Here is a 143,846-nt window from a genome sequence, read left to right on the forward strand (position 1 = left end):
TGCCCCTGCCTGGTGTTGTCCTCAACTGAATAAAGCTGAGCTTCTACCTTCTGGCTCTGATGAACTGCTGTTTTTTAAAAAATTGGTGCTTCTGGCCTACTAACGGTGTCTGCCCCTGCCTGGTGTTGTCCTCAACTGAATAAAGCTGAGCTTCTACCTTCTGGCTCTGATTAACTGCTGTTTTTTAAAAAATTGGTGTTTCCGGCCTACTAACGGTGTCTGCCCCTGCCTGGTGTTGTCCTCAACTGAATAAAGCTGAGCTTCTACCTTCTGGCTCTGATTAACTGCTGTTTTTTTAAAAATTGGTGTTTCCGGCCTACTAACGGTGTCTGCCCCTGCCTGGTGTTGTCCTCAACTGAATAAAGCTGAGCTTCTACCTTCTGGCTCTGATTAACTGCTGTTTTTTAAAAAATTGGTGGTTCCGGCCTACTAACGGTGTCTGCCCCTGCCTGGTGTTGTCCTCAACTGAATAAAGCTGAGCTTCTACCTTCTGGCTCTGATTAACTGCTGTTTTTTAAAAGATTGTTGGTTATGGGCCTACTAACGGTGTCTGCCCCTGCCTGGTGTTGTCCTCAACTGAATAAAGCTGAGCATCTACCTTCTGGCTCTGATTAATTTTTTTTTTTTTTTTTTTAATTGCTGGATGGGGACTAATACCTCTGTTTGCTGCTCCCTGGTGTTTGTCCTCAACTGAATAAAGCTGAGCTTCTACCTTCTGGCTCTGATTAACTGCTGTTTTTTAAAAAATTGGTGTTTCCGGCCTACTAACGGTGTCTGCCCCTGCCTGGTGTTGTCCTCAACTGAATAAAGCTGAGCTTCTACCTTCTGGCTCTGATTAACTGCTGTTTTTTAAAAAATTGGTGGTTCCGGCCTACTAACGGTGTCTGCCCCTGCCTGGTGTTGTCCTCAACTGAATAAAGCTGAGCTTCTACCTTCTGGCTCTGATTAACTGCTGTTTTTTAAAAAATTGGTGTTTCCGGCCTACTAACGGTGTCTGCCCCTGCCTGGTGTTGTCCTCAACTGAATAAAGCTGAGCTTCTACCTTCTGGCTCTGATTAACTGCTGTTTTTTAAAAAATTGGTGTTTCCGGCCTACTAACGGTGTCTGCCCCTGCCTGGTGTTGTCCTCAACTGAATAAAGCTGAGCTTCTACCTTCTGGCTCTGATTAACTGCTGTTTTTTAAAAAATTGGTGGTTCCGGCCTACTAACGGTGACTGCCCCTGCCTGGTGTTGTCCTCAACTGAATAAAGCTGAGCTTCTACCTTCTGGCTCTGATTAACTGCTGTTTTTTAAAAAATTGGTGTTTCTGGCCTACTAACGGTGTCTGCCCCTGCCTGGTGTTGTCCTCAACTGAATAAAGCTGAGCTTCCACCTTCTGGCTCTCATTAAGTGCTGTTTTTTAAAAGATTGTTGGTTATGGGCCTACTAACGGTGTCTGCCCCTGCCTGGTGTTGTCCTCAACTGAATAAAGCTGAGCTTCTACCTTCTGGCTCTGATTAACTGCTGTTTTTTAAAAAATTGGTGCTTCTGGCCTACTAACGGTGTCTGCCCCTGCCTGGTGTTGTCCTCAACTGAATAAAGCTGAGCTTCTACCTTCTGGCTCTGATTAACTGCTGTTTTTTAAAAAATTGGTGGTTCCGGCCTACTAACGGTGTCTGCCCCTGCCTGGTGTTGTCCTCAACTGAATAAAGCTGAGCTTCTACCTTCTGGCTCTGATTAACTGCTGTTTTTTAAAAAATTGGTGTTTCCGGCCTACTAACGGTGTCTGCCCCTGCCTGGTGTTGTCTGTTGTGATTTTGCTTTTTGCTCCCTCTAGTGGTCATTAGTGATTTGACTCTGGAGCGTCTGTCTTTTCCTTTATCCTCACCTGGGCCGTTAGTTCAGGGGCGTTGCTATATAAGCTCCCTGGACCTTCAGTTCAATGCCTGGCATCGTTGAAATCAGAGCTAATCTGTTGTGCTTTTGTCCTCTGATCCTGGTTCCTGTTTTTCAAGCTAAGTCTGCTTCTTTGCTTTTTGCTTTTGTTTTGTTTGGTATTTTTGTCCAGCTTGTTCCTATCTGTATCCTGACCTTTGCTGGAAGCTCTAGGGGGCTGGTGTTCTCCCCCTGGACCGTTAGACGGTTCGGGGGTTCTTGAATCTCCAGCGTGGATTTTTATAGGGTTTTTGTTGACCAGATAAGTTATCTTGCTATATTCTGCTATTAGTAAGCTGGCCTCTCTTTGCTGAACCTGGTTCATTTCTGTGTTTGTCATTTCCTCTTACCTCACCGTTATTATTTGTGGGGGGCTTGCATCTTGCTTTGGGGTCCCTTTCTCTGGAGGCAAGAGAGGTCTTTGTTTTCTTCTCCTAGGGGTAGTTAGATTCTCCGGCTGGCGCGAGTCATCTAGCGATCACCATAGGCATGATCCCCGGCTACTTCTAGTGTTGGCGTTAGGAGTAGCTATTTGGTCAACCCAGTTACCACAGCCCTATGAGCTGGATTTTTGTATCTTGCAGACTTACACGTTCCTCTGAGACCCTGTCCACTGGGGTCATAACAGTATGCCAGGCCAGTATTAAATGTTTAATGCATTGCAGAAGTGGGATTATAAGAAAGAAAATTTTGAGTTTTTTTTTTCCCTCTCTCATTTTTTTTTTTCTTTTCCCCTTTACCTCAGAGTGGCTTAAGCTTGCTGCAGACATGAATGTCCAGACCTTGATTACAAGTGTGGACCAGCTTGCCGCTCGTGTGCAGGGTATACAAGATTATGTTACCAGAAATCCTAGGTCTGAACCCAAGATTCCGATTCCTGAACTGTTTTCAGGAGACCGATTTAAGTTTAGGAATTTCAGGAATAATTGTAAATTATTTTTGTCCCTGAAACCTTGTTCGTCTGGAGACTCTGCTCAACAAGTAAAAATTGTTATTTCATTCTTACGGGGTGACCCTCAGGATTGGGCTTTTTCGTTGGCGCCAGGAGATCCGGCATTGGCTGATATTGATGCGTTTTTTCTGGCGCTCGGTTTACTTTATGAGGAACCCAATCTTGAGATTCAGGCAGAGAAAGCCTTGCTGGATATGTCTCAGGGCCAGGACGAGGCTGAGGTGTATTGCCAAAAATTTCGGAAATGGTCCGTGCTGACACATTGGAACGAGTGTGCACTGGCCGCTAATTTTAGAAATGGCCTTTCTGAGGCCATTAAGAATGTTATGGTGGGTTTTCCCATTCCCACAGGTCTGAATGATACCATGTCCCTGGCTATTCAAATTGACCGGCGGTTGCGGGAGCGCAAAACCGCAAATTCCCTCATGGTGTTGTCTGAACGGACACCTGATTTGATGCAATGTGATAGAATCCTGACTAGAAATGAGAGGAAAATTCATAGACGCCGGAATGGCTTGTGCTACTACTGTGGTGATTCTACACATGTTATCTCAGCATGCTCTAAACGTATATCTAAGGTTGTTAGTCCTGTCACCGTTGGTAATTTGCATCCTAAGTTTATTCTGTCTGTAACTTTGATTTGCTCACTGTCATCTTATCCTGTCATGGCGTTTGTAGATTCGGGTGCTGCCCTGAGTCTTATGGATCTCTCATTTGCTAAGCGCTGTGGTTTTATTCTTGAACCATTAGAAAATCCTATCCCTCTTAGGGGTATTGATGCTACGCCATTGGCAGAAAATAAGCCGCAGTATTGGACACAGGTTACCATGTGCATGACTCCTGAACACCGCGAGGTGATACGTTTTCTCGTTCTACATAAAATGCATGATTTGGTTGTTTTGGGGCTGCCATGGTTACAGACCCATAATCCAGTCCTTGACTGGAAGGCTATGTCAGTGTCTAGTTGGGGCTGTCGTGGTATTCATGAGGATTCCCTGCCTGTGTCTATTGCTTCTTCTACGCCTTCGGAAGTTCCGGAGTACTTGTCTGATTATCAGGATGTGTTTAGCGAGTCCAGGTCCAGTGCATTGCCTCCTCATAGGGAATGTGACTGTGCAATAGATTTGATTCCAGGCAGTAAATTTCCTAAGGGAAGACTGTTTAATCTGTCGATACCTGAACATACCGCTATGCGTTCATATATCAAGGAGTCTCTGGAGAAAGGACATATTCGTCCATCCTCTTCCCCTCTTGGTGCGGGATTCTTTTTTGTGGCTAAAAAGGACGGATCTTTGAGGCCTTGTATTGACTATCGGCTTTTAAATAAGATCACTGTCAAATTTCAGTATCCTTTGCCGCTGTTGTCTGACTTGTTTGCCCGGATTAAAGGTGCCAAGTGGTTTACCAAGATAGACCTTCGTGGTGCGTACAACCTTGTGCGCATTAAGCAAGGGGATGAATGGAAAACCGCATTCAATACGCCCGAAGGTCATTTTGAGTACTTGGTGATGCCTTTTGGGCTCTCTAATGCCCCTTCAGTTTTTCAGTCCTTTATGCATGACATTTTCCAGAACTATCTGGATAAATTTCTGATCGTTTATCTGGATGATATTCTGGTTTTTTCTGATAATTGGGACTCGCATGTGGAGCAGGTCAGGATGGTCTTTAAAATTTTGCGTGAAAATTCTTTGTTTGTCAAGGGCTCAAAGTGTCTTTTTGGTGTACAGAAGGTTCCCTTTTTGGGGTTCATTTTTTCCCCTTCTGCTGTGGAGATGGACCCAGTCAAGGTCCGAGCTATTCTTGATTGGACTCAGCCCTCGTCAGTTAAGAGTCTTCAGAAGTTCTTGGGTTTCGCTAACTTCTACCGTCGTTTTATCGCTAACTTTTCTAGCATTGTGAAACCTTTGACGGATATGACCAAGAAGGGCTCCGATGTGGTTAATTGGGCTCATGCTGCCGTGGAGGCTTTCCAGGAGTTGAAACGTCGGTTTACTTCAGCGCCTGTTTTGTGCCAGCCTGATGTCTCGCTTCCCTTTCAAGTTGAGGTGGATGCTTCAGAGATTGGAGCAGGGGCCGTTTTGTCGCAGAGAGGCCCTGGTTGCTCTGTTATGAGACCTTGCGCCTTTTTCTCTAGGAAGTTTTCGCCTGCGGAGCGAAATTATGATGTGGGCAATCGGGAGTTGTTGGCCATGAAATGGGCATTTGAGGAGTGGCGTCATTGGCTCGAGGGTGCTAAGCATCGTGTGGTGGTCTTGACTGATCACAAAAATCTGATGTATCTCGAGTCTGCTAAACGCCTGAATCCTAGACAGGCCCGCTGGTCATTGTTTTTCTCCCGATTTGACTTTGTTGTCTCGTATTTACCAGGTTCAAAGAATGTGAAGGCCGATGCTCTTTCCAGGAGCTTTGTGCCTGATGCTCCTGGAGTCGCTGAACCTGTTGGTATTCTTAAGGATGGTATTATCTTGTCAGCTATTTCTCCTGATCTGCGACGTGTGTTGCAGAGATTTCAGGCTGATAGGCCTGATTCTTGTCCACCTGACAGACTGTTTGTGCCTGATAAGTGGACCAGCAGAGTCATTTCCGAGGTTCATTCCTCGGTGTTGGCAGGTCACCCAGGAATTTTTGGTACCAGAGATCTGGTGGCCAGATCCTTTTGGTGGCCTTCCTTGTCTAGGGATATGCGGTCATTTGTACAGTCCTGTGGGACTTGTGCTCGAGCTAAGCCTTGCTGTTCTCGTGCCAGCGGGTTGCTCTTGCCCTTGCCTGTCCCTAAGAGACCTTGGACACATATCTCCATGGATTTCATTTCTGATCTTCCGGTGTCTCAGGGCATGTCTGTTATCTGGGTGATATGTGATCGCTTCTCCAAGATGGTCCATTTGGTTCCTTTGCCTAAACTGCCTTCCTCTTCCGATCTGGTTCCTGTGTTTTTCCAGAACGTGGTTCGTTTGCACGGCATCCCTGAGAATATTGTGTCAGACAGAGGATCCCAGTTCGTTTCCAGATTCTGGCGATCCTTTTGTAGTAGGATGGGCATTGACTTGTCGTTTTCGTCTGCTTTCCATCCTCAGACTAATGGACAGACGGAGCGAACTAATCAGACTTTGGAGGCTTATTTGAGGTGTTTTGTCTCTGCTGATCAGGACGATTGGGTGACCTTCTTGCCGTTAGCTGAGTTTGCCCTTAATAATCGGGCTAGTTCCGCCACCTTGGTCTCGCCGTTTTTCTGCAACTCTGGTTTCCACCCTCGTTTTTCTTCGGGTCATGTGGAACCTTCTGACTGCCCTGGGGTGGATTCTGTGGTGGATAGGTTGCAGCGGATCTGGAATCTTGTGGTGGATAACTTGAAGTTGTCACAGGAGAGGGCTCAGCGCTTTGCCAACCGCCGCCGCGGTGTGGGTCCCCGACTACGTGTTGGGGATTTGGTGTGGCTTTCTTCCCGCTTTGTTCCTATGAAGGTTTCCTCTCCCAAATTTAAACCTCGTTTTATTGGTCCTTACAAGATATTGGAAATTCTTAATCCTGTATCCTTTCGCCTGGATCTACCTGTGTCGTTTGCTATCCACAACGTGTTTCATAGGTCCTTGTTGCGGCGGTACGTCGTGCCTGTGGTTCCTTCTGCTGAGCCTCCTGCTCCGGTGTTGGTTGAGGGCGAGTTGGAGTACGTGGTGGAGAAGATCTTGGATTCTCGTCTCTCCAGGCGAAGGCTTCAGTACCTGGTCAAGTGGAAGGGCTATGGTCAGGAAGATAATTCCTGGGTGGTCGCCTCTGATGTTCATGCGGCCGATTTAGTTCGTGCCTTTCACGCCGCTCATCCTGATCGCCCTGGTGGTCGTGGTGAGGGTTCGGTGACCCCTCACTAAGGGGGGGTACTGTTGTGATTTTGCTTTTTGCTCCCTCTAGTGGTCATTAGTGATTTGACTCTGGAGCGTCTGTCTTTTCCTTTATCCTCACCTGGGCCGTTAGTTCAGGGGCGTTGCTATATAAGCTCCCTGGACCTTCAGTTCAATGCCTGGCATCGTTGAAATCAGAGCTAATCTGTTGTGCTCTTGTCCTCTGATCCTGGTTCCTGTTTTTCAAGCTAAGTCTGCTTCTTTGCTTTTTGCTTTTGTTTTGTTTGGTATTTTTGTCCAGCTTGTTCCTATCTGTATCCTGACCTTTGCTGGAAGCTCTAGGGGGCTGGTGTTCTCCCCCTGGACCGTTAGACGGTTCGGGGGTTCTTGAATCTCCAGCGTGGATTTTTATAGGGTTTTTGTTGACCAGATAAGTTATCTTGCTATATTCTGCTATTAGTAAGCTGGCCTCTCTTTGCTGAACCTGGTTCATTTCTGTGTTTGTCATTTCCTCTTACCTCACCGTTATTATTTGTGGGGGGCTTGTATCTTGCTTTGGGGTCCCTTTCTCTGGAGGCAAGAGAGGTCTTTGTTTTCTTCTCCTAGGGGTAGTTAGATTCTCCGGCTGGCGCGAGTCATCTAGCGATCACCGTAGGCATGATCCCCGGCTACTTCTAGTGTTGGCGTTAGGAGTAGCTATTTGGTCAACCCAGTTACCACAGCCCTATGAGCTGGATTTTTGTATCTTGCAGACTTACACGTTCCTCTGAGACCCTGTCCACTGGGGTCATAACAGTTGTCCTCAACTGAATAAAGCTGAGCTTCTACCTTCTGGCTCTCATTAAGTGCTGTTTTTTAAAAGATTGTTGGTTATTGGCCTACTAACGGTGTCTGCCCCTGCCTGGTGTTGTCCTCAACTGAATAAAGCTGAGCTTCTACCTTCTGGCTCTGATGAACTGCTGTTTTTTAAAAAAATTGGTGCTTCTGGCCTACTAACGGTGTCTGCCCCTGCCTGGTGTTGTCCTCAACTGAATAAAACTGAGCTTCTACCTTCTGGCTCTGATTAACTGCTGTTTTTTAAAAAATTGGTGTTTCTGGCCTACTAACGGTGTCTGCCCCTGCCTGGTGTTGTCCTCAACTGAATAAAGCTGAGCTTCTACCTTCTGGCTCTCATTAAGTGCTGTTTTTTAAAAGATTGTTGGTTATGGGCCTACTAACGGTGTCTGCCCCTGCCTGGTGTTGTCCTCAACTGAATAAAGCTGAGCTTCTACCTTCTGGCTCTGATTAACTGCTGTTTTTTAAAAAATTGGTGCTTCTGGCCTACTAACGGTGTCTGCCCCTGCCTGGTGTTGTCCTTAACTGAATAAAGCTGAGCTTCTACCTTCTGGCTCTGATTAACTGCTGTTTTTTAAAAAATTGGTGTTTCCGGCCTACTAACGGTGTCTGCCCCTGCCTGGTGTTGTCCTCAACTGAATAAAGCTGAGCTTCTACCTTCTGGCTCTGATTAACTGCTGTTTTTTAAAAGATTGTTGGTTATGGGCCTACTAACGGTGTCTGCCCCTGCCTGGTGTTGTCCTCAACTGAATAAAGCTGAGCTTCTACCTTCTGGCTCTGATTAACTGCTGTTTTATAAAAAATTGGTGTTTCCGGCCTACTAACGGTGTCTGCCCCTGCCTGGTGTTGTCCTCAACTGAATAAAGCTGAGCTTCTACCTTCTGGCTCTGATTAACTGCTGTTTTTTAAAAAATTGGTAGTTCCGGCCTACTAACGGTGTCTGCCCCTGCCTGGTGTTGTCCTCAACTGAATAAAGCTGAGCTTCTACCTTCTGGCTCTGATTAACTGCTGTTTTTTAAAAAATTGGTGGTTCGGCCTACTAACGGTGTCTGCCCCTGCCTGGTGTTGTCCTCAACTGAATAAAGCTGAGCTTCTACCTTCTGGCTCTCATTAAGTGCTGTTTTTTAAAAGATTGTTGGTTATGGGCCTACTAACGGTGTCTGCCCCTGCCTGGTGTTGTCCTCAACTGAATAAAGCTGAGCTTCTACCTTCTGGCTCTGATTAACTGCTGTTTTTTAAAAAATTGGATGTTCCGGCCTACTAACGGTGTCTGCCCCTGCCTGGTGTTGTCCTCAACTGAATAAAGCTGAGCTTCTACCTTCTGGCTTTCGGCCTATACTATCAGATATTAAACTGCATTTGGCCTACTAGTGTGGTTGGGCCCTTGAAACAGTGTCTGCTGCTCTTGGGTTTGCTACTCCACTGAACAAAGCAATGGCGCCTGTTTAGTCCTGTTACCAATTTTGAACTGCATTTAGCCTAGTTTATTCTTTGCCCCTATATCTGTTTCCTCCTCATCCTGCCCATTGCCCAGCCACTGCTAGATGAGTCTGCTGGTACATTGACCTAAACCACTACATTCCCCTTGCACTCTACACAGCCAGAATCTGACCCTGCTGAAAGTAAGGTTCCCCTTCCCGCATGTTATACCACCTTACACAGGGACAAAGAGGAAGGTGCAGATGAAAGTGCAGGTTCCTTCATCAGGTGGGGGGGGGGGGGCATACTCATTGGCGACGTCACTGGCACAGGGCCCCTCAGAGTACGCAAAAGTGTCGCTGCTGGTGGGAGGAGCCCCCACCATGCAAACACACCGCCATACTTTGAGGGGCCCTGTGCCAGTGCCAATGCGAACGAGTGGGCCCCCCCTGCTTGCTCAGGATCACAGCACTTGCAACGTTGAAATACTTACCTCTCCCTGCTCCACCGCCGTGATGTAGTCCACGTTTCCTGGGCCCACTAAAGCCTTGAACCAGCCCTACCCCCCACAACTTTTGCCAAATGACCCCCAATTTCCTATGCCCAACTATTATTATAAAGTTAATTAAGATTGACAAGCTTCAGAAACAAGAATGGATGTTTTTGGCATTAAAATGGGCACTGTAGGTGTTTTCCTGGCCTCCACTCACTGCCGACTATGCTTCCCCATTGACTTGCATTGGGTTTCGTGTTTCGGTCGATCCCCGACTTTTAGCGATAATCGGCCGACTGCACTCGACTCGACTCTGGACAAAGTCGGGTTTCACAAAACCCGACTCGATCTTAAAAAAATGAAAGTCGCTCAACCCTACAGCGGGTGTGTGTTTTGGGGTTCGGCAGCCGCGGAGGTGATTTTCGAGTTTCGGCAGCCGTGGAGGTGATTTTCCAGTTTTGGCAGCTGCGTGGGTGCGTTTCAAGGTTCAGCACAAACAGAGGTGATTTTCTAGGTTCGGCAGCCGCTGGGGTGCTTTTCAATTTTTGGCAGCCGTGGGGGTTATTTTTGAGGTTTGGCAGCTGCGGAGGTGAGTTTCGAGATTCGGCAACCGCAAAGGTGATTTTTGAGGTTCAGCAACCGCGGAGGTGATTTTTGAGGTTTGGCAGCCGCTGTTATGCGTTTTGAGGTTCGGCAGCCGCGGGGGTGATTTTCGAGTTTCGGCAGCGGCGGGGGTGATTTTTGAGTTTCGGCAGCCTCGGGGGTGATTTTCGCGGTTCGGCAGCCATGGGGGGGTGTTTCGAGGTTCGGCATCCTCGGGGGTGATTTTCACGGTTTGGCAGCTGCAAGGGTGATTTTCGAGTTTTGGCAGCGGCCTGGGTGCGTTTCTAGGTTCGGCTGCTGCTTAGGTGATTTTCAAGTTTCGGCGACCGCGGGGGTGCAGTTTTGGCAGCCGCTGGTGTGCGTTTCAAGGTTCCTCAGCCGCGGAAGTGATTTTCGAGTTTCGACAGCCACGGAGGTCATTTTTGAGTTTTGGTAGCCACTGGGGTGCGTTTCGAGGTTCTACAGCCGCGGGGCTGATTTTCGTGTTTCTGCAGCCGCAGAGGTGATTTTCAAGGCTTGGCAGCCGCGGTGGTGATTTTTGAGGTTCGACAGCTGCGGGGGTGCATTTCGAGGCTCGACAGCCGCGCGGGTGATTTTTGAGTTTTGGCAGCTGCGGGGGTGCATTTCAAGGTTCGGCAGCTGCGGTGGTGATTTTCGAAGTTCGACAGCTGCGGGGGTGCATTTCAAGGTTCGGCAGCTGCGGTGGTGATTTTCGAGGTTCGACAGCTGTGGGGGTGCATTTGGAGGCTCGACAGACGCGCGGGTGATTTTCAAGTTTCGGCAGCTGTGGTGGTGATTTTTGAGTTTTGGCAGCTGCGTGGGTGCGCTTTGAGGTTCAGCACCCACGGAGGTGATTTTTGAGTTTCTGCAGCCGTGCAGGTGATTTTCGAGTTTCGGCAGCCGCGGAGGTGTTTTTTGAGCTTTGGCAGCAGCGGGTGTGTGTTTTGGGGTTCGGCAGCCGCGGAGGTGATTTTTGAGTTTCGGCAGCCGTGGAGGTAATTTTCGAGTTTCGGCAGCTGCGTGGGTGCGTTTCAAGGTTCAGCACAAACAGAGGTGATTTTCTAGGTTCGGCAGCCGCTGGGGTGCTTTTCAATTTTTGGCAGCCGTGGGGGTTATTTTTGAGGTTTAGCAGCTGCGGAGGTGAGTTTTGAGGTTCGGCAGCAGCGTGGGTGATTTTCGAGCTTCGGCAGCCGCGGAGGTTATTTTAGAGGTTTGCCAGCCGCGGTGGTGATTTTCGAGGTTCGTCAGCCTTGGGGGTGATTTTCGAGTTTCGGCAGCCGCAGGGGGTCGTTTCTAGGTTCGGCAGCCGTGGAGGTGATTTTCGAGTTTCAGCAGCCGCGGGGGTGATTTTCGAGTTTCAGCAACCGCGGAGGTGATTTTTGAGCTTTGGCAGCAACGGGTGTGCGTTTTGAGGTTCGGCAGCCGCGGAGGTGATTTTTGAGTTTTGGCAGCTGCGTGGGTGCGCTTTGAGGTTCAGCACCCACGGAGGTAATTTTTGAGTTTCTGCAGCCGTGCAGGTGATTTTCGAGTTTCGGCAGCCGCGGAGGTGTTTTTTGAGCTGTGGCAGCAGCGGGTGTGTGTTTTGGGGTTCGGCAGCCGCGGAGGTGATTTTCGAGTTTCGGCAGCCGTGGAGGTGATTTTCGAGTTTCGGCAGCTGCGTGGGTGCGTTTCAAGGTTCAGCACAAGCAGAGGTGATTTTCTAGGTTCGGCAGCTGCTGGGGTGCTTTTCAATTTTTGGCAGCCATGGGGGTTATTTTTGAGGTTTAGCAGCTGCGGAGGTGTGTTTCAAGATTCGGCAACTGCAAAGGTGATTTTTGAGGTTCAGCAACCGCGGAGGTGATTTTTGAGGTTTGGCAGCCGCAGTTATGCGTTTTGAGGTTCGGCAGCCGCGGGGGTGATTTTCGAGTTTCGGCAGTGGCGGGGGTGATTTTCGAGTTTCGGCAGCCTCGGGGGTGATTTTCGCAGTTCGGCAGCCATGGGGGGGTGTTTCGAGGTTCGGCAGCCTCGGGGGTGATTTTCACGGTTTGGCAGCCGCAAGGGTGATTTTCGAGTTTTGGCAGCTGCCTGGGTGCGTTTCGAGGTTCCGCTGCTGCTTAGGTGATTTTCAAGTTTCGGCCACCGCGGGGGTGCAGTTTTGGCAGCCGCTGGTGTGCATTTCGAGGTTCCTCAGCCGCGGAAGTGATTTTCGAGTTTCAACAGCCACGGAGGTCATTTTTGAGTTTTGGTAGCCACTGGGGTGCATTTCGAGGTTCGGCAGCCGCGGGGCTGATTTTCGTGTTTCTGCAGCCGCAGAGGTGATTTTCGAGGTTCGGCAGCCGCAGTGGTGATTTTTGAGGTTCGACAGCTGCGGGGGTGCATTTCAAGGTTCGGCAGCTGCGGTGGTGATTTTCGAGGTTCGACAGCTGCGGGGGTGCATTTCAAGGTTCGGCAGCTGCGGTGGTGATTTTCGAGGTTCGACAGCTGCGGGGGTGCATTTGGAGGCTCAACAGCCGCGCGGGTGATTTTTGAGTTTCGGCAGCTGCGGGGGTGCATTTCAAGGTTTGGCAGCCACAGAGGTGATTTTCGAGTTTCGGCAGCCATGGTGGTGATTTTTGAGTTTTGGCAGCTGCGTGGGTGCGCTTTGAGGTTCAGCACCCACGGAGGTGATTTTTGAGTTTCTGCAGCTGTGCAGGTGATTTTCGAGTTTCGGCAGCCGCGGAGGTGTTTTTTGAGCTTTGGCAGCAGCGGGTGTGTGTTTTGGGATTCGGCAGCCGCGGAGGTGATTTTCCCGTTTCGGCAGCCGTGGAGGTGATTTTTGAGTTTCGGCAGCTGCGTGGGTGCGTTTCAAGGTCCAGCACAACTGAGGTGATTTACTAGGTTCGGAAGCCGCTGGGGCGCTTTTCAATTTTGGGCAGCCGTGGGGGTTATTTTTGAGGTTTGGCAGCTGCGGAGGTGAGTTTCGAGATTCGGCAACCGCAAAGGTGATTTTTGAGGTTCAGCAACCGCGGAGGTGATTTTTGAGGTTTGGCAGCCGCTGTTATGCGTTTTGAGGTTCGGCAGCCGCGGGGGTGATTTTCAAGTTTCGGCAGTGGCGGGGGTGATTTTCGAGTTTCGGCAGCCTCGGGGGTGATTTTCGCGGTTCGGCAGCCATGGGGGGGTGTTTCGAGGTTCGGCAGCCTCGGGGGTGATTTTCACGGTTTGGCAGCCGCAAGGGTGATTTTCGAGTTTTGGCAGCTGCCTGGGTGCGTTTCGAGGTTCGGCTGCTGCTTAGGTGATTTTCAAGTTTCGGCCACCGCGGGGGTGCAGTTTTGGCAGCCGCTGGTGTGCGTTTCGAGGTTCCTCAGCCGCGGAAGTGATTTTCGAGTTTCGACAGCCACGGAGGTCATTTTTGAGTTTTGGTAACCACTGGGGTGCGTTTCGAGGTTCGGCAGCCGCAGGGCTGATTTTCGTGTTTCTGCAGCCGCAGAGGTGATTTTCGAGGTTCGGCAGCCGCGGTGGTGATTTTTGAGGTTCGACAGCTGCGGGGGTGCATTTCGAGGCATGACAGCCGCGCGGGTGATTTTTGTGTTTCGGCAGCTGCGGGGTGCATTTCAAGGTTCTGCAGCCACGGAGGTGATTTTCGAGGTTCGACAGCTGCGGGGGTGCATTTCGAGGCTCGACAGCCGCGCGGGTGATTTTTGAGTTTTGGCAGCTGCGGGGGTGCATTTCAAGGTTCGGCAGCTGCGGTGGTGATTTTCGAGGTTCGACAGCTGCGGGGGTGCATTTCAAGGTTCGGCAGCTGCGGTGGTGATTTTCGAGGTTCGACAGCTGCGGGGGTGCATTTGGAGGCTCAACAGCTGCGCGGGTGATTTTTGAGTTTCGGCACCTGCGGGGGTGCATTTCAAGGTTTGGCAGCCACAGAGGTGATTTTCGAGTTTCGGCAGCCATGGTGGTGATTTTTGAGTTTTGGCAGCTGCGTGGGTGCGCTTTGAGGTTCAGCACCCACGGAGGTGATTTTTGAGTTTCTGCAGCCGTGCAGGTGATTTTCGAGTTTCGGCAGCCGCGGAGGTGTTTTTTGAGCTTTGGCAGCAGCGGGTGTGTGTTTTGGGATTCGGCAGCCGCGGAGGTGATTTTCGAGTTTCGGCAGCCGTGGAGGTGATTTTTGAGTTTCGGCAGCTGCGTGGGTGCGTTTCAAGGTCCAGCACAAACTGAGGTGATTTTCTAGGTTCGGCAGCCGCTGGGGCGCTTTTCAATTTTGGGCAGCCGTGGGGGTTATTTTTGAGGTTTGGCAGCTGCGGAGGTGAGTTTCGAGATTCGGCAACCGCAAAGGTGATTTTTGAGGTTCAGCAACCGCGGAGGTGATTTTTGAGGTTTGGCAGCCGCTGTTATGCGTTTTGAGGTTCGGCAGCCGCGGGGGTGATTTTCAAGTTTCGGCAGTGGCGGGGGTGATTTTCGAGTTTCGGCAGCCTCGGGGGTGATTTTCGCGGTTCGGCAGCCATGGGGGGTATTTCGAGGTTCGGCAGCCTCGGGGGTGATTTTCACGGTTTGGCAGCCGCAAGGGTGATTTTCGAGTTTTGGCAGCTGCCTGGGTGCGTTTCGAGGTTCGGCTGCTGCTTAGGTGATTTTCAAGTTTCGGCCACCGCGGGGGTGCAGTTTTGGCAGCCGCTGGTGTGCGTTTCGAGGTTCCTCAGCCGCGGAAGTGATTTTCGAGTTTCGACAGCCACGGAGGTCATTTTTGAGTTTTGGTAGCCACTGGGGTGCGTTTCGAGGTTCTACAGCCGCGGGGCTGATTTTCGTGTTTCTGCAGCCGCAGAGGTGATTTTTGAGGTTCGGCAGCCGCGGTGGTGATTTTTGAGGTTCGACAGCTGCGGGGGTGCATTTCGAGGCTTGACAGCCGCGCGGGTGATTTTTGTGTTTCGGCAGCTGCGGGGTGCATTTCAAGGTTCTGCAGCCACGGAGGTGATTTTCGAGGTTCGACAGCTGCGGGGGTGCATTTCGAGGCTCGACAGCCGCGCGGGTGATTTTTGAGATTTGGCAGCTGCGGGGGTGCATTTCAAGGTTCGGCAGCTGCGGTGGTGATTTTCGAGGTTCGACAGCTGCGGGGGTGCATTTCAAGGTTCGGCAGCTGTGGTGGTGATTTTCGAGGTTCGACAGCTGCGGGGGTGCATTTGGAGGCTCAACAGCCGCGCGGGTGATTTTTGAGTTTCGGCAGCTGCGGGGGTGCATTTCAAGGTTTGGCAGCCACAGAGGTGATTTTTGAGTTTCGGCAGCCGTGGTGGTGATTTTTTAGTTTTGGCAGCTGCGTGGGTGCGCTTTGAGGTTCAGCACCCACGGAGGTGATTTTTGCGTTTCTGCAGCCGTGCAGGTGATTTTCGAGTTTCAGCAGCCGCGGAGGTGTTTTTTGAGCTTTGGCAGCAGCGGGTGTGTGTTTTGGGATTCGGCAGCCGCGGAGGTGATTTTCGAGTTTCGGCAGCCGTGGAGGTGATTTTCACGGTTTGGCAGCCGCAAGGGTGATTTTCGAGTTTTGGCAGCTGCCTGGGTGCGTTTCGAGGTTCGGCTGCTGCTTAGGTTATTTTCAAGTTTCGGCGACCGCGGGGGTACAGTTTTGGCAGCCGCTGGTGTGCGTTTCGAGGTTCCTCAGCCGCGGAAGTGATTTTCGAGTTTCGACAGCCACGGAGGTCATTTTTGAGTTTTGGTAGCCACTGGGGTGCGTTTCGAGGTTCGGCAGCCGCGGGGCTGATTTTTGTGTTTCTGCAGCCGCAGAGGTGATTTTCGAGGTTCGGCAGCCGCGGTGGTGATTTTCGAGGTTCGACAGCTGCGGGGGTGCATTTCAAGGCTCGCCAGTCGCGCGGGTGATTTTTGCGTTTCGGCAGCTGCGGGGTGCATTTCAAGGTTCTGCAGCCACAGGGGTGATTTTCGAGGTTCGACAGATGTGGGGTGCATTTCGAGGCTCGACAGCCGCGCGGGTGATTTTTGAGTTTCGGCAGCTGCAGGGGTGCATTTCAAGGTTCGGCAGCTGCGGGGGTGCATTTCAAGGTTCGGCAGCTGCGGTGGTGATTTTCGAGGTTCGACAGCCGCGGGGGTGATTTTTGAGTTTCGGCAGCTGCGGGGGTGCATTTCAAGGTTTGGCAGCCACGGAGGTGATTTTCGAGTTTCGGCAGCCGTGGTGGTGATTCTTGAGTTTTGGCAGCTGCCAGTGTGCGTTTTGAGGTTCGGCAGCCGCGGAGGTGATTTTCGAGTTTCGGCAGCCGTGGTGGTGGTTTTCGAGTTTCGGCAGCCACGGTGGTGATTCTTGAGTTTTGGCAGCCGCCGGTGTGCGTTTCGAGGTTCGGCAGCCGCGGAAGTGATTTTCGAGGTTTGGCAACCACGGAGGCGCGTTTTGAGGTCCAGCAACCACGGAGGTGCGATTCGAAGTCCAGCAGTTGCGGCGGTGCATTTTGAGGTGTGGCAGTTGTGGCGGTACATTTTGAGGTCTGTCAGCCGCAACAGTGCATTTCGAGGTCCAGTAGCCGCGGTGGTGCGTTTCGAAGTCCGATAGCCGCGGTGGTGCGTTTCAATGTTCGGCAGCCGCGAGGGTTATTTTTGAGGTTCGGCAGCCACGGAGGTGATTTTCGAGGTTGTTCGGCAGCCACGAAGGTGATTTTCGAGGTTCGGCAGCCACGGAGGTGATTTTCGAGGTTCAGCAGCCGCAGAGGTGATTTGCGAGGTTCATCAGGTGCGGGGGTGCGTTTTGAGGTTCGGCAGCTGCAGAGGTGATTTTAGAGGTTCGGCGGCCGCGGAAGTGATTGTTGAGGTTTGGCAGCCGCGGGGGTGCATTTTGAGGTTCGGCTGCCGCAGAGGTGATTTTTGAGGTTCGACAGCCACGGAGGTGCGTTTTGAGGTCCTTCAACTGCGGAGGTGCGATTCGAGGTTCAGCAATTGCGGCGGTGCATTTTGAGGTCCGACAGTTGCGATGGTGCGTTAGAGGTTCGGCAGTCGCAGAGATGCATTTTGAGGTCTGGCAGCCGTGGCGATGCGTTACGAGGTCCGGCAGCCGTGACGGTGTGTTTCGAGGTCCAGTAGCCGCGGTGGTGTGTTTCGAGGTTTGACAGCCTGGAAGGTGATTTTCGAGGTTCGGCACCCGCGGGGGTGATTTTCGAAGTTTGGCAGCCGCGAGGGTGATTTTCGAGTTTCGGCGGCTGCGGGGGTGCGTTTCGAGGTTCAGCAGCTGCTGAGGTGATTTTCAAGGTTCGGCAACCACGGGGCTTCACTTTGAGGTTCGGCAGCGGCGGAGGTAATTTTCAAGTTTCGGCAGCCATAGGGGTGCATTTCAAAGTTCGGCAGCCGTGGAGGTGATTTTCAAGTTTCGGCACCCGCGGGGGTGCGTTTCGAGGTTCGGCAGCCTCAGAGGTGATTTTTGAGTTTTGGCAGCCGCGGGTGTGCGTTTCGAGGTTCGGCAGCAGTGGAGGTGATTTTCGAGTTTTGGCAGCCTCGGAGGTGATTTTTGAGTTTCGGCAGTCGCTGGGGTGAGTTTTGAGGTTCGACAGCAGCGTGGGTGATTTTTGAGCTTTGGCCGCTGCGGAAGTGATTTTCAAGCTTCGGCAGCCGCGGAGGTTATTTTAGAGGTTTGCCAGCCGCGGTGGTGATTTTTGAGTTTCATCAGCCGTGGGGGTGATTTTCGAGTTTCGGCAGCCGCAGGGGGGCGTTTCTAGGTTCGGCAGCCGTGGAGGTGATTTTCGAGTTTCAGCAGCCGCGGAGGTGATTTTCGAGTTTCGGCAACCGCGGAGGTGATTTTTGAGCTTTGGCAGCAGCGGGTGTGCGTTTTGAGGTTTGGCAGCCGCGGAGGTGATTTTTGAGGTTTGGCAGCTGCGTGGGTGCGCTTTGAGGTTCAGCACGCACAGAGGTGATTTTTGAGTTTCTGCAGCCGTGCAGGTGATTTTCGAGTTTCGGCAGCCGCGGAGGTGTTTTTTGAGCTTTGGCAACAGCGGGTGTGTGTTTTGGGGTTCGGCAGCCGCGGAGGTGATTTTTGAGTTTCGGCAGCCGTGGAGGTGATTTTCGAGTTTCGGCAGCTGCGTGGGTGCGTTTCAAGGTTCAGCACAAACAGAGGTGATTTTCTAGGTTCGGCAGCCGCTGGGGCGCTTTTCAATTTTGGGCAGCCGTGGGGGTTATTTTTGAGGTTTGGCAGCTGCGGAGGTGAGTTTCGAGATTCGGCAACCGCAAAGGTGATTTTTGAGGTTCAGCAACCGCGGAGGTGATTTTTGAGGTTTGGCAGCCGCTGTGATGCGGTTTGAGGTTCGGCAGCCGCGGGGGTGATTTTCGCGTTTCGGCAGCGGCGGGGGTGATTTTTGAGTTTTGGCAGCCTCGGGGGTGATTTTCGCGGTTCGGCAGCCATGCTGGGGTGTTTCGAGGTTCGGCATCCTCGGGGGTGATTTTCACGGTTTGGCAGCCGCAAGGGTGATTTTCGAGTTTTGGCAGCTGCCTGGGTGCGTTTCGAGGTTCGGCTGCTGCTTAGGTGATTTTCAAGTTTTGGCGACCGCGGGGGTGCAGTTTTGGCAGCCGCTGGTGTGCTTTTCGAGGTTCCTCAGCCGCGGAAGTGATTTTCGAGTTTCGACAGCCACGGAGGTCATTTTTGAGTTTTGGTAGCCACTGGGGTGCGTTTCGAGGTTCTACAGCCGCGGGGCTGATTTTCGTGTTTCTGCAGCCGCAGAGGTGATTTTCGAGGTTCGGCAGCCGCGGTGGTGATTTTTGAGGTTCGACAGCTGCGGGGGTGCATTTCGAGGCTTGACAGCCGCGCGGGTGATTTTTGTGTTTCGGCAGCTGCGGGGTGCATTTCAAGGTTCTGCAGCCACGGAGGTGATTTTCGAGGTTCGACAGCTGCGGGGGTGCATTTCGAGGCTCGACAGCCGCGCGGGTGATTTTTGAGTTTTGGCAGCTGCGGGGTGCATTTCAAGGTTCGGCAGCTGCGGTGGTGATTTTCGAGGTTCGACAGCTGCGGGGGTGCATTTCAAGGTTCAGCAGCTGCGGTGGTGATTTTCGAGGTTCGACAGCTGCGGGGGTGCATTTGGAGGCTCGACAGCCGTGCGGGTGATTTTTGAGTTTCGGCAGCTGCGGGGGTGCATTTCAAGGTTCGGCAGCTGCGGTGGTGATTTTCGAGGTTCAACAGCTGCGGGGGTGCATTTGGAGGCTCGACAGCCGTGCGGGTGATTTTCGAGTTTCGGCAGCCGCGGAGGTGATTTTCGAGTTTCGGCAGCCGTGGTGGTGATTTTCAAGTTTCGGCAGCCGCGGTGGTGATTCTTGAGGTTTGGCAGCCGCCGGTGTGCGTTTCGAGGTTCGGCAGCCGCGGAAGTGATTTTCGAGTTTCGGCAGCCGCGGAGGTGATTTTTGAGTTTCGGAAGCTGCGGGAGTGCGTTTCAAGGTGCGGCAGCCGCAGGGATGATTTTCGAGTTTCGGCAGCCGTGGGTTGTGCGTTTCAAGGTTCAGCAGCCGCGTGCATGTTTTTAGACTTTCGGCAGCCGCGGGGTGTCTTTTGCGGTACGACACCCGCAGGGGTGATTTTTGAGTTTCGGCTGCCGCGAGTGTGCGTTTAGAGGTTCGGCAGCCAGCAGGTGACTTTCCAGTTTCAACAGCCACTGGGGTGCATTTTGAGGTTCGGCAGCCGCGGGGGTGATTTTTGAGTTTCGGCAGCGGAGGGGGTGATTTTTGAGGTTCAGCTCTTGTGGTGGTGTCTTTCGAGGATTGGCAGCCCCAGGGGTTATTTTCAAGTTTCAGAAGCCGCGGGCATGCGTTTCGAGGTGCAGCAGCCGCAGGGGTTATTTTTCGAGTTTCGACAGCGGCGGGTTGTGCATTTCAAGGTTCGGCAGCCGCGGGCATGATTTTAGATTTTCGGCAGCCGCGGGGTGTCTTTCGAGGTTCAACACCCGCAGGGGTGATTTTTGAGTTTCCGCAGCCGCAGGGGTGCATTTCGAGGTGCGGCAGCTGCAGGGGTGATTGTGACGTTAATGTATAAAATGGAGTAGGATTTTTCATTTTCTCCCTGTTATCCCACATGCTGTGGGCTCTGACCCCCCTTCTCTCTTCGCTTCTGCTGCTGTGTGTGTGAATCCCAAACCTCTCATTCCCTTCTCCCAAAAGAATGTTTATGGCCCCTGCAGCTGCAGTAGACAATTCTCCCATCTAGTACCAGCTGAAATTGGTATAGTCTCTCTCAAAAGACATGAGGTTCTTTGTTCTATTATAGTGAGATATTGGGCCACCGATTTGGGCTAGGAAAATAAGGAGTACATATTGCGAATTTCCATCGGTAGATCTGTCAATCACTGTAAGCGCTAGCAGCTAAAAGCAACGAGTGCAAAGTGCGGATTTCTCCTGAATCGGGTGGAACAGCTAGTCCGAGTGTGGTATCATTAGAAAGCTAATTTTAATATAAGATGAATGATGGGTGTGCTGTGACTCTGCCATGTTCTCAAGCTAAGATATGAGAATTATAGGTATTGCTGGTAAATCTATAACTCGGAAGAAAAGGGAGAGCGAGGGTAACTCAACCCCCTTTAGTGATGTCACAGCCTACCAGTATAAGTTACGGCCAGTGAGTCCAGCATTCAGTCTTGCCTGGGACTTCACACCAAGAAGACTCTCTGATGAACTGGGACATTTGGCTCCGCCGACCAGCATGGTTAGCTAGGATGATCTGAGCACATGTGAGTGTTAATTTCTGTTTTAATCCCTGTTTATTTTATGATTGCCTTGTATACACTTTGTCTCATATTGTAAAATCTTAATAGACCTTTTGTAAACACTGCCTACCATTTCGGAGTAAAATATAAAATTACTAGTTTCGTCTTCTCCATGCTCTGTGCAAATTTTCACATGCCTGAAGTAAGTGCGCTACTAATTTGGGTTGGCTCTGAAACCCTCTGTGGATAAATCTGAGCGGGTGGCAGCGAAGTGTGTTCTGGGCTAGGCAGGTGAGCTGGCCGCAATGGAACGGGGTTTTATAAGCTATTGTCTGGCTGCGGCCTGAGTATTTATAATTCCCTAGCTGCAGCATGCCAGCGTGCCAGTCCACAATGAAGCGGCACATCTGGCGACCAATTATCCTAGGTGTAGTTCCCTGACTGACCTGAGGGTAAGGGGGCACCGGAGATCTGCAAGTTCTGAGGCGGAACTGGAAAGCGGAATATACATAAATCCCTGCAGTTTGTGATATATTGTAGCAGCAGTGGGATAACTAAAATAAGCCCCTGCGGTAAATTGATAGGTCAATAGCCTTGTTTGTGTTTTCATCATATGTTAGTAGTGGTGGGATAACTAAGATAAGCCCCCTGCACATGTGATAGCCATGTGCTGGCCAAAGGTCATCCCAGAACCGTGACATATTGGTGGCAGTACGGTGGGATTCATGACATTGGTGGCATAGCGGTGGGATCATAGAGCATTAGTGATCTGGTTTGATCAATCATTCCTCTCACTAAAAACTTGCAAAGTTCTTGTGAGGACTCTGCGCAAATAAGTTTGGAGAACTAACTCAGTGTTTATTAGTCCTGAGACAATTGTGTGCACTTGCAATTACCCCCTCCCTTTCTCTCGGTTTTCCTATCCTATCTTTTATTTGGCAACCATGGCTGCAATGAGAGAAGAGTGGTATAAGCAGCTTAAGAAGGACGCTCTTATTGGCCTTTGCAGGGTGTGGCGGATCGACGTCATGAACAAAAACAAAGGCCAACTAGTCGCGGCTCTGGTGCAACAGGAAACTGGCCAGAGCCCAGCCGGCACAGAACAAGGCCCAAACAGAGGTGATGCTGCAGTAGAGGTCCAACCGCTGAATGCCGGCCCTACTAGCAACCAGGGCGAATTGGACCCCCACCTGCTGATGGCTTTGAAAAAGCTCCCCGCTGACGACCATGAGGGACGTCTGCAGCTTATCCAGCAGTACCGGCAGGAGGCCCAAGCCGAGCGAGAGGCCCAGCGAGCCGAGGGGGAGGCTGAGAAAGCCCGGCGGGAGCCCCAAGTCGAGCGAGAGGCCCAGATCCAGCGAGCCGAGCGGGAGGCTGAGAGTCGAGCACCAGGCCCAGCAAGAACATGAACTGGAGATGGTCCGGCAGGGGGATACCCTACACTGCCCGGAAGCGTGAGCCCAACAGCACTCAAATCCCAAAGCCCCGGCCCGAGCACTTTTCTGTGATGGAAAAGGACAGGGACTTGAACACTTTTCTGCGGGCCTTTGAGAAAGTCTTCAGGCAGTACCAACTGCCTATGGAAGAATGGGCCCGATACCTGACCCCAGGGCTAAAAGGCTAAGCTCTGGAGGCGTTTGCCGCTCTCCCTCAAGAAAAAGATGGTGACTATGAGGCCATCAAGCAGGCCCTGATAACAAAGTACCAGCTTGCACCTGAGGTTTACCGTAGAAAGTTCTGAAACCTCCAATGTGGCCCAAACGACAGCTACAGCGATGTGGTGCATGGACTCAGGACCCACTTTATCCAGTGGATCCAAGGACTCAGTGCCCACCTTTGAGCAGCTGGGAGACCTGATGATCAAAGACCAGTTCTTACATCTTTGCCCAGCTGAGGTGTGACAGTTCATGATGGACAGAGAACCCAAAGATGTGACGAAAGCAGCGCAGATTGCCGATGCCTAAGAGGCCAACCGTAAATCGGAAGTGCAGAAGCCAGTCACCGCCAGCTGGAGATGGGGTAAGCCTGCAACCAACGCCAGTGCCCCTGCCAGCCAACAAAACAGAGGCCCTGTCCCTGTTGACAACAGCACCAGACCTGCCACCGACTGCCAGTGTTTTTCCTTCAAACAGACTGGTCATATCAGTGTCTACTGTCCAGCGAAACAGAAGAACCCCCCAGCCAAGGCCCCAGGGCCTAATATAGCAGTTCTTTTGGTGGGTGGGTGGTTGGGAGGGTGTGTGACAACATACATCACGTCACCGTGGGGGGCCATGTCGCTACAGGCCTCAAGAACACCGGAGCTGAACGGACCCTCATTCGACTCGAACTGGCGGCCCATGAAGAGATCATTCCGGGGAAAGCCCTAACTGTCACTGGGAGTGGGGGCATCAGCTGTCCCTTGCAAATGACATGGGTTTATATTGATTGGGGTGCCGGGAGCGGGGTGAAGGAAATGGGGCTGTCTGATAACTTGCCCACTGGTGTTTTATTGGGGACTGATTTGGGGAGGATGGTTGCATACTATGTCCCTGACTCTGCTCCCCGATCGAATGATGATGATGATGATGATAACGGGAAATTGCATGTGATACCTGACCATGCTTTATCTAGTAATGATGCATCTGATAACCATTTTTTTCCCAGGGATGTTGCTGAAAATGATGTAACTGTGCCAACTGAACACGATAACCATTTTTTCACCAAGGTTGATGTGTTTGGATAGCCCCCAGGCGCAGGGCAGTGGGGTACTCGGCACCGGGTCCCTCTGTCTCGATTCTGGGGATGTCACGGTGGCCCGACCCGGTCCGTGGCCCTGCTAAGGGGCGTCCAATTAAAGGGTGTAGAGGAAAGTTTGTCAAGTGTTTGTGACGCCACCAGTGGTATTCGATCAGGATGACCGACGCTGCTTAGGGGTCCGCTGGGGTGATGGAATGGCAGATAGATGGTATACCTTCACACAGGTGAAGTATGTCCCCAGAGCTTCCCAGTAAGGTAGATGATGATGGTGTAAGTCGCAGTGAATAACGAAGACACAAGGGTTGCAGTCTCTTTACCTTTTACTGTAGACTTCAGCATCCACAATCCAGAGCACTGCTAACAGGGCTGGCTGAATCCGGCCGGTCCGAAGGCACATCCAGAGTTCCCTTTGCAGGTGGAAATCAGTAGCCTTCCTACTAGCGCCTGTGTGTTATAGTACCTCCCTGCTAAGCACCACGGGATAGTCCTCACAACTCTTCGGTATGTTTCTGATGTTCTCTCCGTCCCCCAGATGGTATGGATAGGACGCACCCGTATGACGGGGTAGGCCTGGAGTTAATTTATAGGGACCCTAGTGACGCCCCTCTCCCACAATTGCCTCCGTTGTCTTCATTAGGTGTAAAGGTGAGACAGCCAACCTAGAGTTAACTGCCCTGCCGTTGTCTGGAGTAATGCATAGAGTCAGTACTCCCTCGGTGTTCCGGCCACCGGCTACGCACCTCAGAAGGATGTTGCCACGATCTTAAGGCAGGACTCCTCCTGGTATTATCTCCTAGTGCTGTGATCTCGTTTCTCACTTCTCCACAATATACTTTGCTTCTTGTCCTTTCTTAGGATGCTGCCGCAATGAGGTGCAGGCGCAGCTCCGTAATGATCCATCTCTTGCTAGGCCACTGTCAGGATCCCATCCCTGACAGGGACCTCCCTGGGTCTAGCCAGTCAGCTTTCTCCCTCTGACTTGATGTTACCAGGGCAGAGCCCAGTCAGCTTCTCCCTAACTTCCTATCCGACTCCCAGTTTTACCCGAGTGTGAGGAGTGGTCTAATAGATAGAACCTTTTGCTCCCCCTGGTGGCCGGAGTGTGAAGTGTAGTGTGTGACTGTGATACCTGGTCAGGTGAACTCCTTTAGTACAATCAGACGTACCATCACTCCCCCTGGTGGAAGAGTGACAATACTGCACGACCAGGACTCTGGGGCGCTGCATGTTCACAGGTGCAGGAGTGCTCAGCCACGTCACTCCGCAGGGTGGGATGGCTGAGGAACCCCTAACAGGAGCAAGCGTCGGTGCTCAAGGAAATGGGGAGGTGCATGGGGACCGTGAGGAAGGTGATGCCATGAAATTGACCAGTGCCACCAAGGAAGGTAACTGGCCCATAAGTAGCACTGCTCCTGAGGTAATGGGGGTGGATGGGGAGGTAGCACCCATAGCAGCGCCGGCTGATGGGTCTGTGGAAATCCCCGGGGACAGTATAGAAAATTGGTCTGCACACTTTTTAAGGTAGATTGGTGGTGCTGGTATAGTGGACAGATGTCCCAAATACTAATAGCTCAGAAATATACCGCACTCACAAGCGAATATCATGCAAAGTGTAAACAATTTATTGTGTACATAAACAACGTAGCATCACTGTACAATTGAAATTTACAAAGCGTTATGAACAAATGACGTTTCGGACCCTCCGGGTCCTTAATCATATATCGCTGTGAAAAGAAAAAAGAAAACATACCATCTATATACAAATATAAAATATACAAAGAATAACAACATTTTCATGGTATCAAGTACACAACAGGTAAATGAACCCAAAAGCAATAGCCCCGAACTACAAAACCTAAAGTAGGGAAATAACACCAGTTTCAAGCCGTGCCTGCATATATCACCCCAAATCACACACGAGTGAGGAGAGAGCTATATGAAGTTACCTTTGGCAGAGTGATGTGTGGTAAACGAACCCACCCAAAGGGAAGGAATAAATGAACTCAGTCCGTTTGCTGTAAAGAATAGTGTGGGGATTAGAAGGCTATATACTATGGTCAGGAGGAAAAAGACTGTGGAGACCTGGTGTCGTAACCAGTGCCTTCGCCCCCTCCCATCAATCCCGCAATGAAACACACACAGTCCTAGGTGGGTTGAACAGGTCGGTCACAGTTTATTAATTAAATAAGCTGAGAAGGGCAATTACATATCGTAACGGCCGCTCGCGCCGAGCTCCTGTCCGTGATCGACAGGGGAATTGGACCAACGAGCGACTACGACCTTTGCCCTCCTCCGCTTCTTCCGCTGTGACTTAATAAAGGTTACCAGAGTTAGTTATATCACATACCTATATACATTTTTTTTTTTTTTTACGTAAAATATTACAATAGCATTTACAAATTTACATCATCCCGCAGTTTAGTATCATCTTTAGCCTTTAAAAAGGGAGGGAGGGTGGGACAATGCTTCCAGGTGTCCGCCGGGAGGAAAAGAGAAAGTTCCCGGCCGGACACCTGGATTTAACCCCTGTAGGAGTGGCCGTAGGACCCCTCCCCCCCCCAGTGCCCACTGGCCGGCCGGGGGGCTTCCAATTAGTGCATCACTAAAGGGGAGTGATGCTAGGGGGGGAACTGGCACTGACAACCTTTCTGTGTTGCTCAATCTAGGTGCTCCCCAGTCAGAGACGCGCACCTTATACAGTACCGCGTCTGCCAGACTGTGGAGACCTGGTGTCGTAACCAGTGCCTTCCCCCCTCCCATCAATCCCGCAATGAAACACACACAGTCCTAGGTGGGTTGAACAGGTCGGTCACAGTTTATTAATTAAATAAGCTGAGAAGGGCAATTACATATCGTAACGGCCGCTCGCGCCGAGCTCCTGTCCGTGATCGACAGGGGAATTGGACCAACGAGCGACTACGACCTTTGCCCTCCTCCGCTTCTTCCGCCACGGAGGATCCCGTGTATTACCTACGCGGGACTCCGACCCCACCCATCACTTTTAGGGCCTGTTCAACCCCGTCCTGTAAACCAGACAGAAAAATATCGAGGCCAATGTCCGTTAGGTGAACTCCGTCCGGTCTTAATTGTGGCGTGTTTTTCTTTTGTAGGTATTGGTGATGAATCACGATACCGCCTCTTCCTCTCACATATTTTCCGATTCGAGCATTGAATTTCACCCTTGTCCGCTCTATGGCTCTTTTATCTCTTGCACCTCGCCATTCGGCCCGTGGTGTTATCTCCGACCACACCATTATCATGTTCCTGAACAGACTGCTGAACCTTTCCATATCCGTTGTCACCCATTTGTACAACTCGGCCACCTTTTGTTTGCCCAGGTCATTGCCACCTGCGTGTAACACCAATATCACCGGGCGTTCCGCCAACCTTGCTATGCCCACCATCTCCTTGAACACCTTTTTCCACTGGAGGCCTCTGATACCCCTCCAGTTAACTTTTATTCCCGGGATGTAGAGATTTGTTCCTCCTGGCCGCAGTTTGGCCCTCTTTTTGGCCCAGTGTATGTAGGAATCTCCTACCACCCAAACTTCAACCCCTGTAAGAGACAATACATGTTAATTAAGCAAGTCGGGTCTTATGTATCTGGCGAAGCATGCGGACTTCCAACGACCCATTCTCTGAACTTCGGCCTCTGACACTCCTGCCCTAGCTGCCTCTGTGGCCGCCCCTATCCGGAACGAATGTGTTCCGTACTCCTTTGGATTTGCGCCGGTTTTTTTCAAGCATCGCTTGAACATTGCCTGGAATTGGTACTTGGTCAGAGGGGACCCGTCTGTATGGGTGAAGAAAAATCTACCCGCGTGTCTTATTACGGCGTATCTTTTAACCATTTTTAGTGGGCAAGCTGGGCCATCTGTAGAGTTAACCAGGACCCATGTGCCCCTACCGGTGGGATCGCATTTGGATTTTCTAACCCTGATGCGCAGGGCGTCGCTGCATATAACTATGTCCTCGTTAATTAGGCCTCCTTCCGACGTGTTTTTTGACCGCGGTAGCAATTCGCTAATACGCAGTGCTCCGAAAAAGACGGTCGCAAAAGCTGCCGATATGAGGGCCACCTCATATTGCGATGAGCACACTGACGGGGATATCGCAATCAGGTCCTGCAATAGTCTCAGAGAAATGGGGCGGCGACATTCTTGGCTTGGATGAAGCCTCTTCCAACCTTTTATGGCTTGTCTTATGCAGAAGGATTTGGTTACGTCTACCCATCCCAATAATTGAAAGAAAAATGCTAGCCCCGATAATTTCCGTTGTGCCGAGGTGCCCGACGCCCCGCCTTCCCTCATCCGTAGTAGGAAATCAGTTGTCACAGCGCTTCGCGCTCCGTCGCTTTCGTTGACTGGCCTACCCTGAATTAGTGAGCACCATTCCTCCCAAGCCTTACCACACACCTGCCAGGTAGCTGGCGAAACGGAGGCCCGGATTAAGGGCATCAATGATTGGCCACTGTGTCCCACAGGGACAGTGGGCACAGAATACCCCGGGGTTGCGCGTTGGGCTGCTGGATCCTGAAAGCCTGCCAATTGGAAAATAACAGTGGGTTAATGATATTATCATCTTCTTCCGCCACCACGGTGGCTCTACACCAAATATTGTTTTCAAGGCAAATTAGCGCTAGTCGGCGCAAGAGAGCGAGTATGGGCAGGGATGAAGAAGACATGTGATTCAAACTCTTAGCCGTTTTCACATTTTTTGTTTGGAAACGAATGTTCGTGTTCCTCAACTGAACGGCCCATATCTCCAACGCTGCTACTACCGCAAACAGTTCCCATAGGGCCGGGTCTTGACCCCATTTTGTTGCCGTCCATATCTCTGGCCAACCCGATTTGCACCATTGGTTTTTATAAATTGCTGCAAATCCCTCTTTTTTGTTCCACCCTATTGTCAGCCCTAATTCCTTGCTTGCGATCTCTCTCGCCATAACACACGTGTGACCGTTGTACGATTGTAGGAACGTTTGCCATACTAGTAGATCTGCTTTCAGCGATCGAGTGAGCCTGATTCTATGGCCGGGCTGAGAAGCGCCTTTTGTTGCCAAAGATAGTCTGCGTGAGAATGCTCTGCCGACCGGCATTACGCGGCAGGCGAACGTCAGTAGGACCAGTAATGCCTGCATTTGCTGGAGGGTTACCTTGTTCACTTCTCGAAAGCCTTTCAACATTTGCAGAGTTTTTAGTATTTTATCCTCTGGTAATCGGAAAACCATCGAATTGGTATCTATTTCGATGCCCAAGAACGGCAATACATTACATGGTCCCTCCGTTTTTTCCGGTGACAATGGCACGCCGAATTTGAGTGAGATAGATTTGAATTTTTCTAGTAGGTCGGAGCAGAGTTTAGACTTTGCGGGGCCTACGAACAGGAAATCGTCGAGGTAGTGAATTAGGGATTTACTGCCCGTTTCGTACCGAACTACCCAATCTAGGAAGGTGCTGAATAGCTCAAAATAGTGACATGAGATGGAACATCCCATCGGAAGGCACATGTCGAAGTAATAGAGCTGATCCACTTTGCAGCCCAGAAGGTGGAAACATTCGGGGTGCACGGGTAGTAAACGGAATGCCGATTCGATGTCAGATTTGGCTAGCAGGGCGCCGGGTCCGGCAGCCCGGACTAATTCCACCGCCTTATCGAAAGACGCGTATGAGACAGAGGCTTCTTCTGGGGAAATTGCGTCATTAACTGAGTCGCCCTTTGGGTGAGATAAATGATGAATTAAGCGGTATTTACCGGGTTCCTTTTTTGGTATAATGCCTAGCGGTGATATTTTCATGTTTTTGAAGGGGAGCGACTGGAAGGGGCCTGCTATTCTACCCAACTCGACCTCCTTTTCAATTTTTTGTCTAAGTATTTCGGGGAATTCGCGAGCCGATTTTAGGTTATCGGATAGGGTTGGCGTTCTTGTTAGCCTAAAGGGAATAAAAACCCGTCGGAGAATCCTGCTTGCAGCTGCTGAGCCGCTTTCTTATTGGGGTAGAGTTTTAGCCAGGGGGCCATCGCGCTTACGCTCACTGGGGTTCTGCCTTGTAGGTGCTTTGTAAGGCTGACGAGTGCACCTTGACGCTGGGTGTCCCCCCCCGCAAGCGGAGCAATCATGTCTGAATTTGCATAATGCGTGGAAACGGCAGTTTCCCTCATTGAACAACCAGCAGGCCCCGGGTTTTCGCACGACCACTGAGTTTTGACCTGCGACTGCGGAGTAATTAGTGGTCGTGGCCGAAAAGGGGGGCTGCTTTTGGGACAGCATCAACCGCAACCATACGTCTGTTGCTTTAACTCCCCAGCCTAGATCGGGCTGTAGGGCCAGACGCCTGCGGAACTCCTCATCATACCGCCGCCAGGCTGAACCGCCGTGCGACTTGTATGAACTATATATCATGTCCTAATATATAAACAATTCGGAGCAGCGTTCCGGATGTTTCTGGACCATAATACAGCCCATTACTGCGAAGGCCTGGAGCCAATTATTCATGGTTAATGCAATTCTCGATCTCCCCCTATCGAAACCCCTCTCGTTAGGTTTATCCACCGTTTGTTGGTCCGCTGATAACAGCGACCATATGTCAATATAATCGTTGCTCCAGATTTTCTGTCTCGTTTCCTGGTCTATATGGGCGCCTAGCGGGCTGATCCCGCAGAAGAAGGCGTCTTTGTGTAGATTAGCGGATTGTGGTGTTGCATTGTTCACCACCTTTCCGCTCGAGTGTGACAGTTGTAAGATTAACTCCTTTACCGCTGAGGTTAGCTCCATTTCTTTTAAGTTAACACCGTAGCGTAACACTTCCTCGCTACCCTTGTAACACTCACCGCTGTGTGATTCTGGACGAGTGTGCTCCGATCCTGGAGGAACCCCCGCAGGTGTTGACGGGGTGATGTCGCAGGACGGGGAAACTCTGGCTCCCGCTACAGCGTGGGACTGGCCGATGTGCTGGCCGATGCCCTGCGTATCGTGCGTTGGAGCCCGATTACAACCACATAGTGGCGGATTACTGGCTCTGTCTTCGGCGCCTGCACGGTTGTTGTTGTTGTGGCTGGAAGCCGTGGGGGATTGTTCTCCCCGGCTGAAAGCCCTAGAGGGTGCGCGTGATTTTGAAGTCTTGTCCCGTGCCCGATGACTCCTATCCGGGCTCTGCGATACATCGGACCCCTCGGATGTTGCTGATGACAGCCATTCTGAGGCCCGCGATCTGCGGCGGCTCCTATGGGAGCTGCGTCTACGTCGGTAACGGGAGGGGCGTTTAGAGGGGTAGCCCGAATGGCGACGGGAGTTATTGGAGGAAGATTGGGAGGACGTGCGGCGTCTACGCCTTCGTCCGCCCTTATTATGCGGTGCCATGGGAGGGATTCTTTCGGTAGCCCGAAGGGGATCATTGGCCGTAGACGGTCCTGTAGTGCTACTTAGGAGGGGGGGCGTTAGGAGGCCCTCGTATTCGGCCCTATTACTGGGATTTAACAGGGCGGCGGCTATCGGATAATTTTTATTGGGCATGTGGGCGATGTGGGGTGGTATGAGTGTGTCCGTGATTGGTGCAGTTAACAAAACTTCACAGTAATTTTTGTTGTGCAGCTGTTGAGCGCCTTGATCGGTCCTTGCGGACCGAACCTTGCGCTCCTCAGCTGCCCTGTACTCTGTACTGCCCGACCCCTGATACCCCCGTGCAGGCACCAGTGCTGCGTCTGCCGGGGGTATGCTGGAGGTCGGACCTGGTGGGGGATCTGTGCGCTGATCGGTCAGCTTCGACCGATCAGAGCATTCTGGGGGCTGCATGGCATTGATGCCAGCCTCCCGATTACCCCCAGCGGGCGGCGTATGTGTGCCCGCAGGGAAGGTAATGGAGGACCGGCCAGCGCCGCCATTGCTGGTGAATTGCAGTGACCGGAAGTCGGGGGGCGGGGACCGGAAGTGCCCGGCCGGAGCCCTTGCAGAGCTCCTGGCCGACGCCGAGAGAGCAGGAGGCCGCCGGCTGCTGCGAGGACGCCTCCTCCCCTACTTGGAGACGCTCCGGGGCGCGGGGTAAGCGGGAGGATCGCCTTCCCCCCGGCGCCGCCGGCAGCGTCTCCGGAGCGGCCAGGGAAAAGGGGGATGCCGCGCAACGCCCGGCGCTGCCAGGATTAGCCCCACCCACCCGGGACGGAGCTGCTGGCCGCACTCCGCAACCCCCCGCCTCTGCAGGGGCCTGCGCAGACGCCGTCTCGGATGAGATTCCTCCCACCCTCCGACGGGTGCGATGCCCGGCCCGGCCCCGCCCCGCCTACTATGCGCCGAGAGGGGCCTCTGCATACCGATCTGGGCCGCTCCAACCTCTGGTCCCCTGGGTGCTGGCGTTCCGGATGACAGCGAAGGTGAGCTAGACCCGAGGGGACCCGGGGGTGAAGGGGGGATGGAGGCCGGACCTAGTGGACCCAGGGGCGAAGGGGCGCGCGAGGCCGGACCAAGGGGACCCGTGGGCGGGGGGGGTGAGCGCGAACGGATCAGGGGGTGAAGGGGTGAGGAAGGACAGGTCGGGAGAGGGCCCAGGGAGGTGAGCCCTGACGTCGGTAAGAATGGCCTGAAGCCAGTGCTCACCTCTCTGTTCCACCCCTTTCAGCAGGGCCTCGACCAGGGGGTCCGACATAACTCCAGTGATGCAGGGACAAAGACAATGCTTCCAGGTGTCCGCCGGGAGGAAAAGAGAAAGTTCCCGGCCGGACGCCTGGATTTAACCCCTGTAGGAGTGGCCGTAGGACCCCTCCCCTCCAGTGACCACTGGCCGGCTGGGGGTCTTCCAATTAGTGCATCACTAAAGGGGAGTGATGCTAGGGGGGGAACTGGCACTGACATTCTTTCTGTGTTGCTCAATCTAGGTGCTCCCCAGTCAGAGACGCGCACCTTATACAGTACCGCGTCTGCCAGGAGAAATGTTTAGTTACCTAGAGACGTGGTATACAGCGTTCGTATGGGGAATAAGTCACATTAGCTGAACCTGTAATGTTATGGGAAAGAAGTATGTAATGTGACCGGGACCGATAATAATCCCAAAGTTGTGCGCCCATGTAGGTGCATGGCATAGCTATTTACCTTAAGTGACTGCCTGGGAAAGCGGCGCTCCCGCGCCTTGCTGTAGCTGTGTGTGCCAGCACTGGTATCTGAGGTGCTTATAACCCCATGTTCATCTAAAATAATGAGGTAAAAAGGTAAGTCACCTGCGCTTATGGAATAATATTACCGGTAGGTACCCTGCGCAATGACTTCCACTGAGGGAAAGTCAAAGAAAATGACTAGCACAATAAATATATGTTGAGCCAGATACTAGAGAGAATTGTGCGCATAGAGAAACGGACAACCCTTAGGGCTTGTTCACACCATCCTTTTTTTGCTGCGGATTTTTCAGGTCCTGATTTTGCAAAACCGCAGTGCAAAACCTGCGGTGGTTTTCACTGCGGTTTTCTGTCCTTTTTCTACTGCGGATTCCACTGCGGGTTTCCAGCTGCATTTTCCTATTGGTGCAGGTGGAAACCCGCTGCGGAATCCGCAGAAAGAATTGACATGGTACTTCTTTTTTCCGCAGAAAATCAGTGCGGATTTTCCAGCGGAAAAAAGGAACGTGGGAACAGCAGATTTTGTTTTCCATAGGGTAACATTGTACTGTACCCTGCATGGAAAACGTCTGCGGATCCGCAGCTGCAAATCCGCTGCGGATCCGCAGCAAAAACCGCAGCGTGTGAACATAGCCTTATAGGGTAATACACCCTGGTCACTACAGATATTAAAAAAATCAGGGTAAATAATTCCAAATATGCGCCACATAATCTTAGCACAAGTGAAAAGAAGGTAATCATTGACCTCCAAACCGACCACAACATTGTCAACCGCCCTGCAGACAAGGGTGGGGGCATTGTGGTGTTGGATTGTACCTCATACCACGAGTCATTAAGACTTCTTAATGATACCATAACATATAAAAAATTGAAATCTAATCCTACGGTTAATTATACCAAAAAACTAAACAATCTGGCCCTGAAGGGCAAATCACTGGGGATTCTGAATAAAAAAAAAAGAGTTCTATTTCGTCAATAACCAAACCCCAACAGTAGCCATTTTCTACCACATACCAAAAATTCACAAAGATACTATAGACCCACCAGGTCGCCCCATCATATCGGGCATAAATAGTCTGACAGCCAATCTTTCCAAGTACGTGGACCTGCACTTGCAAAAGTGTATGCCTTTGATTCCGGCTTACCTAAAAGACACTACACATACTATACAAATTTTGGAATCTATCACTTGGCAAAGTCACTATATTCTAGGTACACTGGATATTAAATCCTTGTACACTGTAATTAACCATGAGAAAAGTTGTGAGTCAGCACACCTATTCTTACATTCTTTAGGTATATACAAGGAATCACAAATACAATTTCTTCTAGAAAGTATAGAGTTTATACTCAAACACAACTATTTCAAATACGAGGAACAATACTATCTGCAAACGTGGGGCACCGCAATGGGCACACGCTTTGCGCCCAGTTATGCGAATCTGTATGTGGGTAACTGGGAGCAACAATATATCTTTAAAGAAGGACTACTCCAAATAGGTCTGAGACTCTGGCGTCGTTTCATCGACAATATTTTGTTTATTTGGGAGGGCACAATGACCGAACTTAATTTTTTCATTTCCAACCTCAACAATAACCAGTTTGGTCTGGAGTTTACACCTACCAGTAGCACCGCCAGAGTTAATTTTCTAGATTCAACCATCTATGTAGAAAATAATACATTAAAAACCAAATGTTTCCACAAGGAGGTCGATTCTAATAGCTTTATACATATCACAAGCTGTCACCTCCCAGTCTGGCTTACGAACATCCCTAAAGGCCAGTATACCCGTATTAGGAGGAATTGCACAGATTTGAAAGATTATTTTGATGAAACGGCACACATTACCAAACAATTTGAAGCCTAGGGGTATGATCCACGAACCTTGGACCTAGCTAGGCATACAGTAAGCCAAGTATCTAGGGAAAGTTTGGTCCACAAAGTAAACATAAGTAATTCTTCCTCAGACATCCATCAGCAAATTAATAAACTACCTATAGTAACACAATACCACTCAGGATATAAAAAATTTACAAGTATAGTTAGGAAGCACTGGCCGATTTTACAAGGTGATAAGTACATTGGGGACCTTTTACCCAAGAACCCCAGATTTGTTTATACAAAGGTGCAAAATCTGGGTCTTCTCTTGGCGCCAACCACAAAACCGGTTATGTTAAGAAATGAGTCATCTAAAAAAACAGTAGATCCCCGAAATCTGGGGTTCATGCCATGTGGTTGGTGTTCATGCTGTAAGCGGACATCCCGTAAGAGGTATATTCAAACTACGTTTGAGGATTCAAGTGGTACAAAGAGTTTTCCCATTGAGAGTAAGATTTCCTGCAAAACAACAGGGGTCATTTACATACTCACATGTCCGTGTAATAAAATCTATGTGGGCCGCACAAAAAGACCACTAAAGGCGAGGATAAAAGAGCACCTTGACAATATACAAAAAGGTTTCACAGGGCACCCTTTATCCCGCCATTTTGTGGAAAAGCATAACCGATCATGCACTAATATTCTCTTTTGTGGGATTCAAATGGTTCAGCAAAACCCTAGGGGAGGTGATTTTATTAAAACAATGTCCAGGGTTGAATCCAAGTGGATTTTCACACTGGACAGCCTGGCCCCTAAAGGGCTCAATCAAGAAATAGAGCTGTATGCATTTTAATTTTAATATTTAGGGTAATTTTAAGATTGTTTGTTATTCAACCAGCCCAACATGAGTCTTTTACAAACAATTCATGAATTGGTGGTCACAGGCTCATGTGGGGATCACCTTTGGTGACCCCACAGCCTATGACTAATAATGAGACATAGCATTTTATATATATCTAATAATTTATTGTAATTTTATTAACTCATTTATAACGAGTAATTTTAAGAGTACACTAGACATACCCCAATATGTTTTTTAATATGTTTAATTTTTAGTTTAATTATAAATAAACTTTTAGTTTTAATTGCTGTAATCATAGGATTCCTAATTTCCTTTTCATTCACTTCCCCCCCCCCCCTCCTTTTCTTCCTCCAGTTATGTTTTCCACGTGTCTATAGTGATATTGGGTAGACTGTGTACTTTCAAGCAGCAAATTTTGATATAGACCCCCATCGTCCTACTTAAGGTGGAACCAAGTGGTTCTATTCATCACCATCTAAGTTCGATATCTATGCAGAGTACACATGCCATACTATAGCTCAAACTATCACCCAGTGCGGTAAGGACAAACGCCCACAAGTTCCAATATGTGGGTGTATCAATATGCGGGCTATCCAGGCAGGCTATGAGTGAAGGGAGCGTAAACTATATAAGGCCGGGCCAGACAGGGAACTCCATCCCTGACGAAGAAGTGTATCCTTCGGAACGCGTCAGATTGGTTGCCCTGTCAAGCACCCGCCCTCCTACCCTGTGACGTCACATCAGGTACCACGCCCCCAACACAATCCGCCACCGCTCCGGCGTTGCTTCCGGCCGGGGCACGCTAGGAGTTGGCGGTTCTCGCTCACACCGCTCGGTCAGTGAGCAGAGACTCCTCTAGCCAAGCCAGCCAAGACACTACTCCGCAGTTCTACGGCACAGCCCTAACTTACCAACGAGTAAGGACGACTGGCACTCTCCACCTCGTGACCATTCCTGCTCCAACACCCAGTAAGTACCATCACTTACACTAATAAGTACGCCCGCACAATCAATTACTTTCCGGTGTATTACCCTTTAAGGGTTGTCCGTTTCCCGTTTCTCTATGCGCACAATTCTCTCTAGGATCTGGCTCAACATATATTTATTGTGCTAGTCATTTTCTTTGACTTTCCCTCAGTGGAAGTCATTGCGCAGGGTACCTACCGGTAATATTATTCCATAAGCGCAGGTGACTTACCTTTTTACCTCAATATAATATAATTAATGTATATATATACATATATATATATATATATATATACATATATATATATATATATATATATATATATATATATATATATATATATATATATATATATATATATACACACTAGACTGTGGCCCGATTCTAATGCATCGGGTATTCTAGAATATGCATGTCCCCGTAGTATATGGACAATGATGATTCCAGAATTCGCGGCAGACTGTGCCCGTCGCTGATTGGTCGAGGCAACCTTTATGACATCATCGTCACCATGGCAACCATTATGACATCTACGTCGATACTGTGCCCGTCGCTGATTGGTCGAGGCGAATTCGCGGCAGACTGTGCCCGTCGCTGATTGGTCGAGGCATCCTTTATGACATCATCGTCGCCATGCTGTGCCCGTCGCTGATTTAATTGATTGAATCAGAGACGCGGGATTTCCAGGACAGACAGACAGACAGAAAAACCCATAGACAATTATATATATAGATATATATATACATACACACAGAGACAGTACAGACCAAATGTTTAGACACACCTCATTTAAAGATTTTTCTGTATTTTCATGACTATGAAAATTGTACATTCACACTGAAGGCATCAAGACTATGTGGAATTATATACTTAATAAAAGTGTAAGACAACTGAAAATATATCTTATATTCTAGGTTTTTCAAAGTAGCCACCTTTTGCTTTGATGACTGCTTTGCACACTCTTAGCATTCTCTTCATGAGCTTCAAGAAGTAGTCACCGGGAATGGTCTTCCAACAATCTTGAAGGAGTTCCCAGAGATGCTTAGCACTTGTTGGCCCTTTTTGCCTTCACTCTGCGGGTCCAGCTCACCCCAAACCATCTCGATTGGGTTCAGGTCTGGTGACTGTGGAGGCCAGGTCATCTGGCGTAGCACCCCATCACTCTCCTTCTTGGTCAAATAGCCCTTACACAGCCTGGAGGTGTGTTTGGGGTCATTGTCCTGTTGAAAAATAAATGATGGGCCAACTAAACGCAAACCGGATGGTATAGCATGTCGCTGCAAGATGCTGTGGTAGCCATGCTGGTTCAGTATGTCTTCAATTTTGAATGAATCCCCAACAGTGTCACCAGGAAAGCACCCCCACACCATCACACCTCCTCCTCCATGCTTCACGGTGGGAACCAGGCATGTAGAGTCCATCTGTTCACATTTTCTGTGTACAAAGACACGGTGGTTGGAACCAAAGATCTCAAATTTGGACTCATCTGACCAAAGCACAGGTTTCCACTGGTCTAATGTCCATTCCTTGTGTTATTTAGCCCAAACAAGTCTCTTCTGCTTGTTGCCTGTCCTTAGCAGTGGTTTCCTAGCAGCTATTTTACCATGAAGGCCTGCTGCACAAAGTCTCCTCTTAAGGGCTTGTTTCCATTTGCGAGAAACACGTCCGTATCTCGCATGTGGAAACCAAGCTGTGGCGCCGGCACTCCAGAGTGGAGCGTGTGGCCGCATAGGAACACATGGAGCTGCACGCTCCGCTCCAAAGTGCCGGCACCACAGCTTGGTTTCCACATGCGAGATATGGATGTGTTTCTCGCAAATGGAAACAAGCCCTAACAGTTGTTGTAGAGATGCATCTGCTGCTAGAACTCTGTGTGGCATTGATCTGGTCTCTAATCTGAGCTGCTGTTAACCTGCGATTTCTGAGGCTGGTGACTCGGATAAACTTATCCTCAGAAGCAGAGGTGACTCTTGGTATTCCTTTCCTGGGGCGGTCCTCATGTGAGCCAGTTTCTTAGTAGCGCTTGGTGGTTTTTGCCACTGCACTTGGGGACACTTTCAAAGTTTTCCCAATTTTTCAGACCGACCGACCTTCATTTCTTAAAGTAATGATGGCCACTCGTTTTTCTTTACTTAGAATTTGTATTATGGCAAGAAAAAAAAGCAGCTAACAGTCTATTCAGTAGGACTATCAGCTGTGTATCCACCAGACTTCTGCAAAACACAACTGATGGTCCCCAACCCCATTTATAAGGCAAGAAATCCCACTTATTAAACCTGACAGGGCACACCTGTGAAGTGAAAACCTTTTCCGGTGACTACCTCTTGCAGCTCATCAAGAGAATGCCAAGAGTGTCGAAAGCAAATCAAAGCAAAAGGTGGCTACTTTGAAGAACCTAGAATATAAGACATAACAAAAAAGTGTGAAACAAATGAAATTAAGTATATAATTCCACATGTGGTAATTCTTAGTTTTGATTCCTTCAGTGTGAATGTACAATTTTCATAGTCATTAAAATACAGAAAAATCTTTAAATGAGAAGGTGTGTCCAAACTTTTGGTCTGTAGTGTATCTCTTTAGATTTTATATACACCTATACTGTGTGTATATGTCTATTCTATTGTAACCTGTCAGTGTGATTTTACTGTACACTGCACCTGAATTGTCGGCCTTTCTAAGGACACCGTTGCGTATTTCTCACAAGTCACACTGATGGCCCGTGTGGTGCGAGTTTTTCTTGCACAAATAGACTTTCATTGGCGAGTCTCGGCTGATATACGGTGCAAATCACAGCATACTGCAATTTCACTCGCACATAATACGGCCGTGAAAAAAAAAAAGTGATGGGAGATTAACATTGGTCTGAGTGCTATGCGATTTTTTTCTCGTATAGCACTCGTCCGTTTTCCTCTCTAGTGTGACTCCGGCCTTAAAGGGAAAATCATTCAAAATGTATATTTTTTTTAAATTTGTAAAATTTCTGATTTTTTACAAAATAAAGCAAAACATATCAACTCAAGTTTACCATTATCATAAAGTCTAATGTCACGAAAAAAAAATAATAATCTCAAAATCAATGGGATGTTGAAGCATTCCAGAGTTATTACTATATAAAGTGACACTGGTCAGATTTTAAAAAATTGGCCCCGCCACAAAGGGGCTAAGAGCTTGTACATGTGAACATTGTTTCAAAGGTGGCTGACCTGTCTCAGGCAGGTTTCACACCAGCATTCGGCAGCCTTCTTCCTCCATTAAGCCCCGCCCACTGCTGCGCCTCTTCCTTCAGCTCCGCCTAAGTCTGCATGCGTCCCCTATCTAACATTGGGTACGCAGGCATGCCTCATTTTGAAGATGCGCTGAACTGCGTCGAACGCAACATGTTGCATTTTATTGCGGTCGGCGCAGCGTTAAAACAATGCATGCGGAGGCATCCGCTTGGCCTGCGTACCCAATATTAAAGATAGGATATGCAGGACGCATGCAGACGTAGGCGGAACTGAAGGCAGAGTTGTGGCAGTGAGCAGGGCTTAGGCTACTTTCACACTAGTCCGTCGGTACGGGCCGTCGCAAACCGTCGGCCCGACGGACAGTGTGTTTTATGTAGAATGTGGGCAGCGGAGGCAGTTGTACAACGCATCCGTGGCCCATTGTGAGTTCCAGGGAGGAGGGGGCGGAGCTTCGGCCACGCATGCGCGGTCAAAAATGGCAGACTCGACGCACGAAAAAACGTTTTTTTTGGTGCCGACGGTCCGTCAAAACACGACGCATCCGTCGCACGATGCGACGTGTGGCAATCCGTCCCAATGCATCGCTAATGAGTCTATGGAGAAAAAACGCATGCAGGCAACTTTGCAAGATGCGTTTTTTCTCCAAAACGACGCATTGAGACGTGCGTCACACGACGCTAATGTGAAAGTAGCCTTAACGGAGGAGGAAGGCTGCCATCCGCAGCCCTGCCGAACGCTGGTGTGAAACCAGCCTAAGGCTGTTATTATAGCACCTTACATGTCTTAGGGTACCGTCACACAGTGGCACTTTGATCGCTACGACGGTACGATCCGTGACGTTGCAGCGATATCCATACGATATCGCTGTGTCTGACACGCTACTGCGATCAGACATCACGCTGAGAATCGTACGTCGTAGCAGATTGTTTGGAACTTTCTTTCGTCGCTTGATCACCCGCTGACATCGCTGGATCGTTGTGTGTGACACCGATCCAGCGATGTGTTCGCTTGTAACCAGGGTAAACATCTGGTAACTAAGCGCAGGGCCGCGCTTAGTAACCCGATGTTTACCCTGGTTACCAGCGTAAACGTAAAAAAAACAAACACTACATACTTACATTCCGGTGTCTGTCCCCCGGCGCTGTGCTTCTCTGCACTGTGAGCGCCGGCCAGCCGGAAAGCGAGCACAGCGGTGACGTCACCGCTCTGCTTTCCGGCTCTGGTGCTTACACAGTGGAGAGAAGCAGAACGCCGGGGACAGACACCGGAATGTAAGTATGTAGTGTTTGTTTTTTTTACGTTTACGCTGGTAACCAGGGTAAACATCGGGTTACTAAGCGCGGCCCTGCGCTTAGTAACCCGATGTTTACCCTGGTTACCCGGGGACTTCGGCATCGCTCCAGCGCCGTGATTGCAAAGTGTGACCGCAGTCTACGACACTGGAGCGATAATCATACGACGCTGCGACGTCACGGATCGTGCCGTCGTAGCGATGAAAATGGCACTGTGTGACGGTACCCTTAGGGCTGTTTTCCACTTGCGAGATACACGTCCGTGTCTCGCATGTGGAAACGAAGCTCTGGCACTCCAGAGCGGAGCGTGCAGCTCCATGTGTTCCTATGCGTGTATCTCGCAAGTGGAAAACAGCCCTTACACAGATACATCATGGGCTTGTCCTGACCTGCGCACGAAATGAAAGGCTAAAATACAATGTGGAGACTTAATAATGTTTTATTTACATTCAGAACTGGTTTAAGAGGAACAAATTACCATTTCCCACAGAAATCTCAGACTTTTACTTATAGAGATACTGGATAAATATCATTTTAACATTAGATATAGAAACATTTCTAATTTTATAAAACTGCATTTTTTTGCATTGAATAACTGTATGCCTTTGCTTGTTTCATTTTATGCATTTCTAAAGTATTGTAAAACTGTAATATGCTGTTGGTGCATGCGGGCTGGACTGTCGGTTTGGTATGTGGCTCTGTTCCCCCCAGGCCTGCCTCCGATGTCTGAGGTTTCGGTGTCCCAGACCAGAGATCATAATACCGGCCTTGAATTGTGAAGGACACGGCAGCCGACCCTGAGAAACATCCAAGGTGGGAAAGCCCCATCATGTCGAAGAGAGTCTGCTAGATCCAGGCCTAGCAGACCAGTGCTGGTGGGTTCATGGATGCCAGGAGGGGGCTGGCCTAAAGGAAGGTCTCGCCTTTTCCTGGCGGGTCGGAGAGTTGTCCCGTCGTTTTTTTGGACAGAACAATTCCAAAACAACCAAAATTGAACAGCAGATCTCTTGGGAGGCAGACTTTATTCCTCTGTTGCAGAAGCGAAGTACTCTTACACTGATAGGCGCAGAGTAGGACGCACTAGAAAGTTGGCGTGCATGATTGTTCAGGGCACTGGCGGTGTGGACCGGCCACCAGAGAAGGCCTAGACCGAAGCCTGGATATTTTAAGAGCAGGGTCACAGGAGCCTCTGGAAAACATGGAGGCTCCATGAATAGGAAGGTTTCCCCAGGAGATGCTCATATTGCTCAGGGGCAAACTAAAACATATTTGTCCTGTACTTTCCATTTTTTTTTTTTTTTTTTTTTTTTATTTTTTTTTTTTAAAGTAGCCCCCTCACTGCCTGGTAGGATATACCTGTCCTGAAGATCACACATCATTCTTCGCAGACCGATGATGAAGATGGGCATGGAATAACCTGGATGCAGACCTTTCGGCGGCTGGCACATAACGGATTCGTCTTCCCTCCCTACTCTATCTGGCTCTGGGGGGGCGAGAGGATAGGGGGATTCATGGCATGATCCGTCCTCTGGGGAACCACAAACACTCTTGATGTGTTAGGGCCTTGCCTCGTAGACCACAGATGATACGGTAGTGACAATTCTAGGTGGGAGATTAGAGTGACAATTCCACTGTCGCCCTCAAAAGCCGTATCTGAAAAAAAAAAAGAAAAAGAAAAAGGAAAATCGTTAATAAAAAAAAAAAACCAAAACCTAAGTCAGAAACTGGGCTGGGTGGTCCAGACCCATGTCTGCCTCCTACTGACATTAAGCTAAAAAGGATTAGCTTCGTGCCAGTTGGTGGTGTAGCCTCCTCTACAGGGAAATACCTAAAATTTTATTTTTGCATAGCATAAGCAGCATACACTCGTATTTTTTTTTGTGTACCCCATTGAAGCATTAGCCCCCCCCACATCAACCAGATGGCCACACAGCATAACCTCGCTCCCCCAGTCAGAAACCTCCACCTCACATTAACCAGCGGACCCCACAGGATAAATCCAAAGCCCACCAGACATTCCCTCCCCTCAAGCGTAAATCCAAATAGGACGCCCCCTGCCCCAACCATAAATCCCATCAGACACCCCCCCCCAATCGAACGCCACCCCAGCTTAAACTCTCATCGGACGTCCAACCCCCACAAACCCCCATCGGACGTCCAACCCCCACAAACCCCCATCGGACGTCCAACCCCCACAAACCCCCATCGGACGTCCAACCCCCACAAACCCCCATCGGACGTCCAACCCCCACAAACACCCATCGGACGTCCAACCCCCACAAACACCCATCGGACGTCCAACCCCCACAAACACCCATCGGACGTCCAACCCCCACAAACACCCATCGGACGTCCAACCCCCACAAACACCCATCGGACGTCCAACCCCCACAAACACCCATCGGACGTCCAACCCCCACAAACACCCATCGGACGTCCAACCCCCACAAACACCCATCGGACGTCCAACCCCCACAAACACCCATCGGACGTCCAACCCCCACAAACCCCCATCGGACGTCCAACCCCCACAAACCTCCATCGGACGTCCAACCCCCACCGGAAATGGAACCCCAGATGCAGACCCCCCACCCAGCACAAACCCCCATCGGACGTGGACCCCCCACCCAGCACCCCCCCCCTTCGGACGTCCAACCCCCACAAACCCCCATCGGACGTCCAACCCCCCCACCCAGCACACACCCCCTTCGATGTCCACCCCCCACCCAGCTTAAACCCTCTTCAGCCCCCCCCCAAACCCAACCCATAAGCAGGTCGCCCCCCCAATAAAAGGGATCCCCCAGTAAGCAGGTCACCCCCCAATAAAAGGGTTCCATCCGTAAGCAGCAGGTCGTCCCCAAATCCCACCACGGGATCCCCCCCAATAGCCAGTAGCAGGTCGCCTCCCCACATTCCACGGCAAGCAGGTCGCCTCCCCACATTCCACAAGCAGGTTGCACCCCACAAGCAGGTCACCCCCACATCCCACCACAGGGGTCCCCCAATAGCTTGCAGCAGGTCTCCTCCCACATCCACCACAAGGGTCCCCCCCAATAGCAGGTCACGCCCTCCCAAAACCCGACCACAAGCATGTCGCCCTCAAACCCCACCACCAGGGTCTCCCCAATAGCCAGCAGCAGGTCGCCCCCCCACTAAAAGGGGTCCACCCCGTAAGCAGCACGTCACCTCCAAACCCCACCCACAGGGGCCCCCCCAATAGCCAGCACGTCACCCCCAAACCCCACCACAGGGGCCCATCAATAGCCATCAGCAGGTCACCCCTCCACAAGCAGGTCGCCCCCACTAAAAGGGGTCCCGCAACAAGCAGGTCGCCTCCCCAAACCCAACCATAAGCAGGTCACCCTCACTAAAAGGGGTCCCCCACATGCAGGTCGCCCCCAAATCACACCACAGGGGTCCCACCATAGGGGTCACCCCAATAGCCAGCAGGTCTCCCACCCCAAACAGGTCACCCCTAAATCCCACCACAGGGGTCCCCCCAATTGCCAGCAGCAGGTCACCCCCCCCACAAGCAGGTCGCCCCCCACTAAAATGGGTCACCCCCAATAGCATGCAGCAGGTCGCCCCCCCACAGGCAGGTCAAGGGTCCCCCAATAGCCTGCAGCAGGTCGCCCCCCTCACACAAGCAGGGCGCCTACCACAGGGGTCCACCACAACAGCCAGCAGCAGTCCCCCCCCCCCACAAAATCCCACAATAGCCAGCAGCAGCAGGTCCCCCCAAAATCCCACCACAGCGGTCCCCCACAATAGCCAGCATCAGGTGCCCCCCCCAATCCCACCACAGGAGTCCCCCACAACAGCCAGTAGCAGCCCCCACCAAAATTCCACCACAGGAGTCCCCCACAACAGCCAGCTGCAGCAGTCCCCCCAAAAATCCCACCACAGGGGTCCCCCACAACAGCCAGCAGCAGGTCCCCCAAATCATACCACAAGGGTCCCCCACAATAGCCAGCAGCAGCGGATCCCCCCAAAATCCCACTGCAGGGGTCCCCCACAACAGCCAGCTGCAGCAGTCCCCCAAAAATCCCACCACAGGGGTCCCCCACAACAGCCAGCAGCAGGTCCCCCAAATCACACCACAAGGGTCCCCCACAATAGCCAGCAGTAGCGGATCCCCCCAAAATCCCACCGCAGGGGTCCCCCACAACAGCCAGCTGCAGCAGTCCCCCAAAAATCCCACCACAGGGGTCCCCCACAACAGCCAGTAGCAGGTCCCCCAAATCACACCACAAGGGTCCGCCACAATAGCCAGCAGCAGCGGAGCCCCCCCAAATCCCACCGCAGGGGTCCCCCACAATAGCCAGCAGCAGCGGAGCCCCCCAAAATCCCACCGCAGGGGTCCCCCACAATAGCCAGCAGCAGCGGAGCCCCCCAAAATCCCACTGCAGGGGTCCCCCACAACAGCCAGCTGCAGTAGTCCCCCAAAAATCTCACCACAGGGGTCCCCCACAACAGCCAGCAGCAGGTCCCCCAAATCACATCACAAGGGTCCCCCACAATAGCCAGCAGTAGCGGATCCCCCCAAAATCCCACCGCAGGGGTCCCCCACAACAGCCAGCAGCAGGTCCCCCAAATCACACCACAAGGGTCCCCCACAATAGCCAGCAGTAGCGGATCCCACCAAAATCCCACCGCAGGGGTCCCCCACAACAGCCAGCTGCAGCAGTCCCCCAAAAATCCCACCACAGGGGTCCCCCACAACAGCCAGTAGCAGGTCCCCCAAATCAAACCACAAGGGTCCCCCACAATAGCCAGCAGCAGCGGAGCCCCCCCAAATCCCACCACAGGGGTCCCCCACAATAGCCAGCAGCAGCGGAGCCCCCCCCAAATCCCACCGCAGGGGTCCCCCACAATAGCTAGCAGCAGCGGAGCCCCCAAAATCCCACCGCAGGGGTCCCCCACAATAGCTAGCAGCAGCGGAGCCCCCAAAATCCCACCGCAGGGGTCCCCCACAATATAGCCAGGAGCAGCGGAGCCCCCCCAAAATCCCACCGCAGGGGTCCCCCACAATATAGCCAGGAGCAGCGGAGCCCCCCCAAAATCCCACCGCAGGGGTCCCCCACAATATAGCCAGCAGCAGCGGAGCCCCCGAAGTCCCACCGGAGGGGTCCCCCACAATAGCAAGCAGAAGCGGAGCCCCCCCCCCCAAATCCCACCACGGGGTCCCCCACAATAGCCAGCAGCAGCGGAGCCCCCTCAAACCCCACCGCAGGGGTCCCCCACAATAGCCAGCAGCAGCGGAGCCCCCCAAAATCCCACCACAGGGGTCACCCACAACAGCCAGCTGCAGCGGTCCCACGGCAGGGGTCCCCCACAACAGCCAGCAGCAGGTCCCCCAAATCCCACCGCAGGGGTCCCCCACAATAGCCAGCAGCAGCGGAGCCCCCCAAAATCCCACCGCAGGGGTCCCCCACAATAGCAAGCAGCAGAGCCCCCCCAAATCCCACCGCAGGGGTCCCCCACAATAGCCAGCAGCAGCGGAGCCCCCCAAATCTCACCACAGGGGTCACCCACAACAGCCAGCTGCAGCAGTCCCACCGCAGGGGTCCCCCATAACAGCCAGCAGCAGGTCCCCCAAATCACACCACAAGGGTCGCCCTCAATAGCCAGCAGCAGCGGAGCCCCCCAAAATCCCACCGCAGGGGTCCCCCACAATAGCCAGCAGCAGCGGAGCCCCCCAAAAACCCACCGCAGGGGTCCCCCACAATAGCCAGCAGCAGCGGAGCCCCCCCAAATCCCACCACAGGGGTCACCCACAACAGCCAGCTGCAGCAGTCCCACCGCAGGGGTCCCCAACAATAGCTAGCAGCAGCGGAGCCCCCAAAATCCCACCGCAGGGGTCCCCCACAATAGCTAGCAGCAGCGGAGCCCCCAAAATCCCACCGCAGGGGTCCCCCACAATATAGCCAGGAGCAGCGGAGCCCCCCCAAAATCCCACCGCAGGGGTCCCCCACAATATAGCCAGCAGCAGCGGAGCCCCCGAAGTCCCACCGGAGGGGTCCCCCACAATAGCAAGCAGAAGCGGAGCCCCCCCCCCCAAATCCCACCACGGGGTCCCCCACAATAGCCAGCAGCAGCGGAGCCCCCTCAAACCCCACCGCAGGGGTCCCCCACAATAGCCAGCAGCAGCGGAGCCCCCCAAAATCCCACCACAGGGGTCACCCACAACAGCCAGCTGCAGCGGTCCCACGGCAGGGGTCCCCCACAACAGCCAGCAGCAGGTCCCCCAAATCCCACCGCAGGGGTCCCCCACAATAGCCAGCAGCAGCGGAGACCCCCAAAATCCCACCGCAGGGGTCCCCCACAATAGCAAGCAGCAGAGCCCCCCCAAATCCCACCGCAGGGGTCCCCCACAATAGCCAGCAGCAGCGGAGCCCCCCAAATCCCACCACAGGGGTCACCCACAACAGCCAGCTGCAGCAGTCCCACCGCAGGGGTCCCCCACAACAGCCAGCAGCAGGTCCCCCAAATCACACCACAAGGGTCGCCCTCAATAGCCAGCAGCAGCGGAGCCCCCCAAAATCCCACCGCAGGGGTCCCCCACAATAGCCAGCAGCAGCGGAGCCCCCCAAAAACCCACCGCAGGGGTCCCCCACAATAGCCAGCAGCAGCGGAGCCCCCCAAAAACCCACCGCAGGGGTCCCCCACAATAGCCAGCAGCAGCGGAGCCCCCCCAAATCCCACCACAGGGGTCACCCACAACAGCCAGCTGCAGCAGTCCCACCGCAGGGGTCCCCCACAACAGCCAGCAGCAGGTCCCCCAAATCACACCACAAGGGTCGCCCTCAATAGCCAGCAGCAGCGGAGCCCCCCAAAATCCCACCGCAGGGGTCCCCCACAATAGCCAGCAGCAGCGGAGCCCCCCAAAAACCCACCGCAGGGGTCCCCCACAATAGCCAGCAGCAGCGGAGCCCCCCCAAATCCCACCACAGGGGTCACCCACAACAGCCAGCTGCAGCAGTCCCACCGCAGGGGTCCCCCACAACAGCCAGCAGCAGGTCCCCCAAATCCCACCGCAGGGGTCCCCCACAATAGCCAGCAGCAGCGGAGCCCCCCCAAATCCCACCACAGGGGTCACCCACAACAGCCAGCTGCAGCAGTCCCACCGCAGGGGTCCCCCACAATAGCAAGCAGCAGAGCCCCCCCAAATCCCACCGCAGGGGTCCCCCACAATAGCCAGCAGCAGCGGAGCCCCTCAAAATCCCACCGCAGGTCGCTCCCCACACAGATAAGCAGGTCGCCCACCACAGGGCCTCCCCCCAATAGCGATCAGCAAGTAGCATTTTTTCACCCTGAAACCACCGACCTCCATGGCGTCCACAACCTATCATGCTGCTTTCATTTGCCGCCTTGGTAAAAACGCCCATGATGTCAACTCAGAACACGCCCCCTCCCGATAGGACACGCCCCCGGAAATGACGTCACACCTGGAAGGAGCCCATACACTCTAGCATTTACCCATTTCTCGCGTGAGTTCTATAGTCGACTAATGTGAGCGGAAGTTGCTGCTCTTTCTCTTTTCCGGCGGCCATAGTGGTCCGTGCAGCTGGGTAAGGAGCTCGGGAGGCGAAGTGAGGTACAATCCGCCGCGATCCTCGCCCGCAGCGCGCGCTGTGCGCCTCCTCATAGTCTCAGAGTGTAGCCGCGGCCGCTGCGGTGTTCGGATGGAAACTATGTAGTGGCGGGGGGACTGTAGGGGAGCTCGGGTGAATGGAGCCGGCCGCCGGTGTGGGACGTCCACGGCTCGCGGCCTGTGATGGTTGTGTGAGGAGGAAGACGGGCTCTGCTCGGAGTGTGTGCGGCCCGGTGTGGGAATGCAGGGAGCCCGCTGTGTGTCCGGTGTGGGAATGCAGGGAGCCCGCTGTGTGTCCGGCCAGGTGTGGGAATGCAGGGAGCCCGCTGTGTGTCCGGGCCCGGTGTGGGAATGCAGGGAGCCCACCGCTGTGTGTCCGGTGTGGGAATGCAGGGAGCCCGCTGTGTGTCCGGCCAGGTGTGGGAATGCAGGGAGCCCGCTGTGTGTCCGGGCCCGGTGTGGGAATGCAGGGAGCCCACCGCTGTGTGTCCGGGCCTGGTGTGGGAATGCAGGGAGCCCGCTGTGTGTCCGGTGTGGGAATGCAGGGAGCCCGCTGTGTGTCCGGGCGCGGTGTGGGAATGCAGGGAGCCCGCTGTGTGTCCGGGCCCGGTGTGGGAATGCAGGGAGCCCGCTGTGTGTCCGGGCCCGGTGTGGGAATGCAGGGAGCCCGCTGTGTGTCCGGTGTGGGAATGCAGGGAGCCCGCTGTGTGTCCGGTGTGGGAATGCAGGGAGCCCGCTGTGTGTCCGGGCGCGGTGTGGGAATGCAGGGAGCCCGCTGTGTGTCCGGGCCCGGTGTGGGAATGCAGGGAGCCCGCCGCTGTGTGTCCGGGCCCAGTGTGGGAATGCAGGGAGCCCGCTGTGTGTCCGGGCCCGGTGTGGGAATGCAGGGAGCCCGCTGTGTGTCCGGGCCCAGTGTGGGGATGCAGGGAGCCCGCTGTGTGTCCGGGCCCGGTGTGGGAATGCAGGGAGCCCGCTGTGTGTCCGGGCCCAGTGTGGGGATGCAGGGAGCCCGCTGTGTGTCCGGGCCCGGTGTGGGAATGCAGGGAGCCCGCCGCTGTGTGTCCGGTGTGGGAATGCAGGGAGCCCGCTGTGTGTCCGGGCCCGGTGTGGGAATGCAGGGAGCCCGCTGTGTTTCCGGGCCCGGTGTGGGAATGCAGGGAGCCCGCTGTGTGTCCGGGCCCGGTGTGGGAATGCAGGGAGCCCGCTGTGTGTCCGGGCCCGGTGTGGGAATGCAGGGAGCCCGCCGCTGTGTGTCCGGGCCCGGTGTGGGAATGCAGGGAGCCCGCTGTGTGTCCGGGCCCGGTGTGGGAATGCAGGGAGCCCGCTGTGTGTCCGGGCCCGGTGTGGGAATGCAGGGAGCCCGCTGTGTGTCCGGGCCCGGTGTGGGAATGCAGGGAGCCCGCCGCTGTGTGTCCGGGCCCGGTGTGGGAATGCAGGGAGCCCGCTGTGTGTCCGGGCCCGGTGTGGGAATGCAGGGAGCCCGCTGTGTGTCCGGGCCCGGTGTGGGAATGCAGGGAGCCCGCCGCTGTGTGTCCGGGCCCGGTGTGGGAATGCAGGGAGCCCGCCGCTGTGTGTCCGGGCCCGGTGTGGGAATGCAGGGAGCCCGCCGCTGTGTGTCCGGGCCCGGTGTGGGAATGCAGGGAGCCCGCCGCTGTGTGTCCGGGCGCGGTGTGGGAATGCAGGGAGCCCGCTGTGTGTCCGGGCGCGGTGTGGGAATGCAGGGAGCCCGCTGTGTGTCCGGGCCCGGTGTGGGAATGCAGGGAGCCCGCTGTGTGTCCGGGCCCGGTGTGGGAATGCAGGGAGCCCGCCGCTGTGTGTCCGGGCCCGGTGTGGGAATGCAGGGAGCCCGCCGCTGTGTGTCCGGGCCCGGTGTGGGAATGCAGGGAGCCCGCCGCTGTGTGTCCGGGCCCGGTGTGGGAATGCAGGGAGCCCGCTGTGTGTCCGGGCCCGGTGTGGGAATGCAGGGAGCCCACTGTGTGTCCGGGCGCGGTGTGGGAATGTAGGGAGCCCGCCGCTGTGTGTCCGGGCCCGGTGTGGGAATGCAGGGAGCCCGCTGTGTGTCCGGGCCCGGTGTGGGAATGCAGGGAGCCCGCTGTGTGCCTGGTGTGGTGGCCGGGGGCCGGTGCTAAGCCTGTATCACTATGGTGGTCTCCGCTGATGTCTTCATTTCCCTTATTTCCTCAGTCACCATGAAGTTCAACCCGTTCGTCACCTCAGACCGCAGCAAGAACCGTAAGAGGCACTTCAATGCCCCCTCTCATGTGCGCAGGAAGATCATGTCCTCCCCCCTGTCCAAGGAGCTGAGGCAGAAGTACAGCGTCCGCTCTATGCCCATCCGCAAGGACGATGAGGTCCAGGTAAACGCCACCCTGGTGTGAGAATGGCTGTTAGGCCGGCGTCACACTCGGCGTAAGACAATACGGTCCGTTTTTTACGTCCGTACTACGGCCGTAATATGGAGAAATGTTCCCAAAATAGTGATCCGTAGTCAGGGTGTGTCAGCGTATTTTGCGCATGGCATCCTCCGTATGTAATCCGTATGGCATCCGTACTGCGAGATTTTCGCGCAGGCTTGCAAAACCGACATCTAATGGATTTATGTGCTCAAATGTTCGGGAAAACATATATACATATATATATGTCATTGAGACACATATATATATATATATATATATATATATATATATATATATACTAGCTGTACTACCCGGCTTCGCCCGGGTTAATGACTGCTGTTAGCAAAATAGAATGTGTTAACAAAAATTTATTCTGCACACAAAAACCACAAAACAAATAGATAGAAATGTAATTATTAAAAGGCAAAAACTAAGCAAATAGAAGCATTTCACAACATATATTAGCTTTGTTATACTGAGAATGTCTTTGTTGCCTATATTAACCAATCAGAGCTCAGGTTAATTAACTGTAGCAAAATAGAAGCTGAGCTGTGATTGGTTGCTATTGGCAGCCTGATAAATCCCCAGCCAACAGGAAGCCCTCCCCCCTGGCAGTATATATTAGCTCACACATACACATAATAGACAGGCCATGTGACTGACAGCTGCCGTATTTCCTATATGGTACATTTGTTGCTCTTGTAGTTTGTCTGCTTATTAATCAGATTTTTATTTTTGAAGGACAATACCAGACTTGTGTGTGTTTTAGGGTGAGTTTCATGTGTCAAGTTGTGTGTGTTGAGTTGCGTGTGGCGACATGCATGTAGCGACTTTTGTGAGATGAGTTTTGTGTGGTGACATGCGTGTAGCAACATTTTGTGTGTCGAGTTGCATGTGACAGGTTAGTGTAGCAAGTTGTGTGCAGCAAGATTTGTGCATGGCGAGTTTTGCGCGTGGCGAGTTTTATGTGTGGTGCGTTTTGAGTATGTGCAAGTTTTATGTGAGGCAACTTTTGCATGTGGTGCAACTTTTGTACATGTGGCAATTTTTCTGTGTGTGCAAGTTTTGCATGAGGTGAGTTTTCCATGAGGTGAGTTTTGCACGTGTGGCGAGTTTTGCGTGAGCCTAGTTTTGCATATGGCGAGTTTTGCATGTAGCGAGTTTTGCGCGTTGCGAGTTTTGAGTGGTGACTTTTGTGTTTCGACTTTTATGTGGCGAGGTTGGTGTGTGTGTGGTGAAATGTGTGCTGAGGGTGGTATATGTGTTCAAGCACGTGGTAGTGTGTGGCGCATTTTGTGTTTGTGTTCACATCCCAGTGTGTGGTGAGTATCCCATGTCGGGGCCCCACCTTAGCAACTGTACGGTATATACTCTTTGGCACCATCGCTCTCATTCTTTAAGTCCTCATTGTTCACATCTGGCAGCTGTCAATTTTCCTCCAACACTTTTCCCTTCACTTTTTCCCCATTATGTAGATAGGGGCAAAATTGTTTGGTGAATTGGAATGCGCGGGGTTAAAATTTCACCTCACAACATAGCCTATGACGCTCTCGGGGTCCAGACGTGTGACTGTGCAAAATTTTGTGGCTGTAGCTGCGACGGTGCAGATGCCAATCCCGGACATACACACATACATACATACACACATTCAGCTTTATATATTAGATATACCTGTATGTAATCTCCTGTATATAGTATATACCTGTGTGTCATCTCACCTATATATAGTATATATCTGTGTGTCATCTCCTTCTGTATATAGTATATACCTGTATGTCATCTCCTCCTATACATAGCATATACCTGTATGTCATCTCCTCCTGTATATACTATATACCTGTAGGTAATCTGCTCCTGTATATAGTATATACCTGTGTGTCATCTCCTCCTGTATATAGTATATACCTGTATGTCATCTCCTCCTGTATGTAGTATGTACCTGTATGTCATCTCCTCCTCTATATAGTATATACCTGTGTGTCATCTCTCCTGTATATAGTATATATCTGTGTGTCATCTCCTCCTGTATATAGCATATACCTGTGTGTCATCTCCCCTGTAAATAGTATATACCTGTGTGTCATCTCCTCCTGTATATAGTATATAACTGTATGTCATCTCCTCCTGTATTAGCCCTCGTTCACACGTTATTTGGTCAGTATTTTTACCTCAGTATTTGTAAGCTAAAATGGCAGCCTGATAAATCCCCAGCCAACAGTAAGCCCTCCCCCTGGCAGTATATATTAGCTCACACATACACATAATAGACTGGTCATGTGACTGACAGCTGCCGGATTCCTATATGGTACATTTGTTGCTCTTGTAGTTTGTCTGCTTATTAATCAGATTTTTATTTTTGAAGGATAATACCAGACTTGTGTGTGTTTTAGGGCGAGTTTCGTGTGTCAAGTTGTGTGTGTTGAGTTGCGTGTGGCGACATGCATGTAGGGACTTTTGTGAGATGAGTTTTGTGTGGCGACATGTGTGTAGCAACTTTTTGTGTGTCGAGTTGCATGTGACAGGTTAGTGTAGCAAGTTGTGTGCAGCAAGTTTTGCGCATGGCGAGTTTTGCGCGTGGCGAGTTTTATGTGTGGTGCCTTTTGAGTATGTGCAAGTTTTGTGTGAGGCAACTTTTGCATGTGTTGCAACTTTTGTGTATGTGGCAATTTTTCTGCGTGTGGCAATTTTTCTGCGTGTGCAAGTTTTGCGTGTGGCGAGTTTTCCATGAGGTGAGTTTTGCACGTGTGGCGAATTTTGCATGTGGAGATTTTTGCGCGTGGCGAGTTTTGAGCGGCGACTTTTGTGTTTCTACTTTTATGTGGTGAGGTTGGTGTATGTGTGGTGAAATGTGCGCTGAGGGTGGTATATGTGTTCGAGCACGTGGTAGTGTGTGGCGCATTTTGTGTGTGTGTTCATATCCCCGTGGTGGTGTGGTGATTATCCCATGTCGGGGCCCCACCTTAGCAACTGTACAGTATATACTCTTTGGCGCCATCACTCTCATTCTTTAAGTCCCCCTTGTTCACATCTGGCAGCTGTTAATTTGCCTCCAACACTTTTCCTTTCATATTTTCCCCATTATGTAGATAGGGGCAAAAATGTTTGGTGAATTGGAAAGCGCGGGGTTAAAATTTCACCTCACAACATAGCCTATGATGCTCTCGGGGTCCAGACGTGTGACTGTGCAAATTTTTGTGCCTGTAGCTGCGACGCCTCCAACACTTTTCCTTTCACTTTTTCCCCATTATGTAGATAGGGGCAAAATTGTTTGGTGAATTGGAAAGCGCGGGGTTAAAATTTCACCTCACAACATAGCCTATGACGCTCTCGGGGTCCAGACGTGTGACTGTGCAAAATTTTGTGGCTGTAGCTGCGACGGTTCAGATGCCAATCCCGGACATACATACATACATACATACATACACACACACACACATTCAGCTTTATATATTAGATATATATATATATATACTAGCTGTACTACCCGGCTTCGCCCGGGTTAATGACTGCTGTTAGCAAAATAGAATGTGTTAACAAAAATTTATTCTGCACACAAAAACCACAAAACAAATAGATAGAAATGTAATTATTAAAAGGCAAAAACTAAGCAAATAGAAGCATTTCACAACATATATTAGCTTTGTTATACTGAGAATGTCTGTTGCCTATATTAACCAATCAGAGCTCAGGTTAATTAACTGTAGCAAAATAGAAGCTGAGCTGTGATTGGTTGCTATTGGCAGCCTGATAAATCCCCAGCCAACAGGAAGCCCTCCCCCCTGGCAGTATATATTAGCTCACACATACACATAATAGACAGGTCATGTGACTGACAGCTGCCGTATTTCCTATATGGTACATTTGTTGCTCTTGTAGTTTGCTTATTAATCAGATTTTTATTTTTGAAGGACAATACCAGACTTGTGTGTGTTTTAGGGCGAGTTTTATGTGTCAAGTTGTGTGTGTTGAGTTGCGTGTGGCGACATGCATGTAGCGACTTTTGTGAGATGAGTTTTGTGTGGCGACATGCGTGTAGCAACATTTTGTGTGTTGAGTTGCATGTGACAGGTTAGTGTAGCAAGTTGTGTGCAGCAAGATTTGTGCATGGCGAGTTTTGCGCGTGGCGAGTTTTATGTGTGGTGCATTTTGAGTATGTGCAAGTTTTGTGTGAGGCAACTTTTGCATGTGGTGCAACTTTTGTACATGTGGCAATTTTTCTGTGTGTGCAAGTTTTGCATGAGGTGAGTTTTCCATGAGGTGAGTTTTGCACGTGTGGCGAGTTTTGCGTGAGCCTAGTTTTGCATATGGCGAGTTTTGCATGTAGCGAGTTTTGAGTGGTGACTTTTGTGTTTCGACTTTTATGTGGCGAGGTTGGTGTGTGTGTGTGGTGAAATGTGTGCTGAGGGTGGTATATGTGTTCAAGCACGTGGTAGTGTGTGGCGCATTTTGTGTTTGTGTTCATATCCCCGTGTGTGGTGAGTATCCCATGTCGGGGCCCCACCTTAGCAACTGTACGGTATATACTCTTTGTCGCCATCGCTCTCATTCTTTAAGTCCTCATTGTTCACATCTGGCAGCTGTCAATTTTCCTCCAACACTTTTCCCTTCACTTTTTCCCCATTATGTAGATAGGAGCAAAATTGTTTGGTGAATTGGAACGCGCGGGGTTAAAATTTCACCTCACAACATAGCCTATGACGCTCTCGGGGTCCAGACGTGTGACTGTGCAAAATTTTGTGGCTGTAGCTGCGACGGTACAGATGCCAATCCCGGACATACACACATACATACATACACACATTCAGCTTTATATATTAGATATACCTGTATGTAATCTCCTGTATATAGTATATACCTGTGTGTCATCTCACCTATATATAGTATATATCTGTGTGTCATCTCCTGTATATAGTATATACCTGTATGTCATCTCCTCCTATACATAGCATATACCTGTGTCATCTCCTCCTGTATATACTATATACCTGTAGGTAATCTGCTCCTGTATATAGTATATACCTGTGTGTCATCTCCTCCTGTATATAGTATATACCTGTATGTCATCTCCTCCTGTATGTAGTATGTACCTGTATGTCATCTCCTCCTCTATATAGTATATACCTGTGTGTCATCTCTCCTGTATATAGTATATATCTGTGTGTCATCTCCTCCTGTATATAGTATATACCTGTGTGTCATCTCCCCTGTAAATAGTATATACCTGTGTGTCATCTCCTGTATATAGTATATAGCTGTATGCCATCTCCTCCTGTATTAGCCCTCGTTCACACGTTATTTGGTCAGTATTTTTACCTCAGTATTTGTAAGCTAAAATGGCAGCCTGATAAATCCCCAGCCAACAGTAAGCCCACCCCCTGGCAGTATATATTAGCTCACACATACACATAATAGACTGGTCATGTGACTGACAGCTGCCGGATTCCTATATGGTACATTTGTTGCTCTTGTAGTTTGTCTGCTTATTAATCAGATTTTTATTTTTGAAGGATACCAGACTTGTGTGTGTTTTAGGGCGAGTTTCGTGTGTCAAGTTGTGTGTGTTGAGTTGCGTGTGGCGACATGCATGTAGGGACTTTTGTGAGATGAGTTTTGTGTGGCGACATGCGTGTAGCAACTTTTTGTGTGTCGAGTTGCATGTGACAGGTTAGTGTAGCAAGTTGTGTGCAGCAAGTTTTGCGCATGGCGAGTTTTGCGCGTGGCGAGTTTTATGTGTGGTGCCTTTTGAGTATGTGCAAGTTTTGTGTGAGGCAACTTTTGCATGTGTTGCAACTTTTGTGCATGTGGCAATTTTTCTGCGTGTGGCAATTTTTCTGCGTGTGCAAGTTTTGCGTGTGGCGAGTTTTGCACGTGTGGCGAGTTTTGCATGTGGAGAGTTTTGCGCGTGGCGAGTTTTGAGCGGCGACTTTTGTGTTTCTACTTTTATGTGGCGAGGTTGGTGTATGTGTGGTGAAATGTGCACTGAGGGTGGTATATGTGTTCGAGCACGTGGTAGTGTGTGGCGCATTTTGTGTGTGTGTTCATATCCCCGTGGTGGTGTGATTATCCCATGTTGGGGCCCCACCTTAGCAACTGTACAGTATATACTCTTTGGTGCCATCGCTGTCATTCTTTAAGTCCCCCTTGTTCACATCTGGCAGCTGTTAATTTGCCTCCAACACTTTTCCTTTCATTTTTTCCCCATTATGTAGATAGGGGCAAAATTGTTTGGTGACTTGGAAAGCGCGGGGTTAAAATTTCACCTCACAATATAGCTTTGACGCTCTCAGGGTCCAGACGTGTGACTGTGCAAAATTTTGTGCCTGTAGCTGCGACGCCTCCAACACTTTTCCTTTCACTTTTTCCCCATTATGTAGATAGGGGCAAAATTGTTTGGTGAATTGGAAAGCGCGGGGTTAAAATTTCACCTCACAACATAGCCTATGACGCTCTCGGGGTCCAGACGTGTGACTGTGCAAAATTTTGTGGCTGTAGCTGCTACGGTTCAGATGCCAATCCCGGACATACATACATACATACATACATACACACACACACACATTCAGCTTTATATATTAGATATATATATATATATATATATATATTTATATATTTATATATATTCTGTATTTATATTTACTTCAGCGCGATATCTGTGAACAGCCGGTAATTCAATTGCCGGCTTTTCATTTCTCCTGCCTAAACCCGACATGATATGAGACATGGTTTACATACAGTAAACCATCTCATATCCCCCTTTTTTTTGCATATTCCACACTACTAATGTTAGTAGTGTGTATGTGCAAAATTTCAGCGCTGTAGCTGCTGAAATAAAGGGTTAAATGGCGGAAAAAATTGGCGTGGGCTCCCGCGCAATTTTCTCCGCCAGAATGGTAAAGCCAGTGACTGAGGGCAGATATTAATAGCCAGGAGAGGGTCCATGGTTATTGGCCCCCCTGTGGCTAAAAATATCTGCCCCCAGCTACCCCAGAAAAGGCACATCTGGAAGATGCGCCTATTCTGGCACTTGGCCACTCTCTTCCCACTCCCTGTAGCGGTGGGATATGGGGTAATGAAGGGTTAATGTCACCTTGCTATTGTAAGGTGACATTAAGCCAGATTAATAATGGAGAGGCGTCAATTATGACACCTATCCATTATTAATCCAATTGTATGAAAGGGTTAAAAAAAACACACACATGATTACAAAGTATTTTAATGAAATAAACACACAGGTTGTTGTAAAATTTTATTGCTCTCTCAATCCATTAGGAAACCCTCGCTTGGAAAAATAATAAACGCACAAGATACATACCTTCTGATGTCAGATCACGTCCAACGAGGTAATCCATCTGAAGGGGTTAACTAATATTACAGGCACGAGCTGCGATAAACCACTCGCTCGTGTCTATAATCCCCCGGGTGCTGAAAGGAAAGCTGGATCTGTACTTACATTGAGTCGCGGTGAGGCGCCCTCTGGTGGATGTTCTCATGAACTGCAGCCTGGGAACTTTTTCCCACGCTCCAGGTCATATGAGGACATCCACCAGGGGGCGCATCACCGCGACTGAAGGAAATGTAGGTCAATGACCTACATTTCATTCATTCGCCGGGGAATTACAGGCACGAGCGAGTGCATTAGCAGGGCTCGTGCCTGTAAAATAATTAACCCCTTCAGATGGATTACATCGTGGGAAGTGATCTGACATCAGAAGGTATGTATCTTGTGCGTTTATTATTTTTCCAAGCGAGGGTTTCCTAATGGATTGAGAGAGCAATAAATTATTACAACAACCGCTGTTTATTTCATTAAAATACTTTGTAATCGTGTGTGTGTGTGTTTTTTTAACCCTTTCAAACAATTGGATTAATAATGGATAGGTGTCATAATTGACGCCTCTCCATTATTAATCTGGCTTAATGTCACCTTACAATAGCAAGGTGACATTAACCCTTCATTACCCCATATCCCACCGCTACACGGGAGTGGGAAGAGAGTGGCCAAGTGCCAGAATAGGCGAATCTTCCAGATGTGCCTTTTCTGGGGTGCCTGGGGGCAGATGTTTTTAGCCACGGGGGGGCCAATAACCATGGACCCTCTCCTGGCTATTAATATCTGCCCTCAGTCACTGGCTTTACCATTCTGGCGGAGAAAATTGCGCGGGAGCCCATGCCAATTTTTTCCGCCATTTAACCCTTTATTTCAGCAGCTACAGCGCTGAAATTTTGCACATACACACTACTAACATTAGTAGTGTGGAATATGCAAAAAAATAAAGGGGATATGAGATGGTTTACTGTATGTAAACCATGTCTCATATCATGTCGGGTTTGTGCAGGAGAAATGAAAAGCCGGCAATTGAATTACCGACTTTTCACTAACACCGCTGCGTATTTCTCGCAAGTCACACTGCAGGTCCGTGTGGAATCCGTATTTTTCTCGCCCCCATAGACTTTCATTAGCGATTTTTTTTTTTTGCGCAATACGCTGACAAACGCAGCATGCTGCGATTTTGTACGGCCGTAGAAAGTCGTATAATACTGAACCGTAATATACAGGTCCTTCTCAAAAAATTAGCATATAGTGTTAAATTTCATTATTTACCATAATGTAATGATGACAATTAAACTTTCATATATTATAGATTCATTATCCACCAACTGAAATTTGTCAGGTCTTTTATTGTTTTAATACTGATGATTTTGGCATACAACTCCTGATAACCCAAAAAACCTGTCTCAATAAATTAGCATATCAAGAAAAGGTTCTCTAAACGACCTATTACCCTAATCTTCTGAATCAACTAATTAACTCTAAACACATGCAAAAGATACCTGAGGCTTTTAAAAACTCCCTGCCTGGTTCATTACTCAAAACCCCCATCATGGGTAAGACTAGCGACCTGACAGTTTAATTGTAATCATTACATTATGGTAAATAATGAAATTTAACACTATATGCTAATTTTTTGAGAAGGACCTGTACGGCTGATAGGAGCAGCCCCATTGAGAATAATTGTGCCGTTTGTTATGCGAGTCTTACGTCCGTAAAACTCGCCAGTGTGACGCCGGCCTTATAGGGGGTACAGTGATGGCGTATCGCTGGGATGTACGCTTTCTGATTGGCACTGCCGGAGATACCGGGAAAGAGGAGAATCTGGTGCTCCTGGCCCTTCATAGCAATGACTTCGTTCTCAGGAGTGGTGGGGGGCTTGTACATAAGACCATTGATGCAGTCTCATTATTGGTGGGGGGGCCTGTGGTGAGGCCATTGGTGCAGTGTCATTATTGGTGGGGGGCCTGTAGGTGAGACCATTGAAGCCATCACAGGAATGGTCTACCGTGCACTTCGGCCAATAACTGAGCTCAGTGACTCCTGCTGCCTATATGGGATAGTACTGAACTCTGAGAAGGACATCACTGGCCATTTTATACACTTTTACACTATGGAACAAATCACTGAACAGTGTCAACCCTTTAATCACTGTATAATGAAGCGTCATGCACCTTTCTCCTGCTTGGCTTGTTTGCTGTCTGCCACCCTTGTACGGTCTTTAATAGCACTCATGTGCCCCTTCATAGAATGACAGCTCCCCTGCATAACCCGACGTTTACCCTGGTTACAAGTGAACACCGATCCAGCGATGACAGCGGGTGATCAGCGACCAAAAAAAGGTCCTGATCGTTCCCTACGACCAACGATCTCCCAGCAGGGGCCTGATCGTTGGTCGCTGTCACACATAACGAGATCGTTAGCGGGATCGTTGCTACGTCACCAAAAAGCGTGACGTTGCAACGATATCGTTAACGAAATCGTTGTGTGACGGTACCTTAACTCACACCTGCACAGTAGGGAATAAATCCTGCACATGCATAATGAACTGTGTGGATGACGTCAGCCACATCGAACACTCTGAAGAGACAGCGGGATGTGTGGACTGGAGGCACCGATTAGCATATGGAGAGGAGCCATTAAAATAGGGTTGTTTTAGAAATGCTGGGCTGCTGAGATCTTAACCCCTTCACCCCCGGAGCTTTTTTCGTTTTTCGCTCCCCTCCTTCCCAGAGCCATAACTTTTATATTTTTCCGTCAATATGGCCAGAAAACGGGAAAAAAAAAAAATTCTAAGTGCGATGAAATTGCAAAAAAAGTGCAATCTCACACCTGTTTTTTGTTTGGCTTTTTTGCTAGGTTCTCCAAATGCTAAAACTAGCCTGCCATTATGATTCTGCAGGTCATACGAGTTCATAGACACCAAACATGTATAGGTTCTCTTTTATCTAAGTGGTAAAAAAAAATTCCAAAGTTTTCTAAAATAAAATAAAAATTGCGCCATTTTCCGATACCCGTAGCGTCTCCATTTTTCCTGATCTGGGGTCAGGTGAGGGCTTATTTTTTGCGTGCCAAGCTGGCATTTTTAATGATACCATTTGGTGCAGATACGTTCTTTTGATCCCCCGTTATTGCATTTTAATGCAATGTTGCAGCGACCAAAAAAACGTAATTTTGGCATTTTGATTTTTTTCTCGCTACGCCATTTAGCGAACAGGTTAATCCTTTGTTTTTATTGATAGGTCGGGCGATTCTGAAAGCGGCAATACCAAATATGTGTAGGGTTTTTATTTATTTATTTTGATTGGGGCGAAAGGGGGGTGATTTGAACTTTAATATTTTTTTATTTTTTATATATTTTTAAACACTTTTTTCTCTATCCCCATGATGGCACCACGGAGAGAGGGGTCCGCCCCCAGGGACAGGAAACCTACAGGTGAAAAAGGGCGTACATCTCTCCCACATCAGTTGGTTTCCTGTCCCTGACGGGGAACCTACAGCACGTACCTGAAGGATTCTTCGTGGGATTCCAGGGGCTGGTCCAGTCGATTTCTTGATAGGGGGCGCCCTGTCACGGCTGGATTGAGCGGTTTTCTCCCCCCTTTTTTCCCTTCCCTGAAGCACCACCACAGGGGTCGGCGGGCCTCATGGGTGAGTGGGGGGGGAAGGCAGTGAAAGGAAGCAAGTCTGCCTTCCTCAAAAAAAAAAAAAAAAAGGGGGTAGGAAGGAGCGGGTGACGGCGGCCGCCAAAAAGAGCTCTATACCACCGCATGGAGGTAGCGGCGGCTACCTTTCCATAAGCCAGGCAAGATCGGGGCTGCAATGCCCGAACCATGACCGGACGATGTGGGCAGAACACCGGCGCCATTACCGGCAGAGCCGTTACCGCCGAAGTGTAGGCGCGCGCCGGCGTCCCAGCGCATATCTTTCCCCATGTGAGGCCGGCGATCCAGGGAACCGGAAGTGGGGCGGGCGCATGCGCAGACCGCCACTTCCGGTATCGCCGGCACAAATACAATAAAAGAACGCCAGCAAACAGAAAAGTGTGGCAAATTCAAACTCCAAGTGCACCAGACAGTGCGGAGGCCACTATGAGCGAAAACGAGCAGCAGGTTATGCAGGAAGCTGTCCCGCAATCTCCTGAGCAGGCACATGTGCAGCGGCGTCTGCACTTACAGCAGCAGCGCAAAGGAAACTCTTCCTCTATACAGCGCAGCAGCAGCGGACAATCAGAGTCTCAACGCAGTCGAGGATCTGCAAAAACCACACGGCCAGTGACGATTCCAGCGGATACAGTCCCCAGGCCTGAGACGGTATCTCTGATCCACAGGGGGTGAGTGATCTACGTGAAAGTGCTGAGTTTAATATGGGGTTACTCTTTTTATTCTAGGGTAAAAAATGTACAAGCAAAACTAAGCACAAGGAATGTGCCATATGTTCAGATGAGCTGCCTTCCTCCTGGGAGAAGAGATTATGCAGCGGTTGTATAAAAAAGACGATTCAGGAGGAAACCCCATCATTTGCCTCAGAATTAAAGTCATTAATAAAAAGCCAGGTGGAAAGTGCCATTAAAAATATTAAAACCACAAAGAAAAAACATAAAAAAAGACCGGAGTTCCCTGAGCGAGTTATCTGACTCAAATGATTCGTCAGCCTCTGACACCTCTTCAGTATCCTCTGAGGGGGGACGCAGTTGCTTCCCTATCGAGGAAACAGACGCTTTGGTAAAAGCGGTCAGAGCAACAATGGGGCTAGTAGATGAGCGACCTAAAAGAACAGCGCAGGACATAATGTTCAGCGGCCTGGAACAAAAAAGGAAAAGAGCATTTCCAGTAAATGAGAAAATTCACTCGCTAATCAAAAGAGAATGGAAAAAGCCAGACAAAAAAGCTCTCCTGACCCCCAAAAGAAAATACCCGTTTGATGACCCAGCCTGCTCGTCCTGGAGTAAGGCACCAAAATTAGATGTGGCCATAGCAAAGGCCTCAAAAAAGTTTGCCCTACCTTTTGAGGACATGGGTACCTTAAAAGACCCGATGGACAAAAAAGCCGAGGGTTTCCTAAAAAATTCCTGGGAAGCGGCAGGAGGCGGGCTTAAACCAGCTGTCGCGGCCACCTGCACGGCTCGCGCGCTAATGGTGTGGCTCGAACACTTGGATTCCCAATTAAAAGGAAAAGTCTCAAGAGACACCATTCAAAAATCAGTGTCCGTAATGAAAGGTGCAGCAGCTTTTTTGGCGGATGCATCTGTAGATTCGGCCAGACTAGCAGCCAGGGCTGCCGCCTTCTCGAACGCCGCAAGACGTGCCCTGTGGCTAAAATGTTGGCCAGGGGACCTTCAGACAAAAACAAGACTGTGTTCAATACCCTGTGAGGGTGAATTCTTGTTCGGCGCAACGCTAGATGACATCCTCGAGAAAGCCGAGGACAAGAAAAAGTCTTTCCCTGGTTTCCCCAACCAATCTTACAGACGTTCCTTTCGGAATAAAAAATTTATGCGGAGAAAACCTCCGAAAGGGAACAAAGAAACATGGGAGGAAAAAAGAAATAAAACCAGAGGGTTCCTATTCAACAAACCTACTCCCGACAACAAAAAAACTCAATGAAGGTGTCCACCAGGTTGGCGGAAGACTGAAAAGGTTTCTTCCAGCCTGGGAAAAAATTTCAAGCAGTCCCTGGATACTAGGCATAGTACGAGAAGGGCTCAAGCTAAAGTTCCGCATTCCCCCCAACAACCTCTTCATGGTGACACCACAGAGACAGTCTCAAGAACAGTCGGCTCTTCAGGAAGAAATTCTAGGCCTAGTCCAGAAGGAAGTCCTACAGGAAGTCCCACACGAGGAAAGGGGCATGGGCTTCTACTCTCCCCTCTTCCTCCGAAAGAAGCCAGATGGATCATACAGGACGATAATAAATCTCAAAAAGTTAAACAGTTTTCTCGAGATCCCACACTTCAAAATGGAGACAATAAAATCTTGTGTAAAAATACTCTTTCCCAGGTGTTTCATGACTGTTCTAGATCTACGAGATGCGTACTACCGACAGAAAAAATCCTAACGACGGATGCAAGCCCCTGGGGGTGGGGTGCTCATATAGACGGTCAGGTGACACAAGGGAACTGGAGCAAAAATCAAGAACTAACCTCATCAAATATGAAAGAACTGCTAGCGGTAAAACTCGCCCTAATACACTTTCTAAAAATCATCCGCTCCCACCACGTAAAAATCTTCTCGGACAATCAGGTAGTGGTAGCATACCTAAACCACCAAGGGGGTACCAGGTCACAAACACTGATGGAAGAGACCCGATCCATCTTTTACATTGCAGAACACAATCTGAAGTCCCTAACAGCCCTTTACATAAAGGGTTCAGAAAACCAGACCGCAGACTTTCTCAGCAGAACACGCTTGAAACAGGGGGAGTGGGAGCTGAAACAGTCGGTATTCAACCAAATAGTGAAGCGTTGGGGAGAGCCAGAAATAGACCTATTCGCGGACTATCAGAACCGGAAAGTGAGAAAGTTCTGCTCAATCGATCCCCGGGGAGGGCCAGTAGCTCTGGACGCTCTTACAGTCCCCTGGAACTATCGCCTCTCCTACGCGTTCCCTCCGATATCCCTCATTCCCCTAGTCTTGAGGAAAATTCGGGAGGAGGGGGCAACAGTGATAATCATAGCTCCATTCTGGCCTCGCAGAATATGGTTTTCTTGGCTGAGAAAGATGTCCTTAGACAGCCCGTGGGTTCTACCAGACACGCAAAATCTGTTATCCCAGGGCCCAGTGTGTCACCCCAATGTAAAAAGCCTACATATGACAGCTTGGCTTTTGAAAGGAAGCTATTAAGTAGCAAAGGGTTTTCATCCAATCTGGTGTCCACATTACTACAGAGTAGGAAACCCGTAACCACCAAAATATATGGCAAAGTGTGGAAGAAATTCATGTCTGTATCGGGAGCTGACCCAGGGGGGGAAATCCCAATAGATAAAATTCTCGAATTCCTGCAAAAGGGTTTGGAAAAAGGGCTAGCTACAAGTACTCTAAAGGTTCAGGTAGCAGCCTTGGGAGCGCTGTATAATTACGATCTAGCCAGAAACCGATGGATCGTGAGATTCATCAAAGCCTCGGGTAGATCAAGACCGGTTCCTTTGCATAATGCCCCTCCATGGGATTTAAACCTTGTTCTAAATGCACTAACCAAATCTCCTTTTGAGCCCTTGGCAGACGCACCCCTAAAGATTCTATCTTTAAAAACAACACTTAGTGGCCCTAACCTCAGCCCGTCGCGTTAGTGACATACAAGCATTGTCCGCGGGCCCTCCCTTCACTCAAATTCTCGAGGACAGAGTCATTCTAAAAACAGACCCGGCTTACCTCCCAAAAGTCGCATCTCAATTTCACAGGACACAAGAGGTCTCCCTGCCCTCATTCTGTCCCAACCCCAAGAATGAGGGAGAAAAAACACTACATACCCTTGATGTTAGGAGGTGCCTACTCCAATACTTGTCAGCCACTAGGGAGTGCAGGAAGGATAGGGCTCTGTTTGTCTGCTTCCAGGGTCCACGGAAGGGACAGAAAGCGTCAAAAGCTACGCTAGCGAGGTGGATAAGAGATGCCATCGCCCTATCCTACTCTTCCAGCGGGGCGGCCATCCCGGAGAATATAAAAGCGCACTCGACCAGAGCAGTGGCATCATCCTGGGCGGAAAGAGCGGGCGCTTCAATACAATAGATATGTAGAGCGGCCACTTGGTCTTCCCAGTCTACATTTTTCAAACACTACCGCTTAGACTTGACCTCCTCTGATCTCACCTTTGGTCGAAGGGTTCTAGAGGCAGTGGTCCCTCCCTAAAAAAATTACAATCTATGTAAATCTCTCCGTGGTGCCATCATGGGGATAGAGAAAATCGTAGTTACTTACCGATAACGGTATTTCTCTGATCCCATGATGGCACCCGTATATTCCCTCCCTTTTCACACACAGGTGTGCACATAATAATAATGTTGATAATTAGTTTAGTCACGGTGCCTCTGTTAAGTTAAAATTGTTAAGCTTAATTGTGTAAATATTAAGTTGCAGCTGAAGTTCTGTATAAGGCTCTGTAAACCAACTGATGTGGGAGAGAGGTACGCCCTTTTTCTCTATCCCCATGATGGCACCACGGAGAGAGGGGTCCGCCCCCAGGGACAGGAAACCTACAGGTGAAAAAGGGCGTACCTCTCTCCCACATCAGTTGGTTTCCTGTCCCTGACGGGGAACCTACAGCACGTACCTGAAGGATTCTTCGTGGAGTTCCAGGGGCTGATGCAGTCGACTTTCTAACAGGGGGCGCCCTGTTACGGCTGGATCAAGCGTTTTTTTCCCTCTTTTTTCTCCCTTTCCTGAAGCACCACCACAGGGGTCGGCGGGCCTCATGGGTGAGTGGAGGAAGGCAGTGAAAGGATCCAGTCTGCCTTCCACAGAAAAAAAAAAAAAAAAAAAGAGGGGGATAAGGAGCGGGTGACGGCGGTCACCGGAGGACTCTGGATGGTAATATGGGGGTAGCGGCGGCTATCCTACCATAAAAGCCCAAGTAAAAACGGGCCGGACCGGCGTCATTACCGGTAAATTGGTGTGGGCGTCGGTAATGGAGCGCTAGTGTGCTCACCGGCGCCATCACCGCAAAAACGCAGCGCTAGTGCGCGCGCGCCGGCGTCCCACCACATTCATTCCCTCATGTGAAGCTGACAGAGACCGGAAGTTGTGCGGGCGCATGCGCAAACCGTCACTTCCGGTTTCGCCGGCAAATGCATAAAAGAACGCCAGCATAGGGAAAAGGGTGGCAAATTCAAACTCCAAAGTGCACCAGACAGTGCGGAGGCCACCATGAGCGAAAGCGAGCAGCAGGTTATGCAGGAAGCTGTCCAGCGATCTCCTGAGCAGGCACAAGTGCAGCGGCGTCTGCACCCACAGCAGCAGCGCAAAGGAAACTCGTCCTCTGTACAGCGCAGCAGCAGCGGACGATCAGAGTCTCAACGCAGTCGGGGGTCTGCAAAAACCACACGGCCGGCGACGATTCCAGCGGATACAGTCCCCAGGCCCGAGACGGTATCTCTGATCCACAGGGGGTGAGTGATCTACGTGAAAGTGCTGAGTTTAATATAGGGCTCTTTTTTGTTCTAGGGGAGAAAAAGTACAGCCAAAACTAAGCACAAAGAATGTGCCATATGTTCAGACGAGCTGCCTTCCTCCTGGGAAAAGAGACTATGCAGCGTCTGTATAAAAAAGACGATTCAGGAGGAAACCCCATCATTTGCATCCGAATTAAAGTCGTTAATAAAAATCCAGGTGGAAAGTGCCATTAAAGGCATTAAAGCCACAAAGAAAAAACATAAGAAAACACCCGAGTCCCCCGTATCTAGTGCGGACGAGTCAGAGAGTGAATTATCTGACTCAAATAATTCGTCAGCCTCTGACACTTCTTCAGTATCCTCTGAGGGGGGGCGCAGTTGCTTCCCTATCGAGGAAACAGACACTTTAGTGAAAGCAGTCAGAGCAACAATGGGGATAGTGGAGGAGAGACCTAAAAGAACAGCGCAGGACATAATGTTCAGCGGTCTGGAACAAAAAAGGAAAAGAGCATTCCCAGTAAATGAGAAAATTCACTCTCTAATTAAAAGAGAGTGGAAAAAGCCAGACAAAAAAGCTCTCCTCACCCCCAAAAGAAAATACCCATTTGATGACCCAGCATGCTCGTCCTGGAGTAAAGCACCAAAATTAGACGTGGCCATAGCAAAGGCCTCAAAAAAGTTTGCCCTACCTTTTGAGGACATGGGTACCTTAAAAGATCCGATGGACAAAAAAGCCGAGGTTTTCCTAAAAAACTCTTGGGAAGCGGCAGGAGGCGGGCTTAAACCAGCTGTCGCGGCCACCTGCACAGCTCGCGCGCTAATGGTGTGGCTTGAGCACTTGGATTCCCAATTAAAGGGAAGAGTCTCAAGAGACACAATTCAAAAATCAGTGTCTATAACGAAAGGTGCAGCAGCCTTTTTGGCGGATGCATCGGTAGACTCGGCCAGACTAGCAGCCAGGGCTGCCGCCTTCTCAAACGCCGCAAGACGTGCCCTGTGGCTAAAATGTTGGCCAGGGGACCTTCAGACAAAGACAAAACTCTGCTCAATACCCTGTGAGGGTGAATTCTTGTTCGGCGCAACGCTAGATGACATCCTCGAGAAAGCCGAGGACAAGAAAAAGTCTTTCCCTGGTTTCCCCAACCAATCATACAGACGTTCCTTTCGGAATAAAAAATTTATGCGGAGAAAACCTCCGAAAGGGAACAAAGAAACATGGGAGGAAAAAAGAAATAAAACCAGAGGGTTCCTATTCAACAAACCCACTCCCGACAACAAAAAAACTCAATGAAGGTGTCCCCCAGGTTGGCGGGAGACTGACAAAGTTTCTCCCAGCCTGGGAAAAAATTTCAAGCAGTCCCTGGATACTAGGCATAGTACGAGAAGGACTCAAGCTAAAGTTCCGCATTCCCCCCAACAACCTCTTCATGGTGACACCACAGAGACAGTCTCAAGAACAGTCGGCTTTTCAGGAAGAAATTCTAGGCCTAGTCCAGAAGGAGGTCCTACAGGAAGTCCCTCACCAGGAAAGAGGCATGGGCTTCTATTCTCCCCTCTTCCTCCGAAAGAAGCCAGATGGGTCATACAGGACAATAATAAATCTCAAAAAGTTAAACAGTTTTCTCGAGATCCCACACTTCAAAATGGAAACAATAAAATCTTGCGTAAAAATACTCTTTCCCAGATGTTTCATGACTGTTCTAGACCTACGGGATGCATACTATCATGTACCGATCCACAAGGATCATCAAAAGTACCTCCGGCTAGCAGTGAATATCCAGGGGGAGGTGAAACATTATCAGTTTCGGGCCCTCCCTTTTGGGTTAGCTATCGCACCCCGGGTTTTCACGAAACTAATGTCGGAAGTGATGGCGCATATACGAGAACAGAATATCCTGATAGTCCCCTACCTGGACGACCTCCTTGTAGCAGGGACATCATTCCATCACTGCAAACAGCAGTTGGATTTGGTTATGACTTCTCTGTCAAGCCTGGGTTGGCTATTGAACCTTACCAAATCCAAAGTAGTCCCATCACAGGTACAGGAGTACTTGGGGATAGTCCTCGACTCAACCACACAAACGTGTTATCTTCCTCAGGGGAAGATTCAGAAAATGACACAGGCAGCGGTACAGCTGTCAACATCCCCGGTCACCACACTCAGGAAAGCCATGTCCCTGCTGGGCTCCATGACATCCTGTATCCCGGCAGTGCAGTGGGCACAGTGCCATTCCCGGGACTTACAATGGGAGACTTTAAGTTCAAGCCTGTGTCTGGGAGGAAATTTAGACGGGCAGTTAAGCATATCTCCAACTACGATACACTCCCTACAGTGGTGGGCGGACCCGATAAATCTCACCAAGGGGGTCCCCTGGTCACTACCAACAGAAAAAATCCTAACGACGGATGCAAGCCCCTGGGGGTGGGGTGCTCATATAGACGGTCAGGTGACACAAGGGAACTGGGACAAAAATCAACAGCTGACCTCGTCAAATATGAAAGAACTGCTAGCGGTAAAACTCGCCTTAATGCACTTCCTAAAAATCATCCGCTCCCACCACGTAAAAGTCTTCTCGGACAATCAGGTAGTGGTAGCATACCTAAACCACCAAGGGGGCACCAGGTCACAAACACTGATGGAAGAAACCCGATCCATCTTCTACATTGCAGAACACAATCTGAAGTCCCTGACGGCCCTTTACATAAAGGGCTCAGAAAACCAGACCGCAGACTTCCTCAGCAGAACACGCTTGAAACAGGGGGAGTGGGAGCTGAAACAGTCGGTGTTCAACCAAATAGTGAAGCGTTGGGGAGAACCAGAAATAGACCTATTCGCGGACTATCAGAACCGGAAAGTGAGGAAGTTCTGCTCAATCGACCCCCGGGGAGGGCCAGTAGCTCTGGACGCTCTCACAGTCCCCTGGAACTATCGCCTCTCCTACGCGTTCCCTCCAATATCCCTCATTCCCCTAGTCTTGAGGAAAATTCGGGAGGAGGGGGCAACAGTGATAATCATAGCTCCATTCTGGCCTCGCAGAATATGGTTTTCCTGGCTGAGGAAGATGTCCTTAGACAGCCCGTGGGTTCTACCAGACACGCAAAATCTATTATCCCAGGGCCCAGTGTGTCACCCCAATGTAAAAAGCCTACATATGACAGCCTGGCTTTTGAAAGGAAGCTGTTAAGTAACAAAGGGTTTTCATCCAATCTGGTGTCCACATTACTACAGAGTAGGAAACCCGTAACCACCAAAATATATGGCAAAGTGTGGAAAAAATTCATGTCTGTATCAGGGGCTGACCCAGGGGGGGAAATCCCAATAGATAAAATTCTCGAATTCCTGCAAAAGGGTTTGGAAAAAGGGCTAGCTACAAGTACTCTAAAAGTTCAGGTAGCAGCCTTGGGAGCGCTGTATAATTATGATCTAGCCAGAAACCGATGGATCGTGAGATTCATCAAAGCCTCGGGTAGATCAAGACCGGTTCCTTTGCATAATGCCCCTCCATGGGATTTAAACCTTGTTCTAAATGCACTAACCAAATCTCCTTTTGAGCCCTTGGCAGACGCACCCCTAAAGATTCTATCTTTAAAAACAACACTCTTAGTGGCCCTAACCTCAGCCCGTCGCGTTAGTGACATACAAGCATTGTCCGCGGGCCCTCCCTTCACTCAAATTCTCGAGGACAGAGTCATTCTAAAAACAGACCCGGCTTACCTCCCAAAAGTCGCGTCTCAATTTCACAGGACACAAGAGGTCTCCCTGCCCTCATTCTGTCCCAACCCCAAGAATGAGGGAGAAAAAACACTACATACCCTTGATGTTAGGAGGTGCCTACTCCAATACTTGTCAGCCACTAGGGAGTGCAGGAAGGATAGGGCTCTGTTTGTCTGCTTCCAGGGTCCGCGGAAGGGACAGAAAGCGTCAAAAGCTACGCTAGCGAGGTGGATAAGAGATGCCATCGCCCTATCCTACTCTTCCAGCGGGGCGGCCATCCCGGAGAATATAAAAGCGCACTCAACCAGAGCAGTGGCATCATCCTGGGCGGAAAGAGCGGGCGCTTCAATACAACAGATATGTAGAGCGGCCACTTGGTCTTCCCAGTCTACATTTTTCAAACACTACCGCTTAGACTTGACCTCCTCTGATCTCACCTTTGGTCGAAGGGTTCTAGAGGCAGTGGTCCCTCCCTAAAAAAAGTTACAATCTATGTAAATCTCTCCGTGGTGCCATCATGGGGATAGAGAAAATCGTAGTTACTTACCGATAACGGTATTTCTCTGATCCCATGATGGCACCCGTATATTCCCTCCCTTTTCACACACAGGTGTGCACATTATAATGTATAGTTAGTTAACCTTAGTCACGGTGCCTCTGTTAAGTAAAAATTGTTAAATTTAATTTGTGTAAACATTAAGTTGCAGCTGAAGTTCTGTATAAGGCTCTGTTAACCAACTGATGTGGGAGAGAGGTACGCCCTTTTTCACCTGTAGGTTTCCTGTCCCTGGGGGCGGACCCCTCTCTCCGTGGTGCCATCATGGGATCAGAGAAATACCGTTATCGGTAAGTAACTACGATTTTCACCTGTAGGTTTCCTGTCCCTGGGGGCGGACCCCTCTCTCCGTGGTGCCATCATGGGATCAGAGAAATACCGTTATCGGTAAGTAACTACGATTTTTTTTGGCATGCTTCAATAGCCTCCATAGGAGGCTAGAAGCATGCACTACACGATCAGCTCTGCTACATAGAGGTGAAGCACAGATCACCTCTATGTAGCAGAAATGCAGGGTTGCTTTGAAAGCCGACCACAGGGTGGCGCTCAAAGCAATCGGCCATCGACACCCATAGAGGTCTCAAGGAGACCTCTGGTTGTTATGGCAATGCACCGATGACCCCCGATCATGTGACGGGGGTCAGCGGTGCGAGCACTTGCGGCCGGGAGCGCTAGTTAAATGCCGCTGCTCATTGCGCGCACATGTCAGCTGTAGAAAACAGCTGACATGTCGCGGCTTTGAGGTGGGCTCACCGCCGGAGCCCACCTCAAAGCAGGGGATCTGCCAGCTGACTAACTATTCCGTCAGCTGGCAGAAAGGGGTTAATGAAAGAATTGTAGGAATGCCATTAAAGACAGCACAAGGGTGGTGGATTCTGTTAGTTTTCCTTTAGGCGATTTGTCCTGATTGACCTAAACTTACAGATGTATCCTCCTTCTTCTCACATCTGGCAGATTGCTACAAGTATGTGCTCCAAGTATGTCCTGCTAGAGCAGCTGCCTCCCAGTAGCTGCACAACCAGGACCATAAGGCTGTGTGCCCACGATCTGCAACAAACAGAGCTTTGAACGTATGTTCACTGTGTCCAAAGCGCTTCTATTGAATGCAGGCGAATCCGCATGTGGTCACTGAACCGTGCAGATTTACCACAACCAATACATTCTCTTCCGTAAGAGGAATCAATAATGCAGCGGTCTGGAAAGATGTGCAGCATGTCAGTCTCATTGGGCAGCTGTGGACATGGGATTTCTACAAATCCCATCCACTATGCTGTTTTTAAGTGGTCGTCCAGGCTGGGAAACCTTCCCAGCTATTCTTGAAGTATGGTAAAGCGTGTCCTACACGAGTGCCCCCAGCTAGTCTGTGATACTGCAGGGTTCTATGCTCTGCACATCACCTGAGCTCTGTATCGGTCTTAGAACTGTTTTCTTTAAAGTTGTATTTACAGAATTATGTAAACCAGTAAACGTGGTCCCTGTCCCCTCTCCTGAGACGTTCCCATCTATATCCGTGTATGATGGGCTTGTTGTGGGGAGGTAGACTAAATCATCTGATTTGGAGCGGTGACTATCCTGTGATTTTACACCTCATGAACAGATGAAACAAGCAGCCATGTTTCTTTCGTCCTGTGCTTGTTTAATACATGTGAACTTCTTGCTAACGCTTTTACATTTTTGTAGGTGGTCCGTGGACACTACAAAGGACAGCAAATTGGTAAAGTTGTCCAGGTGTACAGAAAGAAATATGTGATCTACATTGAACGTGTGCAACGTGAGAAGGCCAACGGCACCACTGTTCATGTTGGTATTCACCCTAGCAAGGTGCGTATTGGTCAGGTTTACAGAAAGTGTGTTGTGGCTGTGAAAACCTAAAGGTTTGGTAATACTGAGAATGTGTTAGAAAGCAACACAGCCAGGCAATGCTGGAAAATAAAATGAGCATTACACGACTGTTGAAGCCTCTGCAGATCTTGTATTACTTGTCTACTTTCTGGGCCCAGGGATAGGTCCCTGCAGATAACTGATGCCGGAGTGACCAGAGAGGGGCAAGTGATGTTGGTTTTGTTTTCAAGAATTTCTCACACCCCCCCTCTTTTTTTTCACATGCAGCCACCTTAAAGGGAACCTGTCACCCACCCCACCCAGGCGTTTTTAACTAAAAGCCACCAGTAATGCTGCATTCTGACAAGGTGGCTCTTTTAGTTCTGGGGGCTGTAACTGCCGAAATAATCAGTTTTGTAATTTGTCCTAAATACCTTGTCTTCAGTCAAGGAGGCAGGCCTTTCCCCCCTGCTTCAGATGCCACACAGCCGTCACTCAAATCTTCTTGGCGCCGGGCGCCGCCTCCTCGCCGCTATTTTGAAATCTGCCTGCGCTCTTTTCTCCTGCCTTGAGGCAGCCCTACCTGTGAATCCCAGCCCCGCAGTGACTTATGATTTATTCACATTGCGGGGCTGGGATTCACAGGCAGGGCGGACGCACAGGCGCAGTCCGCTAGACTGCATATGAGGACGGACAGGCAGCACTCACTGCGCCTGCTCAAGTCAGGAGAAAAGAGCGCAGGCGCCGGCAGATTTCAAAATAGCGGTGAGGAGGCGGCGCCAAGAAGATTTGAGTGACGGCTGTGTGGCGTCTGCAGCAGGGGGGGAAAGGCCTGCCTCCTTGACTAAAGAAAATGTATTTGGGACAAATTATAAAACTGATTATTTCGGCAGTTATAGCCCCCAGAACTAAAAGAGCCACCTTGTCAGAATGCAGCATTACTGGTGGCTCTTTTAGTTAAAAACGCCTGGGGGGGGGGGGGGTGACAGGTTCCCTTTAATGTGTAATGATAATGAAATGTCACAATTCATAGTTAAAATATCTTTAGGTTTTTGTTGCAGAAATCTTTCCTGTTTACTTCCCGCTTCTCCAACTTGTTTCTGCAGTGTGAAACCCTGCACTGCTTTTTGGATGGAGTAAGTGTGTAGCTATTTTACAGAAATGGAGTGTACTGCAGCAAAAAAGATGAAACAAAGGCACTAGAAGTTATCTATGCATAGTGCTTTTATTGTGACTTTTTTTTAAATTTACCATAAGTTTGTGTTATTTTTTTTATTACTAAGCCGATGGTCGCTCTAAAGGTAAGGCCAGAGACTGCAGTGGTGATGCAGGATAAAAACTGTGCAGTTGACTTCATGTACAACCATGCTGCATGACACAATTAATAAGGCAATTTTAAGGTGAAACACTCCTGGTAGTGACCCGTGTGACCAACATTCAGATAACCTACACTGAGCAGGTTGGTTTGTGTGAACACTGTGCAGTCAGCTGGACACTTCTTGATCACATCGACTGTTATGATTGTGAGCAATGCAATCTGCGCTGTCTGGCCTTACCCTACAGCAGTACAGTAGGCGTCCTGCAGGACCCAAGGGGGCTGGCGCATGTGAAATGGTGGATTTAAAGCAAAGCATTGACAATCTTGTTTATTATGAGCAGTCCCCAGAAGCCCTTGCCCACCACCCATGGAGACCTGGTCTTCATGTGGATGATGCCCACCATTATACTGTGGCTCTTTGGTGCAACTGTTTCCTTGGGGTTCTTATCCCACCAAGGACAGAATCTGCAAGCAGTTGTATGTTTCCCTGTGTTTGTTTGGTTGTCTCCAGTTTCCTCCCTCATTCCAAAGATATACTGATGGGGAGCTTTGTTTGGGGACAGTGATCATGTCTATAAAGTGCTGTGGAATATCATGGCACTGTATTGGTACAATTATTATTTATTATTATAGCGCCATTTATTCCATGGCACTTTACATGTGAGGAGGGGTATACATAATAAAAACAAGTACAGTAATCTTGAACAATACAAGAGTCACAACTGGTACAGGAGGAAAGAGGACCCGCAATGGCTCACAATCTACAAGGGATGGGTGAGGATACAGTAGGTGAGGGTGGAGCTGGTCGTGCAGCCGTTTGGTACAATAAATGATGTCCCATTGTTACCAGCCTGCACAGTCTCCTTGCTGCCACAACTCTTGCTGTAAGAAGGCCAGTAGAATGAGTGCATTGATTTTGGCCCACTTTGGAAATGTAGTATACCGAGAATTGCCAACTAATGTAAATTTAGATAGATTAAATGCAGAATCTCACCACTATTGACCAATTAATATCAGCATCCAGGTTATCGACTGAAAAGAATGATACCTGTATGCCTCATAGATGATGCCTTGTTGTGGAAAAATCATCTTTAATTGCTTTATGGAAATGAGTTCTTCTAGACTCTGGGCATACGCTGTAGAGATAGCGTTGCCTCCTCCCTTCATTGTCCTATCTTTACTTCGGCCACATCAGCACTGTGTCCCTGAGACGAAAGGTGCGCAGACAGAAGTCCAGCACCTGTGTTTCCTTCCATCGCTCCTCTCAACTGTTCTACCCTTGTTTATTTTTTACATTGATACTGTAGTAATAAATTCTGTTTCCTGTTAAATGAGAAACTCCAAATTAAAATACAATTAACTCCTTAAGGTACCGTCACACTCCGCAACTTTGCAACGACAACGATCCGTGACGTTGCAGCGTCCTAGATAGCGATCTCGTTGTGTTTGACACGCAGCAGCGATCTGGATCCCCCTGTGCCATCGCTGGTCGGAGCTAGAAGTCCAGAACTTTATTTGGCCGTCAGATCGGCATGTATCGTCATGTTTGACATCAAAAGCAACGATGCCAGCAATGTTTGACATGGAGCTAACCTGCGAGAACGATAAGTGAGTCGCCGTTACGTCACTGGATCGCTCCTGCATCGTTCTGGAGCTGCTGTGTTTGACGTCTCAACAGCGACCTAAACAGCGACGCTCCAGCGATCGGCTCGTTGTCTATATCGCTGCAGCGTCGCTGAGTGTGACGGTACCTTTAGTGATTGAGCAAATTTTGACCTTGACCAGGCCAAATTTTTTTTTAAATCTGACCAGAGTCACTTTATGAGGTTATAACTCTAGAATGCTTCAACTTATCCCACTGATCCTGAGAATGTTTTTTGATGACTGATCTATTGTCCTTCATAATAGTGGTAAGAAATTTCGACATGACTTGCGTTTATCCGTGAAAATATCGGAAATTTGTAAAAAATTTAGTAAATTTGGCCATTTTCAAACTTTTAATTCTTATGCCCTTAAATCCGAGATGTCACACAATTATTAACCCCTTAATCCCATATGACATACTATTCCATCAAGGTGACCTGGGACTTAATTCCCAGTGACAGGATAGTACGTCATATGCGATCGGCCGCGCTCACGGGGGAGCGTGGCCGGGTGTCAGCTGACTATCACTTCTGACATCCGGCACTATGTGCCAGGAGCGGTCACGGACCGCCCCCGGCACATTAACTTACGGCACACTGCGATCAAACATGATCGCAGTGTTCCGGCGGTATAGGGAAGCATCGCGCAGGGAGGGGGCTCCCTGCGTGCTTCCCTGAGACCCCTGGAGGGTCTCTTACCTCCTCCTCGCTGCAGCAGGCAAGTACGCATATTTAGTATCGCCGTGTCCGTAACGACCCAACCTATAAAACTGTCCCACTAGTTAACCCCTTCAGTGAACACCGTAAAAGAGGCAAAAAACCAACGCTTTATCATACCGCCAAACAAAAAGTGGAATAACACGCAAACAAAGACTGATCTAAATAACCATGGTACCGCTGAAAACGTCATCTTGTCCCGCAAAAGACGGGCCGCCATACAGCATCATCAAAGAAAAAAATATAAAAGTTGTCTTCAGAATAAAGCGATGGAAAAATAATTAGTTTTTATCGTATAAAAGCTCCAAAACATAAAAAAGATATAAATGAGGTATCGCTGTAATCGTACTGACCCGAAGAATAAAACTGCTTTATCCATTTTACCAAACGTGGAACGGTATAAACGCCTCCTCCCAAAAGAAATTCATGAATAGCTGGTTTTTGGTCATTCTGCCTCACAAAATAAAAAGCGATCAAAAAATGTCACGTGCCCGAAAATGTTACCAATAAAAACGTCAACTCGTCCCGCAAAAAACAAGACCTCACATGACTCTGGACCAAAATATGGAAAAATTATAGCTCTCAAAATGTGGTAACGCAAAAAATATTTTTTGCAATAAAAAGCGTCTTTCAGTGTGTGACGGCTGCCAATCATAAAAATCCGCTAAAAAATCCGCTATAAAAGTAAATCAAACCTCCCTTCATCACCCCCTTAGTTAGCTAAAAATAAAAAAAAATGTATTTCCATTTTCCCATTAGGGTTAGGGTTGGGGCTAAGATTAAGGCTACAGTTAGGGTTGGGGCTAAAGTTAGGGTTAGGATTACATTTACGGTTGGGAATAAAGTTGGGATTAGGTTTAGGGGTGTGGTTAGGGTTACCGTTGGGATTAGGGTTAGGGGTGTGTTTGCATTAGGGTTTCAGTTATAATTGGGGGGTTTCCACTGTTTAGGCACATCAGGGGCTCTCCAAACGCGACATGGCGTCCGATCTCAATTCCAGCCAATTCTGCGTTGAAAAAGTAGAACAGTGCTCCTTCCCTTCCGAGCTCTCCCGTGTGCCCACACAGGGTTTACCCCAACATATGGGGTATCAGCGTACTCGGGACAAATTGGACAACAACTTTTGGGGTCTAATTTCAACTGTTACCCTTGGAAAAATACAAAACTGGGGGCTAAAAAATAATTTTTGTGGAAAAAAAAAAAAGTTTTTTTATTTTCACGGCTCTGCGTTATAAACTGTAGTGAAACACTTGGGGGTTCAAAGCTCTCACCACACATCTAGATAAGTTCCTTAGGGGGTCTACTTTCCAAAATGGTGTCACTTGTGGGGGGGTTTCAATGTTTAGGCACATCAGGGGCTCTCCAAACGCAACATGGCGTCCCATCTCAATTCCTGTCAATTTTGCATTGAAAAGTCAAATGGCGCTCCTTTGCTTCCGAGCTCTGCTATGCGCCCAAACAGTGGTTTACCCCCACATATGGGGTATCGGTGTACTCAGAACAAATTGTACAACAACTTTTGGGGTCCGTTTTCTCCTGTTACCCTTGGTAAAATAAAACAAATTGGAGCTGAAGTAAATTTTTTGTGGAAAAAAGAGTTAAATGTTCATTTTTAATTAAACATTCCAAAAATTTCTGTGAAGCACCAGAAGGGTTAATAAACTTCTTGAATGTGGTTCTGAGCACCTTGAGGGGTGTAGTTTTTAGAATGGTGTCACACTTGGGTATTTTCTATCATATAGACCCCTCAAAATGACTTCAAATGTGAGGTGGTCCCTAAAAAAAAAAAAAAAAAATGTTGGTTCCAAAATTGTGCTGATGTAAAGTAGACATGTGGGAAATGTTACTTATTAAGTATTTTGTGTGACATATCTCTGATTTAATTGCATAAAAATTCAAAGTTGGAAAATTGCGAAATTTTCAAAATTTGTGCCAAATTTCCATTTTTTTTCACAAATAAACGCAGGTAATAACAAAGAAATTTTACCACTAACATGAAGTACAATATGTCACGAGAAAACAGTGTCAGAATCACCGGGATCCGTTGAAGCGTTCCAGAGTTATAACCTCATAAAGGGACAGTGGTCAGAATTGTAAAAATTGGCCCGGTCATTAACGTGCAAACCACCCTCGGGGCTTAAGGGGTTAAATATTTACCACGTCTACTTTACATCCGCATCATTTTTTAGACATCATTTTGTTTTTTTTAGGGAGTTACCGTATTTTCCGCTTTGTAAGACGCACTTTATTTCCCCCAAATTTGGGGGGGAAATGTGGGTGCGTCTAACAAAGCGGATATACCGCTTACCATTACAGGCTGGGATGAGGCGGGTGTCCGCCGCCGCTGCCGGGGTTGTCCGCTGCTGCCCCAGGTGATGCTGGAGGCTCCGGTGCTGCGGGGGGCTCTGGCGACATTTTGTGAAAGACCAGAGCCCCCTGGCAGTTCGTCCATGCGTTCCAGTATGACTAATTCCGGGAAAATGGGCGCCGGAATCTCGGGAGATGAGATTTCAGCGCTGAGATCTCATCTCTCGAGATTCCGGCGGCCATTTTCCCGGAGTCAGTCATACAGGAACGCATGGACGAACTGCCGGGGGCTCTGGCCTTTCACAAAATGTCGCCAGAGCCCCCTGCAGCACAGGAGCCTCCTGCAGACCCCTCATCCCAGCTTGCAGCACAGGAGTCCCCTTGCAGACCCCTCATCCCAGCCTGCAGCACAGGAGCCCCCCTGCAGCACAGGAGCCCCCTGCAGACCCCCTCATCCCAGCCTGCAGCAATGCTCCACTCCTGCCTCCAGCAACGACCCTGGGACCCTGATCCACCACAGCCACAACCCCTGGTAAGTAATAAGACGCATGGATTATAAGACGCCCCACCAATTTATTAAAAAAAGTTTTTTCCTATTTTTCTCCTCAAAATTTGGGGTGCGTCTTATAATCCGGAGCGTCTTACAAAGCGAAAAATACGGTATATATGACAGAAAATAATGAGAAACGACACCATTCTAAATACTGAACACCTTAACCCCTTAATGACAGCCAATACGTCTTTTAACTGACCTGAGATATAAGAGAATAGCCTCCCCATACAGGTGACAATCCAGCAGCTGTCACATGTACACTATAGCTGATAACTTGCTGCATCAGCCACGATCAGTGTTTGCACTGTCAAAATCTGTTTAACCCCTTAGATGCTGCTGTCAATAGTGACTACATCATTATAAATGATTAACAGACTGTGGGGGCTTCCTCCTAATCCCAATTGGTGTCCTCAGGTCATGATTTTGTGGTCCTGATGTTTGCGATTGGCAATTCATGACCAACTTCTGGCCTAAGAGTCTGCCGGCTGTTGTAACCTGTTCAGAAGTTAGAGGTATTTAGGTGGTAAAAATGCACATTGTCACCTCTGTCATGTGACTTTGCATTAATTCCTGAAAAGCAACTGAAGGGTTAATAAACTACCTGACAGCAGTTTTCAATATGTCATGGGGTGCTGTTTTTAAAATGGTATCACTTTTGGGGGTTTCCCAATATATGGGACCCCTAAAGGCACTTCAAATATGGCTAAGTCCCTAAAAAGATAAATTTTGTAAATTTTCTTGAAAAAATGAAAAATTACTGCTACATTTTTAACCCCTTAATCCCATATGACGTACTATCCCGTCAAGGTGACCTGGGACTTAATTCCCAGTGATGGGATAGTACGTCATAGCCGATCGGCCGCGCTCACGGGGGGAGCGCGGCCGGTCGCAGCCGGGTGTCAGCTGCCTATCGCAGCTGACATCCGGCGCTATGTGCCAGGAGCGGTCACGGACCGCCCCCGGCACATTAACCCCCGGCACACCGCGATCAAACATGATCGCGGTGTGCCGGCGGTATAGGGAAGCATCGCGCAGGGAGGGGGCTCCCTGCGGGCTTCCCTGAGACCCCCGCAGCAACGCGATGTGATCGCGTTGCAGTGAGGAAGGAGGTAGGAGACCCTCGGAGCAGGTCCCGGATCCAAGATGGTCGCGGCATCCGGGTCCTGCAGGGAGGGAGGTGGCTTACCGAGCGCCTGCCCAGAGCAGGCGCTGGTAAGCCTGCAGTGCTCTAAGTCAGATCGGTGATCTGACAGAGTACTGTGCAAACTGTCAGATCACCGATCTGTAATGTCCCCCCCTGGGACAAAGTAAAAAAGTTAAAAAAAAAAATTCCACATGTGTAAAAAAAAAAAAATCCTAAATAAAGAAAAAAATATATATTATTCCCATAAATACATTTCTTTATCTAAATAAAAAAACAAACAATAAAAGTACACATATTTAGTATCGCCGCGTCTGTAAAGACCCAACCTATAAAACTGTCCCACTAGTTAACCCCTTCAGTAAACACCGTAAGAAAAACAAAAAAACGAGGCAAAAAAGGCTTTATCATACCGCCGAACAAAAAGTGGAATAACACGCGATCAAAAAGACGGATATAAATAACCATGATACCGCTGAAAACGTCATCTTGTCCTGCAAAAAACGAGCTGCCATACAGCATCATCAGCGAAAAAATAAAAAAGTTATAGTCCTCAGAATAAAGCGATGCAAAAATAATTATTTTTTCTATAAAATAGTTTTTATCGTATAAAAGCGCCAAAACACAAAAAAATGAGATATCGCTGTAATCGTACTGACCCGAAGAATAAAACTGCTTTATCCATTTTACCAAACGCGGAACGGTATAAACGCCTCCTCCCAAAAGAAATTCATGAATAGCTGGTCTTTGGTCATTCTGCCTCACAAAATAAAAAGCGATCAAAAAATGTTACCAATAAAAACGTCAACTCGTCCCGCAAAAAACAAGACCTCACATGACTCTGTGGACTCAAATATGGAAAAATTATAGCTCTCAAAATGTGGTAACGCAAAAAATATTTTTTGCAATAAAAAGCGTCTCAGTGTGTGACGGCTGCCAATCATAAAAATCCGCTAAAAAAAACCCCAGCTATAAAAGTAAATCAAACCCCCCTTCATCACCCCCTTAGGCTACTTTCACACTAGCGTTTTTTGCAATACGTCGCAATGCGTCGTTTTGGCTAAATAACGCATCCTGCAAAAGTGCTTGCAGGATGCGTTTATTCTCCATTGACTTGCATCAGCGACGGATTCGTCGTGGTTTGGCGGACCGTCGGCACAAAAAAAGCTACATGTAACTTTTTTTGTGCAACGCGGCCGGAACTCCGCCCCCACCTCCCCGCACCTCACAATGGGGCAGCGGATGCGCTGGAAAAATGCATCCGCTGCCCCCCGTTGTGCGGCGCATTCACTGCTAGCGTTGGTACGTCGGCCCGACGCTAGTGTGAAAGTAGCCTTAGTTAGGGAAAAATAAAAAAATAAAAAAAATGTATGTATTTCCATTTTTCCCGCTAGGGTTAGGGTTGGGGCTAGGGTTAAGGCTACAGTTAGGGTTGGGGCTAAAGTTAGGGTTAGGGTTTGGACTACATTTACGGTTGGGATTAGGGTTAGGGGTGTGGTTAGGGTTACCGTTGGGATTAGGGTTAGGGGTGTGTTTGCGTTAGGGTTTCAGTTATAATTGGGGGGTTTCCACTGTTTAGGCACATCAGGGGCTCTCCAAACGCGACATGGCGTCCGATCTCAATTCCAGCCAATTCTGCGTTGAAAAAGTAGAACAGTGCTCCTTCCCTTCCGAGCTCTCCCGTGTGCCCACACAGGGTTTACCCCAACATATGGGGTATCAGCGTACTCGGGACAAATTGGACAACAACTTTTGGGGTCCAAGTTCTCTTGTTATCCTTGAGAAAATAAAAATTTGGTGGGCTAAAAATCATATTTGTGGGAAAAATACGATTTTTTTATTTTCACGGCTCTGCGTTGTAAACTGTAGTGAAACACTTGGGGGTTCAAAGTTCTCACAACACATCTAGATAAGTTCCTTGGGAGGTCTAGTTTCCAATATGGGGTCACTTGTGGGGGGTTTCTACTGTTTGGGTACATCAGGGGCTCTGCAAATGCAACGTGACGCCTGCAGACCAATCCATCTAAGTCTGCTTTGCAAATGGCGCTCCTTCCCTTCCGAGCTCTGCCATGCGCCCAAACAGTGCTTCCCCCCCACATATGGGGTATCAGCGGACTCAGGACAAATTGGACAACAACTTTTGGGTTCCAATTTATCCTGTTACCCTTGTGAAAATACAAAACTGGGGGCTAAAATATCATTTTGTGAAAAAAAAAAAAATAATAATAATTTTTATTTTCACGGCTCTCCGTTATAAACTGTAGTGAAACACTTGGGGGTTCAAAGCTCTCAAAACACATCTAGATAAGTTCCTTAGGGGGTCTACTTTCCAAAATGGTGTCACTTGTGGGGGGGTTTTAATGTTTAGGCACATCAGGGGCTCTCCAAACACAACATGGCGTCCCATCTTAATTCCAGTCAATTTTGCATTGAAAAGTCAAACGGCGCTCCTTCCCTTCCGAGCTCTGCCATGCGTCCAAACAATGGTTTACACCCACATATGGGGTATCAGCGTACTCAGGACAAATTGCACAACAACTTTCGGGGTCTAATTTCTTCTCTTACACTTGGGAAAATAAAAAATTGGGGGCAAAAAGATCAGTTTTGTGAAAAAATGATTTTTTATTTTTCCGGCTCTGCATTATAAACTTCTGTGAAGCACTTGGTGGGTCAAAGTGCTCACCACACATCTAGATAAGTTCCTTAAGGGGTCTACTTTCCAAAATGGTGTCACTTGTGGGGGGTTTCAATGTTTAGGCACATCAGGGGCTCTCCAAATGCAACATGGCATCCCATCTCAATTCCTGTCAATTTTGCATTGAAAAGTCAAATGGCGCTCCTTCCCTTCCGAGCTCTGCCCTGCGCCCAAACAGTGGTTTACCCCCACATATGGGGTATCAGCGTACTCAGGACAAATTGTGCAACAACTTTTCTCCTGTTACCCTTGGTAAAATAAAACAAATTGGAACTGAAATAAATTTTGTGTGAAAAAAAAGTTAAATGTTCATTTTTATTTAAACATTCCAAAAATTCCTGTGAAACACCAGAAGGGTTAATAAACTTATTGAATGTGGTTCTGAGCACCTTGAGGGGTGTAGTTTTTAGAATGGTGTCACACTTGGGTATTTTCTATCATATAGACCCCTCAAAATGACTTCAAATGAGATGTGGTCCCTAAAAAAAAAATGGTGTTGTAAAAATGAGAAATTGCTGGTCAACTTTTAACCCTTATAACTCCCTAACAAAAAAAAAATGTTGGTTCCAAAATTGTGCTGATGTAAAGTAGACATGTGGGAAATGTTACTTATTAAGTATTTTGTGTGACATAGCTCTGTGATTTAATTGCATAAAAATTCAAAGTTGGAAAATTGCAAAATTTTCAAAATTTTCGCCAAATTTCCGTTTTTTTTCTCAAACACAAGTTATATCGAATAAATTTTACCACTAACATGAAGTACAATATGTCACGAGAAAACAATGTCAGAATCACCAGGATCTGTTGAAGCTCCAGAGTTATAACCTCATAAAGGGACAGTGGTCAGAATTGTAAAAATTGGCACGGTCATTAACGTGCAAACCACCCTCGGGGCTTAAGGGGTTAAACCTCCTAAAATGCTAACAAAATAAAAGAACATTTAACAAATGGTGCTGATGTAAAGCCGACATGTGGAAATGTTATTTATTAATGGTTTGCTGTGGTATGACTATCTGGATTAAAGAGATAACACTGGTCAACAGCATTTTTGGTGCCAAAGATATTTCATCGAATTTAGGGTATTTTTGGGGTGCTGATTCTGAATATGTCATCAGTTTTGCCAGATTGGCTCAAGTTTTTGAGATTTTTGGTATCTTATTTATAGCACTTGTTGGTAAATGCGACGCATCATCTCATTAATTTCTTTGGATTAGTACTTGAACTGAGCAGTTCTCAATATAGTTTTGTGTTAATTAGTGTTCTAAAAGTTTGTTCATAGCTTGATTTTTGCACTAACTTTATGTTGTTGTCTGTTTTCCAGTGAAAAGCATGAACTCATCAAGAAGAAGTTGTCTTAACGATCCAGACTCATTCTGTTACATTTGTGGTGAATACACACTGCCAAAACATAGAAGAAACATAACAGACTTCGTAAAAAAAGTGTATTTTGCCTATTTTGGGGTTATGCTTGGGGACCAAGACAAGTTTTGGGCACCACACATAGTGTGCAAAGCATGTATTGAATTATTACGAAAATGGAGCAAAGGACAAAGAAAAAGCTTCAAATTTGGTGTTCCAATGGTGTGGAGAGAGCCAAAAAATCATCATGATGACTGTTATTTATGGTAAGCACAGGTACAGGCACATCTTCACAATGAGGGACAGGCCTTCTTGCAGATTCCATGTTACTCCCATTTTCGTTTCTTATGCTTATTGAATCCTTGCACTGCACAGAAATAACAGTCATCATGATGATTTTTTGGCTCTCTCCACACCATTGGAACACCAAATTTGAAGCTTTTTCTTTGTCCTTTGCTCCATTTTCGTAATAATTCGATACATGCTTTGCACACTATGTGTGGTGCCCAAAACTTGTCTTGGTCCCCAAGCATAACCCCAAAATAGGCAAAATACACTTTTTTTATGAAGTCTGTTATGTTTCTTCTATGTTTTGGCAGTGTGTATTCACCACAAATGTAACAGAATGAGTCTGGATCGTTAAGACAACTTCTTCTTGATGAGTTCATGCTTTTCACTGGAAAACAGACAACAACATAAAGTTAGTGCAAAAATCAAGCTATGAACAAACTTTTAGAACACTTAGGCTACGTTCACATTTGCGTTGTGCGCCGCAGCGTCGGCGCCGCAACGCACAACGCAAACCAAAACGCGGCAAAACGCACGCTAAAACGCTGCGTTTTGCGCCGCATGCGTCGTTTTTGCCCGCAAGTTGGACGCAAAAAAAATGCAACTTGAAGCGTTTCTTGCGTCCAACGCTTGCGGCCATGCGGCGCAAAACGCAGCACAACGCATGTCCATGCGCCCCCATGTTAAGTATAGGGGCGCATGACGCATGCGGCGCCGCTGCGGCGCCCGACGCTGCGGCGCTGACCGCAAATGTGAACGTAGCCTTATTAACACAAAACTATATTGAGAACTGCTCAGTTCAAGTACTAATCCAAAGAAATTAATGAGATGATGCGTCGCATTTACCAACAAGTGCTATAAATAAGATACCAAAAATGTCAAAAACTTGAGCCAATCTGGCAAAACTGATGACATATTCAGAATCAGCACCCCAAAAATACCCTAAATTCATTAAAATATTTTGGACACCAGAAAAAAAATTTTTTTTTGTTGACCTGTGTAATCATTCAAAGTTTGAAAATTGCTATTTTTTTTTAGAAAATTTACCATTATCATAAAGTATAATGTCACGAAAAAACAATATCAAAATCACTGGGATTTGTTGAAGCGTTCCAGAGTTATTACCACATAAAGTGACACTGGTCAAATTTCAAGAATTTGGCTCCGTCACTAAGGGGTTAAAGTCCTCAAAATCACATTCAAGAAGTTTATTAACCCTTCAGGTGCTTCACAGTAACAAAAGGGATTGTGGAAGAAAAAAAATGAACATTTAACTTTGTTCATAAAAATTTTACTTTATCGCCATTTTTTTTTTTTCACAAGAGAGAATGAACCCTAAAGTTAGTTGTGCAATTTCCTAAGTACACACATACCCTATATGTGGAGGAAAACTCCTGTTTGGGCCCAAGGAAAGGCTCAAAGTAAGAAGTGACAAGTCACCTTATTTTGGAAAATACACCCCTCAAGGATTTTATCCAGGGGTATAGTGAGCTTTTTGAACCTATCTGTATTACACAGAATTTCGTAACTCATCATATTGAACTTTTTTTTTTTCCCAAAATGTTTTTAGCCCCAAATTTGTAATTATCACACTGGACAATAATAGATCACTGACCCCACAATTTGTTAATGGAATTTCTCCCATATGTGGTCAAAAACTTCTTTTTGGGCAGAATGCAGGGCTAGGATAGGAAGAGCACTATATGTCTGGAATAGATTGTGAATGCCATGTTGCATTTAGAGAGCCCCTGTCATGCGAAAACGACACACACACACACACACACACACACACACACACACACACACACACACACACACACACACACACACACACACACACACACACACACACACACACACACAGAGATATATATATATATATATATATACACACACACACACACACACACACACACACACACACACACACACACACACACACACACACACACACACACATTTTTTGGTAACTAGATCTCTAACGCAATTTACCTGGAGGTGTACTAAGCCTTTTTAACCTACGAGTGATTCACGAAACGTAATATTTAGATGAGAGCAAAAAAAAAATCCCATTAAAATACTGTTTTAACACCAAATTTATAATTTACACTTTGGATGATGGGATAAATTGGACCCCACAATTTTTTAATGAAATAACTTCCAAATGTGGCAGTACCCCATATGCGGTTGTACACTGTTTGCGCACAAGGTAGGGACCGGATGGGAAGGAGCGCTGCTTGGCTTTTAGAACACAGAGTGTTTGAATAGGTCCGTTAGCTGAGCCCCTGAGAAGCCAGAACAGCGGAACCACCACACCACACCACACCCTCCCCAGGTGACCCCATAGTGGAAACTTCACTTCCTAAGGAATTCATGTAGGGGTGTAGTGACTATTTTGAACCATACGTGCCTCGCAGGATTTTATAACATTGACACGTGGAAATCTGACATTGTAGTGGCACAAATGTAATTTTTATATTTGCTGCAAATTTGTCAGGTACACAAGGGTTAATAAGGTGAATCTAGACCCCACAATTTATTGCACAATTTCTCCCAAGCTTGCTGATGTCTAAGGAAGGCGCCTTATTTGGCTTTTGGAGCACAGATTTTGCTGGAATAGTTTGCAGGAGACACCCAAAGGTGCCAAAACAGCAGAAACAAAGTGGTCCCACTGCGGAAATTGCACGTCTCAATGAATTCATCTACGGCTGCAGTGACTATTTTGTAGCATCCACATCGGGCTTTTTTCTGGAGATCTGTAAATCTGCCAGTCTAGTACCCATACATTGTGCCCCCATTTATTATAGCACCCCCATACTTTGTGCTCAGCGCCTTCTTTCTATTACAATAATGCCAAACATGTGGCCGCTTACTGTAGTTTAGGCACAGGATGGCCCAGAAGGAAGGGGGATTTGGGAGTGCAGAATTCACTGGATTTTATTTAAGGGGGTGGGAGCCATGTCTCTTGTAGAGACTTTGCTCTACCAGTAAAGTGGGAACCCCCTATAATTCCAGACCTCTGTTGGGGCTGGTATTGTGCAAGATAAATTAAAGTTTTTTTCTGGTAACATTTTGGGGTACATTACATTTTTCGATTGCTTTCAGTAGAAGGTTGAATCACATTCCGTTATACCACATTTAGCAACACTTTTGGAATGTTTTTTTTTTTTTATTTGGTGTTCGCCATACGGAATAAATATGCTTTTAGTGATTCATGTGCACGTCTTTTTGGTTTGCTTTTTTCCATATTTTATTTTACTTAGTGAGTGACTGACACCTCCTGCTTATAGCTGAATCTCGCAGGCCACTGTATCCTGGGGTCATCACATGACTTCAGGGTACCATTGGCACCCTCAATTCTCATCGCGGGGGTCCGATGGCTGTCGTGTTTGACATCAGTATTTAACAGGTTAATTGGCTTCAAAAGCGGCTGGGGCTGAAACTGCAGGGTGTCAGCTGTCATGTAAAGCTGACACCCGTGGGAATTACGGTCACCAGGTGGCGCTATGCTTTTCCTCAGCATTGTTAAAAAGTGGCGCTGAGGAATAAGGCCCATTAATGACTACCGTTGAAAGGCGTATCGGCGGTCATTAAGGGGTTAAGACTCACTTGTTTTCATTCCTCGTCGATTTTTGCTATTATGCAGTGTAAGGGAGAAAATACTGTTTTGCTTTGTTTTTTGTTACAGGATTAGGTGATAATAAAGCACTAGTAAACCAGCAGTGGTTATATAGACATATATTTGGCTTCAAAGATGTAAGGCTAGTTTCACACTAGCGTTTACATGATCTGCGGCGGGCTGCGGACTTCCTCCATGAAGCCTCGGCCGCACCTCCGCCGCTAGCTCCGCCTACTTCTGCATGCGGCCTGTGTACCTATATTTAACATTAGGTACACAGGTCGTGCGGCTCTATGCAGATGCTGCCGTCGTCAAAACGACGCATGCGGCACCATCCGCATACAGCTGCACGACCTGCGTACCTAATGTTAAATATAGGTACACAGGCCGCATGCAGAAGTAGGCGGAGCTAGCGGCGGAGGTGCGGCCGAGGGCGGGGCTTCACGGAGGAAGTCCGCAGCCCGCCGCAGATCAGGTAAACGCTAGTGTGAAACTAGCCTTAATCTGACTGACGTGCTCCACTATTGAGTAACCTCTTTACAATCCATTTAGTATTACCAGCATAGCTCACCACGATGAAAAAACCCAAATGATAATTGCCAATATCTTATGATTAGTAAACTTTGGCTGCTGCTCTTTTCACTAGCTACAAACGTCTTTCAGTCATCTGTTTGACTATGACAATTTTCACTAAATACATTTTTCTACTCTTCTCTCAGGTGGTGATCACCAGACTAAAGCTTGACAAAGATCGCAAGAAGATCTTGGAACGCAAGGCCAAGTCTCGCCAGGTTGGCAAAGAGAAGGGCAAATACAAGGAAGAAAGCATTGAGAAAATGCAGGAGTAACTTCATCAATAAAAAACAAACTGTTCAGTTTCTAAAACGTGTGGCTCTTTTATTAAGACCTTGTTAATTTTGACTGGAAGTTCAGAATCTTCATCTTTTGGGTTGTCATGTGTATTCCAGAAGTAATTTTTTGGTTTGTTCAAAGGAACTGATCCCCCTTTATCATATTTTACAGCAAAAAATTAGATGTTCTGTACTAATGGGTGAATCAATCAGGTTGCGCAGAATAGACATTGCAATTTTGTAGAAGGTAAATGGGTGAGAGACAGATATTTTCCCGGATTTGAAAATCATTCCGGGCATTCTCAGAGGGGAAAAACGTGATACGTCGCTGGATTCCTGTGTGTGACGGTCAGCGACGGATCCTGCGTCCATAGGCTTCCATTATAGCCGACGACGAGCAGCGCAGGATGCGTCGCTGACCGATTTTCCGACGTGCAGAAAAAAACGTTCCTCTGAACGTTTTCTCCGCACGACTGACCTCTATTTTCCGACGGATCCAGTGCACGAAGGATGAAACGGATGGCCATCCGTCACAATCCGTCGCTAATACAAGTCTATGGGAAAATGCAGGATCCTGTAAATTTTTTTGCAGGATCCTGCATTTTCAAAAATCGACGGATTGTGACGGAAGCTGAAAGACGGAAGTATGACAGAGGCCTAAGGGGTGGTGGGGGTTTAGGCTACTTTCACACTAGCGTCGGTACGGGGCCGTCGCGCTGCGTCGGCCCGACGCATACTGTGAAGAAAATGCCCGACGTTGGCAGCGGAAGCAGTCTTAAAACGCTTCCGCTGCTTCATTGTAAGGTCTGGGGAGGAGGGGGCGGAGTTTCGGCCGCGCATGCGCTGTTGAAAATGGCAGTCCTGACACACAAAATAAGGTTACATGTAACTTTTTGTGGCGGCAGTGCGCCAAAACACGACGCAACCGTCGCACGACGGTTGCGACGTGTGGCACTGCGTCGCTAATAAAAGTCTATGGAGAAAAAACGCATCCTGCAGACAACTTTGCTGGATGCGTTTTTTTTATCCACAACGACGCATTGCGACGTGCAGTGCACGACGCTAGTGTGAAAGTAGCCTTAGTTGTCAGCCTTCAATCTTTAGGCATGACTTGCTGGAGCCCACTAAGGTTTTGTACCAGCTGAAACCTGATTGGGATATCAGTTAGTAACAGAACTGTTCACAAAGGTGCATGTTGGAGAAGGTATGCTTAGTGTTTGAAGGGAAAATCTCTGGAGTCTCCTACTCTGGCAGTTCTATACATTTAAGTATTACATGGATGGCCATTCAGTTGAATGGCTGGGATTTAAATAGTTTGTCCAATCTGGGACGCTTCTGCTGTATAAGGATGTAAGGGTGTCTATTGTATTGAGGGGTTTATTTTACTGTGTGCACCCCAATTGGCGGAGAACTCGCTGAATTGTACTTGCTTTATGACAGACAGGATATGTCATAAATTTCTTGATGGATGTAGCATCTGGGTCTGCTGTGAGCTTTCGGATGGCTGCGTATGTCTCTGTAAGACTCAGATGCAGAAAATGGTGCAACTTTCTGAATAAATCTCTACTGCTCATTTATATTGCTCTTATATAGGACATACAGGATCTTTCAGGTCTGTATTGAGACAGGGTTAATTTGGGCATGTAGGCGGAAGTGTGTGGTAAATTCTGAGTCATCATACAGGCAGTTCTGGTGATTGTGACTCACTTTATAGACCATAATCGTGTAATTACTGGAGAAGTCCACGTGCGGTCACATGAAATAACTGAGGAGGTGGAATCAGTGAATGAATGCTTTGATAAAAAGGAACAGCGTAATAATGGGTATTATGGCCCCACTCACTCCTGCATCAGTAAATGGAGTTACTGATGTCTTGCCTACCACCGGGTCACGTGCACCATTAGCAGGTATCCGATGTGATGGTGACCTACCTCCATACAAGGGAGAAGAACTCCTTTCTTGGAGTTTCACCAGTCATATTAGAATGGGCCTCATGCACTATCGCAGTTGGACATGCAGGAGGCTACCAGTGCCTCTCACCTCTGTTCATGCTTAAGAAATGTGCTGAGGGTTTATTGAGTAAGCTGGAGCACTTTTCTGACTCTGGTCAATAGCTTAAGGGCATGTGATTTCATTCACATTCAGAAATCTATTTTTCTCTAATCTCCACGACAGCACCACAGAAGATTGCATCCCCATCCTAATTAGGGAAACAAAGATTTAAACAGCCCCACATCTTTCCTCTATCCTGTTTTTCCTGACCCTAGCAATGAAGATGTTTCCAGAGAGGACTGGGGCCAGCGAGCATTCACTCTTATACCACACTATAGCAAGGCTACATGGGGTCGATTGCTCGTGCCTTGCTCCTCTGCATGTGGAACGCCTGCCAGGGCCGTGGGGTGTACTCGGTACCGAGTCGGTACTTAAAGGGATGTGTCACGGCGGCAGCGACCCGGTCCTTGGCCCTGGGCACCCATGTTAAAGGGAAAGTCTTTTTAAAGGGTTTTTTTTAAATAAAGTTTGTGACGCCACCTGTGGTATTCGGTCAGAGGTGACCAACGCTGCTTAAAGGGGTCCTCTGGGGTGATGTTATGGCAGCCAGATGGTATAACTTCTCACAGGTGAAGTAGGTCCCCAGGGCTCCTGGTGAATAGATGGTGAGTGGTGCAGTAAAGAACAAAGGACGCAGATGTGCAATCTTTTTACCTGGTTTACTGATGGTAGCAGGCAGTCACAGTCCAGGGCACCAGATCACTGGTACAAGCAGGGTCCGGCCAGCTTGGAAACGAGTTCAGCTTTACCAGGTGGAGTTAAAAGCCTTCCTTCTAGCGCTGTGGTGTAGTTCCTTTCTGCCTATGGCTTCTTAGCAAGGTCCTCTCGGTTATCTCTGTCCTTTAGTGAAGTGGGACAGACCCTTATGACAGGTGACTCAAGCCTTTTTACAGGGTCTCTATCATGACCCGGGCTCTATGTGTCGCTGTGTCTCCTGGGTGTTAGGGCGGACAGGTTACATGTAGTCTTGCTGTCCTACTGGTTTCTGCTGTGCCTCCTAGAGTATGACACAACCTCTGTATTCCGGTTACCGGTATCTGCGCTCTATCAGGGAGGTAGCCCTCTCGCAGCTGTTGTCCCTTGTTGTCACTCTCCTGTGCTTCGCTCTCCGGCACGTTCACTAAAAGCTGTTCTTCCTACTTTTTATCGCTATCCAGGGGCTACAGCACTTTAGGCTGTACGGCCCCTCACCCTTCCTGCCTCCGACTGCTCCAGTCTGCTGTCCGGCACCAACTGTGTAAATCTCCCTAACTGCCTAGCAACTAACTCTTCCTCCCGACAAGAGAGCAGCTCCCCTGAAGTCGAGTGTAGAGCTCCCCCTTCTGGCCTGGAGTCAGAACGGTGTTGTATGTGCAAATTACCTGTTAGGCTATGTTCACACTTTGCGGTTTTTGCTGCGGATTTGACGCTGCGGATCCGCAGCAGTTTTCCATGCAGGGTACAGTACAATGTTACCCTATGGAAAACAAAATCCGCTGTTCCCACTTTGCAGAAAATCCCTTTAAAAACCGCGCGGAATTGCTGCGGATAAAAAGGAGCATGTCGCTTCTTTCTGCGGATTCCGCAGCGGTTTTCAACATGCACCAATAGGAAAGTGCTGTTGAAAACCCGCAGAGGAATCCGCAGAAGAAACCGCAGGGAAAACCGCTGCGGTTTTTCAATGCGTTTTTTCCAAATCCACTGCGGAAAAATCCGCAGCAAAATCTGCAAAGTGTGAACATGCCCTTAAGAGGAATCTTCCATCGCTTCCAAGCGTGACATCACTCTCCCCATGAGGAAAGCAATGCCACTGTGACAACCAGGACCCTGGGGCGTCACACATGCGCTGTTGGTGCGGAACCACGCAATCTTCCTGCATCCCGGTGCAATGCTGCATGGGGAGAGGCTAGGGTCCTCCCCAGCCTTTTGTTCATCTTGCCTGCTGAGACCGGTGTGCTGAAGCATGCTCAGGAAGTGACGTGAACCGGTGCGTGACGTCAATTCGGTTGCATTCCACTGTGGAACACAGCGTTTGGTGGGAAATTTAAAATTGGACTCCCAAAAAGCTACATTCTGATGTCCAATCTTTCCAGGCCCTTGCAAATGGAGAAGTATCATCCCATTGGATGGGAGCTTATTTAGTCTTGGTCTCTGGGAAATCTTATTGACCCTGACTGAAGACACCGTAAGGTAGGTCTAAGGTTCTGATAATGGAGAGTGTCTTCCCTAAAAGATGCATCTTCAAAGCCTAGTGCAAACCCATGCCGTGAGTGTGACTGGTATGGGTAGGTCCTCTTTGGTGCAGGATCTGACCTCATTGCATCTACCCCTCTTTTTTTTTTATGAAGAAAAGGCTCCTGCGCCAAAGTCTAAATACCTACAAATCTCAAATATGCCAAGAAACTCCCCTCTGACGACAAGAAGAGGCTATGCCAGCGTTGCACAGAAAAAAATTAGGAGAATAGCAACATTCCCTGAAGGAAAAAGTAAGAGGAATGGTGCGTCGGGATATTCAATCTTCCCTAGCTTCCTTCTCAAGTTTTTACCGGGGCTCCCAACGGAATTGAAAAAGAGGAAATATGACCCAGGGGGATAGATTCTGATGTAGAGGTATCTGTTGCTGAGGAAGAAGTTACTGCAATTTGCAGTTCAGGCCAAGATAATAAGTTTTGCAAAAGGGGGAGGCGGAGCCTGTTGATGGCCGCATGGTAAAGGAGCTCCTAGGCCACAGGGGATTTATAAATCAACATCCCCCGTGCTGAGACACCGAAAGGCTGGGATAAGGACCGGACAAGGATCCATATCAGAGGATCCAGCTCTCCAGATACCCTGAAGCTCCGCAGCGCCATAAGCAGAGCCGCACGCAGCAAAGCCCTCTGAAGCAGGAGTCGGTGGAGGAAGGGCGTGCCACGCGATCCCTAGAAGGACAAGGAGGCACACCTAGCTACAGATCGGAGGAGACATACCTGGAAAACACTGGAGGAAGGTGAGCCGTGACAGGGGAGGAACGAGGTGACCTCTGGCCGCTGACAGCGGTAGTGAAGAAGGAAGCTGAAGGGGGCCGGCGCCATCTTGCCTGGGAGCTGCGCGCCCAGCTATAGTGAATCCAGGTTGGGCTGACCTCTCCGCTACTTCCCTAGGCTTGCCACAACGCAGACTGACAATTGTGACGGGTGTGAGACAGAAGGTGTGGGGGAGTTGGGTGGTGAGGAACAGTGGAACCCTGGTTTTATATACTTAGTGGAGCTTTTACAAGTCACTGGGGACAATACCAGCTCTACACTGTGGGTGGCAGCAGATTCTGAATTAGAACCCACCTGAAGCAAATACTAATGTAGTCAGCAATTCATGCGACATCACCGACACCTCTGCTCATTATTACAAGCACCTGACCTATCATGGACAAATTTGTGGGCACAAATGCCAAGTCTGGCAGAAGCTCTGCACGTAACCAGACAAGCACCTCTCCATCATCAAAAAAACCCTGATGTCAATGGCGATAACCCACAATCTATTGCAAATGCTATTGTAGCGCCCCCACTGTCGCAGGGCCGAGGGGTACCCGGTACCGGGCCTCTGAGTCTCTGTTCTGGGGTTGTCACGGTGGCTAGACCCGGTCCTTGACCCTGCTGAGGGGCGTACAATGAAGGTGGAGGGAATGGTGATGATGTTGTGGTGCGGTGCAGGTCGCAGTAAATAACGAGGACACCAGGTTGCAGTCTCTTTACCTCTTTACTGAAGGTCCCAGGATCCTCAGTCTGGAATACGGTTAACCGGGCTGCGCAAGTCCAGCCGGTCCGATGGCACCTCCAGAGTTCCCTTCGCAGGTGGAAATCTGTGCCTACCTTCTAGCGCTTGTGTGTTGTAGTCCTCCCCTGCTGTGCTTACGGGATATTCCCCACAACTGTTGTCTGTTTCTGAAGTTCCCTCACAACTCGATTATGATGTTGTTCTTCGTCCCCCAGATGATATGGCTAGGACGCACCCGTATGAAGGGTAGGCTCAAAGTTCTTCCGTGACCCTAGCGTCGCCCCTCTCCTATTGTTGCCCCCTGTGTCTTCGTAGGTGATTTGTGTGAGACAGCCCGCCTATAGCTGACTGTCCTGCCGTAGGTTTGAAGTATTGCTTGGAGCCTAGTACTTCCTCAGCGTTCCGGCTACGCGCCTCAGTAGGATGTTGCCTCGTCTTACAGCACGACTCCTACTGGTATTTCTCCTAGTTGCGTTGATCTCGTTTCTCACTCAGCACAATATACCTCGCTTCTTGTCCTTTCTTAGGGTACCGCCGCGATCAAGTGCAGGCGCGGTCCCGTAACGTTCTCTCTGTTCGCTAGGCCTCTGTCAGGATCCCACCCCTGACAGGGACCCCCCTGAGTCTCTCCCCGCAACACCCTCTGCCACAGGGTGTTGCCTGTTCGATTCCCAGTCAGCTTCTGTCTAACTTTCTGCCTAACCCCCAGTTTTACCAGATTGTGAGGAGTGGCCTAATACATAGCACCCTTAGCTCCCCCTGGAGACCAGACTGTGAAGTGTTTTGGTGACTGTGATACCTGGTCAGAAGAACTCCTTCAGTGCCATCAGACGTACCATAGCCCCCCTTAGCGGCGGAGCATCAGTACTGCAACGACCAGGACTCTGGGGCGCTGCACTCCCCCCCCCGGTTAAATCCAGTACTCCTGGACTGGGAAGAAAACAACAGTACATGTCAGCAAAAAGACATACAATTTTGAAATGCAATAACATTAAGCAAGTTTGAACAGAGCTTCCCTTTATGGGAGGTGAGAACACTTGAACGTTACAAACATGGTTAAATACTTTAAATAACATACTATAAATAACTTTTCTTACCCAACCGGGTATTCTACTTAAGTGCAAATTTTGAACAATAATTTAACATTGCCTTTAAGGATGTACACACTGAATCCACTAAAGACCTTCTTATAAAACGCTATAAGGCTAATCAACTTTTCCTTCATTTTCCATCTTTACATCTGCAGGTCCGCCTGTCTATCTGCCCCAGGCCTACTGCCTCTCGTTCTGTTGCAGGACCGCCCCTTTCCGCCCGGGCCTACTGCCTCTCTGCTACTATACACAGTATAGAACATATCATCCATCTCAGTTCAAGATCTCTGAGCCATCTCTGTATGGCTCCTAAGAGGACTCACCGATTAACCCCGTATGGGTTCACTTCCTGTCCTCATTCTTTGACACATCATTAAACATTTCTCACAATTAACTAGCTCACTACATATAACTTTTTTATACGTAAGCATTATCAATACTTCCTTTTAAAGCATCATCATTCTTTAAGTGCTATCGATGAACGTTCCCTTTAAGAAGGAACCAAGTCTCTATGAGGTAGTGCAACTTCTCAAGCTGCAAGTCCGTATGCAGCAAGGACTCCGGTACTGCTTCCAGGAACAGTTTCTTCGCAAAGAGTCCTTTCTTTTATAAAACCAGTAGAGAGCGCCTTTAAGAAGATGCAAACTATTTACAAGGAGTTTGTAATCATGCAGTGTTCATGATCCAGCAGTTCTTTCAACAATGATAAGACAGGAACAAAAACAAAAAGCAGAAGAAGGGATCCTGGGTAAACAAAGGGATCCCTTTAAGAGTTACCCTGATCGGGTCATAACAGCAAGAGGACAAACAGTTAACTATTTACATTCTGTAAAGCATTTATGCTTACTCAGGTTCTGGCTGACCCCACCGAGGTTTGACCTGGCAGGTGGCCCTCTACGGCTGATGTAGTGTCAGTGTCAATGATTGGTCTCTCGGGTGCAGTCAGGTCACCCGGTGTCTGGATTCGAAGGCTAACCCTGGCTGCAAGCTCGGTAGCCGCAACAAGGCGCACAGTGGCGATAGTAACAAGATCTGTCATGTCCGGATCGGTCATGGTCGGGGCAACAGGTGACACCCCCTCAGGCCCACATCGTTGGACGTTCCGAGCGCACCATCCTTGCGCACTCCGGTGGTGGGTGTAGGTCACCTGATCCCCCTTTGCAATAGGGGGTCACCATATTGGTAGCGGCAGGGAGTCTTCACGTTATAACTGGTAACGAAGACGTCAGTCGGTAGTCCCGGTTCCTGTATGGAGCCCCAACCCCGCTTTGGGTGAAAGGCCAGCACAGTTCCCCGCTTTACCACGTCTTTCCTGCCGCACGCAGGCTTCGAGCGTTGTACTTTTGGCGCATTAGTTTGTCCTGTGTCTCTTCGGTTTTTCCAATGTAGGATCAGGCATTGTTTATATTGTTCCCAGGTGAGCACAGCAAGGGTGAAGCCTTCTTCCCGAGCTCCTTCTGGCCCAGTCCAGGGGGTGTCCCACTGGAGGATCACCCCTTCTGGGCTCACATCTATGGGTTCCCCCATCATGGTCAGTAGTGGAGGTACCAGCTTCCCCATCGTGTCGGGGGTGAGCACCACCAGCCCCGCCGAGAGGAAACAGTTATTGTTGGGGTGAGGAGCGGGATCGGTCAGGGGAGCAGGATCGGTCGGGGGAGCAGAATCGGCCGGGGGAGTAGGGGCGCCTTCCATACCTGCGCCTGATGTGATTCCACCGATGTCGATCCGCTCCGCTGACAAGGACACTGGAATCGGCTGCAGCCCGGACCGTGGCTCCTCCAAGGTGGCCTCTCGATGTGGCTTCGCTCTCCATGGCTCCGCACCTGCTGGCTCCGTGGAGTTCAGATCCTTCAGCTGCAGTGGATGCGGGTCCGCCTCTGGTGGGTGAAGGCAAGCCGGGATCTCTTCGCCGTCGCTCGGGCACTTGCTGATCGTCATCGCTATCCGGCATTCGGCGGCAACGCATGCACCTGGCTCCGCCATTTCTCCAAGGTCGAGTTCCCTCTTCACCTCGTTCCCGCCGTTGCAAATCAGGGGGCGGTTCTCCTCTGCTGCTGGGCAGGTCGTCGTCTCGCAGCAGAAGTCGGAGGGGGCGGTCGCTACTTTTGGCGCCGCTTTGGTAGTCTCCTCCCATGGCACGCCCTTCTTCTTCCTCTGCGCTCCCTGTGGCGCTGCAATGGCGGCGGCTTTTGGCGGGAACTTTTAGCGGCAAGTGGCAACACACAGCCTTTGCAATAAGTCACAGTCCAGTCACAATAAATCACAGTTCCAAGGCACACATGACCTGATTCTTCAGGCTTAAGTAGATCCTGTTCGTGACGCCAAGTTGTAGCGCCCCCACTGTCGCAGGGCCAAGGGGTACCCGGTACCGGGCCTCTGAGTCTCTGTTCTGGGGTTGTCACGGTGGCTAGACCTGGTCCGTGACCCTGCTGAGGGGCGTACAATGAAGGTGGAGGGAATGGTGATGATGTTGTGGTGGTGCGGTGCAGGTCGCAGTAAATAACGAGGACACCAGGTTGCCGTCTCTTTACCTCTTTACTGAAGGTCCCAGGATCCTCAGTCTGGAATACGGTTAACCAGGCTGCGCAAGTCCGGCCGGTCCGATGGCACCTCCAGAGTTCCCTTCGCAGGTGGAAATCTGTGCCTACCTTCTAGCGCTTGTGTGTTGTGGTCCTCCCCTGCTGTGCTTACGGGATAGTCCCCACAACTGTTGTGTCTGTTTCTGAAGTTCCCTCACAACTCGATTATGATGTTCTTCGTCCCCCAGATGATATGGCTAGGACGCACCCGTATGACGGGTAGGCTCGGAGTTCTTCCGGGACCCTAGCGTCGCCCCTCTCCTATTGTTCCCCCTGTGTCTTCGTAGGTGATTTGTGTGAGACAGCCCGCCTATAGCTGACTGTCCTGCCGTAGGTTTGAAGTATTGCTTGGAGCCTAGTACTTCCTCGGCGTTCCGGCCACCGGCTACGCGCCTCAGTAGGATGTTGCCTCGTCTTACAGCACGACTCCTACTGGTATTTCTCCTAGTTGCGTTGATCTCGTTTCTCACTCAGCACAATATACCTCGCTTCTTGTCCTTTCTTAGGGTACCGCCGCAATCAAGTGCAGGCGCGGTCCCGTAACGTTCTCTCTGTTCGCTAGGCCTCTGTCAGGATCCCACCCCTGACAGGGACCCCCCTGAGTCTCTCCCCGCAACACCCTCTGCCACAGGGTGTTGCCTGTTCGATTCCCAGTCAGCTTCTGTCTAACTTTCTGCCTAACCCCCAGTTTTACCAGATTGTGAGGAGTGGCCTAATACGTAGCACCCTTAGCTCCCCCTGGAGACCAGACTGTGAAGTGTTTTGGTGACTGTGATACCTGGTCAGAAGAACTCCTTCAGTGCCATCAGACGTACCATAGCCCCCCTTAACGGCGGAGCATCAGTACTGCAATGACCAGGACTCTGGGGCGCTGCACTATCATAGATCGTTTAATGCCTGAAATAGACAATCGGCTGGCAGCTTTCCAAACTTCCTTGGACATGATTGTTTCACACACAGGTCAACGCTCAGGGATCACGTTTGGAGGAGGCTGAGCAAAGAATTTCAGATTTGGAAGACTCTACCAAGGCCCTTGAGGAGAAACTGGACAATAAAGAAAAAGATATCTCAGATCTACTGGACAAGGTGGATGACCTTGAAAATGGGTCCCGCCGTAATAACTTAAGAATCATAGGCCTTCCGGAATCAATCCCCCCATCAGAGCTGGTCAAGATAACATCAGAATGGCTTCCAAAATCCCAAGGTATTTCACCTACATCGGGTGCAATGGCCATTGAAAGAGCCCATAGACTGGGTCCTCCAAGGGGAGGTGAGAGAGACAGACCAAGACCGGTCATCTTCAGAGTCCTTGACTTCCAGGACACAGTACGCATTCTATCAGCATACAGGAAACAACGATCCTTGTTCTATGACAAAAAATTCTCCTGTTCCAGGACTATTTGGCTGCTCTGGCAGCTAGACGCAAGGCTTTCATCCCGGCTTGCAAAATTCTGGTAGATAAAATATCCGCTTTGGTCTGCAGTACCCTACAGTTCTGCGATCCAGCATGTCGGGGAAAAATTGGACCTTCAACGACCCAGTAAAGGCTCTGAAATTCCTTCAAGGGGATCCCCAGTCACAAACTGACCCTGGCAATACTTGAAAAAAAGATGCTGATTCAGTTTATTAGTCTTCGGTGATGTCGATGTTTGTTACTTTCTGTTCGCCTATCAAAGGCATGTGTATTCTCTTTGTTTTGCTCATTATGCTTATGAGCATAAATGTTATAGTTACAAAGTTTAAACTGTTAGGGAGGGGGGAGGGTCTCTGCATGTACAAACATAATATATCTATATCATGGCTGCTGCTTTCACACACAATCACCGCCCTTGCATCAACTCTTTACACTCCATCCATATTGGCCCCTCTGTCCTGGCCTCTCCTATGTATAGCACTCATGCTCTGTTCACATTGCTTAACAGTACAGATCCATTCAGTCCCACCATCCAACACAAGAGACGCTCTCACAAATCACTTAACCATCTGCTCACTCTTTCTATCCTCCTTCTCCTAGTTGCTGGAGACATCTCTCCGAACCCCGGCCCCCCATGTTATAGCCAGTCAAACCTCCCAACTGCTACACCCAGAAACCCCTCTAACCTTATTAATATTCCATGCATGCCTTCTGTCTCTTTCAATTGTGCTCTTTGGAATTCTCGCTCTGTGTGTAATAAACTCTCCTTCATTCATGACTTCTTCCTTTCTAACTCTCTTAATCTCCTGGCTCTTACTGAAACCTGGATCCAGCAGTCAGACACCACCGCTGCTGCTGCTCTCTCATTTGGTGGACTACACTTTTCTCATACCCCAAGATCAGACAACAGAGCAGGTGGAGGCGTTGGTCTGCTCCTTTCACCCAAATGTACCTTCCAAGTTATCCCCCAAGTACCCTCACTTGTATTCCCTTCTTTTGAGGTCCATGCTGTCAGATTCTACGTCCCCTTCTCCATGCGAGTGGCGGTGGTGTATCGTCCTCCCGGCCCCTCTCACCAGTTCCTGGATCATTTTGCCACCTGGCTTCCACACTTTCTCTCTTATGACACCCCCACCCTCATCATGGGTGATTTCAATATCCCAATTGCTTCTCCCCTCTCCCCATCTGCTTCTCACCTTTTATCTCTAACCTCCTCTTTCGGCCTCTCGCAGCATACTAACTCTCCAACACATGATGATGGAAACTCCCTTGATTTGGTCTTCTCCCGGCTTTGCTCACTGGATGATTTCACAAACTCCCCTCTCCCGCTCTCTGACCACAACCTTCTTTCATTCTCTATCAAGAACTGCCATCCCGCTCAGGTCATCCCCACTTTCCACACTTATAGAAACATACAGGCCATTAACACCCAGAAACTTATGAAGAACTTGCAGTCCTCATTGGCCCCAATCTTCTCCATCTCTTGTCCTGATTCTGCTCTGAAGCACTACAATGAAACCCTGCAAAGTGCCCTGGAAGAAGCTGCACCTCCTATACATAGAACAACTCGGCACAGACGGCGACAACCGTGGCACACGCTGCAAACACGTTTCCTGCAGCGGTGCTCCAGGTGCGCCGAACGTCTGTGGAGAAAATCTAATCTGCCCGAAGATTTCATCCATTATAAGTTCATGTTAAAAACACAACTCTGCCCTTCACCTCTCCAAACAAACCTATTTCAACACCCTCATCACCTCGCTGTCCAATAACCCTAAACGTCTCTTTGACACTTTCCGGTCCCTACTCAACCCAAGAGAGCAGGCCCCAACCACAGATCTCCACGCTGACGATCTGGCCAATTACTTCAAAGAAAAAATTGACCACATTCGACAGGAAATCATTTCCCAATCTCTTCATACCAAGCACTGTCCTCCCTCCCCCACTGCATCTAGTTCACTCTCTGACTTTGAACCAGTTACAGAAGAAGAAGTAAGCAGGCTCCTTGCATCTTCTCGCCCGACCACTTGCACCAGCGACCCCATTCCGTCGCATCTCCTCCAGTCCCTTTCCCCGGCTGTCACCTCTCACCTAACAAAAATATTCAACCTTTCCCTCACTTCCGGTATTTTTCCCTCCTCATTTAAGCATGCCATCATACATCCACTACTTAAAAAGCCCTCCCTCGATCAAAATTGTGCCGCTAATTATAGACCTGTCTCTAATCTTCCCTTCATCTCTAAACTCCTGGAACGCCTGGTCCACTCCCGTCTTACCCGCTATCTCTCAGATAATTCTCTTCTCGACCCTCTTCAATCTGGTTTCCGCTCTTTACACTCTACTGAAACTGCCCTCACTAAAGTCTCTAATGACCTACTAACAGCTAAATCTAATGGTCACTATTCCATGCTAATTCTCTTGGATCTCTCCGCAGCATTCGACACTGTGGATCATCAGCTCCTCCTCACTATGCTCCGCTCCATCGGCCTCAAGGACACCGTTCTCTCTTGGTTCTCCTCCTATCTCTCTGGCCGATCCTTCACTGTTTGTTTTGCTGGTTCCTCCTCCTCTCACCTTCCCCTTACTGTTGGGGTTCCTCAAGGATCAGTCCTAGGCCCCCTCCTCTTCTCTTTGTATACTGCCCCTATTGGACAAACAATCAGTAGATTTGGTTTCCAGTACCATCTCTATGCTGACGACACCCAATTATATACCTCTTCTCCTGTTATCACGCCGACCTTTTTAGAAAACACCAGTGATTGTCTTACCGCTGTCTCTAACATCATGTCCTCCCTCTATCTGAAACTGAACCTGTCAAAAACTGAACTCCTCGTGTTCTCTCCCTCTACAAACCTACCTTTGCCCGACATTGCCATCTCTGTGTGCGGTTCCACCATTACTCCAAAGCAACATGCCCGCTGCCTTGGAGTCATCCTTGATTCCGAGCTTTCATTCACCCCCCACATCCGATCACTGGCTCGCTCTTCTTATCTGCATCTCAAAAACATTTCCAGAATTCGCCCTTTTCTTACTTTCGACTCTGCAAAAACTCTTACTGTCTCACTTATTCATTCTCGTCTGGACTATTGTAACTCTCTACTAATTGGCCTACCTTTTACCAGACTCTCCCCGCTCCAATCTGTCCTGAATGCTGCTGCCAGGATCATATTCCTCGCCAACCGTTACACCGATGCCTCTACCTTGTGCCAGTCATTACACTGGCTACCCATCCAATCCAGAATCCAGTACAAAACTACTACCCTCATCCACAAAGCACTCCATGGCTCAGCACCACCCTACATCTCCTCTCTGGTCTCAGTCTACCAACCTACCCGTGCCCTCCGCTCTGCTAATGACCTCAGGTTAGCATCCTCAATAATCAGAACCTCCCACTCCCGTCTCCAAGACTTTACACGTGCGGCGCCGATTCTTTGGAATGCACTACCTAGGTTAATACGATTAATCCCCAATCCCCACAGTTTTAAGCGTGCACTAAAAACTCATTTGTTCAGATTGGCCTACCGCCTCAACGCATTAACCTAATTATCCCTGTGTGGCCTATTAATAAAAAACAACAACATAATCACGTTCCTCCATCATGTTCTCATACACTTTATGCAGTTAATAGCCTCTGTGTCTGTACTGTTACATACTTAGGCAGTTAACTGGTTCATGCAGCTTTACATGAACACCCGAGCCTTACACTATGGCTGGTCCAAATAACTAAAGCAATTGTTACCATCCACCTCTTGTGTCTCCCCTTTTCCTCATAGATTGTAAGCTTGCGAGCAGCAGGGCCCTCATTCCTCCTGGTATCTGTTTTGAACTGTGATTTCTGTTATGCTGTAATGTCTGTTGTCTGTATAAGTCCCCTCTATAAGTTGTAAAGCGCTGCGGAATATGTTGGCGCTATATAAATAAAATTATTATTATTATTATTATTATTAATACTTTTGACTCGGGAGTTCTTGCGCCCACTTGCTGGTATGGGTGGGAGTCTCACAGCTTATGAATACTGGTCAAATGTTTAAACGTATGGGTGTGGGTTGATGACAGATCAGGTTAATTCTAAGGATACCACGATTCGCTCTCTACACTGGTGCTCGTGGAATGTTAACGGGTTAAATACCCCAATTAAGAGGAAAAAGGTACCAACTCTTTTAGATAAAAAAAATTCATATTTTTCTACAGGAAACACACTGGATAAAAAATAATCACCCGTCTCTGTATAGTAGGAAATACACCCTATGTGCTGAAGCTTCATATTCAAAAAAGCAGCGGGGAGTGGCCATACTAATTCATAAGTCTTCATTTTGAAGTTCTTGATACGTTGGAAGACCCACGGGGGAGATTTCTCCTGGTCAGAATTGTGATAGAGGGGATGAGCTTTAGTCTAGTTAATATTTACGCCCCTAATACTCCTGACGCACATTTTCAAGCTAAATTATTGGAGAGCATGGCGGGGTGGGACACATCTCGAGTAGTTATGGGAGGCGACTTCAATGAGGTATGTGATGCCTCTATGGATAGATCTAGACTGCGGACTACACAACAAACATTACAGGGGAACTGTATTCAATCGTTGTCGGAACAACTGGACAGTGTCTGGAGAATGCAGCACCCAATAGAAAGGGATTACTTTCATTACTCCCATGTGCACGACTCTCACGCCAGGATAGACTGTTGGCTATTACACTCGTCACTATTGCCATTGTTACTGCAGACAGACATACAGAATATTCATAGATCACGCCCCAGTAACCTTTACATCAAGCTTAGCAGCCCTGATACACCGAGAGAAGAGATGGCGTTTCCCCTCATACCTATATCAGTCGGACAATTTTAAGAAATATCTCCAACTGTCGTGGGAGGTTTACAAAAATGACAACCGCAGTCATTGCGACGATGCACATTTATTTTGGATGACTTCTAAGGCTGTGTTAAGGGGTCAGATTATTTCCTATGTTAGTCATAAAAGAAAAGAATTAATGAAATGAACGTTGGAAACACAAAAATTACTAAAGATTTTAAATCAAACAATACACCAATAACAACAAATTTTTAGAGGCTAAAGAGGAAGCAGACGCCATAGCGCATGAGACAGCCATGTATAATTTAGACTATCAAAAACATAAATATTTTAAATGGGGTAACAAACCAGGGAGGGTGCTAGCATCCCTTACGTGACCATTTAGGACGGCCGTAAGAATACACAAAATACAGCAACGTAATGGTCCCATATTAACAGGAAATAGTGAACGAATTTAGGTCATTCTTTGGTGAGTTGTATAAATTAGAGCCAAAAGAGGGAGGGGAAATTGGGAACTTTTTAAAAAGCCATTTAACACCAACAATTACGGAAGAAGAGAATGAGGCCATTCGCTCTCCCATTACCCCCACGGAAATTCTACAGGTCATCAACAAACTAAAAATCTCCAAGGCACCTGGCCCGAATGGGTTCAGCAATGAACATTATAAAATTTTGGGAACTTCCTTGGCATCTCATCTCAGTGATTTATACAACAATATAGTCAAAAGTGGTCATCTACCTGATCGGTTTAACAAGGCTGTTATTATTGTTCTTCCAAAACCGGGCAAGGACCACATGCAAGTTTTGGGTTATAGACCAATATCTTTACTCAACTCTGATTTTAAGATATTTACAAAAATTTTAGCCGACAGACTCCAAAAAATAATTCCAAATATGATAATGCCCCAGCAAACTGGATTTGTACATGGAAAATCGATTACATATAACATTAGAACGGCTTTGGGAGCTATATCTTACAGTAGAGCGCATAAACACATGAAAACTATTGTGGTTAGCCTCGATGCCGATAAGGCGTTCGATAGAGTGGCATGGGATTATTTGAACGATCTGCTAACATTTAGAAATCTTGGCCCTTGGTTCTGTGATGCCGTTAAAACAATTTATAAACACCTGATATCTAGGATCTCTGTAAACAATACTCTACCTAGGCCTTTTGAAACCCAACAAGGAACGCATCAGGGCTGCCCATTGTCTCCCCTGTTATTTAATTTGGCACTAGACCCGCTCCTGAGAACGCTGCAGACTGAGATGGCATTCGAAGGCGTTAAAGTAGGAGCCACCTCAATAAAAATCTCAGCTTTCGCTGATGATATACTTTTATTCATTGCTAATTAGTGTTGAGCATTCCGATACCGCAAGTATCGGGTATCGGCCGATACTTGCGGTATCGGAATTCCGATACCGAGATCCGATACTTGCCGCGTATCGGATACCGGAATCGGAAGTTCTCAGGATTCAAACTGCACGAATTCAGCCAATGAGGAATGATTCTGAGTGTGGGCACATCCTGTTCAGCATGGTGGGCATGAAACTACTGGCAAGGCTGTGATTGGCTGCTGAAATGATGTCATGCTGCAGTTTAAAAGTCGCTGGCGCCATTTTGCGCTCACTCTGCTGTGAATTCAGTTAGTGACAGGACGCTGTTTGCTGACTGAGGGCCAGTTGAGATAGTGATTTGCTTCATTGTTCTTTTCCAAGGCTAATTTAGCAACCGCTGTGTTCACCTACTAATCACCTTGCTTTTGCCTTGCAGCGCTGTTTTCACAGCGATCTGCAAGGTCTCTCTGTGTGTGTGTGTGTGCAGCCCACTCTCTAGTCTGTGTGCAGCCATAGGCCATAGCTGGTTGTATTCAGTTCAGGAGGGTGGTTCACTGCCTCATACTCTTCTATTTTTTTTTTTTCTTTTTCAAGTAGTGCAGGCTGCTGCACATTTTTTCTAATAATTCCTATTAGTGCCTTTCCACCCGTATCCAGCTAAATTGTGGAAAAACACTAGATAGGATAACGTAGAGGAGTGTTTTTGGGCCTTGCAGCGCCGTTTACGGCTGTCTGCACGGTCTCCGTGTGACTGCAGCTCGCCCTGTAGTCTGTGTGCAGCCATAGCCGGTTGTATCCAGCTCAGGGTAAATCACTGCGTCATACCGTGAAATCCAATTTCCTTTTTTCTAAGTAGTGCAGGCTGCTGCACATTTTTTCAAAAAATTCCTATTAGTGTCTTTCCACCCGTATCCAGCTAAATTGTGGAAAAACACTACATAGGATAACGTAGAGGAGGTTTTTGGGGCCTTGCAGCGCCGTTTACGGCTGTCTGCACGGTCTCCGTGTGACTGCAGCTCGCCCAGTTGTCAGTTCAGCCCCCAAAAAATAAATAATAAAGTTCACCAAACACACCACTTTACAGTTGTGTAGGCCACATTAGCTGATATTAAAGTCTAGTCCACACTTTAGAAAATAATTGTTTCTTATACCTGTTAGGAGCTGTTCAGGAATAAGCACACAAAGCCGTTAGTACTTTTCTGCTTATCTTTATCAGTCAACCAAGATGAAGAAGGCAGGGAGTAAGGCACGTGGGCGCGGAGCAGGGAGAGGACGTGGGGATTCTGTGCCTGCTGCGGGCACCGGTGACTCATCAGCACCCAGTTTCACCAGGGAACAGTCCTTCATGCGCAGCTTTGTCGGAGAGCGCCGTACACCGCTGCTGTGTGAAGAACAAATTGAAGCTGTTGTCGGATGGATGGCAGCTAACGCATCGACTTCAATTAGTGCCACATCCTCTCAGACACAGAGCACTGGAGAGCACCCATCTGTCTCTTCACCACCTGCCAAATTGCCCAGGCAGACAGAGAGCCCAGGACAGGAGCCGTCTCTACTTCTGTTCTCTGAATCTCTTGGCTTGGAAACAGGGGGCCAGCCAAGCAGCATTGGAGAAATGGAAGAAGAGGCAGTGTGCAGTGATGCCCAACAGCTTTTTCTCTCTGAGTCTGAAGAGGCGGGTGGGCCAGTACCTCCAGTCACCACACCGCAGAACGCATCTGCTGATGACACTCAGGTGCCACTTTCTGGTGCGTGCTCTGCTGCTGAGACTACCCAGGAGGAGCAGTTGGTGGCAGAGGGTAGTGTAGATGATGAGGTCCTTGACCCATCGTGGCGTGAGGGACAGGAAGGTGGTGGAAGCAGCTCTGAGGAAGAGATTCCCCGAACGGGCCAAAGAGGGAGAGGGAGGGGGAAGACTGCGGATCCTGTAGCCTACACTTTGGCACCCGTTAGGAGCGTGTCTCTTCCAACAGCCAAAAAGGGCGCTCCCAAGACTTGCAGTGCCTGGTCCTTTTTTGACACAGTTGCAGATGACATTTGCTATGTCAAATGCAAGGTGTGTCATCACAAAGTCAAAAGAGGTAGAAATGTCAGCAACCTCAATACCTCCAACATGTGGAAACATGTGCGGACCAGGCACGCGGCGGAGTTACAGAAACACACTGAAGAGCTAGGCCAACCAACAGCGGCAGCTACCACCTCTTCAGCTCGTGTTGCCTCTTCCTCCAGCTCACACGCAGCTGGTTCGGCTTCCTCCCAGGATCGCCGTGGAAGAAACTCTGGCCCTGTTGTCCAGAGACCCACTGTAATTCCACCCGCAGCACCACGTTCCCAGTTATCCTCGCACTCCCAGGCCAGTCTACAACCATCGGTAGTACAGGCATGGGAGAAAAGGCGGCCTTTCTCGTCAAACCACCCACGAGCACAGGCTCTGACTGCAGGCATTGCCAAACTTCTGTCACTGGAAATGCTGTCATTCAGGCTGGTGGAGACTGACAGCTTCCGTGACTTGATGTCATTGGCAGTCCCACAGTACAATGTGCCCAGCCGCTTTTATTTCAGCAGGCAAGCCGTCCCTGCCCTGCACAAGCATGTGGAGGGACACATAAAACACGCGCTACTGAACGCCGTCAGTAGCAAGGTCCACCTCACCACCGATGCGTGGACCAGTCAACATGGACAGGGGCGATACCTTTCCCTCACTGCCCATTGGGTTAATGTTGTTGAGCCGGGTACAGATCGTGCGAGTGGCGCAGGACGTGTCCTGCCCACTCCAAGGATTGCAGGAATCCAGTCTGTACGCATTGACTCCTCCTCTTACACAAGTTCCTCAGAATCGTCGCTGCAGGAGCCGTCACAGTCCACCTCCACATGGACCCGTGAACGTTTACCTGTTACGACCGACATGAGCACAGCCGTGGCCAAACATCAACAGGCCGTCTTGAAATTAATTTCTTTGGGGAATCGAAGCCACACAGCGCAGGAGCTCTGGAATGCCATCAAGCAGGAGAGCGATGTGTGGTTTGTGGCAGCGAATCTCCAGCCAGGCATGGTAGTGTGTGATAATGGCCGAAATCTGGTGGCAGCTCTGGGCCTCGGCAACCTCACTCACATCCCATGTCTGGCACATGTGCTCAATTTGGTCGTGCAGAGTTTTTTGAGGGACTATCCGGATCTTGATGCACTGCTGCACAAGGCCCGCCTAGAGTGTGCTCACTTGCGGCGTTCCAGCACGGCAAAATCGCGTATTGCGGCTCTGCAGCGCTGATTCCGCCTTCCGGAACATCGCATCATATGTGACCTACCTACCAGGTGGAATTCCACGTTACATATGTTGGAGCGGTTGTGTGAGCAGCAGCAAGCAGTAATGGAGTACCAGCTGCATCAGGCGCAAAGAAGTCGCACTCCGCGCCGTTCAGACTTCACAACCACAGAGTGGGCCACTATGAAGGACGTCTGCCAGGTTTTGCGTCCCTTCGATTATTCCACGCGGATGGCGAGTGCAGATGATGCACTAGTCAGCATGACTGTCCCCCTTATCTGCCTGCTTGAAAAATCACTGCAAGCGCTAAGGGATGATGTTGTGGAAGAGGTGGAGGATGAGGATTCACCATTTCCATCATCTTCTGGACAGTCAGCGCCACGTGGTTCCTCACAAACGCGTAGGCAGGGGACACTTTGTGAGGAGGATGAGGAGGAGTCAATGGAGGAGGAAGACATCCGTCCAGAGGAGGGAGTTACACAATTGTCCAGTAGTCAGTGTGTACAGCGAGGGTGGGGTGATGACGAGCGGGCAGAGATCACGCCTCAAGCAGGGGACAGCGTTTCTTGGCCAGTTGGCAGTCTGCAGCACATGGTGGATTACATGCTGCAGTGCCTGAGAAACGACCGCCGCATCGCCCACATTCTCAACATGTCTGATTATTGGGTGTTCACCCTCCTCGATCCTCGCTACCGGGACAACGTAGAAAGCCTCATCACACCGTTGAACCGGGAGTGAAAAATGCGGGAGTACCAAGACACATTGGTGAATTCCATCATCTTCTCCAGTCCAACTGAGAGAAGTGCTGCTAGTGCATTACAAAGCAGCTCAGTGCGTCCAGGCAGTGGAGGAGGCTCTGCACAAAGAGGGAGCAGAAGCAGTGCCTCTGCCCAAGGCAAGACCAGTATGGCCCAACTGTGGAACACTTTTGTGTGCCCGCCACAAAAGTCTACACCATCACAGACGGCTCCAGGCAGCAGGAGGCAACGGTTCCGTCAGATGGTGACAGACTACATGTCTTGCCCTCTTGCTGTACTCCCAGACGGCTCTTCCCCTTTCAAGTTTTGGGTCTCAAAGCTGGATACATGGCCAGAGCTAAGCCAGTATACATTGGAGGTGCTGGCTTGCCCTGCGGCTAGTGTATTATCGGAACGCATCTTTAGTGCTGCAGGTGGTGTACTAACTGACCGTCGCATGCGACTATCCTCCGATAACGTTGACCGGCTTACTTTCCTGAAAATGAACCAGGCCTGGATCTCGCAGGAATTTGCCACTCCTCTTCCTGATTAAATAATTAGGTGACTGTCTACAGTATCCAGGTCTCCTGTTGTGTTCATCTTTCTACCACCTGAACTTTAATTCCTGGGCTCCAACACCGCCAGTTGAGGCTCAGAAGTGCCGTCTGCACAGTCAAAACATACGACCCAGTGTTATTGGGTGTCAGTAACGTCAGCTGATCCCCAGCTGTGTAGCCGGCAATGTGTCCTGCGACTGCCACGCTGACACAACAACTGAAATGTAAGGGAACCTGTCCCCCCTCCGCCAGGCGTTTGTTACTGAAAGAGCCACCTTGTGCAGCAGTAATGCTGCACAAGGAAACGGTAGCTATTTTTGTTTAGCTCCTTGCACACGCAGAACTTAACACTTATAAAATGTGTCCACTGATACCGTAAAACCGTCCCGTAGGTGGGACTTTCCTTCGTAATGTGACGCAGCACAGCCGTCATTCCTACCCCCTTGGCGCCGTGCGCCGGCTCCTCAGCGTTCTTTGATTCTGTCCCGAAGCCTGCGCTGTTATGTTATCCCTTGGCCAGGCACACTTAGCGCTGCCCCTCTTCTGACATCATTTGGTGTCAACCTCACTGCGCCAGTGCGTCGGCGCTGGCCGAGATCCCGCCTCGCAGTGTCTTCTGATTTAATCACACTGCGGGCCTGGGATACATGGGCATGCACAGTGCATATCTTCACCTCCGCCTCTCACTCATCTCCCTTCGCCTTCTTCAGACTGTGCGCCGTCAGCTGATCCCTAATAGCGTGCCACGGCCGTGACACCGTACAGTCTGAAGAAGCCGGAGGGAGGGGAGTGAGAGGCGAGGATATGCACTGCGCATGGCCACGGATCCCAGGCCCGCGGTGGGATTACATTAGACGACACTGCGAGGCGGGATCTCGGCCAGCGCGGACGCACAGACGCAGCCAGACTGACACCAAATGATGTCAGAAGATGGGCAGCGCTAAGTGTGCCTGGCCAAGGGATAACATAACAGCGCAGGCTTCGGGACAGAATCAAACAACGCTGAGGAGCCGGGGCACGGCGCCAAGGGGGTAGGAATGACGGCTGTGCTGCGTCATATTACCGAAGGAAAGTCCCACCTCCGGGACGGTCTCATGGTATCAGGGGACACATTTTATAAGTGTTTAGTTCTGTGTTTGCAAGGAGCATAATGAAAAGAGCCACCTTTTCCTTTTGCATCCTTTGTGCTGCACAAGCTGGCTCTTTCAGCTACAAATGCCTTGGGGGGGTTAAAGGTTCCCTTTCGACTTTCTCCAATCAGGCTTCGGCCTACACTGTGTTCCTCTGCTCCTCCTGCTGTCCCTGGGCTCCAACACCTCTAGTTGTTGTCCGGAAGTGCTGTCCGCACAGTCAGCAGTCGCTCCTCTGTTATTGGGGTTCAGTAACGTCAGCTGTTCCCCAGCTGTGTGTGTGGCAATCCCTCCTCTCTCCTCCACCTCCTCCTCCTCCTTCTGTCCCTGGGCTCCAACACCGCTAGTTGTTGTCCGGAAGTGCTGTCCGCACAGTCCACAGTCGCTGCTCTGTTATTGGGGTTCAGTAACGTCAGCTGTTCCCCAGCTGTGTGTGTGGCAATCCCTCCTCTCTCCTCCACCTCCTCCTCCTTCTGTCCCTGGGCTACAACACCGCTAGTTGTTGCCTGGAAGTGCTGTCTGCACAGTCAACAGTCGCTCCTCTGTTATTGGGGTTCAGTAACGTCAGCTGTTCCCCAGCTGTGTGTGTGGCAATCCCTCCTCTCTCCTCCACCTCCTCCTCCTCCTTCTGTTCCTGGGCTCCAACACCGCTAGTTGTTGTCCGGAAGTGCTGTCCGCACAGTCCACAGTCGCTCCTCTGTTATTGGGGTTCAGTAACGTCAGCTGTTCCCCAGCTGTGTGTGTGGCAATCCCTCCTCTCTCCTCCACCTCCTCCTCCTTCTGTCCCTGGGCTCCAACACCGCTAGTTGTTGTCCGGAAGTGCTGTCCGCACAGTCCACAGTCGCTCCTCTGTTATTGGGGTTCAGTAACGTCAGCTGTTCCCCAGCTGTGTGTGTGGCAATCCCTCCTCTCTCCTCCACCTCCTCCTCCTTCTGTCCCTGGGCTCCAACACCGCTAGTTGTTGTCCGGAAGTGCTGTCCGCACAGTCCACAGTCGCTCCTCTGTTATTGGGGTTCAGTAACGTCAGCTGTTCCCCAGCTGTGTGTGTGGCAATCCCTCCTCTCTCCTCCACCTCCTCCTCCTTCTGTCCCTGGGCTACAACACCGCTAGTTGTTGCCTGGAAGTGCTGTCTGCACAGTCAACAGTCGCTCCTCTGTTATTGGGGTTCAGTAACGTCAGCTGTTCCCCAGCTGTGTGTGTGGCAATCCCTCCTCTCTCCTCCACCTCCTCCTCCTCCTTCTGTTCCTGGGCTCCAACACCGCTAGTTGTTGTCCGGAAGTGCTGTCCGCACAGTCCACAGTCGCTCCTCTGTTATTGGGGTTCAGTAACGTCAGCTGTTCCCCAGCTGTGTGTGTGGCAATCCCTCCTCTCTCCTCCACCTCCTCCTCCTTCTGTCCCTGGGCTCCAACACCGCTAGTTGTTGTCCGGAAGTGCTGTCCGCACAGTCCACAGTCGCTCCTCTGTTATTGGGGTTCAGTAACGTCAGCTGTTCCCCAGCTGTGTGTGTGGCAATCCCTCCTCTCTCCTCCACCTCCTCCTCCTTCTGTCCCTGGGCTCCAACACCGCTAGTTGTTGTCCGGAAGTGCTGTCCGCACAGTCCACAGTCGCTCCTCTGTTATTGGGGTTCAGTAACGTCAGCTGTTCCCCAGCTGTGTGTGTGGCAATCCCTCCTCTCTCCTCCACCTCCTCCTCCTTCTGTCCCTGGGCTCCAACACCGCTAGTTGTTGTCCGGAAGTGCTGTCCGCACAGTCCACAGTCGCTCCTCTGTTATTGGGGTTCAGTAACGTCAGCTGTTCCCCAGCTTTGTGTGTGGCAATCCCTCCTCTCTCCTCCACCTCCTCCTCCTTCTGTCCCTGGGCTCCAACACTGCTAGTTGTTGCCTGGAAGTGCTGTCCGCACCGAGCCAAACACCTCACCAATGTGTTAGTGGGGTTCAGTAATGCCTGCTGCTCCCCTGCTGTGTATACAGCAAAGTGTCATGCGACCGCCACGCAGGCACAACAACTTAAATTTAAGGGAACCTGTACCCCCCCCCAGGCGTTTGTTAAAGAGCCACCTTGTGCAGCAGTAATGATGCAAAAGGAAAAAGTGCCTCTTTTCTTGGTGCTCCTTGCACATGCTGAACCTAACACTTATGAAATGTGTCCCCTGTCACGATTCACACCGTGACTGTCAGGATCCCTTAGCCGCTGCCCACAATATGTCCCGGATTGGGGTGACTTTAGACCAGCAGACGGCTATCACATGTGCAGGGGGCTTATCCTAGTTATTCCTCCACTGCCACAATGTGATGAAAAGAACACACACAATGCTATTGACCTCTTTGTTTACAGCAGGGGCTTATTTTAGGTATCCCACTGCTCTTCCATATACCATGAACTGCAGGGATTTGTGTATCCCGCTTACAGTTTCACTCAACACTTGCAGCTCTCTGGCGCCCCCCTTACTCTCAGGTCAGATTAGGTACTGCACCTAGGGTAATTAGTCGCCAGAAAGGCTGCCTGCTATGTACTGGCTATTGGGCGCGCTGCAGCGACGCGATAACTACTCCCACTCAGGCAGGAACAATAATTATCAAGCCGCAGTCACTACAGTGACTCCCCAAAAGCCGGCACACGGTAAGCTGCCACCAGCTCCGATCAAACGGGTCCGGAGCTAACCCAAAACAGTAGCGTAATTTCCCTTCAAGAGACTTAGGGTACGTTTTTAGAGCAGGGAGAAAGGACTGGCATGAAATAATATACCCCACAGAATGTAGGCAGTGCTTTTTATAAAAATATTTTACAAAGATGTTACAAATGAGACAATTGCAAATATGTACAAGGTAATTATAAAAATAAAAGGATTAAATGAAGAAAAGGTAACACTCACATATTCTCAGATCATTGCATTGCAGGCAACAGGCTAGGAGAACTTTCCATCTATCCCAGTGCATTTGCACTCGCAGTCTGGTCGCTTCAGGTAAAAAACTCACAACTCCTCCCTGGAAGCCTGCCAGCAACTTTATAACCTACAGCCTGTGACCTCACAGAAAGGGCTGGTTTTTCCAACCCCTCCTCTCTCGTCAGGGTTACTCACTGTGCATTAAATATATCTGATGCCCGTAACTTCGCTCCAGAACATGTCATAAACGTACCATACCCAGCATTCATCTCGTATTATCGCGGGCATTCCGATGAGATCAAATATGTCCTATTATTTACAGAGCAATCCCTACTTCTTCACCCGATGGAGCTACAAGCCTGTGATTAGAGTGATGCGTAGATCCTCCGAGTGTGATTATGACGATATATTTTGGTGTTCGTATTTTAAATCGTTTGCCTAATATCTTACAAAAACAGAACAAAGGACTTTCATGATTCTAGAAGCTTCTAGTCCAGTGATAGCTGGACAAGAGCTTACGCGGCAGGAAATGCCGGTCGTAAATGCCTTTCTTCAATAAAACTCCCCTCTCACATACATTGGCAAGGCAGCTCTTGGCTGAGTGAAAGGGAAGGGGGGTTTTTAACCCACAGCTTGCTAGCAACAGAACTAAACTTATATGATATTTCATACCATATCGTGACACCTCCCCCTTTTAGCCTGCGCTACGGCGGCAGAACCTCTCGGTATGCCTCCATGCGCACCTCCGTGGGTTCACCCTGGCGGGACAGTCCATCTGCATTCCCATGCTCCCTGCCCGCTTTGTGTTCAATGGTGAAGTCAAATTGCTGAAGGGCAAGGCTCCAGCGTAGCAACCTGCCGTTGGTTCCACACATGGTGCTTAGCCAGCGCAGAGGGTTGTGGTCGGTCACCACCGTGAAGGTGCGACCGTACAAGTAGGGCTGCAAGCGCTGCAGAGCCCAGACTATGGCCAGGCACTCCTTCTCGATGGTGGAGTAGGCCACTTCCCTCGGCAAAAGTTTCCGGCTCAGGTACAACACGGGGTGCTCTTGGTCCTCCAAGTCAACCTGGCTGAGCACAGCACCAAGGCCAAACTCGCTGGCGTCAGTCTGTACCAAGAACGGTCGACTGCTGTCGACTGCTTTCAACACCGGGGCGTTGCACAGTGCTGTTTTCAACGCCTGGAAGGCCCCCTCACAGCCATCTGTCCAGTTGACGATGTGGGGTAGCTTCTTCCTGGTGAGGTCCGTCAAAGGTTTTTCCAGGCCACTATAGTGCTGTACGAAGCGCCTATAGTACCCTGCAGTGCCCAGGAAGGACATCACCTGTTTCTTGGTCCTGGGAGTGGGCCAGTTCACGATCACGCCCACTTTGTCAGGCTCTGGCTTTAGTGTGTTTCCGCCTACCCGGTGCCCCAGGTAGTGAACCTCCCTCATGCCCATCTGGCACTTTCCCGGCTTGATAGTCAGTCCTGCTTGATGAATTCGCCTGAGCACCTCCTCGAGATGCTGCAGGTGTTCATCCCAGGAGGGACTGAAGATGGCAATGTCATCCAAGTACGCCACGGCGTACTTCTCCAGTCCCTGAAGCAGGAGATTGACCATCCGCTGGAAAGTGGCAGGGGCATTCTTCATGCCGAAGGGCATGACCGTGGACTCGTACAGTCCAAAGGGTGTGATAAAGGCGGACTTCTCCTGCGCCTCGGGGCTCAGGGGAATCTGCCAGTATCCGCGACTCAGATCCATTATTGTCAGGTATTTTGTGCCAGCTAACTTCTCAAGCAGCTCCTCGATGCGCGGCATTGGGTGCGCGTCAGAGGCTGTAATGGCGTTGAGCCCCCTGTAGTCCACGCAGAACTGGGTGGTCCGGTCCTTCTTTGGCACGAGAACTACAGGTGAGGCCCACGCGCTCTTTGACCGTCGAATCACCCCCAGCTGTAACATCTCATCGATCTCCTGGTGCATAATCTGCTGCACCTGGTCAGAGATTCGATAGGGTGTTCGCCGTAGTGGGGCGTGATTCCCGGTGTCCACCTCGTGGACCGCTAACTCAGTCCTTCCAGGCCGGTTGGAGAACACGACCCGGAAGGGTTCCAGTGTGGTTTGCAACTGCAACCGCTGTGGTTCATCTAGCGAGGCGCTTACCTCCACGTCCTCAATGGACCCACGGGCCTTGGCTTGGGCCAGCATGTCCAGGAGGGCGTCTTCCTCCCCGTCTTCGGGTGCGCTGCAGACCGGTAGGATGAAAGGTTCACGTTCGTGATGAGCCTTCATCATGTTGACGTGAAAGGCCTTTCGCCTACCCCGAGTGTGGTCAAGCGTGACCACATAGGTGACCGGGTTGAGCTGTTGGTGGACGACGTACGGGCCCTCCCAGGCTGCCTGAAGCTTATCCGTGGGTACAGGAACCAGCACCCACACCTTTTGACCCACGTGGTAGGTTCGCTCCCGGGCGTTCTGGTCGTACCAGTGCTTCTGATCAGCCTGAGCCTGCGTCATGTTGTCATGCACCAACTGCGTCAAGGTCTGCATCTTGTCACGGAAGCGCATGACATACTCCACTATAGACACTTCAGAAGGGTTTGGCTCCTCTTCCCAGGATTCTCTTACCAACCCAAGGGGTCCCCGGACTCGCCTGCCATACAGGAGCTCGAAGGGGGAGAACCCCATCGAGGCCTGCGGAACCTCTTGGTAAGCGAATAGCAGGTGTGGGAGGTACCGCTCCCAGTCACGCCCTTGTGTCTCAACCAGCATGCGTAGCATCTGTTTGAGGGTACCATTGAAGCGTTCACACAAGCCATTGGTCTGTGGGTGATACGCACTCGATACCAGGTGCTTCACCTGCATTTTCTTACAGAGAGCCTCCATTAGGTGAGACATAAATTGGGTCCCTTGGTCAGTCAGCATTTCCCTGGGAAATCCTACACGTGAAAAGATGGCCAACAGGGCATCCGCCACCTTATCTGCCCTAGTTGACGACAGAGCTACTGCCTCTGGGTACCGGGTAGCGTAGTCTACCACAGTAAGAATATATCGCTTTCCAGAGCTGCTGGAGACGGCCAGCGGGCCCACAATGTCCACTGCAATCCTCTGGAAAGGCTCCTCTATCACTGGCAAAGGGATCAGGGGAGCCTTAAGAGCAGGCCCCGCCTTCCCCACTCTTTGACAGGTGACACAGGAGCGGCAGTAGTTTGACACATCTGTCCCCATCTTAGGCCAATAGAAGTGTTGAGACAGCCGGGCCTTAGTTTTGCTGATCCCCAAGTGTCCAGCTAGCGGGATCTCATGGGCAATCCGCAACAACTCACCCCGGAATTGCTGCGGGACGACCAGCTGTCTTTCCCTCAACCACTCCTTTTGTGATTCTCCGGGTACTGTCTCCCGGTACAACCTTCCTCCTTCCCAGAACACCTTCTCCTTATCAGTCTCGGAGAATGACGTCCCGGCGAGTTGTCTCAAACTCTCTAGGCTCGCATCTGTGTGCAGAGCGGCCTGAAACTCCTGGCTAGGGGAAGCCAAAAGCGATGTCAGGGTCCCTTCCCCACGGGAACCCTCTTGGACCTGCTCTGGGTCCACCTCTGGTTCACTCACACTGATGACTGAGGAGGGTCCGGGCGGCAAACCGTTATCTGCGTTCCGGGCACTCTGACTGCGGGTGACAGCAGCTACGTAGGCTGTCTCCCCGGGGGTTTCTACAGACCCATCAGCCGACGCTGCTATGGGCTCTACCTCCCCATCCACCCCCATTACCTCAGGAGCATTGCTACTTATGGGCCAGTTACCTTCCTCGGTGGCACTGGTCAATTGCATGGCATCACCTTCCTCACGGTTCCCATGTATCTCCCCATTTCCGGTAGCACCGACATTTGCCCCTGCTAGGGGTTCCTCAGCCGTCTCACTCTGCAGAGCGACGTGCCTGAGCACTCCTGTACCTATGGACACATCAACTTTCACAGAAACATCATTATCAGATACAGTTGGCACAGGTACAACATTTCCACCATCAATCCTAGGGAAAAAATGGTTAACAGATGCATCATTACAAGATAAAGCATGGTCAGGTAACACATGCGATTTCCCATCATCATCATCATCATCATCAGGGTTAACGTTACCCTTATTAGCAGATTGGGGAGGGGTGTCAGGGACGTAGTATGCAAACAACCTCCCCAAATCAGTCCCCAACAAAACATCAGTGGGCAAATTATCAGACAGCCCCACTTCCTTCACCCCGCTCCCGGCACCCCAATCAATAAAAACCCGGGCCATCGGTAAGGGACAGCTGATGCCCCCAATCCCAGTGACAGTTAGGGTTTTCCCCGGAATGATTTCTTCAGGGGCCGCCAGTTCGGGTCGGATGAGGGTTCGTTCAGCCCCGGTGTCTTTTAGGCCTGTAGCAACATGACCTCCCACAATGACATGCTGTACGTTATCACACCCCCTCCCAACCACACCACCCACCAAAAGAACTGCTGCATTCGGCCCTGGGGCCTTGGCTGGGGGGTTCTTCTGCTTGGTTGGACAGAAGGTACTGATATGACCAGTCTGCCTGCAGTGGTAACACTGGCGAAGTTCGGTGGTAGGTCTGGTGCTGTTGGCCATGGGGACAGGACCTCTGGTATGTTGGCTGGCAGGGGTACTGGCGTTGGATGCAGGCTTACCCCCTCTCCAGCTGGAGGTGACTGGCTTCCGCACTTCCGATCTACGGTTGGCCTCATAGGCATCGGCAATCTGCGCGGCTTTCGTCACGTCTTTGGGTTCTCTGTCCATCACGAACTGTCGCACCTCAGTTGGGCAAAGATGGAAGAACTGGTCTTTGATCATCAGGTCTCGCAGCTGTGCAAAGGTGGTCACTGACAGTCCTTGGGTCCACTGGTCAAAGTGGGTCCCCAGTCCATGAACCACATCACTGTAACTGTCGTGTGGGCCACGTTGGAGGGTCCGGAACTTTTTACGGTACACCTCGGGTGTCAGCTGGTACTTGGCTACCAGAGCCTGCTTGATGGCCTCATAATCACCATCTTGTTCTTGAGGGAGGGCAGCAAACGCCTCCAGAGCTTTTCCTCTCAGCCCTTGTGTCAGGTATTGTGCCCATTCTTGTGTAGGCAGCTGGTACTGTCTGCAGGCTTTCTCAAAGGCCCGCAGAAAAGTGTCCAAGTCCCCATCCTTTTCCATAACAGGAAAGTGGTCGGGCTGGGGCTTTGGTGTCTGAGCGCTGCTGGGCTCACGGCTCTGGGCAGTGGAAGGCGTCCCCCCCTGCCGGAGCATCTCCAGTTCATTTTCTCGCTGGGCTTGGCGCTCGGCTCGCTGGGCCTGGGCCTCTCGCTCGGCTCGCTGGGCCTCTCGCTCGGCTCTCTCTGCCTCTCGCTGGGCCTCTCACTCGGCTCTCTCTGCCTCTCGCTGGGACTCTCGCTCGGCTTGCTCCTGGTATTGCTGGATCAGCTGCAGACGTCTCTCTAGGTCATCTGCGGAGCATTGTTGCAGAGTCAGCTGCAGGCGGAGGTCTGCGCCCCACTGGTTGCCAGTAGGGCCCGTATTCAGTGGTTGGACCTCTGCTGCAGCACTACGCTCGCTGGTGCTGGCATCTGCGGCCTCTGGGCTCTGTGAGTGGTCTAGAGCGGCTTCCCATTGCACCAGTTCAGCGACCATTTGAGTCTTGGTCTTGTTCTGGGGGTTCAGGCCATGGTACATGCATATCCCAGCAAGAGTGTCTTTCTTCTGCTGGGCGTACCAGGCTTCTCCTTTCGCAGCCATGGTTGCCAAATAAAAGATAGAATAGAAAAACAAAGAGAAAGGGAGGGGATAATTACCAGTACACAATTGTCTCACAACTAATAAGCACTGAGTTCGTTCTCCCAAACTTATTTGCGCAGAGTTCTCGCAAGAACTTTCTGCAAGTTTTTAGTGAGAGGAATGATTGCTCAAACCAAATCACTAATGCTCTAATATCCCACCGCCTTGCCACCGATTGTCACGATTCACACCGTGACTGTCAGGATCCCTTAGCCGCTGCCCACAATATGTCCCGGATTGGGGTGACTTTAGGCCAGCAGACGGCTATCACATGTGCAGGGGGCTTATCCTAGTTATTCCTCCACTGCCACAATGTGATGAAAAGAACACACACAATGCTATTGACCTCTTTGTTTACAGCAGGGGCTTATTTTAGGTATCCCACTGCTCTTCCATATACCATGAACTGCAGGGATTTGTGTATCCCGCTTACAGTTTCACTCAACACTTGCAGCTCTCTGGCGCCCCCCTTACTCTCAGGTCAGATTAGGTACTGCACCTAGGGTAATTAGTCGCCAGAAAGGCTGCCTGCTATGTACTGGCTATTGGGCGCGCTGCAGCGACGCGATAACTACTCCCACTCAGGCAGGAACAATAATTATCAAGCCGCAGTCACTACAGTGACTCCCCAAAAGCCGGCACACGGTAAGCTGCCACCAGCTCCGATCAAACGGGTCCGGAGCTAACCCAAAACAGTAGCGTAATTTCCCTTCAAGAGACTTAGGGTACGTTTTTAGAGCAGGGAGAAAGGACTGGCATGAAATAATATACCCCACAGAATGTAGGCAGTGCTTTTTATAAAAATATTTTGCAAAGATGTTACAAATGAGACAATTGCAAATATGTACAAGGTAATTATAAAAATAAAAGGATTAAATGAAGAAAAGGTAACACTCACATATTCTCAGATCATTGCATTGCAGGCAACAGGCTAGGAGAACTTTCCATCTATCCCAGTGCATTTGCACTCGCAGTCTGGTCGCTTCAGGTAAAAAACTCACAACTCCCCCCTGGAAGCCTGCCAGCAACTTTATAACCTACAGCCTGTGACCTCACAGAAAGGGCTGGTTTTTCCAACCCCTCCTCTCTCGTCAGGGTTACTCACTGTGCATTAAATATATCTGATGCCCGTAACTTCGCTCCAGAACATGTCATAAACGTACCATACCCAGCATTCATCTCGTATTATCGCGGGCATTCCGATGAGATCAAATATGTCCTATTATTTATAGAGCAATCCCTACTTCTTCACCCGATGGAGCTACAAGCCTGTGATTAGAGTGATGCGTAGATCCTCCGAGTGTGATTATGACGATATATTTTGGTGTTCGTATTTTAAATCGTTTGCCTAATATCTTACAAAAACAGAACAAAGGACTTTCATGATTCTAGAAGCTTCTAGTCCAGTGATAGCTGGACAAGAGCTTACGCGGCAGGAAATGCCGGTCGTAAATGCCTTTCTTCAATAAAACTCCCCTCTCACATACATTGGCAAGGCAGCTCTTGGCTGAGGGAAAGGGAAGGGGGGGTTTTAACCCACAGCTTGCTAGCAACAGAACTAAACTTATATGATATTTCATACCATATCGTGACACCTCCCCCTTTTAGCCTGCGCTACGGCGGCAGAACCTCTCGGTATGCCTCCATACGCACCTCCGTGGGTTCACCCTGGCGGGACAGTCCATCTGCATTCCCATGCTCCCTGCCCGCTTTGTGTTCAATGGTGAAGTCAAATTGCTGAAGGGCAAGGCTCCAGCGTAGCAACCTGCCGTTGGTTCCACACATGGTGCTTAGCCAGCGCAGAGGGTTGTGGTCGGTCACCACCGTGAAGGTGCGACCGTACAAGTAGGGCTGCAAGCGCTGCAGAGCCCAGACTATGGCCAGGCACTCCTTCTCGATGGTGGAGTAGGCCACTTCCCTCGGCAAAAGTTTCCGGCTCAGGTACAACACGGGGTGCTCTTGGTCCTCCAAGTCAACCTGGCTGAGCACAGCACCAAGGCCGAACTCGCTGGCGTCAGTCTGTACCAAGAACGGTCGACTGCTGTCGACTGCTTTCAACACCGGGGCGTTGCACAGTGCTGTTTTCAACGCCTGGAAGGCCCCCTCACAGCCATCTGTCCAGTTGACGATGTGGGGTAGCTTCTTCCTGGTGAGGTCCGTCAAAGGTTTTTCCAGGCCACTATAGTGCTGTACGAAGCGCCTATAGTACCCTGCAGTGCCCAGGAAGGACATCACCTGTTTCTTGGTCCTGGGAGTGGGCCAGTTCACGATCACGCCCACTTTGTCAGGCTCTGGCTTTAGTGTGTTTCCGCCTACCCGGTGCCCCAGGTAGTGAACCTCCCTCATGCCCATCTGGCACTTTCCCGGCTTGATAGTCAGTCCTGCTTGATGAATTCGCCTGAGCACCTCCTCGAGATGCTGCAGGTGTTCATCCCAGGAGGGACTGAAGATGGCAATGTCATCCAAGTACGCCACGGCGTACTTCTCCAGTCCCTGAAGCAGGAGATTGACCATCCGCTGGAAAGTGGCAGGGGCATTCTTCATGCCGAAGGGCATGACCGTGGACTCGTACAGTCCAAAGGGTGTGATAAAGGCGGACTTCTCCTGCGCCTCGGGGCTCAGGGGAATCTGCCAGTATCCGCGACTCAGATCCATTATTGTCAGGTATTTTGTGCCAGCTAACTTCTCAAGCAGCTCCTCGATGCACGGCATTGGGTGCGCGTCAGAGGCTGTAATGGCGTTGAGCCCCCTGTAGTCCACGCAGAACCGGGTGGTCCGGTCCTTCTTTGGCACGAGAACTACAGGTGAGGCCCACGCGCTCTTTGACCGTCGAATCACCCCCAGCTGTAACATCTCATCGATCTCCTGGTGCATAATCTGCTGCACCTGGTCAGAGATTCGATAGGGTGTTCGCCGTAGTGGGGCGTGATTCCCGGTGTCCACCTCGTGGACCGCTAACTCAGTCCTTCCAGGCCGGTTGGAGAACACGACCCGGAAGGGTTCCAGTGTGGTTTGCAACTGCAACCGCTGTGGTTCATCTAGCGAGGCGCTTACCTCCACGTCCTCAATGGACCCACGGGCCTTGGCTTGGGCCAGCATGTCCAGGAGGGCGTCTTCCTCCCCGTCTTCGGGTGCGCTGCAGACCGGTAGGATGAAAGGTTCACGTTCGTGATGAGCCTTCATCATGTTGACGTGAAAGGCCTTTCGCCTACCCCGAGTGTGGTCAAGCGTGACCACATAGGTGACCGGGTTGAGCTGTTGGTGGACGACGTACGGGCCCTCCCAGGCTGCCTGAAGCTTATCCGTGGGTACAGGAACCAGCACCCACACCTTTTGACCCACGTGGTAGGTTCGCTCCCGGGCGTTCTGGTCGTACCAGTGCTTCTGATCAGCCTGAGCCTGCATCATGTTGTCATGCACCAACTGCGTCAAGGTCTGCATCTTGTCACAGAAGCGCATGACATACTCCACTATAGACACTTCAGAAGGGTTTGGCTCCTCTTCCCAGGATTCTCTTACCAACCCAAGGGGTCCCCGGACTCGCCTGCCATACAGGAGCTCGAAGGGGGAGAACCCCGTCGAGGCCTGCGGAACCTCTTGGTAAGCGAATAGCAGGTGTGGGAGGTACCGCTCCCAGTCACACCCTTGTGTCTCAACCAGCATGCGTAGCATCTGTTTGAGGGTACCATTGAAGCGTTCACACAAGCCATTGGTCTGTGGGTGATACGCACTCGATACCAGGTGCTTCACCTGCATTTTCTTACAGAGAGCCTCCATTAGGTGAGACATAAATTGGGTCCCTTGGTCAGTCAGCATTTCCCTGGGAAATCCTACACGTGAAAAGATGGCCAACAGGGCATCCGCCACCTTATCTGCCCTAGTTGACGACAGAGCTACTGCCTCTGGGTACCGGGTAGCGTAGTCTACCACAGTAAGAATATATCGCTTTCCAGAGCTGCTGGAGACGGCCAGCGGGCCCACAATGTCCACTGCAATCCTCTGGAAAGGCTCCTCTATCACTGGCAAAGGGATCAGGGGAGCCTTAAGAGCAGGCCCCGCCTTCCCCACTCTTTGACAGGTGACACAGGAGCGGCAGTAGTTTGACACATCTGTCCCCATCTTAGGCCAATAGAAGTGTTGAGACAGCCGGGCCTTAGTTTTGCTGATCCCCAAGTGTCCAGCTAGCGGGATCTCATGGGCAATCCGCAACAACTCACCCCGGAATTGCTGCGGGACGACCAGCTGTCTTTCCCTCAACCACTCCTTTTGTGATTCTCCGGGTACTGTCTCCCGGTACAACCTTCCTCCTTCCCAGAACACCTTCTCCTTATCAGTCTCGGAGAATGACGTCCCGGCGAGTTGTCTCAAACTCTCTAGGCTCGCATCTGTGTGCAGAGCGGCCTGAAACTCCTGGCTAGGGGAAGCCAAAAGCGATGTCAGGGTCCCTTCCCCACGGGAACCCTCTTGGACCTGCTCTGGGTCCACCTCTGGTTCACTCACACTGATGACTGAGGAGGGTCCGGGAGGCAAACCGTTATCTGCGTTCCGGGCACTCTGACTGCGGGTGACAGCAGCTACGTAGGCTGTCTCCCCGGGGGTTTCTACAGACCCATCAGCCGACGCTGCTATGGGCTCTACCTCCCCATCCACCCCCATTACCTCAGGAGCATTGCTACTTATGGGCCAGTTACCTTCCTCGGTGGCACTGGTCAATTGCATGGCATCACCTTCCTCACGGTTCACCTCCGCCTCTCACTCATCTCCCTACGCCTTCTTCAGACTGTGCAACGTCAGCTGATCCCTAATAGCATGCCACGGCCGTGACGCCGCACGGTCTGAAGAAGCCGTAGGGAGGGGAGTGAGATGCGAAAATATGCACTGCTCATGCCCATGGATCACAGGTCCGCAGAGTGATTACATTAGATGACACAGCGAGGCGGGATCTTGGCCAGCGCGGCCGCACAGGCGCAGCCAGCCTGACACCAAATTATGTCAGAAGACGGGCAGCGCAAAATGTGTGCATGGCCAATGGCTAACATAACAGCGCAGGCTCCGGGACAGATTCAAACAACGCTGAGGAGGCGGCACACGGCGCCAAGGGGGTAAGAATGACGGCTGTGCTGCGTCACATGACAAATGAAAGTTCCACCTACCGGACGGTTTTACGGTGTGAGGGGACACATTTCATAAGTGTCAAGTTCAGCGTTTGCAAGGACCATAATTAAAAGAGCTAAGTTTACCTTTTTCAGCATTAGTGCTGTACAAGATGGCTCCTTCAGCTACAAACGCCTTGGGGGGGAGGTTAAAGGTTCCCTTTCAACTTGCTCAAGTGCAGGCTTCGGCCTACACTCTGCTCTTCCTGCTGACCCTGGGCTCTAACACCGCCAGTTGGCGCCCGGAAGTGCCAGCTGCACAGAGCAAAACACCAGCCAATGTGTCAGTGGGGTTCAGCACCGCCAGCTGTTCCCCTGCTGTGTAGCTGGCAAGGTGTCCTGCAAAAGCCACGCAGACACAAAGCTGCCTCCAGTGCAGGCTTCGGCCTACACTCTGCTCCCTCTACTCCTCCTGCTGACCCTGGGCTCTAACACCGCCAGTTGGGGCCCAGAAGTGCTGGCTGCACAGAGCCAAACACCTCACCAATGTGTCAGTGGGGTTCAGCAACGCCAGCTGTTCCCCTGCTGTGTAGCCGGCATCGTGTCCTGCAAAAGCCACACAGACACAAGAACTGAAATTGAAGGGAACCTGTCCCCCCCCCCAGGCGTTTGTATGTATAACAGCCACCTTGAACAGCAGTAATGCTGCATTTGTACAAGGTGGCTCACTAAGTTATTCTCCTTGCACACGTGGAACGAAACACGTCTAAAATGTGTCCCCCGAGACCACTAAAACGTCCCTGAGGTGTAACTTTCCTTTGTAATGACACGCAGCGACCCCCTTGGTAGCGCAGCCCTTCTTCTGACATCATTGTTTGGCTGGCTGCGCCTCTGCGGCCGCCCTGCCCCACACAACGCCCCTCAGTGTCTTATTTATTTTGACTGCGAGGGTGTGATTGACGGGCATGAGCAGTGCATATCTTCGCCAGGCTGTCACTCAGCTCCTTCCGCCTTCTTCAGACTGTGCAGCTTCATGGCCGTGGCATGCGATAAGGGATCAGCTGACGCCGCACAGTCTGAAGCAGGTGTAAGGACCCGAGCGAGAGGCGAACATATGTACTGCGCCAGGCCATGAATCCCAGCCCCGCAGTGTGAAACACTGTAAAGGCACTGCGGGGCTGGGATTCATGGTCATCGCGAACCGCACCGGCCGACATTAAATGATGTCAGAAAACGGGCAGCGCTAACAGCGCAAGGCCAAGGGATAACACGACAGCGCAGACTCCTGTACAGCAAATAACGACGCTCAGGAGGCTGCGCCCAGCACCAAGTTGGTATTTTTGCCAGCTGTGCTGCGTCTCATTAAGGAAACTCCTGCTTCCAACACAGTTTTGATTGTTTAAGGGGCTAAATGTCATATGTGTTTCATTCAGCGTGTGCAAGGAACAGAATTTAAAAGTGCAACCTTTGACTTGTGCAGCATTACTGCTGCCCAAGGTGTGGCTCTTCTAGTTTGTAACCCCTGAGGGGGGGTTAAAGGTTACCTTTAAAATTGGTTCAATTAGGCTTCGGCCTACACTCTGCTCCTCCCGCAGAGCCTGGGCTCTAACACCGCCAGTTGGTGCCCGGTACTGCTAGTTGCACAGAGCAAAACACCCGCCACTCTGTCAGTGGGGTTCAGCACCGCCAGCTGTTCCCCTGCTGTGTAGCCGGCAACGTGTCCTGCAACAGCCACGCAGACACAAAGCTGCCGCCAGTGCAGGCTTTGGCCTACACTCTGCTCCCTCTCCTCCTGCTGACCCTGGGCTCTAACACCGCCAGTTGGTGCCTGGTACTGCTAGCTGCATGGAGAAAAACACCCGCCAATGTGTCAGTGGGGTTCAGCACCGCCAGCTGTTCCCCTGCTGTGTAGCCGGCATCGTGTCCTGCAAAAGCCACGCAGACACAAGAACTGAAATTGAAGGGAACCTGTCCCCCCTCCCCCAGGTGTTTGTATGTTTTACAGCCACCTTGTACAGCAGTAATGCTGCATGTGTGCAAGGTGGCTCATAAACTTATTCTCCTTGCACACGTGGAACGGAACACGTCTACAATGTGTCCCCTGAGACCATTAAAACGTCCCTGAGGTGTGACTTTCCTTTGTAATGACACGCAACAACCCCCTTGGTAGCACAGCCCTTCTTCTGACATCATTGTTTGGCTGGCTGCGCCTCTGCGGCCGCCCTGCCCCACACAACGCCCCTCGGTGTCTTATTTATTTTGACTGCGAGGGTGTGATTGACGGGCATGAGTAGTGCATATCTTCGCCATTCTGTCACTCAGCTCCTTCCGCCTTCTTCAGACTGTGCGGCTTCATGGCCGTGGCATGCGATTAGGGATCAGCTGACGCCGCACAGTCTGTAGCAGGTGTAAGGACACGAGCGAGAGGTGAACATATGTACTGCGCCAGGCCATGAATCCCAGCCCCGCTCCCAGCCCCACAGTGTGAAACACTGTAAAGACACTGCGGGGCTGGGATTCATGGGCATCGCGAACCGCACCAGCCGACATGAAATGATGTCAGAAGACGGGCAGCACATGGCCAAGGGATAACGCAACAACGCAGACTCCTGTACAGCAAAATGCGATGCTCAGGAGGCCGCGCCAAGCACCAAGGTGGTATTTTTGCCAGCTGTGCTGCGTCTCATTACGAAGGGAACTCCCGCCTCCAAGACAGATTGACTGTATAAGGGCAAAAATGTTGTACGTGTTTCATTCAGCTTGTGCAAGGAACAAAATTAAAAGAGCAACCTTTGACTTGTGCAGCACTACTGCTGCATAAGGTGTGGCTCTTCTAGTTTGTAACACCTGAGGGGGGGTTAAAGGTTACCTTTAAAATTGGTTCAATTAGGCTTCGGCCTACACTCTGCTCCCCCTGCAGAGCCTGGGCTCTAACACCGCCAGTTGGTGCCCCGAAGTGCTGGCTGCACAGAGAAAAACACCCGCCAATGTGTCAGTGGGGTTCAGCACCGCCAGCTGTTCCCCTGCTGTGTAGCCGGCAACGTGTCCTGCAACAGCCACGCAGACACAAAGCTGCCGCCAGTGCAGGCTTCGGCCTACACTCTGCTCCCTCTCCTCCTGCTGACCCTGGGCTCTAACACTGCCAGTTTGTGCCCGGTACTGCTAGCTGCACAGAGAAAAACACCCGCCAATGTGTCAGTGGGGTTCAGCACCGCCAGCTGTTCCCCTGCTGTGTAGCCGGCAACGTGTCCTGCAACAGCCACGCAGACACAAAGCTGCCGCCAGTGCAGGCTTTGGCCTACACTCTGCTCCCTCTCCTCCTGCTGACCCTGGGTTCTAACACCGCCAGTTGGTGCCCGGTACTGCTAGCTGCACAGAGAAAAACACCCGCCAATGTGTCAGTGGGGTTCAGCACCGCCAGCTGTTCCCCTGCTGTGTAGCCAGCATCGTGTCCTGCAAAAGCCACGCAGACACAAGAACTGAAATTGAAGGGAACCTGTCCCCCCTCCCCCAGGTGTTTGTATGTTTTACAGCCACCTTGTACAGCAGTAATGCTGCATGTGTGCAAGGTGGCTCATAAACTTATTCTCCTTGCACACGTGGAATGGAACACTTCTACAATGTGTCCCCTGAGACCATTAAAACGTCCCTGAGGTATGACTTTCCTTTGTAATGACACGCAACAACCCCCTTGGTAGTGTAGCGCCCCCACTGCCACAGGGCCGAGGGGTACCCGGTACCGGGCCTCTGAATCTCTGTTCTGGGGTTGTCACGGTGGCTAGACCCGGTCCGTGGCCCTGCTGAGGGGCGTCCAATGAAGGGTGTGGATGGTGATGATGTTGTGGTGGTGCGGTGCAGGTCGCGGTAAATAACGAGGACACCAGGTTGCAGTCTCTTTACCTCTTTACTGAAGGCTTCGAGATAGTCAATCCAGAGCACTGTTAACAGGGCTGTCTGAGACCGGCCGGTCCAAAGGCACATTAGGAGTTCCCTTGACAGGTGAGAATCAGCGTCTACCTGCTAGCGCCTACGTGTTGTAGTTCTTCCCTGCTGAGCACCCCGGGATAGTCCTCACAACTGATTCTGTCTGCCTCTGATGTTCGTTCTCTCTCCGTCCCCCAGATGATATGGCTAGGACGCACCCGTATGACGGGGTAGGCCTGGAGTTCTTCTGGGACCCTAGAGTCGCCCCTCTCCCGCAGCTGCCTCCGTTGTCTGCTTAGGTGTTTAAGTGAGACAGCCAACCTATAATTGGCTGTCCTGCCGTGGTTTGAAGTAATGCTTAAAGTCTCTTACTTTCTCGGCGTTCCGGCCACCGACTGTTTGCGCCTCAGAAGGATGTTGCCTCGATCTCACAGCACGACTCCTTCTGGTCCTATTGCCTTTTTGCTGTATTCCCATTGCTCACTTGTTGCGTTGTTCTCTTAGGAGTCTGCCAGGATCCCATCCCTGACAGGTCCTCTCTCTAGCTGTTCCCAGTTACTTCTCTCCATCTTCCAGTCCAACCCCCAGTTTTACCAGAGTGTGAGGAGTGGCCTACTAGATAGAACCACTCCCCCTGGTGGCCGGAGTGTGAAGTGTAGTGTGAGTGTTACCTGGTCAGGTGAACTCCTTTAGTGCAATCAGACGCAACATCGCCCCCCTTAGCGGCAGAGCGACGTTACTGCAACGACCAGGACTCTGGGGCGCTGCACTCCCCCCCGGTTAAATCCAGTACTCCCGGACTGGGGAAATAAGAACAACAATACATGTTAACAGAAAACACACAAAATTCTGAAATATCATAAACAATTAAACATAACAGTGCTTCCCTTTATGGGAGGTGAGGACTCTTGAACGTTGCAAAGGACAGGTCATGCACAGTTTATGACTCTCAGTTCAGTGGTTGAAACAGCGGGGACCCCGGGTAAACAAAGGGGTCCCCTTCTAGAAGTTTTTGGAGCAATCACTGTCCATTACTCCGTTGTCCATTTTAAAACCTGTAACAAAAGATATGCACACAAACATTTTCAACTAAATAGCAGCCCTCACTAATACCTCCAAGTTTTGTAGCGGAGGGGAGTTTGATTCTTGGTGCTGCGTGTCGACCTTCGCCGCGTAGGGGTTGCTGCTGGCCTAACAGGGCCCACTATGTTGTGAATTAGACTTTTTTTGGCTCCCTCTTGTGGTCACTAGTGATATGACTCTGGGATTGTCTTTCCTCAGTTTGGCACCCACCTGGGTCGTTAGTCCAGGGGTGTTGCTATATAAACTAAGTGGGATAATAAGAAAGGAAATTCTGAGGGTTTTTTTTCCTCTCTTTGTTCCTCCCCTTTACCTCTCAGTGGCTTGTGCTTGCTGCAGACATGAATGTCCAGACCTTGATTACAAGTGTGGATCAGCTTGCTGCTCGTGTGCAGGGCATACAAGATTTTGTTACCAGTAGTCCAATGTCTGAACCTAAAATACCTATTCCTGAACTGTTCTCTGGAGACCGATTCAAGTTTAGGAATTTCAGGAATAACTGTAAATTGTTTCTATCTCTGAGACCCCGTTCATCTGGAGACTCAGCTCAGCAAGTTAAAATTGTTATCTCTTTCTTACGGGGCGACCCTCAGGATTGGGCCTTCTCGCTAGCGCCAGGAGATCCGGCATTGGCAAATATTGATGCGTTTTTTCTGGCGCTCGGATTGCTTTACGAGGAACCCAATCTTGAAATTCAGGCAGAAAAAGCCTTGCTGGCTATTTCTCAGGGCCAGGATGAAGCTGAAGTGTATTGCCAAAAATTTCGGAAATGGTCCGTGCTTACTCAGTGGAATGAGTGTGCTCTGGCCGCAAATTTCAGAAATGGCCTTTCTGAAGCCATTAAGAATGTGATGGTGGGTTTCTCCACTCCTACAAGTCTGAATGATTCCATGGCGCTGGCTATTCAAATTGACCGGCGTTTGCGGGAGCGAAAAACTGCTAATCCTCTGGTGGTGTTGTCTGAACAAACACCTGATTTAATGCAATGTGATAGAATTCAGACTAGAAATGAACGGAAAAATCATAGACGTCAGAATGGGTTGTGTTTTTACTGTGGTGATTCTACACATGTTATATCAGCATGCTCTAAACGCCTAACAAGGGTTGTTAGCCCTGTCGCCATTGGTAATTTGCAACCTAAATTTATTTTGTCTGTGACTTTAATTTGCTCATTGTCTTCCTACCCTGTTATGGCGTTTGTGGATTCAGGTGCTGCCCTGAGTCTTATGGATCTGTCATTTGCCAAGCGCTGTGGTTTTGTTCTTGAGCCTTTGGTAAATCCTATCCCTCTTAGAGGTATTGATGCTACGCCATTGGCGGAAAATAAACCGCAGTTTTGGACACAGGTAACCATGTGCATGACTCCTGAACATCGGGAGGTGATTCGTTTTCTTGTTCTGCATAAAATGCATGATTTGGTCGTTTTGGGTCTGCCATGGTTACAGACCCATAATCCAGTCTTGGATTGGAAGGCAATGTCTGTGTCAAGTTGGGGCTGTCAGGGAATTCATGGTGATTCCCTGCCGGTGTCTATTGCTTCCTCTACTCCTTCGGAAGTTCCTGAGTATTTGTCTGATTATCAGGATGTATTCAGCGAGTCCAGGTCCAGTGCTCTGCCTCCTCATAGGGACTGTGACTGCGCCATAGATTTGATTCCAGGTAGTAAATTTCCTAAGGGAAGACTATTTAATCTGTCTGTACCTGAGCATACCGCAATGCGTTCGTATATCAAGGAGTCTCTGGAGAAGGGGCATATCCGTCCATCCTCTTCCCCTCTTGGTGCGGGATTCTTTTTTGTGGCCAAGAAGGACGGATCTTTGAGACCTTGTATTGACTATCGGCTTCTGAATAAAATCACTGTTAAATTTCAGTATCCTTTGCCTCTGTTGTCGGACTTGTTTGCCCGGATTAAAGGTGCCAAGTGGTTCACCAAGATAGATCTTCGTGGTGCGTACAACCTTGTGCGCATTAAGCAAGGAGATGAATGGAAAACTGCATTTAATACGCCCGAAGGTCATTTTGAGTACTTTGTGATGCCTTTTGGGCTCTCTAATGCTCCTTCAGTGTTTCAGTCCTTTATGCATGATATTTTCCGGAAGTATCTGGATAAATTTATGATTGTGTATCTGGATGATATTCTGTTTTTTTCTGATGATTGGGACTCACATGTAGAGCAGGTCAGGATGGTGTTTCAGGTTTTGCGTGAGCATGCTTTGTTTGTTAAGGGCTCAAAGTGTCTCTTTGGAGTACAGAAGGTTCCCTTTTTGGGTTTTATTTTTTCCCCTTCTGCGGTGGAGATGGACCCAGTCAAGGTCCGAGCTATTCATGATTGGACTCAGCCCACGTCAGTTAAAAGTCTTCAGAAGTTCTTGGGTTTTGCTAACTTCTACCGTCGTTTTATCGCTAATTTTTCTAGCGTTGTTAAACCTTTGACGGATATGACCAAGAAAGGTTCTGATGTTGCTAACTGGGCTCCTGCAGCCGTGGAAGCTTTCCAAGAGTTGAAGCGCCGGTTTACTTCGGCGCCTGTTTTGTGCCAGCCTGATGTCTCACTGCCCTTTCAGGTTGAAGTGGATGCTTCTGAGATTGGGGCAGGGGCCGTTTTGTCGCAGAGAGGCCCTGGTTGCTCTGTAATGAGACCATGTGCCTTTTTCTCTAGGAAGTTTTCGCCTGCTGAGCGGAATTATGATGTTGGCAATCGGGAGTTGTTGGCCATGAAGTGGGCATTTGAGGAGTGGCGTCATTGGCTCGAGGGTGCTAAGCATCGTGTGGTGGTCTTGACTGATCACAAAAATCTGATGTATCTCGAGTCTGCTAAACGCCTGAATCCTAGACAGGCCCGCTGGTCATTGTTTTTCTCCCGTTTTGACTTTGTGGTCTCGTATTTACCAGGTTCAAAGAATGTGAAGGCTGATGCTCTTTCAAGGAGCTTTGTGCCTGACTCTCCTGGAGTCATAGAACCAGTTGGTATTCTTTTTCTTTTCAATGTTCTTTTTATTGAGAAATAATGCAAATAGACAAAAATATTGACATTTGTCTAGTAACAGATGAATAGTATAACAATTAACTTTCAGAAATTTAACAATAACAAAAAGGCTCCTTTTTACAGCGTTTTCGTTTTGAAAGAGAACAGTAGAAAAATTGGAGCAATCTTCTCCATCAGGAAAAAGAAATATATAGAAACACAATGATTCTTTGAAGTAGTATAATAGTCATATGACAGTAAAGAAAGAGAAAGAATAAAAAAAGGGGGGTGGTGGAAGAGGGGTGAGGGGGGGGGGTTGCATCGTGAAGTCAGCACTCTGTCTCGATCAGTTTTTGGTTACACCGATTCCGGAAGACGATCTGATCTGAATATAATCCAAGGAAGCCAAATTCCTTTAAATTTAGGAATGGAATGGTTCACTAAGGCTACAAGTTCAGCCATAAGATATAATTGATCTATCTTTCTCAATACTTGTTGATATGTCGGAACGTTCGTGGTTTTCCAGAAAGTGGGGATTAATAACTTGGCTGAAGCCAATATGTTTTGAGCTAAAATGGTGAGCCATGTGCATCTAGGCCACACAGGGAAGTTCAAAAGCGCCATCTCTGGTGTCAATTGCAACTCTTTCCCAGTCACGTCTTTTATCAATTGTTCCATCATTATCCAGAAACCACGAACCATCGGACAAGACCACCAAAGATGGAGGTATCCGCCCTCTTCTAAGTTGCATCTCCAACAGTCAGCATGGGGGCGCAATCTCCAGGTCCGAAGTTGCGTTTGAGAGATATACCATCTAGACATTATCTTGAAAGAGTTTTCTTGGGTTTTAATGCAACTGGTGGGTCCATGAGAGTATTTATATATGTGTGACACTTGTGTCTGTGAAAAAGTGTATCCTAAATCTTTTTCCCACCCTAGAATGTACGCTCTCTTAAGGCTTAATTCATCTGTTATAAGTGTTTGATAGATCGTGGAGAGTACTTTAGCGGGTCTGGACGTTTTAGCACACATGGTTTCAAATGGGGTAAGCTTGCGCGTAATATTTGAAAAATATTGTAACCTTTTCAGCGTTTTTTTAAGTGTCGAGTATTGTAAGAAATTTAAATTCGTCAGGTCAGGTTTCTCACGAAGTTCTGATAGTGAGAGAAGCGTACCATCATTTAGCATTTGGTCTATTGGATAATTTTTGGCCCTATTCCCAATCGAATGTGTTATAATATCTGAGAGGATTAGCAACGGTGAGGAAGGGGGAGTAAGAATTTTATGTGTTTTTGCCCATATTTTTATAAGTGTACGTGTAAGCGGGTTGGGGTGAGGGGGAAATGAATGCTTCCCTGCATAGGTCAATAGTAGTGGTCTAATAGGAATAGGGGATATTTCTTTCTCTACATCCGTTGCCAGGTTTCCTTGGGAATCTCTAATTAAACTTACTGACCGAGACAGTACTGCAGCATAGTAATATTTCTTTACATCTGGGGCTCCCATTCCCCCCAAGCGCCTAGGTAAAGTTAATGTACGGAAGGCTATGCGTGGTTTCGTACTTTTCCAGATATATTGAGAGAAAATGGAATTTACTTTGGTTAGGAAAATGGAAGGAATGTGTATGGGTAGTACCTGAAACAAATATGTGAATTTGGGCAAAATCAGACTTTTTATTAGGTTTTTTCTACCCGTCCAAGAGAGATACGGGTCTCTCCAGGATTGGATGGTTGCGATTGTATGTTTAAGTAACGGGTGGTAATTGTCTTCCAATAGCCCTTTATCTGTTCTGCCTATTTTAATCCCTAGATAGTTAATGTATCGTTTGGGCCATGCAAATGGGTATAAGTTTTTCGCCTTAGTAAGAATATGTTGAGGAATATTTAAGTCTAAGGCCTCAGACTTGGACATGTTTACTTTAAAATTTGACAGGTCGCCAAAGATAGTTAAAATCTTCGACAGGGCAGCCAGACCTCTGAGGGGCTTAGTCATCAGGATCAAGAGGTCATCGGCGAAAGCCGCAGTTTTATGATGTGTATTCCCTATTTTGATGCCCTCTATTTCTTGGCATTGTTGTATAACAGTCAGTAATGGTTCCATTGTTAGTACGAATAACAGTGGGGACAGTGGACACCCCTGTCGTGTCCCATTTTTAATGGAAAACCTATCAGTCAAGGAGCCATTAATTTTTATGCGAGCTGATGGATCTCTGTACATCTTCATTATAGTGGAGATCAATTGGTTCGGAAAGCCAAAACTCCTCATTGTCTCCTCGAGATAGGTCCAGTCCACCCTGTCGAAGGCCTTCTCCGCGTCCGTTCCCAAAAGAACCAGAGGAAATTTATTTATTTTCACATAATGCATAAGATGCAAAATTTTGTGTGTATTATCCTTTCCTTCTCTTCCTCCCACAAAGCCTGTTTGGTTTAAAGAGATTAACGTCGGCAGGAACTCAGCTATTCTGTGAGCTAATAGGCTAGCAAATAGTTTCAGATCAGCATTCAATAATGAAATCGGCCTGTAGCTACTACAAAGCTCCTGATCTTTACCTTCTTTGTAGATTAGTGAAATCTGCGCTTCAAGCGTCTGGGTGGGGAAACAATCGCCATCTTGTATATCGTTATATGTTTTCAGTAACCGTGGGAGGAGAGAAGATGAGAAGGATTTGTAGTAAATTAATGGGAGTCCATCTGGACCAGGGGCCTTACCAGATTTGCTCCTCGACAGGGTGGATCGGAGTTCCTCTATGTTAAAAGGCCTAGTCAATCGGTGCTGCTGAGATTCTGAAAGGTGGGGTAGGTTCAAGGATGTTAAAAAGTTACTAATATCATGTCTTCTTTTCAAGTTTTCTGATTGTGACTCATCTGGTCGTAGATTGTATAACTTCTCATAATATGTTAGGAACTCTGTTTCTATTTGTGGGTAATTGTGGGTACACTGTCCATTAGGTTTTTTAATTGCATGAATGTAGGTGCGGGCCTGACGGTGTCGTATTCTAGATAGCATTAGTTTGGAGGCCTTATCTCCGTGCACAAACATCCTGGTACGCCATGAAGCATACCATTTTGCCTATTTTTTATTTAATATATCTTTCAGTTTCTGTCGTTTTATCATCAGTGCGGACATCGTCTGTGCATTTGTTTGTTTCTTGTGATGTTTTTCCAGTAAATATATTTCATTATAAAGTTCTGTTACTTCCTGTTGTCTCTTTTTGTTTAAGTATGAGGAAATTGAAATGAGCTCCCCTCTGATAACTGATTTATGTGCTTCCCATACCACCGAAGTCGGTAGTTCTCCTGTATCATTATGGTCAAAATATTCTGTAATGGTTTTGGTAATACGGGCACGTGTTTCTGGACAATCTAATAGTGATTCGTTGAGTTGCCACGTTCTGTTCACTTTAAAGGGTTTTGTTAATGTTATCTGTAATGTAATTACCGAATGATCCGAGTGTATATTCGGAAGTATGTTAGCGCTGTGGGTATTGGAGAAAAGCTGTCTAGGAATAAATATGTAGTCCAATCTGTGATAGGTTCTATGGGGGTGAGAATAATAGGAGTAGTCACGATCTGTCGGGTGCAAGTATCTCCAGGCGTCTAACATCTGCATAGAATTAAGTTGCATTTTAATTCTAGTGAGATCTTTTAGTGAAATCGCGCTTCTCCTCGCTGTGGTGTCTAGCCCGGGTTCTAGTGCGATATTCAGATCGCCCCCTATGATCAGAGTTCCTTCTCTAAAATTTTCTATGGTTCTAAGTGTTCTCAGTATCCATTTCAAGTGCTTTTTATTGGGTGCGTATAGGCTACAGATGGTTATTCGGTTCCCTGCGAGAAGGCCTTTAACTAGTAAATAACGACCGCAGGGGTCTTTCAAAGTTTTATGGGCCTGAAATGGTATTCCCCTAGCTATTGCTATCGATACTCCTCTTGAGCCCACTTGTGTTGTAGTGGCATGGAACCAGCTGTCATAGAAATTGTTTTCGAAGTTAGGTATCTTTTCTGGTTTAAAGTGGGTTTCTTGGATCATTAAAATGTCGGTCTTCTGCTGTTTAAGAAAGTCTAATGTGTGTCTTCTAGGGACTGGAGAATTGAGACCATTGACATTTAGAGAGGCAAATGTAATTACCTTATCGCATGTAGTCATTGGAATGGATTTGATGGTAGGATTGAGGTCGCCGTCCGGATGACCGTAGATATTCTGGGAGATTCACGATGCAGGTGGAGGAGAGGTAAAGGAAGGAGGGAAGAAGAGGAGAGTAGAGATGAGATAAAAGGTGGGAGAGAAATAGAAATTAGGTTAACTTTTATGAAGAACATACTAGGTATAGAACGAGCAATAGATTTTGTGGCTTGCATAGCATTTATGCCAGCCCGAGAGAGAATATTATGAGGTTTTCATCACCTCAAACCAACCCAAGAAACTACTCTAAAATAGTAAACAGTTCTGAAATGCTTTCAGGTTGGTACAAGACATGGGGGGAAATAAGGAAGGGGAGGAATAATTCCCTCCAAAGGAACATTTTAAAGTGGCGAGACTAGAGGGAGGCCCTCTCATCCCACCTCTTCCCCGACATTCTTTGGGGTCGGGGACTTAGTGGACTTCCTCTTTTGCCTTTGTGATTTTGGAGTTCCAGCAAGTTGCCACTGAGTTGGGTTTGTCAGGGGAAGTTGCTGAGAAGCCGCGTGGAATGGTTCCAGGTCAGGATAAGTCTCCACGGTGATGTCCAGGGCTTCGCACACCCCTCTGATGTCCTGGGATGTTCTAGCTTGAAATTTCTTGTCTCCCGCAGTAATAAAGATCCCAAAAGGAAAAAGCCATCGAAAACGGTGCCCTTTTTGGAGTAAAGCCTCTGTAAATGGTTTTAAGAGTCTGCGTTTTTTAAGGGTTGTAGCAGATAAATCTTGAAAAAGTCTTATTTGGGAGTCTTCATATTCAATTTCCTGCGAGTCTCGCGCTCTGCGGAGTATCAAGTCTTTCGTTCTATAGTCAAGGAAGCGGCAAATCACATCCCGCGGTGGATCACCCTGCCTGGGTTTGGGGCGGAGAGATCTGTGGGCTCTGATGATCTCTATTTCATGTGGGTCATCTTCTAGCAATAATTTGTTAAAGATTTCAGTCGAAGCCTTGGTTAAGGCCTCAAATGCCACCGACTCTGGGAGACCTTTGATGCGAATATTGTTCCGTCTCTCGCGGTTTTCGTGGTCCTCCAGGGTGGAATGAATGGTGTGGATTTGGTTTTCATGCTCATTAAGGCAGTTGAGCAGATTGTTGGTCTGTTGTGACAGGGTTGTTTGAAAATTTTCAACTGATTCAATTCTGTGGCCCTGCTGTGATAGATCTTGTTTTATCTCTGCCAACTCTCTGCCTATTGGCTCCATGGCTTGTGCTAGAATTCTTTTAATGAAAGAACGGGTCACCAGTTTCTCTTTTGTAGTGCTACCTCTATCTGAGTCACTTTCGAGATCTGAGTCCGTATCCTCTTCCAATTGGGGGTTAAAGAGCTTTGCAGGTTTATTGTGATCTGTATAAGTTGTTTGCTTTTTGAGGAAATTGTCCACGTCAGCCTGGGTGACTGATTTTGAGACCTTAGACGATTCCTTGGGGGTCTTAGTTCCAGTTCTCCCCATGTCTTTAGTGAGGTTTAAAGAGTTAAAGGATAAGTGTTATTCCCTCCCTGCTGGCTAGGTAGCAGGATCAGCACGTCATATTAGTTATTTTCCTAATAAGTCTGTTTAGGGGGTATGACTGTTGCTTTATTACTGTAGTAAGCTTTTGAGCCTTCCTCAGAGATATTGTACGGCTAGAAAGCTAGTTTTGGTTGGCGTAGGTGTTTTAATGTTTGAACCAACTAATATGCAGTATGTGTTGATAGAGATAGAGCTATATATTCCTTGTAAGTAAGCTCTTTGTCCGATGCTATAGACAATTGTTATAGAGATTTAGGAACAATTCCCAGTGTGGCCACAAGATGTCAGGGTAGGACCACTCTATTGTAAATAGGTAGTGCAAGGTTCTTCCATAGAATGGCGTGATGAATGTCTCTAGTTTTAAGTTGGGTCTAAAGATATAAAGTTATCCCACTGGGATGTTGTGGTAGTCCAACTAGTTAGGCTATCAGTAACAGTAGTATTTTGGCACAGAGCCCCAGGATACAGGAAGCACAGTACACGGGCCCTCAGCCTTTGTGTCCTAGTCCTCTTCACTGAGAGGACGGGGGAAGGGAGACAGAGGTGTCATACACCAGCCTCGTGGTGCGGTCAGATAGCTGGGAGCGCAGCAGGGGGATCAGATGAGTCACTCACCGCCAGGCAGATCTAGTCCAGGGAAGCGGTGGATAAGGCCGTCCTCTCCCCACCGTCTCCACAAGCCGAGTGTGTCTTTCACCACCGCTTACCGCTGTGATGGATCCTGAGGCTTTTGAAGGCAGGCTAAGAGAGTGGATACCTCCTCAGTGGACCTGCACCAAGCGGGTAAGTGACAGCGGCCCTCTGTGCGATTCACCCTCACTACAAGACAGGCAGGCCAGCTGCAGGAACCACGCCGTGTATGGCGGACAGTGGGCACCTTAAAGAGACCGCAGCTTCCGCTCCCTAGTCGCCGGTGTCTCTGCCAGGGGACATCAGGGAGGGGTACTAGAAGTTCCACGGGGGTCCCCCTTCGCCCCGCTTATAATTGCTGCTGTTTATGTGGAGGGGGCGACCGGATCAGTGGAGCAGTCAGGACGTGGGAGGGAATACCTCAGGCGGGCTTCAGGCCTGTCCACAGGCCTCAGGCAACCACGGCCGGCTCTGTCCTGATTAATGTATAATTTTGCCGCAAGCAGGTTCCCGGGTCCTTAGGGATGTGAATATCCCTCTGTTGTGCAGTGGATGGGTTTTGTACAGCTTGGGGTTTAATGGATTAAGGCATCAATCCTTGGAGCACACGAGGCACACGTCTTTCTCCTTCGGCTGCTGGCCACGCCCCCCCTAACCAGTTGGTATTCTTAAAGAGGGAGTTATCTTGTCAGCCATTTCTCCGGATTTGCGACGTGTGTTGCAGAGATTTCAGGCTGGTAGACCTGACTCTTGTCCACCTGACAGACTGTTTGTTCCTGATAAGTGGACCAGCAGAGTCATTTCCGAGGTTCATTCCTCGGTGTTGGCAGTGCATCCGGGAATTTTTGGCACCAGAGATCTGGTGGCTAGGTCCTTTTGGTGGCCTTCCTTGTCACGGGATGTGCGGTCATTTGTGCAGTCCTGTGGGACTTGTGCTCGAGCTAAGCCTTGCTGTTCTCGTGCCAGCGGGTTGCTCTTGCCCTTGCCTGTCCCGAAGAGGCCTTGGACACACATTTCCATGGATTTCATTTCTGATCTTCCGGTGTCTCAGGGCATGTCTGTCATCTGGGTGGTATGTGATCGCTTTTCCAAGATGGTCCATTTGGTATCTTTGCCTAAGCTGCCTTCCTCTTCCGATCTGGTTCCTTTGTTCTTTCAGAATGTGGTTCGTTTACACGGCATTCCTGAGAATATTGTGTCTGACAGAGGATCCCAGTTTGTTTCCAGGTTCTGGCGATCCTTTTGTGCTAAGATGGGCATTGATTTGTCGTTTTCGTCTGCCTTTCATCCTCAGACTAATGGACAAACGGAGCGAACTAATCAGACTCTGGAGGCTTATTTGAGGTGTTTTGTTTCTGCAGATCAGGATGATTGGGTGACCTTCTTGCCGTTGGCTGAGTTTGCCCTTAACCCCTTCCTGACATCTGACGTACTATCCCGTCGAGGTGGGGTGGGCCCGTATGACCGCCGACGGGATAGTACGTCATACGCGATCAGCGGCGCTCACGGGGGGAGCGCCGCCGATCGCGGCCGGGTGTCAGCTGATTATCACAGCTGACATCCGGCACTATGTGCCAGGAGCGGTCACGGACCGCCCCCGGCACATTAACCCCCGGCACACCGCGATCAAACATGATCGCGATGTGCCGGCGGTGCAGGGAAGCATCGCGCAGGGAGGGGGCTCCCTGCGGGCTTCCCTGAGCCCCCCGCAGCAACGCGATGTGATCGCGTTGCTGCGAGGGTCTTACCTCCCTCCCTGCAGCTCCCAGACCCGGATCCAAGATGGCCGCGGATCCGGGTCCTGCAGGGAGGGAGGTGGCTTCACAGACGCCTGCTCAGAGCAGGCATTGTGAAGCAGCCTGCACTTTCCTCAGATCGGTGATCTGTCAGAGTGCTATGCAAACTGACAGATCACCGATCTGTATTGTCCCCCCCTGGGGCAAAGTAAAAAAGTTAAAAAAAAAATTTTCCAAATGTGTAAAAAAAAAAAAAAAAAAATATTCCAAAATAATGAAAAAAAAAATAAAATATTATTCCCATAAATACATTTCTTTATCTAAATAAAATAAAAAAAACAATAAAAGTACACATATTTAGTATCGCCGCGTCCGTAACGACCCAACCTATAAAACTGCCCCACTAGTTAACCCCTTCAGTAAACACCGTAAGAAAAAAAAAAAAAAAACGAGGCAAAAAACAACGCTTTATTACCATACCGCCGAACAAAAAGTGGAATAACACGCGATCAAAAAGACGGATATAAATAACCATGGTACCGCTGAAAACGTCATCTTGTCCCGCAAAAAACGAGCCGCCATACAGCATCATCAGCAAAAAAATAAAAAAGTTATAGTCCTGAGAATAAAGCGATACCAAAATAATTATTTTTTCTATAAAATAGTTTTTATCGTATAAAAGCGCCAAAACATAAAAAAATTATATAAATGAGATATCGCTGTAATCGTACTGACCCGACGAATAAAACTGCTTTATCAATTTTACCAAACGCGGAACGGTATAAACGCCTCTCCCAAAAGAAATTCATGAATAGCTGGTTTTTGGTCATTCTGCCTCACAAAAATCGGAATAAAAAGTGATCAAAAATGGTCACGTGTCCGAAAATGTTACCAATAAAAACGTCAACTCGTCCCACAAAAAACAAGACCTCACATGACTCTGTGGACCAAAATGTGGAAAAATTATAGGTCTCAAAATGTGGAGACGCAAAAACTTTTTTGCTATAAAAAGCGTCTTTTAGTCTGGTTTCACACTTGCGTTTTTATCTGCATGCGTTTTTTAAAAAAACGCATGTGTGAAAAAACGCATGTAAACGTGGTAAAACGCATGCGTTTTTAGACGCATGCGTTTTTATAGAAAAACACAAGAAAACAAACAAACAAAAAAAAACCTACCCCTAACCCTACCCCTAACCTGAAATACGTGGCACTAAAATATACGTTTATATACGTATATAAGTGCCACGATATTTCAGTGGCCACGTATATAAGTGCCACGTATATAAGTGCCACGTACTTAAGTGCCACGTACTTAAGTGCCACGTACTTAAGTGCCACGTACTTAAGTGCCACGTACTTAAGTGCCACGTATTTACGTGCCACGTATTTACGTGCCACGTATTTACGTGCCACGTATTTAAGTGCCACGTACTTAAGTGCCACGTACTTAAGTGCCACGTATTTACGTGCCACGATATTTCAGTGCCACGTATAACCACATAGTTATAGTATTTATAGTACGTGGCACTGAAATACGTGGCACTGAAATATCGTGGCACTGAAACACGTGGCACTGAAACACGTGGCACTGAAACACGTGGCACTTAAATACGTGGCACTTAAATACGTGGCACTTAAATACGTGGCACTTAAATACGTGGCACTTATGACTGTCAGAAAATGTT

The 143,846-nt window shown here is 49.3% G+C and overlaps 1 protein-coding gene and 1 long non-coding RNA gene across 4 annotated transcripts; one reads left to right on the forward strand and one right to left on the reverse strand.

Moving 5' to 3' along the window:
* Positions 1-41,094: 41,094 nt before the first annotated feature.
* Positions 41,095-48,116, reverse strand: LOC143788010 (uncharacterized). The gene is made up of 3 exons (XR_013218529.1): positions 47,997-48,116; positions 42,026-42,322; positions 41,095-41,858 (listed from the first exon to the last, which is right to left on the reverse strand). It is a non-coding gene; the product is annotated as an uncharacterized LOC143788010 (long non-coding RNA).
* Positions 48,101-89,712, forward strand: LOC143788009 (large ribosomal subunit protein uL24). 3 transcript variants are annotated; one of them, XM_077277323.1, is made up of 4 exons: positions 48,101-48,240; positions 50,448-50,620; positions 73,047-73,187; positions 89,547-89,712. In XM_077277323.1, the coding sequence occupies exons 2-4, from the start codon at positions 50,453-50,455 to the stop codon at positions 89,673-89,675; spliced, it is 438 nt and encodes a 145-aa protein (XP_077133438.1). In that variant the 5' UTR covers positions 48,101-48,240; positions 50,448-50,452; the 3' UTR covers positions 89,676-89,712. The 3 variants fall into 3 exon arrangements, with proteins under 3 accessions (XP_077133438.1, XP_077133439.1, XP_077133440.1); XM_077277324.1 differs by having other exon boundaries at positions 48,128-48,266; XM_077277325.1 differs by having other exon boundaries at positions 48,222-48,348.
* Positions 89,713-143,846: the final 54,134 nt, after the last annotated feature.

The sequence above is a fragment of the Ranitomeya variabilis genome, chromosome 8, assembly GCF_051348905.1.
Source record: "Ranitomeya variabilis isolate aRanVar5 chromosome 8, aRanVar5.hap1, whole genome shotgun sequence".
NCBI lineage: Eukaryota > Metazoa > Chordata > Amphibia > Anura > Dendrobatidae > Ranitomeya > Ranitomeya variabilis.

Excerpts from the sequence above, each read along its gene's own strand:
- LOC143788009 (XM_077277323.1), top strand. The coding sequence starts at position 50,453 with ATGAAGTTCAACCCGTTCGTCACCTCAGACCGCAGCAAGAACCGTAAG. Across the intron at positions 50,621-73,046 it reads GCAAGGACGATGAGGTCCAG|GTGGTCCGTGGACACTACAA; the intron begins GTAAACGCCACC and ends ACATTTTTGTAG. Across the intron at positions 73,188-89,546 it reads TTGGTATTCACCCTAGCAAG|GTGGTGATCACCAGACTAAA; the intron begins GTGCGTATTGGT and ends CTCTTCTCTCAG.